Source organism: Thunnus maccoyii, chromosome 1, assembly GCF_910596095.1.
Source record: "Thunnus maccoyii chromosome 1, fThuMac1.1, whole genome shotgun sequence".
NCBI classification, from domain to species: Eukaryota; Metazoa; Chordata; class Actinopteri; order Scombriformes; family Scombridae; genus Thunnus; species Thunnus maccoyii.
In genome coordinates, this window is record NC_056533.1 from 39,046,605 (window position 1) to 39,176,295 (window position 129,691).

A 129,691-nucleotide genomic window follows, 5' to 3' on the forward strand; every position below is an offset into this window, starting at 1 on the left:
TTTTGCGCCTAAACCTAACCAGACCTTAACCACAGCGTTGTCACATCATAAAACATCATTATTCAACTAATAATGGGCAACACTGAAACGTAGACATTCAGCTTGTCTGTGGTTTGCAGAAACGTACAATGCCAACATTTTGTTCAGGTGATTGGTTTGGTGTTTGTCTCATTTGTTGTGTAAATTAACATTTAATAGTAATCCAGCAGACAAGTTCTCTCCCCACTGAACTGACTGTGAGTCATGCAGGATTAGGTGAAGGTTTCTGGGAGATGTGAAGGTATCGTGTCTCCTCTTTATTGAACGAATCTGCTTGTTCATATATACAACAGGAAGTTACTGTAGTATTGATTTCCTCCTAAACTATTTTAAGTGTGCATGTAACCTGATCTACTTTAGTGAAATGAATGAAGTAAATTAAGCAGAATCTCAGGGACAACAATGGAAATAAGTCTAGGACTTAATCGTTCAATAACTGATAAAGTCTGATATGTTTTGTTTTAAAATATATTGGAGTGTTGTCAATAAACTTAAACCTCAGTCTCAATGTTCAATTCATAGTTTTCTCAGCAATTAAGTCTTTTTTTCTCCAGCTTTCAAGTGACTGTTATTGAATAAATGTAAATCTACCCTCAGAACTGATCCCAGTTTGTCTATTTGTTTGTTCTCTCCTCTGACTTTCTCTCCTCTGCAGTGATATTTGGGCCCTCGGCTGTGTTCTGTATGACATGTGCACTCTTAAGCCTGCAGTAAGTATTCTGTGTGTGAGCTGTTCACATTCATGTAGATTTAATGTATCTTACATGTAATGATCTCTCACATACTGATTTAGATCTCTTCTCTGCGTGTCTAATGGTTGACAAACAAGAATGGGTCATCTTTCCTGTCTTCATTTTTTCTGCAGTGGTTATAACTGTGTACTAAATGTGTTTCCTCTGTTTTAGGCTGGCAGTATGAAGGACATACTTCTGAAGATCACCCGTGGCTCATACCCTCCTGTGTCTGATCGCTACTCCCAAGAACTGCGTTCTCTCTCTGCACAGCTGTTGAAACACGACCCTACAGAGAGGCCCTCAGTCAGCAGCATACTGGAAGAACCTTTCCTCTCCTGTAGGATACAGAGGTTCCTCACACCAAAGGTGGAGAGCACAGTTACTTGTCTTTGATACAACCTGAATTTACATAAAGCAGATTGTGTTCAGTTATAAAACATTTATTCTCTACTCATTCCAGATCATTGTCCAGGAATTTGGCCATGATTTTCTTCACAAGCAGCAACCAGGTAAGCAAACTCTGAATTTGAAATATGTAAGGGTGACTTTTAAAACATAAAGCCAAATATGTGTAGTTTTTTTCTAATGTGATTCTTGATTTTTTAAAATATATTTTATACATTTTTTAGATATATCTATCTATACATATATATATATATATGTGTGTGTGTGTGTGTGTGTGTGTGTGTGTGTGTGTGTGTGTGTATACAGAGAGAGAGAGTCAAAGTTGTTGACATGTATGTTGTTTATTTTTAAAGTGATTTTTTTCTCTTTCCTAGTCTTTTTGAACTTTCTCTCCAAACTTGGACTGAAGAAATTTTATCTCAACAAGCTCACTCTTCAGTCTCTTCTGGAAATCAACAAAAACAGCATTTATGATGAAACTGTTGAATCACTGGAGGAAATACCATGGTGCTTTCTCAGGAAACTCTCTCAAATCAACGCAGAATGCAGAAACTGCACAAAATTATCAAACAATGATGATGATGAAGATGATGATGATGATGATGAGGAAAACAATTATCTCTTTGACTTTGGCCTGGTCACTGCAGATGACTCTGCAGACAACAAGGTTAACCCTCTTGACCTCATAGTCGCACTCTTTCTTTGTGCTGACAGCTTCTTGCAACAGGAAATGGCCCTCAAGATGACAATGTGCCAGTTTTCTGTCCCACTGCTGTTGCCTCATGGTGATAACAGTCAGTGTTCCCTGATGCTGTGGGCTCTGAGAGACATCGTCAAAGAGTGGTGTCCACATGATTTGTCTGAATCAAGAGGATTTGTTGAAGACAACATTGTCCAAGCAAATATACCATTCTTTACCTTTGTGAGGCTGAAAAACTGTAGTTTGTCCAAGTCACGGATGTTGAATCATGTTCTCAGTCGTGGCCAACAGAATCACAACATCTTCATACACAGAGATATGGAAGGAGGAGAACTTAAAAGAATAATTGCCAATGGTTTGGTCGAGGTTTGCTGGTACCTTCCCTGTGGCAAAAAAAATCTTGACATATTTCCAGAACCAGTTGCCTTTGCCAATTTGAGAGGAGACATTTGTGAGTCACTCGCACAATTCAATTTTCTTTATCAAGTGTCAACTGCGACCTTTGTGTTCCTGGACAAAGTTGAAGAAAATGAGCACAAGATTCTGACTTCTCTTCAAGATGTGAAATCCAAACTCTTCTTGATTGTTAATCGCAAGGACAACTCTAGAGAGGACATGATGTCTGTCAAGACAACAGTGAAAGAGTTAGAGCTACCAAAAAGCAGTGTGAAAATCAAAGACTCAAAGGTAAATGTTGCACAGTTTTCAGAGAAACTTTGTGTGTCCATCAAGACCTCACTGCCAGATGAAACTCCCACATTGAACATTGTCAATATGGTTGGAAAAGCTGTTGAACTTGGTCTATCTGTGGATGAAAACAGAAGTTACAAACAAAAGAAAGCAGTTGAGGAGATCATGATTGACATTGAGGGGCGAAGTATACCAGACTACAAGAAACAACAACTTCCTTTGCAGGGAGATAAGTGGAAAAGATTATCACAGTTAGAGAAGGAGGAGTGTAGATTGAAATCTGGTGACTCAGGACTTGAACAGAATAAATTCCAGCTACAGGAAAAAAAACAAAAGATTAGGGAGGAGCAAAGCAAACAAAAACTGTCCAAAGGAATGAAGAGTTTTATTAAAACTTTATCCACAAGTGACAAAGAAGACAGAGATTTTTTTCTTAAGTGGATGAAACTCAAGTTTAACACACATTCACGGAGGAAACTGTCTGAGCTGCGCAAAAAATTCAAAGAGCAATGTGAGAAGAAAGATAAAAATCTCATTGCAGAGTTAGATCAGGCTTTGATGGAGAGCTCTTTAGGAGTAGAGCATTACATGAGAGAGATGGGACTCATCTATGAGTTCTCAATTTCTGGCTCAAGAAACACTGCTGATGAAATATCTCGTCTCCCTGGTTTGGCTGCTGAAATGCTGTTGGATGGATATCCTTTAGAGCTCTTGGATGGAGATGCTTCCAACATCCCAGAGAGATGGGTGACAGATGTGCTGATGGAGCTTCACAAGAAGGTTGGAGGGAAGAGCAGACTGTTAGTACTGACTGTGCTGGGTGTTCAAAGTTCAGGGAAGTCAACACTCCTCAACACCATGTTTGGTGTGCAGTTTCCTGTCAGTAGGGGCAGATGCACAAGAGGAGCTTGTATGCTTTTCCTCAAAGTTGGAGAGGACATGAAACATGACTTGAATTATGAATTCATAGTCCTCATTGACACAGAGGGTCTAAAATCTCCTGATTTGGCAGAACTAGAAGAAAGTTATGAGCATGACAACCAGCTGGCAACCTTTGTGATTGGTTTAAGTGATGTCACCATCATTAACCTCACCATGGAGAACTCAACAGAAATGACAGACATCCTGCAAATTGCAGTTCACGCCTTCTTGAGAATGAGACATATTGGTAAAAAGCCAGTTTGTCATTTTGTGCATCAAAATGTTGCTGAAGTTTCAGCTCATGAAAATACCATAACAGATAGAAAACATCTCTTGGACCAGCTCAATGAAATGACACAAATTGCAGCTGAAATGGAAGGGCAGCCCTCTATTACAGCATTCACAGATGTGCTGGACTATGACATGGACAAAAACCACTGGAACATCCCAGGACTCTGGCATGGAACCCCTCCGATGGCAGCAGTGAACACAGGTTACAGTGAAATTGTAGCAGATTTCAAGAAAAATATTTTGACAACAGTGAAAACAGACCAAAGCAATGAGGTCTCACAGATCCCAGAGTTTCTAGAATGGATGAGAAGACTCTGGAAAGCAGTGAAATATGAGAACTTCATCTTTAGTTTCAGAAACACTCTTGTGGCTCAGGCCTACGACAACCTTTGCAAAGAGTTCAGTCAATGGGAATGGCAGTTCAGAAAAGAAATCCTCTCCTGGCAAACAGAAGCAGAGATGGAAATCTTAAGTTCTGACAATGAAGCTGATATTCAAACTTGGAGCATTTTGGTTGAATCAAAAAAATCAGAGGTGTCAGAAAAAATAGCAACTGAAGAAAGAAAAATGAAGGAGAAACTTACAAACTACTACAAAAAGAAATACCAGAATGTAAATCTGATAGAAAAATACAAAACTGACTTTTTCAGCAGCATCAGTAGTGTTGCAAAGGAAATCAGTAATTCAGTGAACAATAAACTGGATTATGCACTTGAGCTGAAAATAAGTTCAAAAAAGGTTCAAGACATTCAGAAGGAATACAGAGGCAGGGTTGAAGACGAGGTCATGAAGCTCCTGAGTGAATGTAAAAACTCTGATAAACTGTCTGATGAACAGCTGACACATGAGTTTGAAAAGATGTGGACTGAAGCCACTAAAAATGTGTCTGGCCTGAAAGAGCGAGATATCGCAGCAAGTGTCCTGAAACAGTTGAGAAGAAGTTTCTCAAACCGGAATGTTGATGCGAAATTCCAAAACATTAGAGATCTAAAGGAATTTGGGAAGGATCGATTTAAAACCAGACGTGAACATACTGACTCCTGGATGAAGAAGGCTGGAAATCTGTGGAAGGGAGATGCAGATCTGCAGAACTTTGCTGACAGTGTCATTGAGTCTTGCACACGGTTTGTGTTTGATAAAGCAAAGACAAAGACAGATTACAATGACTCTTTTACAAGGGATCTTCTTGAGAAAATGGATGAATCCCTTGATCAGAGTCACAAACATCACAAAACAAATACACAGTTTGAGTTTGACCTGAAACTTCACATGTGTGGCATTGCCTCAAGGGAATTCCTCAAAATTCACCAAAAATTCTTGTCAGATAATGATCCTCGAATTCAGCTGCAGAAGTACAAGAATCAGTACTTGTCAGATTTTCTTGATTTATACAAACAGAGATGATTGTCAGCGCAAAGCAAATGATTTTGTCCAGTTTTGTATCAAACCTGCTGTGGAAGAGTACATCAACAGATCTCTGGGAATAAACATCGTGGATGAAATTTTGACAAGTTGTCATTCAGTAGAGTTCAGTTCCCGCTCCTTTTTCCAGTACAACATTCAGGAGGAGTTGCTGCAAAAGGACCACTTTGACAGTTTTGTCAAGTACATTTGTAACTATGAAATATATGTGAAGGATTGGATATTTCAGCATATCCAGCAACAAATGTCAGAAAACAAAACTTTGTGCAAACTGGAACAAAAGAATCTGAAGGTGATAGTTGACAAAATCACAGCAGCCTTAGAGCAGGCCACAAAAGGACCAGATGGTTTTCAACTGCCAGACAACAATGAAAGCATCACAGAGCTCATCAGCAACATGCGGAAGTATTTGATTAAAGACATCTCAATTTCAGAGGAGGCTGAAAAAAGAACCTTGTTTCAAATCCAAAGCACATGTCATCCATTTATCAACAGCCTGAAAATGTCAATAGAAGACTTGAAAGAACAGCTTCAGGAGGAATTCTCAAAGTCTGAAAACATCACTGAGACTCTGGACAAACTTCCAATCAAACCACAGGATGAGCTTTTCAAAAGAGTGTTTGGTTGTGGAAAACAATGTCCATTTTGTAAAGTTCCCTGTGAGGCTGGAGGCAAAGATCACAAGAAGCATCATGCAGCTGTTCATCGACCACAAGGTCTTGGTGGACGCAGTTATGATGGCACTGCTAAGCTGGTTGAAACACTGTGTACAACTGATATACAAAGTGAACGTAGATTTAAAAACACAGAGACTGAAGGAGAGTGGCATCCTTACAAAGACTACACCAAGTACTATCCAGACTGGCACATTCCTCCAGATCCCAGCATGGAGACATCTGACTACTGGAAGTTTGTACTGGTAAAATACAATGACAGATTTGCTCAAGAATATAAGGCCAAGCCAGCTGATGTTCCAGAGGCCTGGAGGAGAATCACAAAGGAACAAGCACTGAAGGGGTTAAAAGATGCCTTCAACATAAAGTGAACAATGTACAAATGTCTTTAAAACAACAAAACAAAACAAAATTTGAAACATACAAGATTTTTTGAAACAAAAATGAACTTTTTTGAGAGGAGCAAAAGGACATGAGGACTTAACATGTAAAAGAGCATTTTTTAAAGTTTTTGTAGTGTATTGTTTTTTTATGTAAATGACTTTGTGGTTCACACTCAAATTCAGACTAAAGCAGCTGCTGACAGTGAATACTGTGACATCCTTTGGTCTGGTGAACATGATGAACGGCAAATGATGAGTTGAACAAGTTGAAAAGCTGGAAATAATTATGTTAGACTGTTCAACTTTTTCTATAATATTTCTTTTACTTATTATTTTGTGTTTTTATTTTTTGGAGATGTTTTGTTTTCTTCTCTCATGATTAATGACTGGTGTTCATGATAATGATAAAGAAAATGATGATGTACAACAAAGATCATGTAAAAAAGACAAAAAGTTTTATGTTTTTATTTTATATTTTGGTTTGTGATCATTACAAATGTTTAGTTTTTTGTTTTTTCAAGTTTCATTTGCATACATGTAAATACACAATTATGATGCTGATGATGACAATTATAATGATGTTCTACAAAGACCACATGACAAAAAGGTCATGATTTACAATATTAGTTTTTTTGTTTTTGTTCTTTTTTTTCTTCTTTGTTCATATTGATATGTGACTATGTGAATAGTAACCAGTGTGCAAGATAATGATGATGATGATGAAGATGTCAGCATGGTTCATTCAGTGTTTGCAGTTGGTTTTCTAATGGTTACTACCAGTCAATCAATAACAAATATTGATACAAATGACTTTTGGTGCCTTTCTGAAGCTGAACATGAAACAAAGAGGCAGAAAGCAGAGAAACAATTACTCAGACTTTTAAATATTTACCTTTTTTTCTTGTTTCTTTTATTATCTTAAATACAAGTGATGATGATGATGATGATGATGATGATGATGATGATGATGAAGGCCTACGTAGTTCAAAGGTCATCTGATGAGATGCTGTTTTGAAATATGTTTTACTACTTTTTACGTTTTTTTTATAGTTTTATTCTTCAACATTTCTTGCAAAATGTAACATGTTACAATGAAAATAGTTATTAATGTTTTCTTGGAGATTAAAGTAAATAAATTGTCATCAGTTCAAATGTTTGCATGTTGATGCAAATTACTTTTTGATTCATGTACAAATACTGAGACGTCCTTTCATGTGTTGTTAATGTAACTTTTTTCTTTTAGATATTATGTGTTGAACAAGACTAGAAACAGTTTTGTTATCTTTTAAAAACATTATTTTTTGTATTCTTTTATTTTTGCATTTTACTTTTTAATAAGTACAAAAGTTTTTGTTTTATTCATCTTGTAACACAACTATGTACATAATGACAAATATAAAGTGCTAAATATAATGATGCTGATGCTGTTAATGATGATGATGATGATGATGATGATGCTGTTGATGATGATGAAGAACAAAGGTCATGTGATGTTTTCTAACATGTCATCACTATTCTTTAATATTTTTACAGTTTATTTCTAATAGGAACATGTAAAACATTTGATCTTTTGATGTGTGTTTGATAAAAGTCAGTGAATAAGAGTCTTTATGTTGTTGTAACTGACCTTTTAGCTCATGTTTAAATATTGTCTAAACAAGCCAACTGTGGGAATAATGTGGCATCTTCTGCTCTGTTGATCATGTTCAACTTCTGACACAATGAATTAAACAAGATACAAACAAGTTTTGCTTTATCAGTGTTTTCTTTTCTTCATTTTTACAGGTTGACATACAGTATAGTTATGTGTATAATGATAAGTGATGGTGATAATATACTGTATGCACAAAGATCATGTGACAAAATATCTTAAGTAATAAACAATTAATGCATAAAGCCATCACATGTGAATTTCGAACATTTGACACCAAACTATAACTTTGGATCAATATTGCTGATTTCAAAATTGATGAGTTCACAAATATTGGGTATAAAGTTTTCTTCTACAAATATATGACTTTAGTTTGATGTTTTTAAAGCTTTAATCAAAGCCGCTGCACTACTGACAACAATGATGTCACTCTTTACCAGCTGTCAGTAGTTCCTTTATTTCCACTGTGCATTGCATTATGGGACAACAGTGTCTATCAACAGCAGTTATCAATTATTAATCAACACTACAGACTCAGAACATGTTTAGATTTAAATTGTATAAAATTATGACCGAATATTATAAAATATGATTCACAGAGTGGTTTACAGGTATTTGGAGGATTATTCTCTATTTTTGGTTTTATCTTCACAGTTTTTGAGATATCTGTCTCTGAGTTTTCTGCCACCATCCCAATACAATGGAGATGCATTAAAAAGTGACATTTAAAAGACTTCAACAGTATCACGTCTTTCTAGAAACAATGTCCCCACTTACTCTGGACAATCCACAGGACACATTCTCAACAACTCTGAGTGGAAAGACTTTCTACTAAACTAATCTGACATCTTTTTACAGTATTTTCTGTGGATTCTCCACAGTAACAGTCACACTTTCTAGAAAAACACACTGCTGTTGATTTTAATTTAATGTAACTTTTCAGTGCTGTGAGAACCACAAATGAAACTCCATTGAACTGGTGTGGTGACAGACATCTCAAACACTGGACAAATAAAACCAAAACTATCTCCATGACTACACATATCATAAGAGGTTACTCACAAAATGTTTTTCTGCAGTTTTGGGTGAACTGGTCCTTTAACTAATAGAACCACTAGACACCAGTAGATGCTGTTAATTTGGCACTGTAGTAAGTTCTTCATGAAATCTGAAGAGGATTAAAGTCTATCTGTTGTATGAATACACAGTGAAACACTGAATCACAGTTCAAAGAGCAAATATTGACAACAAGAGAGAAGTAGTGAAGTAGTGATAAGTTCAGTCTTCTACCAGTTGAGGACACAAGAGTCAAGTCCACCTTGTGTGGAGTCTACACTCTATTGCAGCTTTCTAAATGGAATATCTGAAATCAGAAACTGCACAGTCTTATTCATATATTAATAACTCCTGTCTGTGTTTGATCCAACAAGATGAAAACATGACAAATAATCTGACTGACAGTTTAACTGACTCCTTCACCTCTCTGCCTGCCAGTCTCTGTCACTTATTGACTAACTTGTTCAATCTCATTACATTCTCATTTCATTAAATTGTGTAAAAGTAAATATAATATATATATATAAGGAAATAAATTAATATAAACTTGATTTATTGTTGATTTGACATGTGTGTTGAATTAGTCGTCTGATTAAAACAGAACTGTTGAAATAAGTTGTAGGAAGTCTCTGGAATGTAATTAGTTCCTCTGGCTCTGACACGCAGACCTTCCTGAGCTGCCTTCAGCCCGCTCTCTGGCTTTTCAGGTGATGTAACATTAACGCTACAACAATGACTAAACAACGTTTTTAATGTGTTATTTGAAAAAATGTTGAAGAAGAAGAAACTCCATCACCTCCATCATGGACTGCTGGTTGAGACAAAAGACGACATTTGTGGGCGTCAACTTGGACTTTTTTCAACATTTTTCACTATTTTCTAACATTTTATGGACAAAACAACTAAATGATTAATGAAGAAAATAATCAACAGATTAATCAATAATGAAACAATGCATTAGTTGAAGCCCTAAAATAAACAAATATTTACCAATAAGCTATTTGCAACAGGCTGTAAGTACAAACAACTTGTGTGTTTAAAAAATAAACATATATATAAATTTTCAAATATTATATAACATGACTCTGCATGTCAGAGTCTCTCCAGTCAGTCCTGTCTCATCACATTGTTTTATACAGTGTCTATAACAGTGCTGCATGTTGCATATATTGTGCTGGATTGCACATGCAGTCATTATGCCTCCATATCTCCAATGAAAACATGGAATCTTCTCTTTGACTTTTTAACTATACATCCTGTTAACTTGTTCACTCTTTCAGGTGAGAAAAATACTGCTGTCTACAATTTACACACCTGCTAAAACTAATGCAGATAATTCAACAGTCCAGCAATTATCCACCTTAATGACTGTTATAATGTTGAGTTTTTGTGTTTCAAATATTTTTTCTTCTCCATTTAGAACAATGAGGTAGATAAAAATGTAGAAACCCCTCTAAAGACAATACAAGTCAACATCAGCACTAATGCAGTCTAAACATGACCATAAAGACGAATCATCACCTCTCTGAACAGTTTCAACAAAAACTCAACATTATAACCTTCATCAGAGGAGCAATTACTTTTCTATTTTACCCAGGTGGATGTAATAAACTGGCAACTGATATTTTTAGTAGCACCACCATAAATGAGTCCATGCAGTGGGACACATGCAACACAGACAGAGAAATAAATGCTGCAGTTCTGCTCAATGAACAGGAGTCATGAGGGAAACCTCATCCTTATGTTGTAGAAATGAAAACAATTTTGTGAATGTCACAATCATCATCATCATCATCATCATCATCATCATCATCAGGCTTAAAGAGATTTTCAAAACACCAGCAGTAAATATGAATTCCACACATGAAACATGAGTAATATTTAACATACTGCTTTACATTTAAAATCAAAAGCCACTGTATAAATTAGCCAAAAGACAATAAAATCAAACATAATTAAGTGTTTATGTGTCTATTATTTGTTCTTTTTTGTTTGCAGTGTAACAGCAAATATTCAGAATCCTTTATTTTAACTAACTAAGTCCAAATGATTAGAGTTTGAATGTGAACAAAGTTAACAGTTAAAACTGAGAGGTGGAAACTTTGATGTAAAGTTCATTTCATTGCTGCACATTTTGCATGTCAGACGCTGCCATCCAGTGGTTCCACTGCAGAACAACATTCATGTTAAGCACTGACATCTGCTGCTGGGGAGCAGGAAGGCCGTCATCTCTCCTCACTTCTTTCTGTCTTTGTATGTTTTTTGCATCAGAGTTGTTCATCATCAGCACCATATATACTCTCTCTCTCTCCAGCTCTCTCTCTCTCTTTCTCATGAGATTTAGGATTTGAGGAAGAGAGGTCGACTGTTGTCCCTTAAAAGATTTTCCCACCTTACATTCACACACTCACAACACAGTTGTTTTTTCTACTTTTTTATAAATCAAACACCAGCTAACCAACCTAATGTGTCTCTTTACATGTGATGTCATACTGATTATAGTCAAGTTTTGTCTGTATATTCTCACATTGAATGAACTGACACAACAGATTTCTCTTTATTAGGAACAAGACTGAAAACATTGTTCAGAAGACTTTCATCTGAAATCTGCAGTCAGTCTCTGTGCTTGTGTTCAATGTTTTGCAAAATTTGTGTGTTATTAAAAAAATTAAGACAATCCATTTCTTCATTATTGCTTTGACAGTTTTGGATCACAGTTGGCAGAAATGCCTCAAATCTCTAAAATCTCTAAAAACTCTACACATGTCTTTCAAAAATAAGCAACTGAAAAAGGCTTTTTGTAAAAACAAAACAAGACTTTAAAGTTGCTTTTGACTTCCTGTTATGTGTTCCAGCTTCAGGGTCAGAGTGAAGAGTTATACTATATTACATATAGCTAAAACATTTTAAAGATTTATATGATACTGTTGGTTATTTATCAGATGGAGGGGGGTGGCTGAGGTGTGACTTTGTTTCTTTTTTTTATCTTTACCCTCCCCGGAGCTACAAATACTCTCATCGGCCACTTTATTAGGAACATCTGTGAAATCTAATGCAAACTAATACAACAGCTCTGCTATAAATTCTACATTTATGAAGCTTTTACATTTTCAGTTGTTGTTGACATTGTCAGAAAGGTGATAATTCTACTTTATGTTTATTATTGAGGTCGTAGTGGTTGGTTGTGTACTGGAGTGCATTATATTGAATGGTGTTCCTAATATTTTGTCCACTCATTAACGTACATGAGCTGTAATGTTAAATATATTTGCTGATGTAAATGTATGTTACAATTTATTTCTGATATGTGTACCAATAGGCCTAAATATTTCTATATGAATAAATAATGATTATTATTATTATTTTTAGACTGTTAACTGTCAAAAACAGCTATTGCCACCTTTAATATACACTCCTTGGCAACTTTTATTTGGTCCATCTATACAATTTAATGCAATCCAATGCAACAGATCTGCCATAAATTCTACATTTAGGAAGATAATACTGTTCAGTTGTAGGTGAGACTGTCAGAAGTGATAATTCAACTAGATCTCTATGTTTATTACTGAGGTCATAGTGGTGATGTTGAACTGGACAGCATTATACTGAAATGTGTTTCTAATATTCTTCTTCCTCTCTGTGGAGTAAAACATTAGAAGCTTCTCTAAATCTAAAGCAGTCCACTACAACCTCAATAATAAATATATAGTTTAATTAACAATCTCTGAGAGTGTCTGTAGCGACTACTGGCAACAACGTAAAAGTCGCTGAGAGGCTGAGGTTGGGCCTTGTTTGCCGTTTGTCCGACACGCTACCAAAAAGATTCGCTGAGATCAAAACTGTAGGTTTAATAACTTTTATTAATGAAAGTGATCAACTTATTATAACTTGCACAAAATATAGGATACTCAAAATAATCACTGCGTTCAGGTGTAAAACAGCGTTCAGGTGTAAAACAGCGTTCAGGTGTAAAACAGCGTTCAGCAAAAAATACGACGACCCACTCACCCTCTGTCTCTTACCAGCTGGCATGCAGGTGAACAGGTGCTTAAATTAACTATAGGATACCACCGCCCATATCCATGTGACCTGATTATCAATCCCCGTGATCGTGCAATAATAAACAAACCAAAATAACCCAAAATATAAAACAAAAGAATTACTACTTTGCAATTCATTCAATTAATCCATTCATGGCTCCTACACGCCAGCCCCTAATTATTAGGTTATTACATAATAATTACTCACATTGCAGATGTTAATAGGAGGCATGAAGCAATTAAAAGATCAATAATCAAAGTCCATAAATTTACTTTACATTTTCAATCTTCTTTCTTCCTCCCGATCCTGTACATGAGTCATAAGTCAGTAAGACCAGAGGTTACTAGCACATAGTCTTATCAGAGTGATCTTTACCATCACTCTATGTCTGTCAGTCAAAATCAGAGTCAAAATGGAGGTCAAAGTGTCACAATGTGCATCAACCACTCCTTATCCAGCTTCGGCCTCCTGTAGTAGACAGACTTTGGTTATTGGTCGGTCCAGGCAGCTGCTCTTTGTTTTGATGCGTACCTGACGCACAAAACCTCTCCTGTCTGGAAAGGTTTGTAGGACTCTTCCCATGACCCAGGAGTTATGAGGTCTGCTGTTACTACTACTGCTGACAGCTCCTTTTTCATCCTTTGTAGCTTTTCCATCTCTGTCTCTTGAAGAGCTCTTTACTTGACCTGATGCCCCAGTAGTGGAGGGGCCTTTCTTCCCAGAATCCTTTTCTTTATCTCCCGTTTCAGCTTTCTTCAAGGCCTCTCTGCTGTCTTTCTTCAATGAACGTCTTTGTTGGTCCGTATCCAAGTCAGACTGTGCAAGAGCCATGCTCAATTGTCTCCTCTTCTGACAAACAGACAAGAGCCAAGTCTTAAATCTCAAGATCCAAGCAACAGACTTTCTCAGAGGGGTCCAAGAGTCAAAGTAATGGATCATGCGAGTCACTGCATCAACCTCCTCTCTGACCTGTACAGCATTCACTGCAACAGCTTTCTTAACCTCACTGTCATCTGATGGAAGTTGAAGAGCATCGTCAGGAGAGACAGGCCACTCACTCTCAGGTTGAAGGAGAAAATGAGGCCCTGACACCCATGTTGCATTCTTGAGAAATGTATCTACTTTCACACCCCTGGAGGCTACATCGGCTCGATTGCTTGCAGTTTCAACATACCTCCATTGAGAAGGGTGTGAGGCCTTGCGAATTTCTGAGACTCGGTTGGCAACAAAGACTCTGAATCTGGTCACCACTCCTATCAGTGAACTTGTAAGATCTGGTCCCTGTAGGAGCTGAGCATTAAGTGATGTTCCCTGGTAACTCACTCCACAGTCAAAGACAACTCTGATCTTTCCTTTTGTAGGATGGTAGACGCCATGGTGCGGAATATACCAGACCTTGCCATCACTACGTTCCACATCCTCTTCAGGCACCCTTTCAGCATAACCTTTGGCAACAAGGTCATTCATGAAGGCCATATAATCAGCATGAAATGAGGAATCCTTCTGAAGCCTCTTCTTCAGGTGTAAGGCATGCTGCTCAATGATTTTCTTATTATTTGGCATGCTAACGTCCCTTTTCCTCAGAGGTAAGTTGATCTGATAGTGGCCATTCACTTGCTTTGCTGAGTTTGTGACCAGTTCCATAAACTTTTGATCTTCTCTTGACATGCCAGTTTGTTCATCCATGCTGCATTCAGGGAAATCTGCCTTAAATTGCTGCTGCCAAAGTTCGTCCAAACACACAACTGACACTCTGTTCACTTGTAACTCTGGCTGCTCACAGTCCATTGCATCTCCACTGTCTCCTTTCAGTGGTCCATTCACAGTCCAACCCAGCATTGTCCTTATTGCATAGGGTCCATTATTAACACTGCGTATGACTTGCAATGGTTCCAAGGCCTTAGAAACATTTGTCCCTATCAACAGCTCAATCCCTGCCTCAATCTCAGGCAAATTGACATGTTTTAAATGAGGCCATCTCTGAAGATCACTCTGTCTCGGAATGTTCCCCTTGTGAACAGGCATGCACATCTGCGTGTAAGCCTTAGGCAGTTCACAGAAGTGCTCCTCATTCAAGCCAGCTACCTCCAGGCCTGACACGATGTGACTGCTCACAACTTTCTCTTGGCCCATTGTCCGTAAAAGAATATGTACCTTCTTCCCTGTAAGGTCAAGCTTGTGCATCAGAGACTCTGTGCAGAATACTGCTGTACTGCCTTGGTCCAAGAAAGCATAGGTGGTGACAATCTTGCTCCCCTTTCTGGATTTAACTTGCACTGGAACTATGGGAAGTTTACAATTGTGATCACCAGCCCCAGTAAGACCACTTGCCACCAGAGTGCTGTCCACTGACACCTCTGCTTTCCTCTCAGGTAGGTCAGATTCCTTTTCCTTTGGAGGAATGTGAAGTATGGTTGGATGTTTAAGACCACATTTTGCACAGGAAATCCGTTTTCTGCAATCTTTGCTGATATGTCCAATACACAAACAGCCAAAACAGACACCATTGTCCTTCAAGAAGCCAATCTTCTCTTTATGTGCTCTTTTCCCCAACTGAGGACACAAATCCAATGCGTGACCTCCTCCACAGCAAAGACATGTCTTCCTTTCAGTTTGAACATGTTCCTTCCCTTTGGTTCCAGTTTGAGTTTTGTTTGAGTTTTGTTTCCCACAGGGGCTACAGTGGTAGCAAAACTAGTTCCTTTAATTCCAGAACGAGATTGTGGATTGTGCTTGCTTACACCTTTGTTTGTTGTCAGCGATGGAGCATCCTGTATGTTTCCAAACACTGGGTCAGTTAAGATTCTCACTTGTCTCTCGATGAAATTAGTGATGTCAATGAATGTAGCTCTCTGGCTGCGCCTTTCTTGCAGTTCACAGGCTACAGTTCTCCACTTGTCCCTAAATTTGTAAGGCAGTTTCCTTATAATGGCCAGCATATTGGCAGGCATGTCTAGCTCATGCAAGTATTGCACCTCTTCCATGGCATTACAGCAGCCTCTGAGAAAAAAGCTGTAATCTTGAAGAGCTTTTACATCTTCAGTTTTGATCGGAGGCCATGAAAGAGCCCTTTCCATGTATGCAGATGCAACCTTCTGCTCATTTCCAAACTGCTCCTGTAGTAAAGCCTTAGCCTTAACATATCCCCTCTCTGGATCAATGTGCTGGCAGCTTCTAACAAACTCTTTTGGATGACCCTTAGTGTACTGCTCCAGGAAATAGAGTCGGTCACTGTGGCTCGCAGTGTTCCTTTCCACACCATCCTCAAAAGCCTTCATGAATGCATGATATTTTAATGGATCACCATCAAAGGTTGGTATATCTCGCTTGGGCAAAGATGAAAGACATTGCTGCTGTATCAACAGTGTAGTGATTTCATTTTGCTTCCTCATAATACCAAGCATGTTGTTTTGGTCTTCATTTTCTGGACCCATATTTGCATACGACACATTTCCATATTGCATTTGTGTAGTTGCTTGAGCATCATGATACACTGAATGTTGCTGGGGTTCATGGCACCCTATAGACATAGGCTTCAAATGAAAGAACTGAGATGGATTTTTCTCCTCAGGCCTTGCTCCTGTATCCAGGTGATCACATTTGATTTCCTTTTGTGACATTTGTGGAATAAATGAATTTGCCTTAGCACTGAGGGTTTGTGTTTTTCCTTGTCTTTTTTCCAAATAAGAATTCATCCCATCTGATTGCTTTGTTATAGAGGTTTTCCCACTTAGGATGCTCTGAGATCTGAACACATTTAGCTTAGCCATGTGTGTAGCAATTTCCTCATCCAGTTGAAGCTGCTCCTTCCTTTTACGTAGCCGTTCCTCCTCTTCTTCCAGTTCGTGTTTGTCCTTTAATAATTTTTGTCTTATCTTTAAAGCTGCTAAGTCCGCCTCAGCTTTAAGACGTGCAGATGAAATACTAGAAGCAGCAGACTTTCTTCCTGTTGCAGAGTTTTGTGATCTGAACACTCTGCTTCCCACATTTGACACACTGTCACTTGGCTTTACATCATCTTGTATATCATCTGTCATGATTATGGATGCAGCCTGCATTATTACTTGAGGTTCATCGGCTATTTGAAGAAAAGACACATCTTCATTGATTCCAACAGGATCAGATTGAACACAACTGTCATTGTGGAGCAGTTCCTCTGGTTCACTCAACCATTGTTCAACATGCCCTTTAAATGTGTTGCTGTATTTCACAATGCTGGAAAACCATTCATTTTGTTTCCTCTGTTCATCCTCTGGGAGTAAAGGAATCAACATATTATGTGACATGTTGGCATTTTCACAAAGTTGAATTAAACTCTCTAAAAGGGGTTGTACATGAGAGACGTTTTCCCTTTTTTTCATGAATGATTTCATTTCTGGTATGAGCCCTTTGATTTTATTCACAGTCCTTTTGCGTTCCCGTTGAAGCTTTTCAATTTTATTCACCAACGCCTTTGCGGTGAGTTGAACTTTTCTTTTCCCACACTCCATTTGAGAACTTGCAACATCAGCATTTATTTGACTCATTTTTCCTCTTTTGAGTTCCTTTTCGATGACTTTTTCAATACATTATTTGTGCATTTAAGGACACATCCACAGACCGAAAGGCAATTCATCCAGCAAACATCACATTTCCACATCAACAGCGCAGCGGCAATTTCAAAGAGACCAAGCGGAGATTCTTTATTTTTGCATCACGGAGATAATTCAGCACCGGTAATCAATCAGCCAGTCGTCCTCAGCGGACACACAGCAGTGAATATGCAAGCCGCATTCCTTCCATTAATACACAGCTTAATGCGTATAAACACCGGTAGGCCTACCTGGCTTCTGTGGTTGGCTTTGACTGCGGCTCCTGAAGTTGTGATAGTTGAAAGCCGGTGCCTTCTTCAGTCATTCACCTCCGATGTTCGCTTAGTTTAATCCCGTTCCAATCGATCCTTGAGCCCATGCGCCTTCCGCTGATGTTTCTTTTAATGCCGTTTTTTGTTGACAAAATGTAGCGACTACTGGCAACAACGTAAAAGTCGCTGAGAGGCTGAGGTAGGGCCTTGTTTGCCGTTTGTCCGACACGCTACCAAAAAGATTCGCTGAGATCAAAACTGTAGGTTTAATAACTTTTATTAATGAAAGTGATCAACTTATTATAACTTGCACAAAATATAGGATACTCAAAATAATCACTGCGTTCAGGTGTAAAACAGCGTTCAGGTGTAAAACAGCGTTCAGCAAAAAATACGACGACCCACTCACCCTCTGTCTCTTACCAGCTGGCATGCAGGTGAACAGGTGCTTAAATTAACTATAGGATACCACCGCCCATATCCATGTGACCTGATTATCAATCCCCGTGATCGTGCAATAATAAACAAACCAAAATAACCCAAAATATAAAACAAAAGAATTACTACTTTGCAATTCATTCAATTAATCCATTCATGGCTCCTACAGTGTCAATCACAACTGAACATTATCTTTGTAAAGGTTGAATTTATTGCAGAGCTGTTGTATTTGTATTGCATTGAATTTTACAGGTGAACCTAGTAAAGTGGCCTCTGAGTGTATATGAACCTAATTAAAATAAAGCCATATTTTAAACAATATATAAGAAACTCACCCTATAGCCTGTAGACTGAGTGAATTACCATTTTATTTAACTTCAGTCAAAGAGTTCAGTTTGTGTGCCTTGTGAAACAATAAACTAATATTACAAATTAAAAAAACAAAAAAAAAAAACAAAAAAAAAAACACCATCAAGGCATAACATAAATAACAAAATGATTCATCCACTAATGAACTAATATTCCAGCTGTGCTGTGTTTGCTGATGTAAATGTATTACAGTCTATTTCCTAGATGGAGCACTGTACTACTTGAAGGTCCTGGTAAGGTCATCAAAACCAAAGTGGTCAGAGGCACAGAGGAGGCTGACGCCATTTTTAGGGATTTTCATGACAGCTCCACAGGTGTGGAGGTATAATGTATATTATACTTTACTGGTATGTATATGTATATTTTCATTAAATTGCAGTAATTTTAAAACCTGATCTACATGGTTGACTTCAGTGTTAAATGCCAGCAGATAGTTAACTTCTTCATGTATATGTATTTTAAACAGGTGTCAGAATGTGCAGTGTGCCAGTCAGCTGGTCATATTATTAAAGGTGGAGTATACCCCCATAAAGGTAGCTGTTGTTGACACGTTCTCACAATTAATGTTCTATGTTTTACCAGAGAACATATTTACCTTACAGATATAAATACATAAAATCTTTACATACTTCTCAGCAGAGCCTGTGGAAAGGAAGAAAGCTTTATTTTCTTTAAACATGTTCAGACACATTATATCCAGAATGACATGTATATTTTTATGTTGTACTGCCTTTTTCAGGTTACACATCCATTTGAGCTACTTGACATGGACCTGATAGGTAAACTGAATCAGTCCATCTATGTCTTGGTGGACGACCTGACAAAATGGCCACAAGCGTATAATCTCTGTACCAAAACAGCAGCTGAGGTGACTGAATGCATAATTACATTTTTCCATCAGTTTGAGGCTCTGAAAAGGATACTGACAGATCAAGGAACAGAGTTTGTGAATGTGGTCATTTTGAAAATACTTGAAAAAAATGTTGCTGAAATATTTAGTTGTGTTTTGATCTGTAAATGTGGAGGATATTTTTGGTCAAAATGAAAATTAAAAGTCCAAATAGAAAATTAAAAGAAATCAAATTAAAAAGATTATTATTTTATTACACTATTAGGAATAATCAAGCCATAATTAAACTTATAAAGAAAAAGGAAATTGAAAAATCAAATTTAAAATGTAAAATGATCATTTGAAAATGTGACGTGATGATGAAAATAGTGAAATTTAAAATGCAAAAGCTTACGATAGCCACGATATGTTTCTCCGGACTGAACCTGGTCCAGAGCAGGTTGGCAGTGTAGCCCAGGATACTGTGGTTATCTACACTAGTTAACAGTGAATCATCTTTGTGACATTGGTAACTCTAGCTAACCCAAAGATAGATAGGTAGCTCACTAGGCTTGCTTCATGGTACAGGCCCCTTGTGTGACTCATTACACTGTTGGTTAAAAAAAAACATAAAACCAGACAAACCTGCTTGTTCTAAAAAATGTCCAATGCTCAAACGCTTTTGAAATGCTTTTCAACAACCTGTGATAAATATTTTATATCAATGTATCCAGCTGTATATTCAACTCAAGGGCTTCGGATATGCTGGAGTTGACCAGGGGTGGATTTAGTGATTTGGGGGCCCTGGGCAAACTCAGTCATGGATCTAATTGAGAATGTGGTAGAAGAAGTAGTCGACTCAAAACTTTAATAAACTTTAATATTAATGCCACACCAAACATAGTCTGTTAAAAGTAAAGTAATGTCCTGCATTCAATAATGTACTTACGCAAAAGTGCAGAAGTATTATTAGCACAATGAACTTACATTTACTTAACGTCTGTTCAAGGTGAAGTTCATGTTAACTTCTATATATACCGATGGATAGTTTAATCTATATAAAAGCGTCATACTTTATTTGCTGATCATATATTTGCGTGTAAAATCTTAATCTGTAAAGTAACCAGTAACAAACAAAGTGAGTAATTTCAGGGTATAATGAGTAAGAATAATAACATGATTTTATATGTTTCATATCTAAACATCATGATAAATCTATAGCAGTCTGGGCCTGGCAGTGGTCTACCTTTCATAATGGTAAATCCTGCCCCTGCAAACCACATACAAAGGTATGTCAGGATAAATACAGTAAGGGAAAGAATATGTGCTCATAGAGTATTCAATAGAGATGCTGCTTGTGAAACTCAGAATGTTAACACATCTCCATCCCTTTGTGCATTTGTGGGACAGTCGTGTGTTGTTTTCCATTAAGACCCAGTGAAATTAAAAATACATTTTCCCAGTTTTAATCCTGTGTCCCTGTGTTAATGTTGATTTATCTCTTGTTACATACAAATATGTGTCATAAAATCAGTATCAGCGTATTTTTACATCAAAATCCAAGTCTTTTCTCTTCCTGTAAAGTAGTTTCAAATGTTTGCTCGTCCTGCACTCAAAGACATTTACAAAAATTCACCCAATCAAATGTGAAGAGGGGCTAACCACACCGGACATATAAAACCACGCTTCACTGTTTGTGGATCTAATAGCTAACAGAACAATATGGAGAGAGATAGGAAGAGATGTATGTAAGTTGGATATCAGTGGGCAAAAACTTTGTTTTCATTTCCAAAACAATGTGGCTGAGGTCTAATTCATTCATCTCTCCCTCGTCCTCCTGATCTAACAACAGGTGAGGAAGTGTGTGTGGAGCCGATCAATGCAATTCAGTTCAATTCAATTCAATTCAATTCAATTCAATTCAATTCAATTCAATTCAATTCAATTCAATTCAATTCAATTCAATTCAATTCAAGGTAACGATGCAGCTATAAAGCATCACCGTGGGAACAAGTCAGACCGGGCTTGTATCCCCCAGGTGAGTGTGTGACTGTTAATGGAAACCTGTAAATATTAATTTATAGCTGATCTGAGAGGGAATTAATTACTAATTATAACTATATTGACATTCAGAGTGATTATCTATGTGTACTGATTCATCTGTATCAATAGTGTCTTTTATGTAATTTATAATATACTAATGTTAAGTCTTTGATCCTGGTCAAGTTTAGACTGTTGGCCATGTAATTTGTTATTTAACGGTTATTAAGCCTCGTCACAGAAATCATTTATTAGTTTTGTAAGTTTCCTTTGATTATGATTTTATTTATATGAAATAGTTTTACTGAGACCGGGCTTGTATCCCCCAGATCCCGAAGTGCTTATAAACTGCATTATAAACTGTGAGGTTATTATAGTCCCCTGTTGCATCATGCGCTGATGAGGGGTTTATGTTTAGGGAGGGATGAAGAGCTACAGTAGCCATATTGAAATGAATCCCCATGATGTTATGGATCATATGTAGGAACAGAGTAATTCACCATCTCCCTAATTACATTTCAACAGATCACATCACACTGTAATGGAGTTATGGAGTCGATTTCCCCTGGTAACAGGCCTGGTTGTGATGGTGACGACGAGAAAGGGAGAACTAATCAGATTAGACTCCTCCGATAGCAGAACTCTGATTTGCTCTTTGGCTCCATGATGTCTATCTTTGTGAGGATGTGACTTTTGTTTGTTTGTGTGTGTGTAAATCTAAGTGTCTACGCCTAACCGCTTTTTTAGCAATCCAATCAAATGCAAAGGATTTGATGTGTGATTAATTAATTATATTATATAAATTAATTTTTGCTCTCTCTGCTCCACATTGAACATTTAGTGGCCATGTTTCCTGCATTTTATGCTGGTCGACTTTTCCAACAAATGTTCATGTTTTGTTTTGAACTGTTTGTGATGAAATAAAATCTGAAATTCAAAGGTTCTACTAAAATCTACTAAATATTTCTTTCAGCCTGCTTGAGGTAATTTTAGGTTGTTTAATGCATTGTGTGTGCTTATTTATGCTTATTTTCTTTCTTATCTTAAATGAATATTGTCTATCACATGACAAGCAAAAAACATTCTGCTAAATTCTGTAGATTTTCATTCTGGATCACCGCTGAAAACTGTAAAAAAAAAAGTTTGGGTTTAGATATGAGTCACTAACAACAGTCTTTCTGGAGGCAATTCTGAACTGATGCCTCAAGCAGGGCAACCAGATCCATGTAGGTAAAGTATGAACATAAATCTGAAGGTAGAAAACATGAATAATGGAAGGCATCTCTACAGTGGCTTATATTAATTAGTCAATTCAATTTTGTCTTAGTAACTTAAAAAGTCATTCATGTCTAAACAGCGCTTTATTTTAAAATTTTGTATAAATCCAGGTGGAATTTTCTTCAATTTGTGTTGTAGTCTTCCGCAAAATAAACTTATTTAAAAAAAAAAAAAAGGCTGAAGACTTCTGTTTGCTGATGTTTTTTATTAAATCAAATTTGAGGCTTTTGATTAATATCTTAGACAGCACTATAATTTTTATTCTCCTGTTTCTCCGGTCTTATTCTATTTAAACTTATTTTTGTTTTCTATTTAACACTTTCATTTCTATTTAATGTTTTTATATTGCCTTATGTTGCTTTTACATTTAGTCTTGATGCCTTTGTCGGGGCTGGGAGGAGCATGTTTGATTATTAGCAATAATTAATAATCATCAAAGGTAGTTATTAATTATTAAATCAATAAAATTGTGAATACAAATTAATAACGGGGCACCACCCGGAAACCAGGACCAATGGAAAAGGTTTGAATCCGAGCTCTGACTCTCTCAACCAGCCTCTTATCACAACAAGTAAACACAATAATCACAACAGACTTCTCTTTAAATGTAAAATAGAATTTATTAACCTCAGGAAGAATAAATGCAATTAACAAATGCTTTAGTGATCAATTACTGTACAACTAGCGCTACCGGAGCAAAACATACATAAAACAACAGCTGTACATGGTTAAACACACATGCAGGTGAATGCATGTGTGTGGATTTTTGTGTATGTGAGTGAGTGTGTGTGGGTGACAAGATGGCGGACGTGATCTGGGATGAGGACGTCACGCGAGAGACAAGATGGTGTACGTGACTATAGGAGGAAGTCATGTCATGGGATTGCAACTCTGCAATCACCCAATTTGCTGTGTGTGCTATCAGCAGAGCGCCGCTATGTCCCACGTTATCTGCCCACCAGATGTGCAAAGGGGCGTGAGTGTTTATGTGCATGTAAACAGGGTTAGGAACAAGAGAGAGAAAAGAGAAAGAAACGCCAGCTCATGGTGGAGTCCCGCGACCGTGGGGAAAGAGCAGTAGTTGCTTTGTCACACAGAAAAGCGTGCGTATGGATGGTAGTCTGTAACACATGTTGTCTGGACTTTGGACCAACAAACCAACCTGCTGTCTTGCTTGCAGTGGCACAATATAACAGCAGGGACAACACAAATTAGCTAAGCGTTGTGAACACAACTAAACGAGCAGCAAACATCAATGCTCCTTGGAGCTTAGCAGAAGGAAGGACTCGCTGTTCTGTCAGTTCACAACAACTGTAGCAATAAAGCTTAACAAGCTATAAAGCTAACAAAACACACAATGCAACACTGTCTCTGCCTAGACGTAAGCCTCTTACTTAGGTCGCTTCAGAAGGTGATCAGATATGTGTCCATCAGTGGGGTCCAGCTCGGGTCCTCCGATGCGTGGGTCCTGGCAGTGCCGTTCCTCATTTCCTTGAGGGTTAACAGCAGCTGGTTTCTCGGTGGGCAGCGAGAAAACACAGGAGAGTCGACTCGGTCGGAAGGCAGTGGGGCACAGAAGTTATCCGTGTCTTCTTGAAGAAATCCTTTTCTTCAAGAAGGCAAATAGGAGAGCGCTGGGTTGCAACAGCGGTCTCTTCTTCAGATCCAGTAATTATGCTTGGCTGAACACAGGGAAAAGTCACAGCTCGTTCTGCGAGGGGAGGATCTTCAAACTTGGCAAGGGGAAAATACACGTGCACGGAAAGCTGGTTACCTCCTTCAGTAAACTGGCTCATGGGAAAAGCAGAGCTTCCTGCGGCACAGTTACAATGGAAAGACCAGCCTGGTCGCCAGAATAAAACGTTGGCATTGTATATTTCTGCAAACCACAGATACGTTAAATATATACGTTTCAACACATATAATACGTAGGATATTAACATTTCAACAATACGTATTCCATCAACATTTTAACATTTCCAGAATACATGTCATATCAACATTTCTAAAGTGACTTATTCACATGAGATCTATATGACCCGACTTTCTTATGAGGAGGATGAGGGGTCGGTGGATGGTTAGGAAGTTTGTTGGCAGAAAGTTGGAAATCAGCAGAGAGCATGTTTCAAGACCACCTCAAAACCAATGCCTGCTGCCCGTTTCAACTGACAAAACTAGGTGTTTTTAGCGAGATGTCGGGACATTTGCAGCCGTTTTTATTTATTTCGTTTTTTTATTTTAAACCAAAGCATGATCTTTCCCTAACCCTAACCAAGTGGTTTTTGTGCCTAATCTAACCAGACCTTAACCACTGTGTTGTCACATCATAAAACATCATTGTTCAACAGATAATGGCCAACATTGAAACGAAGACATTCAATGTATCCGTGGTTTTGCAGAAACGTACAATGGCAACGTTTTGTTCTGGTGATTGGGTTGGGAAAGACAATGGGTGTATCTGTGTGTAGCAGTGGTGTACTCTCTCTCTTGCTTTGTGTTAAGGACAATACGCACACTGTCACTTTTTGGCTCTGATCTAAATTTATTCTGGCCTGGTAACAAACACAGTGGCATTCTCCACAGCCAACTCTCACAGCAGAAGTTGCAGAAAATATACATTGACACAAAACAAAACCAATTACTTTCTGCTGCTGCCAGCTGTACCACAAGCATTAGCTACGAGCTAATATTGAGCTAGCAAGATCGCTGATAACCGGCTCAATAAGTTGTTACAAATTACACCCACCCAACATCATCACCAAAAACTTGTTGTAGTTACTGGGGATGTCCAGAGGGCCCAGTATTAGTATTTGTATCTGTATTTGTTGAGGCAGCCAAATTAATTAATTTTAGAAAATTAAAGTGTTACAATAAGTGTTCATGAATAAACTACCTTATGAAGGAGGTCCCCACACCGAGTGTTGAACTGGAGTCTCCCAGATCATAGACGACTGCGCTGACTACTGAGCTAAAACTTTACTCATCGCCTCATTGCAGACAGACCTCTACCTATTTATACACCCATAACACAGAGACAGCACAGCGTGTAACGTGTAGGGAAGAACTTCAAAGGCGATTATTGCTTTGCACTTTTCGTTTATTTTCTATTTTTTACAACCTAACTTTGGGGATAGGAGACGTGGAACAATGAGTTATGGAGAGTCCCTTGGGAGCACTTTGCGTGTGTCAGTAGTTCAGCTTTATCTCTGGGGAACACCCCCAACTCTGTTAGTGATGTCCAAATAAGGAAATGTGCATCATGTAGCAGGTGGATGTGACTCCCTTCGTTGAGACCTGCTGATAGATGTAACAGGGAGCAGAGGAGAGAGACTGAGATAGCGATCTAATCAACCTGTGCGCTGGTATTTGACATGTCTTTTTTTTCTCCCTGAAAACAAATGATTTTTAAAATATTTGTATGAAACAAATATTTGTAAAAACATCCACTATTTGTGCTTTGCCAAATATGCCAAACGTATTTGTATTTGGGCACACCGCTAGTAGTTACTGGAGGTTTATGTCAACATATAAGGCAAATAAAAGAAATTGTAACCCTGAATTTATTTTACCTTGATACTTTAAATTCCTTAATTTTATGGAGAAACTGAGATGATTGTGATTCTCATGGTCTCTACATGGTTTTCCTAAATTTTCTTAATTCTGCAACACAGCAGGGAAAACAACTTTGTCCACTAAGACGGCTTTAAGTTTTATCAGGTGATTTACTGTAAATGGACGTTCTGTTTCCAAGAAACCAGATGATCATTATGTGCAAACCAAAAGTAAAAGTAGCTTCACAACAGAATAAAAGGGCTGTGATGCAGGACCACCTTGGCACATGCAGGGAGATGCTGACTCCATCCGCAGGACAGATAGACGCCTTAACAACTGAAGACTGCATGACTGAAACCAACTCCTGGATAGAAGAATGTATTTTTAACATGGGAGAATCTCTTCTACAAAGGTGGGTTATACTTTTATTTTGTCAGTGTTTTTTCTGTTATGTGCCTGAAAAACAAGTTGAACAATGTATAGCTATTTGTACAATAGATTATTAATCATCATTAATGTGATACGGAGGGCTCCTCCTGTTCAACCTTGGCATGTTGTGACAACCTCAGCCTAGCATTTGCTGAATCATGCACAGAGAAAATGTTTTTCTGAAACTGTTTTCAGTATTTTTATTGACAAACCTGATTTTACTTTGGTTCACTATGATCGATCCCAATTCTTTCTCAGGTGATCAGATATTGATTTTTTTCCTTCTCTTTATTTTCTTTTTTAGACAGAACAGTCTAGATCCAAATAAAACACACTTAAAGAAGGCTTTTTAGGTTTTACAACATGAGAAAAATCATATTTGCTGCAACATTTTCAGCTGTGTTCTGTCTAAAATTATGTCCATTCATATGGATTTAATACAACACTGTACTTACACTACAAAACAAATTATATGTGGTACTAAAGTCGCATTTACATAGCATAAAGTATAAATATAATGTAAAAAAAAAAAATCTGTTTGAAAATGGCCATAATAGTGCAAGCTCATATACAGCCCTCTTAAATTGCATATTTTACAACGTATATGACTCATACATTTTGTCTTCATTTTCATATGTATGAGTCATTTTCATATTCATATTTTCTTCAGGGACGTGTCCATGAACAAGATATTACTGTCAATAATAAATGAAGTATACGTCTATTTAGCTCGTTTCTGTCTTTTAATCTTCACTGTGTTTAGAAATTCAGACATCTTAGCCCACTCCTCCCAACCCCACCAGCCTCCGAAAAAGCTATTTGAAGTTGCAAGTTGCAGAGAAGCGATTCAGTTTAGTCATTAAATCAAATGCGCATTATCTCACAGTGCCCAAACAAGCATTAATCATCTGGCATAATCTCGACAGGTAATCTCCTCTCCCCTCTCGAACTCGCCTGTGAAATAAATAAATAAATGTATTTACAGCGCCCGTTTAGGAGGGAGAAGGCATCCTTGTGAAATGATGTCATTACTGCTGAACGATAGCTCCCACTACTGCTGTTAGCTGTTGAAAAAACAAGTCAGTGTATTCAATAGGCTGTAGCTCAAGATCAAAATCAATAATAATAATAATAATATTCTTGGGCGAGTGAGTCTAATGGTCGGAGAATCCCATCACCTACCAGATGCCTTCAGGCAGCCGACGCTCTTGTGTGCTACAGTTAAGAAAATCACTTCATCAACTTTCCTGCGGGTTTTTCTGATGCACACATGCAGAGGCACGCGCAAATACACACACACGAGCGTACAGCAGAAGTTTGTGTTCGTGCAAAGCCCATCTTTTTGATATTATTCACAGAGAAGCGTTAGGAATGGATCCATATCAGCGACTTTTTCTGGTTGCCAAGGAGATTGAAATAATCCCAGATGATGACAGTTTTGACTTTCCAGCTTGAGATCAGATGAGAGTTGAGTCAAGACAGAAGCGTCTCTCTTCTGAGTTTCCTCCTCTCTGAATCCCTCTCAGGATGCTAATGAGACTGCAGAGATTTCAGCACAGTTCTTTGGAAAGGTGACGCAAAGACACAAAGATTATTCAAAGCTTCAAAAACAATGACAAACAACAGCAATGACAACATCATATTACAATGAAAAAGATAGTAAATGTAGAGAACAACTAAGCAATATGGATTGATTGTGGGAAAAGGGAACCCTTTTCATTGAAAGGGCACCCAGTTCTGCACTTGAGTATGTTAGACTTATGGGAACTAGAAGGGCACCCGTACAGAAGCTCCAGCTCACCCCTATTATAATGGCAACTTATAGGACACTGCATTACATCTTGTGGCTGTTCTTTACAGGGCACTTAATTCCAGATTGTCACATATAGAGAGACACTCTATAGGGCACTTAATCCTGATTTACCCTTTGGTATGTTTCCTCCTTTGCGTGGGCACCTTAGGGGGCATTTTATACGGTTTGCTTTACAGTAGGATCATCTTAGAGGGCACTTTTGTGATACTTTTTTGTCCTCAGGGGCACTGGGGTGGGTTGGTGGTGGGGGTCGGGGTGGGGGGAGTGGGTGGTTGACCCCCTGCCCCCCTCCCGAGTCTGCCAGTGGTATAAATGGTCCATATATGTCCATGTGTGCAGTGGTTCTGGGTCGGGTTTGTGCTAGGATTTTCTGGTTTTGGTCCATAGTCAAGCAGGCAGCATTGTATTTTAAACTTTGTGGGATATTTATAATACTTTGGTAATAAAATCAACAATGGAGGTAAATTACTCCTTGTACATCTTCAGAAGATAAATTTAAATAAAATTACAAAATAGTTAATTAGTGGATGGGTTCATTTAACACACCTGAACATGCATATTCTTATTCTTGTTTGTTAAGGACATCAGTGATGAAGATTCATTTGTTGATCTACACGGTGCAGAAGTAGAGGACACTCCACCAACACCACAGTCTGGCTGCAAGGGTGAGTGTCAATAGAATGATGCAAGTGGTAAAGGTCAGCTTTAAACAATCTATCATTCAGCAGAAAATGCACTGTATGCTGTGCAGTCTCAAAGTAGTTTTATTATCAACATTATTATTATTGCTGTGTTCTTAGAGCCCAGCCCCCCTGTGAAGATAATAGTTTTTCATGGTTATTTAGTTCAAGGTTAGGTCATCCCTGAGTACAGATGGACGCACATTTCCCCCCTTACTAGGAATAATGTGGGCAAAAGCAAACACCTCTATGTGAAAAATAAATAATTATTTGGTAGTTGAGACCTTTTCTCTTTTGTTTCATCTTGGTTTGAAATTGTGTGCATGTCACATGGCGGTGGTCCATGACAATATGACCCAATTTAATATCACTATATTGTAAGAAACTACTGGGGTCAAAACCTGCATAGGACTGTTAGGACATGAAAACGGTTTAATACAGGGATGTTTAGCTCAGTTAAAACTCTGCTTTTCACATTTTTTGCTATGCCACAAAAAAGAGTCCAAAAAAGAGCCTCCATATAAATTAAATGCAACTCCAACCTTTATATTTTAAGGTCTTTAGGTTGACGTCTAGCTTTCACCACTAGATGTCGCAATGTCATTAATTAATTGTGGGCCTTCCTTATTTACTGCTGCCACATTCGTTTCGTTGGGACTTGCGCCTTTAATGGCATGTTTGATTGACAGGCCGGACTCACAGCACAGTATTTGAAAAGTTAGAGTTTTAATCATTAGATGTTATGATTCATGATTCAAATTATTTCAAATGTTTATCTCAGTGTGACTGAAAATAATGACAGAAATGATGTCCCTGCATTAGCTATTGTAGCTAACTGCATAAGGATCTACTTCCAGGGAAACTTGGCAACTACCCAACACCCAGAATTTTATTTTAATATGTGACGTAGAAAACAAACTGTTGTGGATTAGTAAGCAGCCAGCCTACACTGTTATAGATTTTTCCAACAAAAACGGTAAAGAACTGGCAGCAGAGTTGCCATTAATTTATAAACAGAAACCTGTTGTTCAGGTGTATGAAATGCTTCTGATTTCTATATCAAGAATAAATATGACAGATGCATGAGACAGTCCCAGAGTCTCCTGCAGCCTGATGTCAAGTGTCAGTGAACCTCAGTATGCTGGAACCATTTGACTGTTTTGTATTGAACTTGTAATGTGACAGAAAGCATTTTTTCACAATATAATCTGAAGTTGATCATAACTGTATCTAGTTAGTGATGATTTGAAATATGTGCAGTATTTTAACGCAGTAATGGATTGCATTTTATATATTTTTTAAGATGGACTGGTTCTGTCAAACAAAAAGATGATATATAATTGTGTGTCTAGATGTTGAAGAGAAGGGGAATGAAGAGAAAACACTCGACTACGATGGACACAGATGGACGAGAGCCTATGGGTACACTCCCACTCACATTACCTACATTTATTGAAGTAGATTTAGTTTTAACCAAGAGACATTTATGAAGGTCTGAACCAGGAAGGAGAACTCATAGATGCAGTTCAACAATGGGATTTATGTGAAATCACCAGAAAAGAAATGATAACATGAACTCTGTTATAAAATATTTACTTTGGCCACAGTTCAACTCCAATATTAGCTCCAATGTTAGCAGCAGGCTAGCTCACTAGGTTCACTTTGTGGTAGAGACCCTTTGCATTACTCACTACACTGTTGAGTAGAGCTGTACTCACATCAGATTACAGAACATTCCAGTTCACCTGCAGAGCAGCTGCCCTACATTCACCTCCCATTACAGCCTACATACCAAACGTTATGTTTCACCTTTAAGACTCGTATTTTACAGCCTTTTGATCATCATCTGTGATGTAAAAACCTATGATCTATCTCTGTTTCCATTACATTAGTTTTGTAGTTAGGTAATTTTGAAACAAGAGAGAGTTTGCAAGACTTGATAGTCTACCATGCTGTTGTCCTGTAACTAGAAAAAGTTCAGTGACAACTGACAAAATGAGATTCGACTCAAGGGCTTCTTGACTCATGATAACATTATTATCTCCTTTCAGCAGGGTAGTAAAGGTGTTTATCAACAGCAAGTTGAAAATCACTTCTAATGAATGTAGCTGACAGTACAATGAAAAAAAGTCCTGATAACTATGAAGAAGTGAAGCAGTGATTAAACAGACTGATGATTAATCATGGCTGTTTACACCTGCTTAAGAATGAATTTACAGATATGCTGGAGTTGACTATCCCCCACATTCTCAACATAACTTGTTACATAACTTATCACAGTTAATGTGTTTTGAGAGATCTCTTCACTGCACTCCTCCTCAGAACCCGAGATAAAGGTAAATAGAAACCTGTTGTTCAGTTGTATCAAATACTTTTGATTTCTACATCAAGTATAAATACAACAGATGCATGAAACCGTCCCAGAGTCTCCTGCAGTCTGATGTCAGGTGTCAGTGAACCTCAGTATGCTGGAACCATTTGACTGTTTTGTATTGAAATGTGTCACAAAGCATTTTTTCACAATATAATTTGAAGTTGATCATAACTGTATCTAGTTAGTGATGATTTGAAATATGTGCAGTATTTTGACGCACTAATGGATTGCATTTTATATATTTTTTAAGATGGACTGGTTCTGTCAAACAAAAAGATGATATATAATTGTGTGTCTAGATGTTGAAGAGCAGGGGAATGAAGAGAAAACACTGACCTCGACTACTATGGACACAGATGGACGAGAGCCTACAGGTACACTCCCACTCACATTACCTACATTTATTGAAGTAGATTTAGTTTTAACCAAGAGACATTTATGAAGGTCTGAACCAGGAAGGAGAACTCATAGATGCAGTTCAACAATGGGATTTATGTGAAATCACCAGAAAAGAAATGATAACATGAACTCTGTTATAAAATATTTACTTTGGCCACAGTTCAACTCCAATGTTTGAGATAAACTCAAAATATTAATGTAATTATCGTAGAATTATGATACCATGATCTTCAGTGTAATGTAATTATTGATACATTAGTATGAAACAAAAATGTTCAAAGGAAACAAAAAGGAGATGAAGTGATGAGACAAATCAAATTTGCAAAAAATAAACACAAGTCACTGCAACAAGTGGAGAGAGAGAGAAAGACGGAGCAGCATCAGTTCAGAGTGAAGCAGGTGGAGGTGAAGATGGTGTTGATATAGATGTTAATACTGAGATAAATTCAAACAAATACCCACTTGAGACAAAATGTCTCAACAAAAGGAAACGTTTCATAGCAGCCTGTAGTGATTTTACAGTTTCTTGATGGTCAATTTCAAATTCAAGTTTAATGAATAAAAAACTAATAATAACTAAAACTTTTATTAATAATTAATTAATAAAAGCCTAATTGCTTACTTTTTGTTTGTAATAATCAGTTTTTAGATATACAAGTCTATATTTAATTAAATATTTTTATATAGATTTGAGCTAAAGAGAGTCAAATAAATAAATTAATACATGAATAAATTACAAACATGCACAATGCATCCTCATATTCAAAATAATTAAATATAAAATCAGACTCACATTGAAACACTATCATTACACTAAGTAATGTCTGGAAGTCTAAATAAGTTGTTTTACACTGAATGGAAAAAAAAAGTGTTCTCAGTAGAGGTCATGTAGGGCCTTATGAGCTCCGTTTTAATGTTTTCCAGATTCTGTTTGATTTTTTCACAAATTCTGTGTTTTATGATTTAAGCACATTTTGTCACCAAAAAGTGTCCAATCATGTGGCGTTTGAATAAAATTTCAATTCAATAAGAAATGATTCAAAACGTAATCATAGCTTCAACACACAGTACACTCAGACATTTGCATGAAGAAGTGAAACAGATATGTGAGCGCTATAGCCTGAAGTAATCCTTCACATAACAAATAATAATCACAGGATAGTATGAGACGATAGTATGTTAGTATTGAATTCCTCAGTTTTTTGGATGACTTAGCCGTGTCAGAGGGCCTCATCGACATGACTGTGTGTGTGTGTTGTAACGGGTTTGTTACTTCATAGAAAATAGTTGGAAATAGCTCAGTCAAACCACACAAAACAATAAATATAATAAATAATAAATAGCAAGTAGCAATGAAAAACACGTCATCAAAAACCAGTACAACTCAGTTCAATGTTCAATAGATGATTAAATCAACCAAGCAAAGCCACATCGGTGTGTGTGTGTGTGTGTGTGTAACTCGTCCCACAGTCTCAGACAACTCAAAAGTCTGCTCCGGGTTTTCACCGCAGATCCCCTCACAAAACAAAACAAACCAAAGACACTAGCAAAGCAACACTGTTACATATGTCAGACCATCATGTTTAACTAAATATCTTTAAACGTTACAGTTTCAGCTGAAAATGACAACAGAAAAAAACAAGTTTGCCAAGTTCACATATCTCAGCAATTCAAATCAACCACCAGTCGTCTACCCAGAAGTGACTGTTGTTGTTAGCGTGACGTCACAGTCTGTAGTTCTAATGAATGGCGGAGTAATATTTTTAGTGATGAGGCTTTTTTCATTTGAGCACAGCTAGGTGTTGCTGTTATGCTGATTTGAGCACGTTCTAAATGTCTAGTTGACCAATCAGATTGCTCGGTTGGAACTACGTGTTGTGTAAGTGTATTTTGAAAACATGGTAGTGAATACAGAAAGAAAGAAAAAAAAAGAAAGAAAAAAGGAAGGAGGGAAAGAAAGAAAGAAAGAGGTTTTCTTAAGAACAGTAATTTTACATTAAATTGACACAGGCCAATGCAACTGATTTTCTGTACTGTAATAAGAATAAACCCTGAAGAGCAACATTGAACAAAACACAGTTACGAACCAGAAACACAACTACATTTCATAACACACGTTAATTAAAGACATCAATGATTCAGAAAACAAGATATTTCACAAAAAACACAATTTTGGGCCTGTTTTCCACAAACTAATCACAAGGCAGAACTGAATCAAATCAGGTCCTCCATAAATGCCAATACAATACTGGAAACACATTTAAAAATAGCATACAAATAAAATTAATGTTATATAACATGCTAAGTCATAGAGGGTTATTAATTTTTCTGTTAATTTTGATTGTTTTTACAAGTGACTTTTTTTTCTCTCTCATAGTCTTTTCCAACTTTCTCTCCAAACTTGGACTGAAGAAATTTTATCCCAACAAGCTCACTCTTCAGTCTCTTCTGGAAATCAACAAAAACAACATGTATGATGGAACTGTTGAATCACTGGAGAAAATACCATGGTGCTTTCTCAGGAAACTCTTTCAAATCAACACAAGATACAGAAACTGTACACAATTATCAAGCAATGATGATGATGATGATGATGATGATGATGATGATGATGATGATGATGATGATGATGAGGGGAACAGTGAATCTGCAGACAACAAGGTTAACCCTCTCGACCTCATAGTCGCACTCTTTCTTTGTGCTGACAGCTTCTTGCAACAGGAAATGGCCCTCAAGATGTCAATGTGCCAGTTTTCTGTCCCACTGCTGTTGCCTCATGGTGATAACAGTCAGTGTTCCCTGATGCTGTGGGCTCTGAGAGACATCGTCAAAGAGTGGTGTCCACATGATTTGTCTGAATCAAGAGGATTTGATTCAGACAACATTGTCCAAGCAAATATACCATTCTTTACCTTTGTGAGGCTGAAAAACTGTAGTTTGTCCAAGTCACAGATGTTGAATCATGTTCTCAGCAGCGGCCAACAGAATCACAACATCTTCATACACAGAGATATGGAAGGAGGAGAACTTAAAAGAGAAATTGCCAATGGTTTGGTTGAGGTTTGCTGGTACCTTCCCTGTGGCAAAAAAGATCTTGACATATTTCCAGAACCAGTTGCCTTTGCCAATTTGAGAGGAGACATTTGTGAGTCACTCGCACAATTCAAGTTTCTTTTTCAAGTGTCAACTGCTACCTTTGTGTTCCTGGACAAAGTTGAAGAAAATGAGCACAAGATTCTGACTTCTCTTCAAGATGTGAAATCCAAACTCTTCTTGGTTGTAAATCGCAAGGGCAACTCTAGAGAGGATATGTCTGTCAAGAAAATAAAGAAAGAGTTAGAGCTACCAAAAAGCAGCATGAAAATCAAAGACCCAAACGTAAATGTTGTAGAGTTTTCAAAGAAACTTTGTGCAGCCATCAAGAAATCACTGCCAGAAGAAACTCCCAAATTGAACATTGTCAATATGGTTGGAAAAGCTGTTGAACTTGGTCTGTCTGTGGATGAAAACTCAAGTGAAAAACAAAAGAAAGCAGTTGAGGAGATCATGGGTGACATTGAGGGGCGAAGTATACCAGACTACAAGAAAGAACAGCTTCCTTTTCAGGGAGATAAGTGGAAAAGATTATCAAAGTTAGAGAAGAAGGAGTGTAGATTGAAATCTGGTGACTCAGACCTTGAACAGAATAAATGCAAGCTACAGGAAGAAAAACAAAAGATTAGGGAGGAACAAAGCAAACAAAAACTGTCCAAAGGAATGAAGAGTTTCATTAAAACTTTATCCACAAGTGACAAAGAAGAAAGAGATTTTTTCCTTAAGTGGATGAAACTCAAGTTTAACACACATTCACGGAGGGAACTGTCTGAGCTGCGCAAGGAATTCAAAGAGCAATGCAAGAAGAAAGATAAAGATCTCACTGCAGAGTCACAACAGGCTTTGATGGAGAGTTCTTTAGGAGTAGAGCATTACATGAGAGAGATGGGACTCATCTATGAGTTCTCAATTTCTGGCTCAAGAAACACTGCTGATGAAATATCTCGTCTCCCTGGTTTGGCTGCTGAAATGCTGTTGGATGGATATCCTTTAGAGCTCTTGGATGGAGATGCTTCCAACATCCCAGAGAGATGGGTGACAGATGTGCTGACGGAGCTTCACAAGAAGGTTGGAGGGAAGAGCAGACTGTTAGTACTGAGTGTGCTGGGTGTTCAAAGTTCAGGGAAGTCAACACTCCTCAACACCATGTTTGGTGTGCAGTTTCCTGTCAGCAGCGGCAGATGCACAAGAGGAGCTTATATGCTTTTCCTCAAAGTTGGAGAGGATATGAAACATGAGTTGAATTATGAATTTATAGTTCTCATTGACACAGAGGGTCTAAAATCTCCTGATTTGGCAGAACTAGATGAAAGTTATGAGCATGACAACCAGCTGGCAACCTTTGTGATTGGTTTAAGTGATGTCACCATTATCAACCTCGCCATGGAGAACTCAACAGAAATGAAAGATGTCCTGCAAATTGCAGTTCATGCCTTCTTGAGAATGAGACATATTGGTAAAAGGCCAGTTTGTCATTTTGTGCATCAAAATGTTTCTGGAGTTTCAGCTCATGAAAATACCATAACAGATAGAAAGAAGCTCTTGGACCAGCTCAATAAAATGACAGAAATTGCAGCTGAAATGGAAAAGAAGCCTTCTATTAAAGCATTCACAGATGTGCTGGACTATGACATAGACAAAAACCACTGGAACATCCCAGGACTCTGGCATGGAACCCCTCCGATGGCACCAGTGAACACAGGTTACAGTGAAGCTGTAGCAGATTTCAAGAAAAATCTTTTGATGAAAGTGAAAACAAACCAAAGCAATGACGTCTCACAGATCCCAGAGTTTCTAATATGGATAAAAAGTCTCTGGAAATCTGTGAAAAATGAGAACTTCATCTTTAGTTTCAGAAACACTCTTGTGGCTCAGGCCTACGACAACCTTTGCAAAGAGTCCAGTCAATGGGAATGGCAGTTCAGAAAAGAAATCCTCTCCTGGCAAACAGAAGCAGAGTTGGAAATCTTAAATTCTGACAATGAAGCTGATATTCAAACTTGGAGCATTTTGGTTGATTCAAAAAAATCAGAGGTGTCAAAAAAAATAGCATCTGAAAAAAGAAAAATGAAGGAGAAACTAACAAACTACTACAAAAAGAAAGACCAGAATGTAAATCTGACAGAAAAATACAAAACTGACTTTTTCAACAGCATCAGTAGTCTCGCAAAGGAAATCGATTATTCTGTGAATAACAGATTGGATTATGTCCTTGAGCTAAAAAAAAGTTCAAAAAAGGCTCAAGACATTCAGAAGAAATACAGAGGCGGGGTTGAAGACAAGGTCATGAAGCTCCTGAGTGCCTGTAAACACTTCACACTGTCTGATAAACAGCTGACACAGAAGTTTGAAAAGATGTGGACTGAAGCCACTAAAAACGTGTCTGGCCTGAAAGAGCGAGATATCGCAGCATGTGTCCTGAATCAGTTGAGAAAAAATTTCACAAACCGGAATGTTGATGAGAAATTCCAAAACATTAAAGACCTGAAGGAGATTGGGAAGGGTCCATTTAAAACCAAACCTGAACATACAGACTCCTGGATGAAGAAGGCTGGATATCTGTGGAAGGGAGATGCAGAACTGAAGGAGTTTGCTGACGATGTCATTGAGTCTTGCACACGGTTTGTGTTTGATAAAGCAAAGACAAACACAGATTACAATGACTCTTTTACAAGGGAGCTTCTTGAAAAAATGGATGAATCCCTTGATCAGAGTCACAAACATCACAAAACAAATACAAAGTTTGTGATTGACCTGAAACTTCACATGTGTGGCATTGCCTCAAGGGAATTCCTCAAAATGCACCAAAAATTCTTGTCAGATAATGATCCTCAAATTCAGCTGCAGAAGTACAAGACTCAGTACTTGTCAGATTTTCTTGACTTATACAAACAGAGAGATAATTGTCAGCGTAAAGCAAAACATTTTGTCAGATGTTGTATCAAACCTGCTGTGGAAGAGTACATCAACAGATCTCTGGGAATAAACATAGTGGATGAAATTTGTCATTCAGCAGAGTTCAGTTCCCGCTCCTTTTTCCAGTACAACATTCAGGAAGAGTTGCTGCAAAAGGATGACTTTGACAGTTTTGTCAAGTACATTTGTAACTATGAAATATATGTGAAGGATTGGATATTTCAGCAAATCCAGCAACAAATGTTAGAGAACAAGACTTTGAGCAAACTGAAACAAGAGAATCTGAAGGTGATAGTTCGCAAAATCACAGCAGCCTTAGAGCAGGCCACAAAAGGACCAGATGGTGTTCAACTGCCAGACAACAAAAAAAGCATCACAGAGCTCATCAGCAACATGCGGAAGTATTTGACTAAAGACATCTCAATTTCAGTGGAGGATGAAAAAAGAACCCTGTTTCAAATCCAAAGCACATGTCATCCATTTATCAACAGCCTCAAAATGTCAATAGAAGACTTGAACAAACAGCTTCAGGAGGAATTCTCAAAGTCTGAAAACATCACTGAGACTCTGAACAAACTTCCAATCAAATCACAGGATGAGCTTTTCAAGCAAGTGTTTGGTTGTGGAAAACAATGTCCATTTTGTAAAGTTCCCTGTGAGGCTGGAGGCAAAGATCACAAACAGCATCATGCAGCTGTTCATCGACCAAAAGGTCTTGGTAGACACAGTTATGATGGCAGTGATAAGCTGGTTGAAACACTGTGTACAACTGATGTACAAAGTGAACGTAGATTTAAAAATGCAGACACTAAAGGAGAGTGGCATCCATACAAAGACTACACCAAGCACTATCCAGACTGGCACATTCCTCCAGATCCCAGCATAGAGGCATCTGACTACTGGAAGTTTGTACTGGTACGATACAATGACAGATTTGCTCAAGAATACGAGGCCAAGCCAGCTGATGTTCCAGAGGCCTGGAGGAGAATCACAAAGGAACAAGCACTGAAGGGGTTAAAAGATGCCTTCAACATGAAGTGAACAACGTACAAATGTCTTTAAAACAACAAAACAAAATTTCAAACAAAAATGAACTTTTTTGAGAGGAGCAAAAGGACACGAGCACTAAACATGTTAGAGCTTTCAGCAGATCAGATCAGTCAAATTCAATCAGTTAAATTCAAAATATATCAATACTGTTTTAATGTATATTGTTTTGTTTTTCATGTAACTGACTTTGTGGTTCACACTCAAATTCAGACTAAAGCAGCTGCTGACAGTGAATACTGTGGCATCCTTTGGTCTGGTGAACATGATGAATGACAAATGATGAGTTGAACAAGTTGTTGAGACGTTGAAGAGCTGGAAATAATTATGTTAGACTGTTCAACTTTTTATGTAATATTTCTTTTACTTATTATTTTGTGTTTTTATTTTTTGGAAATTACAGATGTTTTGTTTTCTTCTCTCATGATTAATGACTGGTGTTCATGATAATGATAAAGAAAATGATGATGTACAACAAAGATCATGTAAAAAAGAGATGATGATGTTTTATGTTTTTATCTTTATTTTTTGGTTTGTGATCATTACAAATGTTTAGTTTTTCCTTTTTTCAAGTTTTAATATATGCATATACGTATAATAGCTGATATACACAATTATGATGCTGATGAAATCAATTATAATGATGTTCTACAAAGATCACATGAAAAAAAGGTCATGATTTACAATATTAGTTTTGTTGTTTTTGTTTTTTGATGATTACAACTGTTTGTTTAATGTTTCTTTGTTCATATTGATATGTGACTATGTGAATAGTAACCAGTGTGCAAGATAATAATGATAATAATGATGATGATGATGATGATGAAGATGTCATCATGGTTCATTCAGTGTTTGCAGTTGGTTTTCTAATGGTTACTACCAGTCAATCAATAACAAATATTGATACAAATGACTTTTGGTGCCTTTCTGAAGCTGAACATGAAACAAAGAGGCAGAAAGCACAGAAACAATTACTCTGACTTTTAAATATTTACCTTTTTTTCTTGTTTATTTTATCCTTTTAAATAAAAATGTGATGATGATGATGATGATGATGATGATGATGATGATGATGATGAAGGCCTACGTAGTTCAAAGGTCTTATAATGAGAAGCTGTTTTGTAACATGTTTTACTACCTTTTACATTTTTTTTTTATAGTTTTATTCTTCAACATTACTTGTAAAACATAACATGTTACAATGAAAATAGTTATTAATGTTTTCTTGGAGATTAAAGTAAATAAATTGTCATCAGTTGAAATGTTTGCATGTTGATACAAATTAATTTGTGATTCATGTACAAATACTGAGACGTCCTTTCATGTGTTGTTGATGTTTAACTTTTTCTGAGATATTATGTGTTGAACAAGTCAAGTTAAAGACCAGAAAACGATTTTATCTTTTAAAAACATATTATTATTGTATTTTGTGGTATTTTATTTTTGCGTTTTACTCTTTAATACAAAGGTTTTTGTTTTCTTCATCTTGTAACACAACTATGTACATAATGTCATGTGCTAAATATAATGATGCTGATGCTGTTGTTGTTGATGATGATGATGATGATGATGATGATGATGATGATGATGATGATGATGAAGAACAAAGCTCATGTGAAACAGATGTTTTCTAACATGTCATCACTATTCTTTAATATTTTTACAGTTTATTTCTAATAGGAACATGTAAAACATTTGATCTTTTGATGTGTGTTTGATAAAAGTCAGTGAATAAGAGTCTTTATGTTGTTGTAACGGACCTTTTAGCTCATGTTTAAATATTGTCTAAACAAGCCAACTATGGGAATAATGTGGCATCTTCTGCTCTGTTGATCATGTTCAACTTCTGACACAATGAATTAAACAAGATACAAACAAGTTTTGCTTTATCAGTGTTTTCTTTTCTTCATTTTTACAGGTTGACATACAGTATAGTTATGTGTATAATGATAAGTGATGGTGATAATATACTGTATGTACAAAGATCATGTGGCTAAATATCTTTAGTAATAAACAATTAATGCATAAAGCCATCACATGTAGAATTTCAAACATTTGACACCAAACTTTAGATCAATATTGCTGATTTCAAAATTGATAAGTTCACAAATATTGGGTATAAAGTTTTCTTCTACAAATGTGTGACTTTAGTTTGATGTTTTTAAAGCTGTAATCAAAGCCGCTGCACTACTGACAACAATGGTGTCACTCTTTACCAGCTGTCAGTAGTTCCTTTATTTCCATTGTGCATTGCATTATGGGACAACAGTGTCTATCAACAGCAGTTATCAATTATTAATCAACACTACAGACTCAGAACATGTTTAGATTTAAATTGTATAAAATTATGACACAATGTTATAAAATATGATTCACAGAGTGGTTTACAGGTATTTGGAGGATTATGTGTGTGTTGAATTTGTCGTCTGATTAAAACAGAACTGTTGAAATAAGTTGTAGGAAGTCTCTGGAATGTAATTAGTTCCTCTGGTTCTGACACGCAGACCTTCCTGAGCTGCCTTCAGCCAGCTCTCTGTTCTTATATTATCTATAAAGTTCCTGGTGGATTCCTAGAACATGTGTTTCCTCTTTAAGGCTGATGGGAAACAAACTGACGTGAGAATAGTCCTTAATAATGTATTATTGCATGCTTTATTAAAAAAGCTTCATTATCTATTATTAATGAAGGCTAATGAAGGAATAATCACCGAATAAATCAGCATTAAAATATTACCACGATTATCTAATAAATGTACGGAATATGGAATAATAGATGCTTATAACAGATGTTTGTTTTAATGATTTTTATGACTTTTTTTCCAGAGAATGGATGAAGACAGTTGTCTGGTCCTGTAGTAGCAAAACATCCATGGTTGAGACCAGTTTATATCTACGTTTATGAGCGCCACAGTTTACGACAGTTCCCGTCTCTTTGCGGCAGTCGGTTGCTAAAACACCAGACAACATGGCGGAGGCGGCGCAGTGCTCCGGTGCGGAGCAGCTTTTAACGGAGAATCAGGAGCGTTCCGCCGCGGCGGGAGACACCGGGACACCGGGAGCTGCTGCCCGGGACAGACCCGTATGTCTGATAGTGTTGGGCATGGCGGGATCCGGGAAAACCACCTTTGTTCAGGTAACGCTAGCGCGTGCGGCTAACACGAGCTAGCTGCGTGAGTTAGCTTGTGCAGGCAGGTAGAAGTCACCTGTTCAGATGTTACAGCTGCTACTAACACCGTTCTGCTCTGTTAACTTCACTTCTGGATACTCTTCTGTGCACAAGATAGAAAATTGCGAGTTTCATTACCGTAATATGTTCCCTTGCTGTCTAATACTCACTATTAGCGCCTCTCAATTACTGTAATTACGCTAATAGAAGCTCCAGCTCCTTGAGACCCTTAACGGATAATTCTACTGATTTTCTAGTTTTATCTTAATGTCAACAAATCCAAACCAACAATGAACTGATCTAGTAACGAACAGAACACGTAGGTGTCTCTAAAAAGCCTTAAATTCCCTTAAAATGAGTTTTCAATATAATATATATTCATCTGGTCCTTTTTTGTTTTACATTATGTAAATTAAATGTCGCCATCAACAAGTATTCGCCTCTCTTCACTTATTATTCTGAAATTAATCTTTCAAAATGAATCTCTTTGCAGTGTCTCACACTGATGTGTCACAAGTTACATCTGGTTGGCTACTGGTCATGTGACCACACAGTTTATACAATATCTAGACACAAACTGTATATTCTGAGTGTACACAATGAATGACAGGTTAATTGGTTGAACATGGGCCACCACCCAGGTTGGGGGTGGGACTTTGGTTATGTTATGTTTGGGTGTAGCAGAGATAACTAGTTGGGTTCACATTAAGGTAACATAAAACGCATATCGACGGGGATACAGACTTGAAAACAACTCTGGAAATACTCAGTAGAGCATCAAATGTGGATTAATCCGCTGCTGAAAATAGTCCCGAACAAATCTGTTTGTTTACTAAAAATGACAGCAGCCAGCTGTTTTTGGAAATCACTGAACTTTTTTTAAAAACAAAACTTTATATTTGTGAGCTGTTTTTAAAAGAATAATGTCTTCAGTAGGAACCAGTGGGCTGAGAGACCAACTAACACGTTTGGTCTATTTGTGGGATTTATTGACAGCATTGTTCTTAAACCCACATCTGACCTTCATCTCATAATACCGCACGACACATGTGTACCTCACAATTCATCATCATCATCATCATCATCATCATCATCATCTACTGCGCCACACCAGTCCAGTTATTGGTGGTTATGCACCAATAAGCAGTTTTAGAACTGGATTCTGTATTAATATAATAATAATAATAATAATAGTAATAATAATGATAATGATGATAATAATAATAATAATAATAATAATAATAGCACTTTTAAAAAACAAGTTTACAAAGTGATTCACAGACATAAAAACAGAAAATACACATTGCAATTACAAATTAGTAAGTTTAATGCAATCAAGAAATAGAAGGACAGTAAATAAAAAATAGATAAATAAGTGAAAAAAAATTAATTATTTACATTGATGATTATTCTTCAGATTTGTTTTGGTCTATGAAACATCAAGAAGCCCAAAATGATGTCATCAGAATCCAGAATTTAAATATATTTAATTCACTCAAACGTACGACAAGAAAAAGCAGCAATTTTCTCAAATTTGAAATCCTGAAACCATCAAATATTTTGTATTTTTGCTATAAAAAAAAAGACCTAACCGATCATCAAACTGTGTAATCGTGAGAGACGCGTTCCTTCTCTCAACTTTTATTCAGCAGCTCTGTTTTGATCTCAGTGCTTTCGTTTCCTCCAGAGGCTGACGGCTCACCTTCACTCCCGCAAATCTCCTCCGTATGTCATCAACCTGGATCCTGCCGTCCACGAAGTGCCCTTCCCTGCAAACATCGGTGAGGACTGGTCTATTTCCTGGAAACACATACACACCAATAACTCAATCGTAATATCAAACCAAATAAGTAAAGTGAGTGAGGTCGTTCAGAATGAGTTAGAGTGGCTCCAGACAGGCGGTGTTGAGTGTTTTGTCCCTCCTGCTGCCCTCCAGACATCCGCGACACGGTGAACTACAAGGAGGTGATGAAGCAGTACGGCCTCGGACCGAACGGAGGCATCGTCACGTCACTTAACCTGTTCGCCACTCGCTTCGACCAGGTGAGTCAACAGAGTCCTTTCACTGAGATGGAAACGTAGTTAACAGTTATTATTCATGTTTGAAAGTACAACTCAGTTGGTCTACCTGTGTTTCCACCAGAGGAACCTTGTTTATTTTGCAGAAGTAGAGGAACTTTTGGGGGTTTGCAGGGACGACCGCTGCTGATTGGTCGAACAAACACAGTGTGGCAGCTTCAACTCATGTACCGCGTCATTCATAAAACAAGGAAGTGTTGTAGTAATGATTTAGGACGAGCAGAGGACGTTTCTCTTTGTTCATTAATGTTAAAAGTAAAGTCAGGAATCGAGGGAGCAGCGGTAGCGAGAACAAATCAGTGAGTGAGAGAAATAAAAGGTTTATTTTCTGATTGTTTCATGTTGTAGGAGCCATTTATGTTGATTGTCGGCATGTCGTTTGTTTAGTTATAACTTGCAGTATTATTTTGGACACTGGGTGGCGGTCATGAGATGCACAGGGTTGTATATCTAAGGGCATAGGTGACAGGAAACAGGAGGCACAGGCAGGTGGAGCACATACAGTTCTTACCAGATCGGGAACAGACGCACACTACGACTGGCAGGACAGAAACCCGGTATGTTCATGACATGTACAAAGACTTCAATAAAACAACAAACTAAACGGCAGCCAACGGACTGGAAAATCTGTTCTTGAATCTGCGTGAGATCACTCCTAACTTAACCTACCTGTGAATTAATGGCAAACTGGAAAAACAGGGAAAGAAAGGACATTGAAAAATGAAAAAGCAGAAATAAAAGCATCAAACACTCAGCAGGTGATTTTACTGAGGAGACACACGCTCACTCACATTCATCACATCAACTGGACCAATCTGTGTTGTCGTTGCTGTTTCCTCATGTGTGAATACTGCATTTCATTTTTATTTTTTAATTCCTCATGAGTCTGCAGGATCCACCTGGTTCCTCAGACGTGGTGGAAACACAGACTTTTAGTTTCTGAGATTAGTTTCTTGAACTTTTGGTCCAAACAGGGTTTAACAGACAAATGTTGCAGGTTTCTCACTTTCTGTCATTAGTCAGTGTCTTTCTCTTGTGTATCATTCAAATGATGCACTAGAGAGTAAAACGTCTCTCTCCATGTTTTAACTGTTTAAGTTAAAGATCTCACCTGTGAACCTGTGAAACGAACTAAACTGGACCTTTTTTGAACCGTTTTAAATAAAAAAGTTGTTTGTTGTTCAATTTAGACAATCCAGAGTTTAAATTGAAAGATCTCAACTGTTTAAAGTTGAGATAAATCAGCTGATATGATCTTATTCCAGATATATCGTCTCTGTGTATGTCCAGAGATCACTGACGAGTAAAATGTTCTGTTTGGTTTGTATCTTCACATGAAGATTATTATAATAATAATAAAGGTCTGAACAGTTGAAAGCAAAGTTTTAAAGTACGACTGTAGAGTTGAAGTTATTTGTTCTCTGTAACCTTTTTATTTTTTATCAAAATTACAATGAAAGAAAAACGTGTTCAGTTTACTGCAACGCTGTAACGTCTGTGAGTTTTTGTTTGTGTTCTTCAGGTGATGCAGTTTATAGAGAAGAAGCAGCAGAATCACCGGTCAGTATCTGATATAAAATACCTGTGTGCTGTCAGAGCGGTTCTGTTTGTCCCTCTGTTGACTCCGTAACAGCTGAGACTTGACAGACTGAACACTGAGCAGCTGTTGTCCTTCTACATGTACACATAAGAGCTCTCGGTTGTGTTGGTTGTGATTGATTGCTGCCGTCCAGGTCACATGATGCCTTCACGTGGAATTTGTGAGGTTTTGTTTTCAAAATGGTACAAAAAAAAACTTCACTAAAATCAGAAAACGGATCATTATTTTGTGTTTCGCTGTGACGCTGAAGAACGAAGAAAGTAACAAACCCATTTAATAAAAATGTCAGCAGGCGTCGTCTTCTGAAAGTGGAGATTTAATTCAAATTACACTCAGTTTCACTGCAGAAGTCATGAACACAGATCTCTATACGTCACTTTAAAACAGCAGTCAGAACTAAATGTAGAAACATCTTCCTCCATAAACATCCCTGTCTTCACTCTCCGCTCTCCTGTGTATCGTTGTGTCTGACGACCTTTGACCTCTGCAGGTACGTGCTGATTGACACCCCCGGTCAGATCGAAGTCTTCACCTGGTCGGCGTCAGGAACCATCATCACAGAGGCTCTGGTGGGTTTACACGCAGGGATCAGTTGGTTTTAGTCCTTTTATTGTGATGATAATAATGATAATAATAATAATAATAATAATAATAATAATAATAATAATAATAATTTTACAGCTGGTTTATATCCTGTGTGTGTGTTTCAGGCGTCGTCCTTCCCCTGTGTGGTCGTGTATGTGATGGACACGTCTCGCAGCGTCAGCCCCGTCACATTCATGTCCAACATGCTGTACGCCTGCAGGTACCAGACTGACCTCACGTCACCTCTGACCTCAAGTCACCTCTGACTGAGCGTGACCTCTGACCTCACGTAACCTCTGGCCTCACGTCACGTCTGACCTCACGTAACCTCTGACCTCACGTCACCTCTGACCTCAAGTGACCTCTGACTGAGCGTGACCTCTGACCTCGCGTAACCTCTGACCTCACATCACCTCTGACCTCAAGTGACCTCTGACTGAGCGTGACCTCTGACCTCACGTCACCTCTAACTGAGCGTCACCTCTGACCTCACGTCACTTCTGACCTCAAGTGACCTCTGACTGAGCATGACCTCTGACCTCAAGTGACCTCTGACTGAGCATAGCCTCTGACCTCACGTGACCTCTGACCTCACGTAACCTCTGACCTCACGTAACCTCTGACGTCACGTGACCTCTGGTGTCACGTGACCTCTGACCTCACGTAACCTCTGACCTCACGTAACCTCTGACGTCACGTGACCTCTGGCGTCACGTGACGTCTGACCTCACGTGACCTCTGACCGAGTCTAGCCTCTGACCTCACATAACCTCTGACCTCACGTCCTCTCCACTCCCAGACTTAAAGCTGCGTTCAGATGCAACACAACGTATATTTTTAATTACATGTTGTTTTTAACTTGTTGTCGTCGGGTCCAGTGAAAGGACTCTGTGTGAGGAACAAACAGTTTTTTAGAATTAATGACTATATTTAATAAAAGTAAGTAGCTGTTAGGACAGAACAGTCCGTTTATTGTTGGTACGGAAATTAATACGCACGCGCATTTGTATTGGTTGCACAAGATCACGTGATCAAATTAAAATTGTTTCATTCATTCAAGGAAAATAAGAAATATTAAAATATTACTCTTCTTCATTTAAAGCTGAAACTACAATTGTCCATCTCACATCTTCAAATAGGGAAACCACACAGACAAAAACACCTTAAACATGAACTCATGAAATCCAGATATGAACCTCTTCAGATGTCGGTGGCAGCAGCGACCAGCAGGTGGAGCCAACAGAGCACATAAACGTCTCTCAGAGCTGCTGCAGGTGTGTTTTTCTCTCTAAAGTCTCATCTGATGTTTCTCTCCTTCAGTATTCTCTACAAGACCAAGCTGCCCTTCATCGTGGTCATGAACAAGGTGAGGTCACTTCCTGTCTGCTCTGCTGTTGTTGTTGTTGTTGTTGTTGTTGTTGTTTTCCTGATGTTTATATTTTTATAACTTGTTGACATTTGAAGTTGTTCAGTATGTCTGAAAAAGTCTTAAATAGCATTGAATTCTACAACAATTTTATCAATCTGATAATTGAGTCGTTTCTAAACAAAAATGATCTGGTTTCAGCTTCTCAAATGTGACAAATGAATGTTTTTTTTTTATTCATTATTGTAACTTTGTTTTGGTTTGGACTGTTGGTCGGACAAAATAAGACTTTTGAAGACATCGTCTGTGACTTCTGGAAATCATATCTGGCATATTTTAACATTTTATAGATAATTCATCAAGACAATTATTGGCAGATTCATCAATAATCCAAGAATCAAGATGCACACAATTCAATTTTTTGGCTGATTAGAGTCTGAGAACTGAAACGTTGTGTGATGGACAGTGTACAGACAGCGTGTAGCTGAGACTTCATGGTGAGGAGGAATGTTTTCGATAGTGAGTTGCAGCTCTGGACTGATGCTGCATGAAGCTGTTTAATCCTTTTTTGTGGAGTTTCAGCTGTTAAATTGTGTCGTTCTATGTGGAATTAAAAAGGTTTTAAATTGAAGTTTAAAAACGCTTCTGTTGTCGTGCGTGCAGACGGACATCATCGACCACAGCTTCGCCGTGGAGTGGATGCAGGACTTTGAGGTTTTCCAGGACGCTCTGAACCAGGAAACCTCGTACGTGAGCAACCTGACGCGCTCCATGAGTCTGGTCCTGGACGAGTTCTACACCAACCTGAGGGTAAGGTGTCTGATTCGTGGTCCATCAGAACGGGTCCTTAACACATGTTGTCATGGTGACGCGCTCGGCCGTTCACATGAAAAGTGACATAAATAGTTGTCAAGTGTGAAGAAGGAGAGCTAGAGAGAGAGGAGTTGAAACCCTGACCCCTAAATTCCACCGGGTGCGTGTGTGCGCCGCGTTGTGGTTCCGACGCGGCCGCCGGAGCTGATCGCGGTCACTCTGGTCAATGTATCCGACTGCGGCGTGTTTCAGAAGCGGCTCTCCGCTCCGCTGCGCTAAAGACAGGTGCCTCGTCTATTTTTTACGGAGGCCGTGTCAAGCAGCGCAGAGCAGATCGAGCTGGGCAGGAAGTCAGACACAGAAACAGCATTGAGCATCTGGTCAATTTTCAAAATAAAACACCCCGTGCAGACTCCTGGTCATATATCAACAATAAACACAATTAAAAAAGATGAATAAAGAAACCATTTAACTACGTAGACTAATTAACCATAGTTGAAGCATGAAAATCAAGGAAAATGACCAAATCAACGAAAGCTGAGTAACTTAACAAAATTGAGCAGTTTAGTTGCCCTGCTACTGCAGTAATTACGGTAGCTATAAGGGACTTTATCAGCTTTGACTGGGCTGCTGTAATTACTGTAGTAGGAGTGCAACTGACTTTAAACTGACTCCTGTCTCACCTCCGCACAACTGAACAACTGACCAATCACTGCGTGAAGTGGGTGTGAAAGGTGCGAGGGGGGGCAGACAACATCTGCACCAAACTGTCTCATATTTAAAATGCTGCGTTCACAACAGGGTCTCCGCGTCGTTTTCATTAAGATCTCTGCAGTGAAACATCTGAACTATATGAAAACGGTTAAATCTCTTCTTGTTCTTCATTTTTTTGTCAGTTGTCAAACCTCCAGAACGTCTCCTGACAGCTGAGTGAGTGACTCCTCCTCCTCCTCCTCCTCCTCTGTTCAGCCTCCTGCTGCTCGCTGTCAGCACTGCAGCTGATTCACTGTTTAGTTCTCATTTACATATTTATCTGTTTCTTTTGTCAATGAAATTTAACCAAGGACTGCAACTTCATCATAAATGAATCTGCTGCTCTAATAGTCAAAGATGTTCAAATATTCAATTATAAAAACAGCAGATGAGGCTGCAGCTGAATAAAACCCAGTGAGGTCATCAGATGTCTCGTTTTCTCTGAGCAGCCGTTTATATTTAATTTACTAAAATGTAAGATGAGGAAGAGCTGCCGATTCTTCATCAAATCACATAAATTTTTGCTTGAAAAACAGCTAATTGATTATAAGAGTAGTTGCTGATTCATTTTCTGACACTCGATTAATCAATTAATCAGCTGATCGTTGCGTCACTAATTGAATCGTAGCTCATTAACACGAGCTGTCAGCCGGAGAGTCTCTCCGAGCTGCTGATCAGAGGATTATTATACTGTGTGATCGTTTCGTGGAAGCTCAGTTTCCCCAAATCGCACTAAAACACATCGCCGGCATTTTCTCTACTCGCTTTGAGTATCACCATGGTAACCAGTGCTGCACTGGTCAGATATCCCCCCTCCTCCTCCTCTTCCTCCTCCTCACGGTGTCGTCTCTGTGTCTGCAGGTGGTGGGCGTGTCCGCGGTGACGGGCAGCGGATTGGACGAGCTGTTCGTCCAGGTGGAGGACGCCGCTGACGAGTACGAGAGGTGAGCGGGCTGAGGGGGCGGAGTCAGTGCTGCCGCTGCTGCTGCTGGTCACAATCTAAGCAGCAGAACCAGAGATATCGTCTTTTTTTTTTATTCCACACATTCATTCCTTCTTGTCAAAACCTGGTGCCTACATTACCCATAATGCAACTGGAGGTTGTGTTGTGTTATGCTAGTAGCGGCTAATGTAGCGCGGAGCTGTTAGCCTCCAGCAGAGATGAAGGATCTGCTTACCTCACCTCTGTCCAACGTCACACCTTCAGATTCTTTTTACTTTTCTAACTTGTAGTCCCCGACCGACGCTGACTCAAGTGACATCATCAGTGACATCATCAAAGGGCTTTACATTACTTTTAACACAGAGAAACACCTGGAAACACGCTGAGGTGGAAAATCAGTAGACTTCACCTTCAAGTTATGTTCCGCTTGGATTTTTTTGTGCAGTTTGTGTTGATTCACACCAAATGACGACCTGTATCAACATCTGCTGCCTCAGTTCACGCCACCCCGGGCGGATTTGTATCTATCGGCACCCATCTGCATCTTTTCATCTTGGTGTTTAAACACAATATATAAGGCTGGAGTTACAAGTTTGATAGATCACACAGAAAGTAAATTGAATTTGATCACAAATGTCTCTGTTTTAACCAAAATAAGACAAACAAACAGATCAAAAACTAGAAATAAGAGCATCTGTGCTGCAGCTCCACCAGCCTGCTACACGCCCCCCCCCCCCCCCCGTATCCCCCCCTTACCCTCAGCTGTCATTAACAGGACTTCTAGGTTCGTTTGTGTGATGAACTGAACTCTTCCTCTTCTTCCTCAGAGACTATCGACCAGAATATGAACGACTCCGTAAACAGCTGGTGAGTGTTTATGTGTGTTTCTGTCTGAAGCATCGATGTATTATAGGACACAAAGATGGCGTCTGTTCACTCAGCCAATGTAGGATGACGTGATGATGTCACTAACTTAACGTTTTATGAATATAAACCTTCTCAATAGAAATGAGTCATAATTGGCCTTATTTGCAGTTTGAGGTGTTTTACAGATGTCTCTATTATAATAAAGGTCTGTGAGGAAAATGCTTTTTGGGCCAAAGGGGATTTTTTTTTGCTGTAATACCCAAAGTGTCCACTGGGGGAAAATTTGTCAGAAAGGCTGAGTGGCGGCGGCGCCGTTTTCCAGCTCTCTACACACATCCATGAACTTCCTCGTAATAACCGACTTCCTGTCTGTCAGGCCGACGCTCAGAGCAAGAAGCAGCAGCAGCAGCTGGAGCGACTCAGGAAGGACCTCGGAGCCGTCGACATGACGACGACACCGTCCACAGGTCGGGCTGGAGGATACTTTCAAAATAAAATACAAAATAAATAGTATCACTGCATTTTATAAATAAACATTGATAGATTGATTAATAGTTTATGGGTCTGTAATCGCCTCGATTTCCTGTAAAATTTCCTTGAAGGAGCTACTGTGTTTAAGCTCAAGTAAATAATCATTGATTATTATTATTATTATTATTATCTTTATTCTTCATAGATGACAGAGACGTCATTAAAGATTAGAGATTAAATTAAAGTTAAGCTCCACTCTGGGGAAACGTTGCTGTACTTTAGTTTAACAGTTGTATTTTGCTCACTTCCTGTCCGCAGAGGAAGCTAACATAGCCGGGCCCAGTGACCTCATCATGACACGCGGTAACCCTGACGACGTGGAGGAGGACGAGGAGAGCGACACGGACGACATCGACCACAGCAGTGAGAAAATAAAACGTTTTTTAACAATTAAAAAAATAATAATAATAATAATAATGAAAAACACAAATACATTGTAAGGAAAAAAATGTTTGTGATCTTCTGCACGGAAATAAAAGTGAAGAATAGAAATCAGACGTATCGACTGTAAAAATATCAAATCTGACTGAAACGTTTGTTTTATTTTTTCCAGCGACGGAGGAAAGCAAAGAGAAGGACGCTTTTGGAAACTTCCTGAAGGAGAGGAAGGAAGTGGTTCAGGTTCGGAACAAGAGGTGTATGATGCCTGAGGGACCCTGACCTTTGACCCCTGACCTCTACGTCTCTGACCTCTGACGGCAGAGAAAAGACTGTGACAGAATGTAGACGAAGGAAGTAAAAAAAAAAAACTCCCAGAGCTTTCCTTCTGTGGGGTACAGACTATCACCTGGAGTCAGAGCGGACGGGACAGACTATCACCTGGAGTCAGAGTGGACGGGACAGACTATCACCTGGAGTCAGAACGGACGGGACAGACTATCACGTGTGGCAGCAGATAGTTTCTGTCTGGACTCTGACGAAGGAGGAAAACGACTTCCTGCTGCTTCCATCAGTGACGTTTTTTTCCTCAGATGTTCAGAAATGATAAGAAGGTAAATATCTATACTTCCTGTCTGATCAGATGACATCACTCGCACCGTTGAAGCTGATTGGATGCTCCTCAGTGTTGCTCCTCCCTCCCCTTAAATAAAAAAGTTATATATTTTTATATCAGAAGAAACTTAAAATCTGCTTTTGTTGTGTTTTGTTGTTTTTCTGCTGAGTTTTGTTTGTAAAAGCTTTGAAAATAAAAGTGAGCTCTTAGTTTTCAAGTTGGTTTTGACTCTGAGGATGATGATGATGATGATGATGATGATGATGATGATTAGTTGCTCCACCTTGAGCCTTCAGAGCAGCTTCAGAGCTCTGTGTGGTAGTTTTGTCTTAGTGAGCTCACAACAGAAAAGGACAAAAATAGTAAAATCTTTCACCCATAAAGCTCATAAAACATAAAACAAACAGGTAAAATAAACATGAAACCACCAGCACCTGCAGGGAAATCAGCAGCAACATTATAGACCTGCTGAGAGGCTGCAGCGCTGTAGAGCTGCTCAGCTTCAGGATTTGTGCTTCTCTGGAACCTGGATGTTCTGGTTTTAATGCTTCTCAGTGTTTTGTGAGGGAAGGACATTAAAATTCAGGATGAAACCAGAAGTGTAGGTAGAAGAGGAAAAATGTTAAACCATTAAAACCAGAATGAACAAACCAGCTGCTTCAGAAAGAACAAATCTCTCCCACACACACACACTTTTTCTATCACATGTGGAGTGTTTCTGATCATCAGGTGTTCCCTTTGTTCTGCGGTGCCGATCGGTTCCCTGACAGATAGACAGAAGCTGTCCTTTGTATCCGAGCGGCTCTCTCTCTCTCTCTCTCTCTCTCTCTCTCTCTCTCTCTCTCTCTCTCTCTCTCTCTCTCTTCTGTTTGTCTTCATTCATCTCTCTCTCAGCTCTGCTGTGAATGGATCCAGCTTGTCCGCCTGCCGACCATCTGCGGCGCCGACACACTCTCTCTGTTCCGTCGCCTACACGCCGCCGCCGCCGCCGCCGCTGAAATCCGGCAGCTGAGTCACTTTCAACAAAAGCCTGAGTCTGAAAACACTGAAGAGAAGACAGCAGGACAAAAACTCAACATGTGTCAACAAAAAAAAGACACATTTAAGAAGTTTAACTTGCCGAAAGTATGTGGACGTACAGTATTTCTGTTCAGTTCATATATTTTTATACTTTTTATTCATTTTGTGGCTGAAACGTTGTCAGATTTTAATGTTTGGAGGCAGCAGCTCACAGAACAATCTGACTACGAGGTCTATTTAGTAGCTGTTCTGGAGCTTTCGACTGCACTGCACAGTCTTCACAGTAGAAAGTTTGTCCTGTTGTCGTGTGATTGTAGATCATAAAGATGTGAAACTGTTAATCTGGGATGTAAATAATAGAAGTTTATCATTCACATCTGCAGACTGAGGAACTGTGTGTGTGTGTGTGTGTGTGTGTGTGTGTGTGTGTGTGTGTGTGTGTGTGTATACGTTCTGATAAACCTGATGCATCATTGATCAGCTGGCAGGTGAAGTCTGAACATCTGGAAAGTTCTAACTTGTCTTAACACCTGGTGAATCAGGTTTGGTATCATTTGAATTTATTCTTTAAGAGTTGATTTGATTTTGCAAATTTTGAAAAAGTTACAGACTTTATTATGAACTGTTGGTTGCAGCAAAACTACGTTTAATCTCCAGAATCTGATTAATCTATCTTTTAGGAATAAATTAGGAGTTAAAGATATAACGTTGGACTTTGGTTGACTGTTGGTTGCAGTGAAGCAAAGTTTCTTCACGTTTTTTCATGTGATGTGCTGCAAAAAACATTAAACTCTTCACAACATTATGGTGATTATTTTCTATTTACTTATTTATTTTAAATTAATTTATAATACATTACGAATAGCTACAATTAAGACATGACACACCAAAAACCCACGACACGAGCAAACACACATACAGAAAGAAAAGAAACCTGGTTTGTTTATAAAATGCTGTTTGTTTGTATTTATAACTCTTGATCACTGGTGAGCAGAGAGCCTCTTCACACATATGAAAGTCTTTCTGATGGCAGTTTTTTATACCACATCAGGACATCAGGAGGCTCTTCGTCCAGACGTTTTTGTAATATTATCTCATCGTTCTGTATATAAAATAAATCTAAGAATGTTCCTGTGTTTGGATTCATAACGAGCATCTCACTCCAATATAAAGTGATGTGGATTTAAAGGGATTTCTATCCCAAATATATATAAAAAAGTTAATTTTTATGATCATAAACTCTGCACACGTTCATCAATCACAACCAGATTTCATGTGGATGTGACCTTTAACCCTGTCCAGTCAGTTTCTGGGAAAAAAAAAAAAAGTTTTGAGATGTTTCCAGATTTTTGCAGCTCTGACCTCTCTGTCTGTCTCTGTTTGTGTTTCCATTCACCTGGTTTCATGTTTTAATTTGTGCATAAAAACTTGAAATATCACATAAAAGACTTTCATGCTCGTCTGAGTGAATGAATGATGACATCATGAATCATGTGACTGAAGAGCTGAGAACATCAGATCTGTGAGGAGCGACGACGAGGAGAAACGTCATATTTCCATCCGTCACGTTTCCCCATCGTTTAATCTTTGAACTGCTGCTCTTTGTAATGACGTCATCTCGTCGTGTCGTCTTCTGCGACGGTTTTAACGGCGCCAGCTGGAGAATTAACGCCACCAACTGTTAATTTCCTAAAAAACAACAACAACAACAAAACCTCAATAAACTTCAGCTGATTCAAAATGTTGCAGCCAAACACATCAGACATCATAAATCACGTCATTGTCTCGTAGCTTGATTAGTTCCAGAATATGTAGCTGACCTCATGACCTCCGACGAGCCTGAACGCCAGCTGAGATCCTCCGACAGCTCCTTCCTGTTTCCTCCTCAGCTGCTGGAGGAGATCAGAGAAACTAACACACTGTCTTCTTTTAAAAACTCACTATCTTATCTTGCTTTTTATTTATTTTACTGGGATGCGAGTCATTTATCAACTGTCTGCTTATTGTGTTTTTAATTGTATGTAAAGCTCTTTATAACTTGTTTTGAAAAGTGTTACATAAATAAAGATATTATTAATATTCACGCAGCAGCAGTTGATGAAACTCTTCTTCTTCTGCCTCTCAGGTGAGTTTTTTTGGAAGCAGCAGCAGCAGTGACTCACCTCCGCTGACATTCAGCCCACTCTGCTGTCTGTCCTCTCTCTCCCGCCCCTCTCCTCTCTCTCTCTCCCGCCCCTCTCCTCTCTCTCTCTCTCCTCCTCCTCTTCCTCAGTGGGCTGCAGACACGACCAGAAACAGAAACACCGAGAGAGAGTCACGACGCCTCGCCGACACAAATAAAACACGACTGCTGGCTGAGAGTCAGGCTGCTCATTCATACAGGAGCGGCGGAGCTTGTAATCTGGTTTTAACTGGTTTAAACTGGCGCACCACGGTTACATGAATCTCCCAGCTCTGACTTGTCTCTGTGCAGCGTGTCGCTCAACCTTTTAGGTTTTTATCTCTGTTCACACCCGAAGCTGCTCAGTTTCATCTGTTTAACACTGAATCTTTCTGTTTTACAGCTTCCAGCTGTAATTATTTCATCTTTAACCTTTTCCCGCCTTTAAAAGTGCATCCAATCAGATTACTGCTGATTGTTCTGGTGGCAAAGTTCCCACCAAACACTACAAACCAGTAGTTTCACCTCCACCTTCCAGTCAGTACCAGCAAGTCTCCACACATATAAACAGTTACACATGAAAGCATATTGTTTTACATATATGCATCGTACAACTAATGTAAACAGACATAAAGGAGGAAGACGTTCAACATGGGTCTCTGGCTGGATTTGAACCCGGGTTCCTGTAGTTCAGAGTCAGGACCTGAACCTCCAGACTAGCAGAGCTTCTCCTGGGCTGGAGAACAACAGAGGTCTATGAGCATTAATGCAGTGGAAAGTTTGAATATTCACCCAAAATTTTTAGATTTTTGAAACAGATAAAAACTCCTGAAATAAATCACACATGATTGTGATGAACACAAATGTTTTCTGATATTTTCATGAGGTTTGATCAAACATTATTAAGTTTGAACATGTTTGTACGGTACATATTATGCCATTTATGGTCACTGCATTTTCAATATATGTGAATAACTTATGTAGCAGTGGAACTAATCCTTCAGGAAGTGATTGGTTTTGCTCATTTTGTGACGGTTGCAGTGAAGCAAAGTTTCTCGTGTTGCAAATCAAACTCTCTGTGACCTTCCGGTGATTTTTGACAATGTTAGGATCATAAACTGCAGCAGAATTTCATCATTCACAAACAAATGTCAGTTGTTGACTTGTATGAGCCTAAATTCACTGAATCTCTGAAAAAAAACCTTCCAATCAGTCAGGAGATGTAAACTTTTTGAGCTTTTGGCTCAGTTTCAGAGTTAGCCTGTGAACATGGGCCCCAAAACTTAATTACAATAGATAAATGAAAACATGCTTTATAAGAGTTAATGTTCAACAGGCCTTCAGTGCTTAAAACCCTGATTAAATGGAAGAAAGAAAAAAAATCGCCGTTAAGATTGTTTGTGTGTTTCTAAGAACAACAAACAAGCTTAGTTTATCTGAACAGCATCTGTCAACAACAAGATAATTCAAACTGTGTTAAATAAGACATAAAAAAAAGCATTAAGACAAAGTATAGTAGAAACAAAAAGCTAATATGAAAGAAGTAAAAGTGCTGGGAAGCCAGTGAGGGATCTCCACTTCAGTAGCGACATAAGATCACGTCCACACTAAGTCGGCTAAACTGGTAAAAACGATGGCGGACGGCTTCATGAATGTTATTCTCTTTATTGTCTACTCTGACAGCTTGTTTAGAGTTAAATGTAGTTTTCTACCACATTTCTCTGCTCAAACTGTTGGAATCTGCTGCATTAAACTAAATGTCATGAAGCCGCCGCGGAAACGGAAACAGTACATCGTTTCTTCTTCACTGGTTTTCTGTGGCTGACTTGCTCATCTGTCCTCCACACATGCCCAGAAGAAGAATGACCTGTTTTAGAGTTTTAATGTGAATGAAAATGAGCAGAAACTCCTGCTGAGGACGCCCGTCGCTTTTGACTGAAAACAGCGTTTAGCCGGATTAATGTAGACGTCGTATCGGGAGCGTTAGCAACAACCAGCTGGAGGTTGGACAGAAAACGAGACCACAAGTTGTAACTTTAAATAGATTTATTTAACATACTGTAGATAAAATCAAATATAAACAAACCACAGGACCACTGTCACACTCTCATGGTTTACATTGTTAATGTTATGATGATGTCGATGTGACATCACTCTGCAGACCGATGACATCATTCCATATTTAGACTCTGACTTCCAGAGTCCGCACTGAAAATGTTGATTTACATCCATTTGATGTCTGTAACGTGTTTTCTGATTTGTTAAAACACCAAACTGGTCCTTTAATCCTCTCTCACCTGCACGTCTGATTGGTCGATTTTTAATTTGAATTTTAAAAACAACACGTTGCATCTTTGTGTCCAGTTGGAAGAAGACAAACACACAAATCGAAACTTACTGAAAAAAATGTGTATGATCTGACACACTGACTTGTTGTTAGTAGTGTGTTTCTGTAAAAGGCACCTGGGAGTCAAAACTCAGGGCACAAAAGCATCTTTTTATACTTGAATCCTTTTGACAGGTGAGAAATGCAGAAAATAAACTGCGAATCATGTTTCTGTGGTAACAGATGTTTTAAATATTTTAACAAAGAGGCTGCATCACCTTCTGCAGTGACATCACACACACACACACACACACACACACACACACACACACACACACACGCCTCACGTGATGTTTATAATATTTCTGATCAGTCTCACCTCAGCCTCTATTATCAGCCATATGACTCATTGTTTCTTTCTTTCTTTCTCTGGTTTTATCGGGTCATATTATCATGACATCATCCTGTGTTGAGCTGAGTGCAGTGACCTCATTGTGAGTGACATCATCGTTCGGGCTCAGAGGTGATGTCATTGTTTCCAGTTAGTCTGCTGCTGCTGCTGCTGTTTGTCCTCGAAAGCAGCCTGCAGAGCCAGAGAGCCCCGCCCCCCTCTGTTTACATCACATCACATCTCTATTCTACTCTATTCTATTCTATTCTACTCTACTCTACTCTACTCTATTCTATTCTGCTGTAAAAGCTCTGTCCTGCAGAAAGCTGCTGCATGGAGCTCGTAAATAAAACATTTTGCTGCAGATGTGCTCTTCTTTCTGCTGCATCTTTAACCTGATTTGACTTTAAAGCAACACACACACACACACACACACTGACTGTGGTTCTGAGAGCTCTCTGCTGATTGGCTGCAGATGATCTCATCAGTTGGGATGTGGAGGTTTCTTCTGCAGCCTCTCACACACCTTACCACCTACACGCACACACACACACACACACACACACACACACATACACACACACACACCTGAAGCACTGCAGTTGCATACATAACGTAAAAATCTGCTCCAACAGCAGCTCAGCATCCGAAATGTCGTCACTGTAAATGTGGGAATGGTCCTCACAAAGATAGAAGTACACACACACACACACACACACACACACACTGCAGCTGCATTACATCATCTGGCTCAGCGTGAGGAGAGCAGCAGAGACATGCTGTGTGTGTGAGAACACTGTGTTCTGCTCTGGTGCATCATGGGAGTCGTAGTTCTCTGCTCAGATATGTTGTTGGTCATGTATGTAGAGGTGTTCACGTCTGATGGAGTCACATGAACGGGTGCCTGCGGGGGTCGTCTGACGGAGCCTCTCGGGGGGGGGGGGGGGGTCAAGTAATGGAATAAAAATATTGATGTAAGATTGTTAAGCTGCATGTTTGACGGCCTGTTAAACCTTCGTATTGATAATATAGTTGTTCTCATTTACATATTTTTTTCTGTTTCTGTTTCTGCAGATAAAATCATTATTTTATGATCACAACATCTTTAAACAATATGAACTAAAACCGGTTAATAACAGCAGCTGTATTTAAATTGAACGATCACAGATGAAGTTAGAGGCATCTAAAGGTCGTCATATTCAAGTGCAGCCACAACGTTCAATGAGCTGTAACGTGTTTTCTTCCAGTAACAGATGCTTTGTGTCTGTACTTCCTCTGTGATCACAGCTGCTGTTATTAACTTGGATCTTTTGTTCACTTTGTGAGGAATTTTAGCTTAAAACATTCAAAAATTAACTAAAACTATCAACAGAATGTGAGGAAATAATAAAATGAGGATGTGACGTCTTTGCCTCTCTCCATTTACAGCACCAACAGGGTGCAACGCTTGCTAACGTTAGCTTAGAAATGGAGTCCCCTAACGTCAACAAATGACCGGCAGACACTACAACACAGAATCCAACACAAAGTCCACTTATGAGCCCCCAAAAAACCTGAGCAGCAGCCGTCTGTGCTGCAACATCGCTCGCTGTATGTTAGGAAGAGGTGATAGTCTCATGAGTAACAGGATGCAACTTTAAGTAGTAACTAATTCCTTTCGCTGTTGAGTAATTAGTAATGCAATTTTTGTAATTTTACATGTTCCATTGTCTGACAACAGAAACAGAAAAAATATGTAAATGAGAACAACTTTATTGTGAATTCAGCTGCAGTCAGACAGAGAGCAGGAGGATTCATCAACCCCATCCTGCGTTTTATTAACCTGTTTGCACAGATTTCCACATCAATATATATATTATTATAATTACACAACATCAGCCAATCTGCTTCCAGCTGCAGCAGCTGTGATGCAGCCGAGACGTCCATCTGACCTCTGACCTCAGATACAGTCGTTTGTTCTTTTAGCAGCAGAATATCTCAAAAATAACGATTTGCTGATTTACATGTTTTCTCTGTTTTATACAATTCTGATTATTGTTGGTCGGACAAAACAAGACATTTGATGATATAAACAAGGATGCAGATTAAAACTTTATGAACATTTTTTTATTATTAAAATGATTCATACGGAGGATTGTTCTGCCTCTGTGGAGCTTCGAGCTCTCTGAGAGTTTTATAGTGTTTGATGTGTTTGAATGAAAAGCGACAGACAGGCGAGTTTGGCTGTCAACCAGAGCGACAGATGGAGGCGTTAACACACAAACACACACAGATACGTGTGTGTGTGTGTGTGTGTGTGCGTGTGTGTGTGTGTGTGTGTGTGTGTGTGTGTTCCAGTCAGGATGAGTAACAGTTCATTGTCAGCTTTTAAATTTAGAGCTGACATTTCCTCAGAAACACACCGACCCGGCGTACCAGTTGAAACCAGATCAGCTGGATACGACCAGATCTGGTTCATCGTTACTGTTAATCTTCATATTTCAGAAGTTTTCACTGAGTTTTATTCTCATAAATATTTTTTTTTTTACTGTATCAGCTGTCAGACAGAAAACTGAAACATGTTGAAGGGCTATCTTTACTGTGCATTTCCTCTGAGGGGTCAAAGGTCAGCCACAGTGCACCTGCAAATGCAAATCTGATAGAAGTTTAGACGTCTTGTGCATCATTTTAGACACATTTTTCCAAATATTCCTCCTCAACAGTTTTGGTATCTGAGGAAACTTTTGTGTGTCGGTGGTTTATGGACAAACACAGATACAGAGACTCTGTTTAAAGTGTTATAACAATTATTTTACGGTTGAAAGATGCCCTGATCAAGCTTTTTTTACACCCTGATTCCTCAGTATTGAATATCTGCGGATGCACGGTGCATCCTCAGGCTGTAGCACCACATTACAATCAGTTAAATTCCAATATGTTTGGCAGCAGAGTAGCTCAGATGGAAGAAAACAGATGTCCTATAATATTTGTAGTATTTTTGTAAGATATTTGTGGAGATGTTTGTCACTGTGGTAGAGAGAGGTTTGCTAAAAGCTTCTCTGCATCTTTAGAAAATAGTTTCAATAAAGGAAACAAGGATTTTAGCTCCAAAAAAAAATCATTACTTGACTGACAAAAGCAATGTTTTGATCCAACTGGGTCTTCTTCAGGCAAAATGACAGCCAGCAAAACAAAGAGCAAGACGTATTTAATTGTTATTTATGCAGGAAAACATTTTAACAAATCCAAAAACATCATAACCCTGATAAAAAGAATAAATGAATGAAGAGATAACAGGTTCAGGTCTTTGGAAAATGGATTTAATGAACAACTTTATATCAAATCCGTCGTCCTGCAGCTGCTCTGAACATAAACGTGACGCAACGTCTTCGAACTTTAAGATAAACCTACAAAACTAATGATGTCACATCACTACACTGATCACAAATTACAGTTTCACTTTACTTTAAATGCCCTCATTGATCATTAATAATCAGTATTTTAACAGTTTATAAATGGTTTACAACTCAGATAGACGGATAAAAGCACATATATGGACATTTGCTTATTAATGTTCAGTATTTATTCTAACTTCTCCTCTTATAACTTATTTATACAGCAGTAAACACAGTTGATGACTGATACATTAATAAACACTTAAATCTGCTGACGGCTACATTTTACTGAGTTATAAATCATTTATTAACTGTTTACATATTGATTATTAATGATAGTTTGGGAGAAGTGAGACCAAAATTACTACAAGACTTTTATTCTAAATCTTTGCAAAACATGATCTCATCAGTCAGATTGATCACATGATGTTATTGATCAGCTTGAACAGTAACTGATAAAGTTCCTGGCACTGTGTGTAAGTATATTGAGCTATAATTTATAATATTACACACTTAAAAACATATTTGAACAATGAAATGATTCTGATTCTGAAGAAGAGCTTTCTGCCAGCGATTCCTGAGAAATATACCCTCCACTGCTCTGAACCCACACCTCCTCCTCATCCTCCCCCTCCTCCTCCTCCCTCTGCCCTGCTGGACCAATCAGAGCCCAGTATTCCTGCCAGCCAATCGGATGGCTCCAGGGTGATGTCATGCAGCAGGCTGCTGTTTGGTGCTGATGCTGCTGAGCTGCAGATCTTCAGTCTGAACAGAGAGGAGAGATCGAGCATCACTGCAGGGTGAGTGACTGCAAACACACGCAAATACCTTCATCTTCATCTTCATGTTTATGATGTCTCTGTTATTATTTTAAACTTTCTGCATGTTTGCAGCTCAGACGGCTGCAGCTTCTTCTCAGAAACCAGAAATGTGAGCAGATGAAAGCAGCTTTCACTCATCTGATCACATTTTCTTCTTCTATCATTCAGACGTTCGTTCTGCTCTTTGTTTCTGTCTCGGCTGCATCTTTTCATCTTTTTCATTTCTTCTTTTCTTTCCGTCTTTTTGATGAGTTTTGTGTTTGAGCTGCTCGACTTGCTCGTCTCTGCAGAAGGTGATGCGCTTACTGGCAACAATGACATCATCGCTTAGTCCCAGCACACACACACACACACACACACACACACACACACATACACACACATACACACGCACACACAAAGTTTAATCATTGTATCTGCGTTTGTATCTAAAGTAATGAATAAATAAAGGATGGTAGATGATGATAGAATTATTTTTTTTCGTGTTTTTCTGCAAAAAAAAATTGCAAATATGATCTGTTTGCTGCTTTTCTCTGTTTGTGAAATGAATCTCTTTGTGTTTTCTGACTGCTGGTCAGACTAAAGACATAGTTGAAAAAATCAGTTTGGATGCTGGGAAGTAAAAATGGACATTTGGCTTTAATTTAATGTTGCAGAGATGAAACAATTGATGGACAATCTGCTCGAGTGATGAATTGCAGCTCTGGTGCTTGTGGCAGGTTTTAGATTTATTTTGAAGTCAGTGTTTCTGTGTCTTTTGCATCATTTCATGCACTAAATGAGTTCAGAAACTGACGGTTCATGATGTGTAAACTGCTGCTGATGTTCAGTGCTGTTGGATTTGTGCTGCATGTGTTTACGATGGTCGGTGCACGACGACATCTGCAGTTTCTCTCTTGACTGATGAACCGAATCTCTGAATCTGCTGCAGCTTGTTGTGTCTTTATATCTGTTACTGATTCAGTCTTCACACTTTGCATGAATGATTTTAATCTCCTGAAGTCACAGCTGAATGAGTAACTGCTAAGACTCGTGTTTGTATGAACCACTCATCGCTCAATAAAAGTAGAAACAAGCTGTCACATGAGCAAAATCTGACCTTTAAACCAAAATGATTATTCTGTGCAGAAACAGAGGCTCAGGCTTATCTGGGTTGTGCATAAACTCTTGTGTAACATAAACAATAAAAGTTATAGAAGATATATTTTGATTATTGTTTAAGATTTTTTAAAAAGTGCAAATTGCAAATGTTTTTTTTACACAGGTCAAAATTTACCAAATAACAAATGACAAAACTATGCATTAAAGATAGAAAGTTACGTCTCTATAGTGAAGTTAAACTCCAAGATTTCATGTTTAGACTCTTTATTCCACTTATTTATTTCCTCTTTTTGTTCTGAACCGCCATTTTCTTTCTCTCTACTTTTAAAACAGACACACAGAATAGCTAACTGTGTGTTTTGTCCCTGAGTTCAGCCTGACAGGCAGAGCTTCCTCTTGCAGCACATGCTCCTGTAGGAGATGCTAAAGCGTGTCAGTGCCTGAGAGGCTTTACTCAGGGCAGAGAAACCACCTCGCTGTTCTCTAATGAACAGACTCCAGAGAGTAACTCTACTCATCTGTCTCTGTCCTCAGGAACAGACTCTACCTCACCACAGTGTCTTTGCAAGAAAACAACAGCAACAACAGCAGCAGAATGACTCTAGCAGGTAATTTATTGATTATTGATTTCCTGCTGAACATGATGTGTTCAGCATTTGTCTGAATCTGTGCAGAAACCTGCAGTATTGTTTAATTGGTTTGGTTTTTTGCTCTGAATGTTGCAGCATACAGAGAGAAGATGCGAGAGCTCCCCCTGGTGTCTCTCTTCTGCTCCTGCATCCTTCCCAAACCCTCAGACACCACCGGCAACAAGAAGGAAGGTCAGCATCACTCTTTCTACTCTACTCTACTCTACTCTATGCTACTCTACTCTACTCTACTCTACTCTGTTTTATCGGATTCTGATTATCAAGCTAATTTTATCCAAAGTTTGAAAGTTCATTCTTGACCTTGGAAACAGTATTTTCACTAAAAGTTGTTAACTCATGGTCCACTTATTGGCCTTTTCCAAAGCTTTCAACTGTATCTTACTTCTTCAGTGGATGGCGTGTTCTCAGTTGTCATGGAGATGGTTCAGTTGTCATCACATGACCTAAATGTTGACCTTCCACCAGGTGCTGACAGCTGCAAAATGTGACTGAAAGCTCTGAAAGAAATCTAGTAGTGGACCTTGAGTTAAGAATGTTTTGTTGAACTGTTTTGATCTATTCTGGTACTAAATATGCACATTCTGCACACGTAAATTTATGAATTACAAATGAATTGTACTAACTGTACAGGTCTGCTTAAGATTAACAAGAAATAAACAACTGCTTGACTAAATAACATTGTCAACGTCTACCTCAGCCCTGATTCTCTACTCAGGACTGACACGTTTACAGTTGTTCCCCTCAGATTTAAAGGTGAATCTCTAGTTCGTCTAGTTCATGCTGTTGTCTGTTCTTGTTGCAGGCGTGGTGGACTTGAACCTGTGTAACATCCGGGACATGGAGGTGATCGAGCTGAGCAAGCGGGCGAGCGGTCAGGCCTTTGAGGTCATCCTGAAGCCGCCCACCTTCGACGGCGGGCCCGAGCTGACCACACCGCCTCGCCAGAAACCCTCGCTGGAGGAGATCCAGAAGAAACTGGACGCTGCTCAGGAGAGGAGAAAGGTCAGTGCTTAACTTAAGTATTTCATTTTATTCTACTTTATACTTCCACTCCACTACATGTCAGAGGGAAATATTATACTTTCTACTGCACTACATTTATCTGACAGCTGAAGATCACGATTTTACAAACAAAACAAATTATCATCTCATAAAATATCATGTATTGTTATAGATTAAACTACTCAACAGTATATAAAGTAGTAAAAGTTAATTATACTTCAACCAGCTACAACATAAAATGTTACATTCATAGTAGTGTATCAATAAAAATAATCCAGTAATAAAGACGATACAGAGGTTCCTTTTGTTTCGGGTATTTCCTGCAGAATTTAATTTTGGGTCCAGTTTCTCTCTAAGTCTTTGAACATATGGTTTATCTAATATTTCAGTTTTACGCTGGTTGAGTTGTAAAAATATATCTAATATCTAAAATACATCTAAAAACACCATCAGTAGGTCTTATCGTCATCAGGAGACACAGTCATATAAAACTGAGTGTCATCAGCATAACTATGGACAGAGATCCCATGTTTGTGGTCATAAAGTGTGTTGTCTGACTCAGAATTCAACTTAAAGTCAACTTTAATGTGACTTTTTATCATCTGAAAAACAGATGAAGTGAGAATCCTGACAGATGTGACAATTGCAATACTCTCTATCTGGTAAAGTAATGAATCAGTGACAGTTGAACTCTAGAAACAGAGGGAGAGAACACATCACATCTATTTTAACGTCTTTCTCCTGATGACACCTGCAAAGGGTAACATATATTGATTAAAAAGCAGCGGCCCTACAATCGATCCTTGAGGAACCCCACAAGTTATTTTACAGTTTTTTGAGAAGTTATAATCTATTGAAACAAATAATGAACTCTTTTCCTGTCTAGATTTCAAGCATACAGTAATTCAAAAAAATTATGTCCACAGCATTAAGTCTGCTGCTTATTACTTTTAATTTATTTGCATTCAAATTGATCAACCACAGAGAGTTTGGTGGCTTGAGGTCAAATCTGAAATTATGCTACTAGAAGATAACACCAACAAGACACTAGTGCTCAGTGGACTCATAGTGATCCTCTGAAATCTGATGAAAATGACTGGGATTCTGTTGTGAGAGCAGAAACAAAGAATAAACACACAGACTGTAAACTCTCTTCCTCTAGTGTCACGAGGCCGAGCTGCTGAAGCATTTGGCGGAGAGGAGGGAGCACGAGCGTGAAGTCGCTCAGAAAGCTTTGACCAAAGAGCGCCAGGGTCACCGTGCCGACGCCGACAAGGAGCAGAGGCAGATGCACCTGAATACCTCGCAGGAACGGCTGCAGGAGGAGGTGAGGGCGCAGGTTTCACTCTTTATTCTGTCTTCGCTCACTGAGACGATTCAGATTCTGTTTCAGCCGAATGAATCTCTAACGGGAGTTGTGTTGTTTGTGTTTGTGTCTTTCAGGACAAGCACAGTGTGGAGGTGAGGATGAGCTGGAAGAGGAGGAGGGGATTCTGGGTAGATGTACTGAGACAAAATGTGAAGCCAGTGGTGCGATAACAAATATACAGGAGGTCGGCAAAATAGGGTTTAAAAACCCTATTATTAGGAATAGTTTGACATTTTGGGAAACATGCTCCTTCTCAATCTCATGTCTGTGTGTTGAGCAAAAGATTAAAGATTAAACAAACAAAATACAACATGTTAATCAGGGAACTTTATAGGTGTCGGAAGGTGTATTTTTGAACTTTGGACAGAGTCCGGCTAGCTGTTTCCCCCCGCTTGCAGTCTTTACGCTAAGCTAAGCTAACTATCTCCCGACTCCAGCTCTGTACTGAACACACACCTGAGCATCTCTCTCTCTCAGGAGCAAAGTGAATATACACTCAGCGAGCACTTTATTAGGAACACCTGTGCAGTCGAATGCAGTCTAATACAACAGCTCTGCCATAAATTCTACTTTTACAAAGTTTATACATTTTCAGTTTTTGTTGACATTGTCAGAATGGTGATAATTCTACTTTGTTTATTATTGAGGTTGTAGTGAAAAGTGTTCCTAATATTTTGCCCTCATCATGTATGTTAATGGGTTGGACAAAATATTAGGAACAATTTCATTATAACTTCAGTACACCATCACCAGCCGCTATCACCTCAATGATAAACATAAGGTAGAGTTATCACCTTTTTGACAATGTCAACAAGAAATTGAAAATTTGTAAGCTTCATAAAAAAGTAGAATTGATGGCAGAGCTGTTACATTGGATCGCATTAGATGGCACAGGTGTTCCTAATAAAGTGCTCTGTCAGTGCATTTGTATCCCAAAGTGTTGAACTGTGTCTTTCAGTGACTCAACCCTCATCAAACCTCCTATGTCTCAGTCTTTTGGGGTTGAGGTCAGGGCTCTGTGCAGATCTGTCAAGTTCTTCCACACCAAACTAGGAAAAAGGTTGCCATGTTGAAACAGAGAAGAGATAAACACAAACTGCTGCCACATAGTTGGAAGAACACTATTGTCTAAAATATAATTGTATGAAGTGGCATTAAGATTTCCCCTCATTGGAACTGAGGGGTCCATACCAGGAAACTGTGTGTGGTCCACATACTTTTGGCCTTATAGTTAATAATTCTCCACTTTATCCTGATAAAAGGCTTTTTTAAACTGGTATAAATGCAAAATGTGTGCTGTATGGCAAAATACTGCACAATTCACAAAAAAGTTTGGTCGTATCAACAAAACCTGCACTCAACTAAATGACGAACTTTGTTGAGATTCATGTTAAAACCTTAGTTGGTTTTCTCAATCTAAAAAATTCTAAAAATTAATTATAACAAGATCATTTGGACTTTCTGCCATTCTCCTGTGTGTGAGTTAGCTTATGATAGCATATGTTAGCAATGTGCTAACCGTGTCCCCCTGTTGTCTTCTTCCAGGTGTCTTGATGGCCTGATCACAACACAAGCTGAACTTTATTTGGAAGCCATTTTGGTGGGCTGATGAGCTGAGAGTTGATTAGCCGGGAAGCCGGCGTTGCTCCGACTGGGAGACTGACAGGAAGTTACTCTGAAAAGAGTGAGAGAAGAAGAAGAATAGGAGGAAGAGGAGAAGGAGGAAGAGGACCGAGGCCGAGTCCGGCCGCTCGACCTCGTCTGTACAACCAGGACTCCTTTTAACGAGATAAACTGTTTCTAACGAGAAAAACTCTTGAAACTTAAGGACACTGCTGATTCAGTCATCATGAGATGGTTCACAGGGGTTTTACTGTGCTTTGTTGCCATGCCAACAGTGCCAATGTGTTTATGTGTGTATGATTGTGTTTGTACTGAGGATTCAACCTGACCCAACCAAACCAAACCTGAAATAGACCAAACTGGACTCAAACAACACAAATGAAACAATCCAGAAAAAAGCCAACTAGGCCCTCTTCTTCTTCTTCTACATCAAAATGATCCCTCAAAGAAAAACATCGGCTGTACGGCCTCATCCTGTCTGGACAGTTGGATAAGAAGGAACTGTCGCTGCCTAGATAGTTAAACAGTTAAACAGCTCCATCTGCTGGAGAGTTTAGATCATTACATTCACTGTAAAACAGTACGACATCAAGAAAGGTTTGATCAGTGAAGTGTTGCTGTTTGGTTGCATCTCGTGGCAACTGTATGAAACTACTAATATATCTGCAAACATCTTTTTCATGATGGTTTTTAGCCAGTTTCTATATATCAGGATTTGACTCAAAGTTTTAAATGAACACCAACAAGCTTCCAGATAGAGCCATTCAAAGTTAGATATACAACCCTACCCGTGTTATTTCCTGTCCTGTCTGGTTTTGGCGACACCATACGTGTAAACATCACCTGGTGGATTCCGGTCTGCAGCTTTTCTCCCTCCTACAAAGCTCAGATTGGCTCAGTTGTTTTTCCAGAGACCTGTCCCCCCAAGAAAAACAACACAACAGTCGACCAAAAACAACATGTAGTCACATTTGAGTGACAGATGCTATCTATGATGACTTATATATACCGCTGTTTGTTTCCTGTTTCCAACACTTGTCAGGACAGTTTTTTAAAAAGCGTAACCAGGATCGTCCCCCTAACCTTAACCTCGTGGTTATTATTGTTGCCATGATGTCGAAGGTGGTCTAACCTTCCACCACATGTTTCTCTAATGTTAACAAAGTGATTATTTTAACCCAAACCATTATCTTTCCCTAAACCTAACCAGACCTGAACCACAGTGTTGTCACATCATAAAACATCATTATTGTTTAACAGTGTAACGGTTTTGAAAACCACAGACAAATGTTGTCCTGCAGATTACTGCTGATAGTTGCACCAGATTAGAAAACGCTCCTGTGTCGTTCTAGACTCACAAGGTCAAACCACAAATCTACTTGTTTAATTCGGAGGACTTGTTGTTTTTCCGAAAACTGCAGAAAATGAAGCCCAAACGTGTTTAAATGTCTGAACAACTCAAAGATGTAGACAGCGATTCAGAACCACAGGAACAACGTTTCACTTTTATCACAAATATCAATGAAAGAAACCGACAATGAGAGATTGAATCGAAGCTGGTGTAACAGGAAGTGATGTCAGGACTTCAGCTCTCTGAGTAAACAGTTAGTTATCTCATTTGGCTAACATTAGCTACATGGCAGATCACTTATCACTTATCAATCCAATAATCAATATACCATCCCCTCTGCTTATATGAGTGAGTGAATATTAATGATGAATAACTGATAATCGATTGTGTACAGTGTTTACAGCTGCGGCGGTGTGTTTCTGTGTGTGTGTATGTGTGTGTCAGTCTGTTTCCCTGGCAACGTGATGATGATGATGATGATGATGATGATGACGACGACAATGTACAGAAATCACATTATATTTTAAATGGAAGAAATAAAATTATGACACTTTACGTCTTTGTTTAGTTTTTATTGAGTGAAACATTCAACACATCATCATTCATCCTCTGAGCTATAAATACATTAATATTAAAATCATGTCACCAATAAATACATACTGAGGATCAATATCATAACATTTAAATAATATGTAATTTAAATAAACTTAAATAGAGCACATTATATGAAACATATTGATGAAAAGTCGGAAATTATAAAATAAAACTTCATCATAAGAGCTGATAATAGTGACAACAGAAGGTATAAATTATGAGATGCAAGTAATTCTGACTAACAAGGCGTCTTTTGAGTATTTTGAATTATTAAATAATGAGAATAATAATGAAAATAAGACATATTTTGGTGTGATGTCTTCATTTTTTAGACTTTTGACTTTGATTTTCAGTCAAACTGACCCAGCAGCTGGTTCAGGTCTCAGTCCTGATGTTGGATGATGGGTCGGACACAGGTGCAACCCACGGCCATGAGGCGGTACTCCATGCGGTAATGGTAGCCGAGCTCTGACCCCGCCTCCTTCGACTTGACCCGGCGCAGCAGCAGCACCTGGCGCAGGATGGGTCTGGACTCCAGGCTCAGGTCCTCCACGCCATCCTTGTCCAGACAGCCTTGCAGCAAACAGTGAGCCTCCGACAGCAGCGGAGGGTGCAGAGAGGCATCATGGGACACGCTGAGGACGAAGAGAGAGAGAAGGGACAAGATATAGGATGATTAAAGGAACAGACCACTGTTTCTAAGTTTTAGCTCATTAGGATCAGTTGTTATTTTGGCACCATTTTAATTTAGATTTCGTGTTTTGATGAAATTGTATTGTATTCACTTCAGTCAAAGTTTAGACGTTTGATATTTGTTCATTTTAGTCAACAAAAAGTAAAGAAATTTTAGAAAATTCAGTTTCCATTGATGCAACGATTGGTCGATTAATCAATTCATTGCTCGACAGAAAAATAATTGCCATTTAAGTATTCTTTTTAAGCAAAAATTACACCATTAATTAAATTAATTTAATATTTGGGGGTTTTGGACTATTGGACAAAATTTTCCTAATTTTCTAGGGGGCGCTGTCGAGCCATTTTGCGAGACCCATAAAATTTTTCACCACTTCTGATGTATGTGCAAAGTTTACAACTTTTCGTGCACGTTTAGGCCCTCAAAAATGCATTTGTTTCAGAAGAAAAATAATAGAGAAAAATTCCTTGAGTTACAATAGGACCTTTGCACTGTCAGTGCTCGGGTCCCAATAACATTAATTTAATATTTGGGGGTTTTGGACTATTAGACAAAGTAAGACATATGAGGATGCAACCTGGTATCACACCGAAGCGTTTGATATACACGCTGGTCCATCCTGTCAGTGACACATTTTGCCTCATGTAGGCATGAAAAGTAGACGCATCTCTCATGCCTGCACCAATAATGATGTTTTATGGTGTGTGGTGTGTTTTTATGTTTGGTTAAATTTAGGCACACTTGGTCAGGGTTATGGAAAGATCATGGATCATGGTTAAATTAATTACAATGAGTGCTCTGTTTGTGTGTGTGTGTGTGTTTTCATACTTGTACGTCCACGGGGAGATGGAGGCGTTCTCCAGCGCCAGCGGTCTGATGATTCTGGTGGGAACCATAGTGTTCGGGTCGAGCTGCAGGGGGACGGTTTCCATGGTTTCGACTGCTGCATCATCAGAGGACTTCTTGTGTCCCTTTGTTTGGTGTTTCGATTGGCTGCCTCCTTTCGGCCGGGCTGTCACCTCCGCCATCATCATCGCCATCATCATCATCGCTACCATACAGGCAGCCTGAGGAAGAGGAAGAGGAATTTATAAAAAAAAAAAATCATCCAAAACAATTCAACAAAAACATTTCAACAATTTATCAAAGACTGCTTTTTTAAACACAAAACCTTTCTGTTTGTCACAAATAATATCTGTGTGTTTTTGTGTTTGCATTATATTGTTACACTTTCACTCTTTTATAATGATCTTCATCAGAAGAGTCAGTTAAATGAGCACCTGCACTAGTTGCAGGTGCACAATGAAGAAAATGTAATTAAAAACGTAATTTTTTTAACCCTTGCCAAGAAAGTTTAATGTAAACGTATCACATGTGAGGCTCATTTTACGTTATGTCATGTTACAGATTCACCTGCTGTAGAGGAACATGAGATTTTCAGATATTTGATATGTTAAATGTAAGAAAAATCTATTACATATACAGTATAATAACATGCGAAACAGCATGTTGCATGTGATGCAGTCACATATGGGCACGTGTGGTTTTAGGATGTTTCAAATGCATAAAACATCCCACATGTAAAAATATATAATTTAAATTTAAAATATTTAAAGTATTTTTTAAAATATTTGCCCTTATAAATAAAATGACTAAAATGACAAATAGTATTAAGTAGTAAATTAGTAGTAAATTTTAAAATGAACAAAATTCAACAGCATTTTCACATTTTAATTAAAATACAATAAAACTATGATGAAAAATGAAAAAATATGAGGTTGAAATTTCCTAAATTCATGAAAAAGTTTTAGGGAGTTAAAACTAAAATACTCACCATAATAATAATAATAATAATAATAATAATAATAATAATAATAATAATAATAATAATAATAATAATAATAATAACAATCAACAGCATGAAAAGATATTTTTCTTTAAAAAATAAATCTGCGTCGCCCTGGTGGTCGAGGAGGTTAAGTTCTCTCTTTCCTTGTTTCCACTAATAAAAAAAAACCCAGTAAAAAATTGTAAAAAATATAATAATAAACAGGATTTTGGGGGTTTGATGTGCAGCAAATATATGGAGACCAAAGTGGTTAAATAAATAAATAAATAACAATAATTTAATTTAAACCCAAAACTCAACTCATTGTTTCATTTTTATTTCATAATGTGACTCTTCAGCAGACATCACCTCCTCACCTTTCAGCCAATCACACGCCCCCATGAAGCCACCCTGATTTAAACATAAATCCTGCTGCTATGAAAATACAAATGACAAAATAATGAGTTGATAATGAGTTTTAAGAATTAATTTCACAGTTCATTGGTTAATTATTCATGTATGACATAATATTGAGCGTTGTGGGCTTCCGTACATTTGCTTTTCTGCTGTCGTATTAGTTATCCGTTGCATTTTTATGATTTTATACAAATTTACTTAATTCCACACTTTTATGAACTTTCTTTTGTCCTCTACCTGTCTTCTATAATTAACTTGACTCTAATAAACAGTTCGTATGGTGACAGAAGTGAGATTTCTGGATTTTGAAGCACTACGTAAACTGCACAGACTGAAACGCACATAATTGAAATCAAAGCTCGTGCAGGTTCTTACCGTCACTTTGCAGGAGTTTGACGTTGAAAACATGCTGATGGTGATTAGTTCAAACGTCCTCGGTTCTTCTTTTGCAGATCCTCCACTTCAGTGAATCCTGTTCTTCACTCGTCAGTTTGGAGGCTCCTCGGGCTCTGATGGAGGTTCAGGACTGAAGCTGTAATCTGGAGGTCAGATGGTGGTTGTCTCTGTCTAAAGCTCAGGCTGAAACAAACAGACTTCTTCTGCTGGTTTCTGCAAAAGTCGTATTCTTCTTCTTCGCTGGTGTTCTGCTGGACGTCTGGCTGAAGCGCCGACATTTATCTTAATCTGTGTCAGAGTCAGCACCGCAGTTGTACTTCCTCTGATGATGTCACCGTCTTTCTTTGTCTCTATCTGTGTGTATTTGATCCTCCTCTCTAGAAACCACACAGACCAACCTGCATGACAAGGCCTTGAACATCGACCCACTTTCACAGTCGATGAGGAGGTAAAAATTGTTCTGCATACAAAAGTTGCAGCAGATTTTCTAGGTCAGAGTGAAGTCTTCGCCTTAAAACGTCACGTTGTATAAATGCACATTTAAGTCTGATTATTGTGCAGATTCGTCATCATTGTTGAAAAAATTTGCTGAAGGAGTGAGAATAGTTGATTTACAGGATTGCAGTGATTCTGAGGAGTTTGCTGATATTTTCACATTTGTTATCTCAGAGACAACAAACTGATCAGATTAAATACGTTATCTCAGAAAACCACATGCATTGTTTCATATTTCATATTGCTGATATGCGTCATAGATAATGTTTATAAAATCTGAATCTGAAACCATTTACTTCAGCTTTCATGCAAATGTAGTGGAGTGAAAACTATGACTTTTCCATCTGAAATCTGGTGGAAAAAAAAAATCTCACAATATGGAAAGCACCAGAATTTTCAAAGGTAATTTCATCACACAGGAGCGTTGTGTTCCTGCATCTTCCAGTCAAAGAAAGTTTCTTGTTATCATCTAAAAACCTTGCTTGATGTCCACACACCACATGAAAATCCTGATATACAGGAGTAACGTAAAGTGAGGTTGCTTTCAAAAATAATGTCAGGTCAGTTGTTTCTGCATGTTGGAGAAGTTGCCACAGTTCTTCTGTGGATGCAGAAAACATTTGGGACGATCAGACGCCTCCCTGACGGTGTTGCGTTATGGAGAAGAATCTAAACATTTAAAACTTTTGCACAGTACTGTATTTAAATGCCAAAGTGTGACTCTGCTTATATATCAGCCTCCACTACTCTGGTTTCAGCCTTTCCAGCCAACCCAGAATCACATCAGTTTGTGAAATAAACAGATTTAATTTAATCTATAGATTCGTGTACATAGACAAACTAATATATTTCAATCGGAAGAATCTTTCATGTCTTTTCGTACCATCTCTACTACTAACGGCAGTAATCTGCAGGACATCATTTGTCTGTGCACTCCAAAACCGTTACACATCACCGTTAAAAAACAATGATGTTTTATGATGTGACAATCACTTGAAATGTGGCGTGGGTTAAAGTTATTACTTCCTCAAAGTTAGGCAACCATCTTCATCATGGCAACAGTAAAGACCATGTCAATTCTAGTTACGGTTTTTAAAAAACTGTCCTGACTTGTGGTTTGAAACGTGACATTCATGTTTGGAAGCAGGAAATGAACAGCGGTCTCCTGCAGCGAAATCCACTAAATCCACTTTCTGCAAGTTAGGATCTAATCAGCCAACTAACCACCTCCAAACACACCTTATATAGACGTCATCTGAACTGTGTCACCTGACAGGCTCTTTGAAAGTTGTGCTGAGTCTTTGTGTCTATGTACAGGAATCTATAGATCCACAGGTGTCGGAACCTGGCTGAGAGATTTGCTCACATTCAGCCATCAGTGAGGTCGAACACTGATGTTGGTGTTGGACGGGGTTGAGGTCAAGTTCTCCCACACCAAACTGGGAAAAGCATTTCTTTATGGAGCTGCTTGATGCACTGATGCACTGTTGAAACAGAAAAGACACAAACTGATGACACAAAGTTGGAAGAACACTGTTGTCTGCAACCCTGCCTCCATATATGTCTAAACTGTAACATTTTCTATCAACATGATGAGAAAACATTGATGAATAATGTATTTGGCAAGTATATACTGTATATACTGAATATAAAAGTGAAATGTTGACAGACGACTAAGTTCTTTTTTCCACCAAAATATGTGATCTTGCAGCACAGTATCAGCTGTTAGAAACTGCAGCAGTATGAAAGTGTTTGTGGTTTTATTCAGACTCTGACAGCACTTTGTTCAGGTCAGAGATCCTGGTCTCTGTTTCATACAGAACATTTAAACAAAACCAGCATCTTTCAATAACCTGAACCAAACCTGAACACACACAGGACTCAGGATGTGAATGACCAACATCCACCCTGACCTTGACCCTGTGAACATAATCCTGCCATTGCAACATAATCTGGAAAACAGTTTAGTAATTGAACGTGGTTTCTAGGAGACAGGGTTGCAGATCTGGTTTTAGGTCCCAGCTTTGACCCCTGCAGTTAGAAAATACTGTTGTATTCAGCATGCAGGATACTCCAAGTGGGATATGTAGAGATTATGATAAAATTGGCCTATTTTTCAAACATATTTAAATGTATTTGTGATTTTTTTTAAATTGAAAACTAAACAGAAATCAGGTCTGTTCACACCAAGTTTGAAAGAAATGTATATTGAAGTTATAACCTGAAGAGCAGCATGTATCTGAGCAGGAATCAATAACTATATCTGCTGTTGTTGTGGTTGTTGTGCTCGGATATTAAACACTTTGTACACATCTGTTCAGTGTCACTTGATGTGTGAACAGTCTGTGAACCAGTGATCACTGAGAGTTACTAAATGTCTACCAATGACAATAACAGTGTCTTATGTCTGATGTGAAAATATCAAACTTTATAGTTTCATCTTTAACTTAAAACTTAACTCTTAACTTTAAAACCTTGAGGACAAATTCAGAGTGAAAGCAGATTCAATTAGTTTAAAATCTCAAGATGACAACAATTTAAACTCAGAACCCGCTGATACAAATATTTTGTCTTAGAGACATAAATTGTTTTATACTTTTCTATTTCAAATACATTTATCTGTTAAGAAAACAATCTTTTAAATAAAAATGACAAAACAGCAGAACATAAAACGGATATTAGAGAAATGCTTTTTTAAAATGTATTATAATATTTATTTTGTTGACTTGTGAAACAACAACAGACTCGCGCTAACTGACAGTAAAGATAAGATGATCCGATGATGTCGATCGCATGCACAGAAACTGAGATGTCACGACAACAAAGTGCAACCGATGTGTAGTACAGATAAGAGAGATTAATCATGAGAACACTGCATTATGAGCATCTGCTACATACAATATGAAGCATTAAAAATAGAAATATAAAGCCCTAAATCCACCATACTAGTACTGTAAATACAAAGTGTAAAGAGACAAATAATCACAATTAAAAATTAATTACAAAAATTGTGCTTGAAGTAAAATTGCAGCTGCAGGAATCAGGAGTCAGGTGGTGGATAAAGTGTCTTATGTCTGCAGAGAGCGGTGGAACTTATTTCAAATTAATTTTGTGTTTTTATTAGAGAGTTGAAGACCACAAAAAGCAGGATCTGTCCCCTTTAAGGCTTCAGTTGCAGAGTTTGCCGTGTGTTGTACCTGGACAGGATGCAAGAACAACTGTAGTTCTATCAATACGTTCAAGGCCAAATTAAAAAATCAACTAAAGACGAATCAGCTGTGTGACCACTGAGCCTCGTTTGCATTATTAACTTTTAACTGACATTGTGGTTGTATGTGATGTGCTGTTGTGTTTTTTGCTTTGTACTGTTTGCTGTTGTATGTTTTGATTGTAATGGACTACAGATGCTAATTAGCTTCAAGCTAACTCTGGTGCAGTGCATCATTTATGCTTAATACTGCACACTGTCCTGTTCAATAAATCAAGAAGTAAGTAAGTAAGAAAAGCTTTTCTTGTTCGTTCAAATGCCTAAAATGACATATTGTATGTTTACGTCTACCTGACGTTACGTTGACCTCCAGCGGTCTGAGGGATTGTCGTCTATCAGCCGTAAAGGTGAATGCAGCGTGATGTTTCTTTTCCCCTAACCATGACCACGATCATTCCCGAAACTACAACAAGTAGTTTTTTGTGCCCACTCTTAACCTTTAACAATAGCTGTGCGGATCAGAAAATGCTCATATGAATCATTTTTAATGAGTGAGTAATGATTTTGGGACGACTCTGCCAAACAGTGTCATCAATCAGAAACTTATCAACATACGGATGATTAATCAGGATCCCCTTGATGTCACTTTTTTAAACACACTGGGTTCCCCTTTAGTGTCATTTTTCAACGGGTTAGGAAGATCATGGTTTGGGTTAAAACTGTCCTTAAAAACAAAAAACACTCTGACCGGCTGTTAAAAACACTAACCATAACCCTAACCATAACCCCAACTGTTACATCTACTGTCTGTCTGATGCAACAGGAGAAACTTCTAAATACTGTAACAGTGTTTTAGTCAGGGGCCTCTCAGCGGTCACTCGGGGCCGCCCCCGCTCTTTTATCCTCTCTTTTTGCTGAGCTGCTTCACTTGCATCATATGATGTAGAATGCGCGCATGTTGCACTGTGACCTGGTTTACAGTCGTGTTGTGACTCAGGTTGCTCCACATCACAGCGTCATCACGGTCATGTATGATGTTGTGTTGTGTTTTTTCAGCCCACGCTGCCAGCTCGGCTTTGACCTGGTTTGATTGATGGGTCGATGCTTATCAGTGATCCGAGAGACTTCCTGCTTCCTGCGTCAGTTTACAGCCCCCAAAACATCTTGCAACAGCTTTTCTGCATCAGCCACTCACAAACATTTTTAAAGAAACTTTGAAATTTATTTATTCTTATTGAAATACAAGAACAAGGCAGACTGTTAGTGTCTGAAAATCTCTTTCAACTTCTCCTATTTTACTTTTTGTTTATCTGAGCAGCACACAAACACGAGACAGATGACAAAAAAAAATAAAACATCAATATAAATATCATAAAATTACCAAAAAAATCACAAAACACAAATTCATCAATATAAAAATATACAAAAATCCTTTAAGAAGGGACAATTTAAAGTCATCAAATAAAACCCAGAAGCTCCAGGTTCATCGTGTGTCAGTTGCTTTTAGTAATTTATTTAATTGCACATGAGGAATTTGATGCACAACAGCACAACATCAACAAAGACACACCTGCAGTACCAAATGTTGTTGTTCTGTCTGGTCCAGAGCTGCTGTGTTCAAACTAGTTTAAACTATAGGTTATAATCAAATTATCTCAAACTGACTGACAGACTGAGAACCATAGCTTGCTGTGTGCTGAAGCTGTGCAGACACTGTGAGTTTTTACACACTAGTTCAGCACAAAGTTGACCCATTTTTACATTTGAGAGCAGTAAAAACACCCTAAACATCAGGTTTTTTTTAGCATGAAACATTTTTATTTTCCCTGAAGTGACCCAGAATATATAAGAACAGAAACTTTTTTTATTTATACACATTTTTATGTATATACTGTGGAAGGTGTTCTGGGTTAAATTTGACTATGTTGCATATAGTATAATGATATAGTAGTATACAATTGAGGTGTGCCCGAATACAAATACATTATACAGCAAAGCACAAATACTGGGTTTTTATGAATATTTGTTTCATACAAATATTTGAAAAAATATTTGCTAGGTAGAGGTCTGTCTGCAAAGAGGCGATGAGTAAAGTTTTACCTCAGTAGTCAGCGCAGCCGTCTGTGATCTGGGAGACTCCAGTTCTCGGTGTGGGGACTTCCTTCATAAGGTAGTTTACTTATGAACACTTACTGTAACACTTTAACTTTTTAAAATTAAAAACGTAATAAAAACAAAAACAGGATTTTTAAGCCTCTTTCCACTTTTATTCAAATACAAATACAAATAATTTTGCTGCCTCAATAAATACAAACACTGGGCTTTCTGCACATCCCTAATATATAAGAATTCACTCTCTGCTCTCATCGCTTATTTATTGATGACCGATGAGGTATTTAGGAATGAAATATAGATTTAGTTCAGACGTTTGGTATAGAGTAGGGATGTGCAGAGAGCACAGTATTTATATTTGTATCTGTATTTGTTGAGGCAGCAAAATTATTTGCATTTGTATGTGAATAAAAGTGGAAATAGGTGTAACAATCCTGTTTTTGTTTTTCTTACACTTCTAATTTTAGGATATTAAAGTGTTAAAATAAGTAGGGATGCACGATATTATTGGCACGTCATCAGTATCGGCTGATAAAAGCTCTAAAATTAAATATCGGCATCTGCGAAATTCTGCGGATTATGAGAGGCCGATATGTCGCCATCTCTTCCGCCACCTGACTGTGCTTCCATTGATGGACTGTGTCACCCTGACGGTCCTGGTGTTTCCTCCGCAGGCTGCACTTCACTCAGCCGCTGCTTCTTCCCACTTTAACCTGAATAACAAACCGGGACTCGGTGCTCCGGTTGGATCCACATGGAGAGCCGAGGCTAACGTTAGCTGAGAGGCTATTGGAGCGTTAGCCGTAGCATGGCCAGAGGGAAGCACTGCCAGCTAGCCTCTGCTAGCCTCCAAGCCAACATTAGCCCCGGCTCTGCATGTGGATCCAACCGGAGCACCGAGACCCGGTTTGTTTGTTATTCAGATTAAAGTGGCGGCTGAGTGAAGTGCAGCCTGCGGAGGAAACACCGGGACCGTCGGGGTGAAAAAGTCTGTCGAGGAGCTGCTGTGTTCGGCTGCACAGATAGGAAACACCTCGGCTGACAGGATGTACCACTCTGTTTGGAAAAAAAAACTTTTTGGTTTATAGCCGCGGTTGGCAACCAGCGTATTAGGTGCATTACGGCCACCTTCTGCTCCGGAGTGTGGACCAGAGATTAAATCCTACACATTAATCCTGTCTGTCTAATAAACTCAATGAAAACTCTACTGCTGCTCCCACTTGGCAGGTTCATTAAAGTTTTAATGCTGAGATCCTGAACTCCAGTCTTCCTCAGTTCTTCCTTCATATATTGTCTTTCTTGATCATACTTAGTACAATCTATGCTTGCATGCATAATAGTCTCCTCAGCCAGCTGGTAAAAAATATGTGCATATATCAGTATCAGCATCGGCCACAATGAGTTGGAAATATCGGCAAATCAGCAAAAAATCCAATATCGTGCATTCCTAAAAAGTGTTCTTCAATAAACTATTTTGCAAAGTAGGGTTCCTACTCCAGGTTTCAAGCCGTGATCTTCCAGACGACAGACAACTGCACTGACCGCTCATCCAAAGCTCAGCTCCACCAGACTCAGATTCAGCTCCGGCCCTTGTATAGAGACTAATTATGAGGAGATATTGTGAAGGGACAGAGTATGAACATCATGTAAGAGTTAATCTACGTCTCACTCTGCATGGCGACTTTTATTCTCACACTTTACGGATCAACTGAGCGTCGACGAGGTGGATGTAAGCATGAAACTGAATTAGAAAAACTCTCTACATACAAATATCTTCCGACTGTAGCTCGATAACAAATTATTTTTTCGAAACTCGCTTTGAAAACCTGAAACTGAAACTCAACTAGGTTTTTATCTTTGATTTATGAAATGTTTACTTTTTGCTGCAAAAACAAGTATTGCACAGTTCACATTTCATCATTACTCATTACTTTGTAGGCTTGTTTATTATTCATTCACTTGTCACTACTGTCGTTAATTAAACATGTTAACTGGACGGAGTTCACTAAAGATACAGAGAAACGTTCATATTTCATATTTCTAACAGCTATCAAAAGATTATCACTATAGATCGATAATCAATGACCCAAAGATCTGCCCTGAGTGTAGTAAAACTGCATTTTCATACTCTGAACTTTACAAGATAAACTTCATCTGGAGACACTGCCGTCACATCAGAGATTCAAGCTTCACATTAAAGAAATGTCTCATCATGAGGAAGGTTGTTCTAGATAGTTTTTATCTTTCTCGTTCTGTTTTGTTGCGTTGGATGTGATCGTTGTAAACTATGTGACGCCTATTTTACGCTTCATTCTCGGCCTGGTGTCTCTTCTAAAAGGGATCATCAGACTTCCTGGTTAAATGAAGGTTAAATAAAATAAGAGTCTGTAATAATGTTGACAAAAAGAGACAAAAAAAGGCAGCGTTACTTTGTGCAGTAAAAGATAAAGATCTGCAGCTGCAGATGTGTGGAAACTGCAAATTCTCACGTGAAGTTCAGTTTTATATCACAGCATCTCAGTCAGACTACAGCTCAACCACAAGATGTCAGATATACTCAAATCAGATTCAAACAAGCTCACTACAGGTTAGAACAGCTGCCATGTTGGAAATGTTGATCTAGAGCTGCTCAAACTGCAGAAATCCAACCGATCATCAGACAGCCAGATCGTCGATCGATCAGATTAATCAGACGTCGTGATCTCAAACAACTACTGACAACTTCATCACCATGAACACACACTGTAGTTTATTTTGCCTCAATCACACACATGCTGTCCTGTTGCTATAAATACTCACTAGAGCACCAGATGTGGATTCATAGTCCCAAACAAATGCACCATTTCTTCCTGTTTGAAAAAAAACTACAGTGGCCAGCTGATTGAGGAAATGACTGAGCCTTTTTTTTTAAAGATTAAACTATATATTTATTATTTCTTCCAATGAGCTTGGAGCTGAGAGCCACAGACAGAGTAGGGACAGAGGAAAGTATTGAGAGATGGATGAACACAGTTTGGTTTGAGATTCGTTGACAGGAAGAAGAATATAGAGAAACACCAGACTGATTCTTTTAAAATCATTTTGAAGCACATGATGAAGTGAGGCAAACATAAAACCTCTTTAAAGTCGTAAAACCACATTGAATCGTCCCTCTCTGCAGTCCAAAATATTGTCAACATGTTTTTAAAATGTATTTTTAATAGTTTTGTATAATTAAAATGAAGGAAAAAAAATGTGGCATTTGCAGGTATGTTTACATGCTGTTCAATGTGCTGCAGCTGAGCAGCTAATTAGCTATTAAACCTGCTAAATGACGTTAGCGGTGCACTTTTCCCTTGTGAATGTTTGTTCGGTGGCTCGTTCAACAAGCTAATCTGCCGGACGAGATGTGTGTTCATGTTTGTAAGTTTAGATAAGACGGAGACTTTAGCAGCAAAGCTAATGTGGGTTGTTGTTCAGAGTCTGTGGCTCTTGTGTTGTGTAGCCGGATGCAATCAGGCTCAGTGTGACCGTGTGAATCACAGAACGACACGTTATCACTTAATGCAAAGATTTGATTTGCTGTATGCAAATAAGGACTCCGGTTACATAAACTGATGTATTTAATCCAAATAAGGTAAAACTAGAGGGCACCATCATGAAACCAAAGAATTTAAAATATACATTTTTCCCTTTTTGGTTTCAGGTTTTTTTTTTCTCAAAGGAGAAAACAGGACAAGTGATTCACAGAGCAGATTTGTTGCCGTAGGAGACAAAAAATTAATTTCAGTTGGACTTCAACAGAGCTCTGTGTGAAAGTGGCTGAAGAGAGTCACACATTTGGATGAATTTATTTATACAAACAAGATAAAAGTAAACCAAAACTGGATTCATTCACAACATGTCGTGACCATTCAGCATCCCAACAGGTTCTTTTTTTTAACATAATTTTATTTAAAAAAATGTTGCATGCACCATAAAAAGAGCATAAAAAGGTGGAAAAATGATGTCATCTTTCCCCAGACATTGTGACAACTGTTTGCCTCCCCCTCCCAACCTCAGAGAGAGAGAAGATCAAAAAGAGTGTCACCATTATTCAGAAGTTTCCACATGTAAAACTCCTGAGGAAGCAGATCGTTGTGGTTCAGACGTGCATGATCATCCTCAGCGTTTTTTTTGAGACAGTGAGGTGAGGTGAGGTGTGTTTGATGAAGGAGGTTTCTGTCTTTCTAGGACTGCTGCTGCTGCTGCTGCTGTGGTGACTGGAAACACCTTCACAGGGTTTCAGACGGAGTCGCTTCAGTGAAGTTAAAGCTGCAGCCGGGGATTTTTGAACAAACATCTGAGACTCTGCTGTGGTCTCTGTGAACCACAAACACTCTGACTGATATCCAGGAATGAGTTCATTCCTCCAATAACTATTAATTTCCTTCCCCACCTCCTCTATTTCTACCTTTTACATACAGTTTGTTGTCTGTGCCGTCGGTGTGTGAATGATTAGATCCCACTGATGCACCTTGCATGGCAACACCTGTCATCATGTGACTTGTAGTGTAAAAGCACTTTGAGTGGTTGAAAGACTAGAAAAGAAAAGAAAGAGTCAGTTTACCATTTACAAACGTTTTCCTTCCACTTGTGGTAAGAATGTAAGGCTGCATTCACACCAAATCTGGTTCTCGGGCACTTCGTCATGGAGGGTTAGGGTTAGGGTTAGGGTGAAGGTATGGTGGGCGTGTTGTTTGGGGTACCGGTGAGACAATGAAATGCGATCCAGGAAGTTGAGTTTGAGTTACAGATTAATGCATTTAAGAACTTATCAGAAGCTAAAACACCACGCAGCAGTTTGTAAAACTCACAGACAGGATTTTAAAACTCTGGAAAGTTTTCACGGTGGCAACAGTTTAATCTTTCATCTCGCTGATCGTGATGCGTTCATGTTCATGTTATGTGGATTAAGTAATCCACCAGGAATGTGCACTTGTGTGTATGTGATTGGCCGCCACAGCATGACGGTGGGTTGAGTTTCGGCAAAAGTTGAGTCGACTTCCTGCCAGAAGGCTGCTGTGTTTTTTTTATGCAGCCCCCACTCCTGCAGCGTAAAACGCACTGTCCTCGTTCAAATGAATAGGATCTGCTGTTTTTCACGCATTGTCGGATTTGGTGTGAATGAAGCCAAAGAGGAGCAGAGTTGTCTCTCCACCGGTTTAGTTTTCTGGTGTGTGATGAATGTTAGAGCCTCCAGGTGTTGCTGTCAAGGCTGCAGAGCTTCACTGTAGACTTACTGAAATTTTATGGTTTTGTGTGAAAAGTGCTGACAGCTCTGACAGTAAACCGCAGCAGATTAAAATCTGGCAAATTATCAGATTAATCTTTGCTGCTTCTGGTTTCCTGTCGCAGTCAAACGAGGTCAGACAAAAGTTGCTGACAGCTCTGATAGAAATCCTCTCAGTTGGAAAGTCAGAGTCAACATCACAGACAAAAACCACACACACACACACACACACAAACACACACACAAACACACACAACGCCCACGCTGTGACATCACGGTGGCGCCATATATGGAGACAGAAAGCTGAATACTGACAACAGAGACACACTAGCTGCTGTCTGAATGACGGCTTTAGTTTGTTTCATTTTAAAAAATAATAATAATAATAATAATAATTGAAAAGTTCAGCATTAAAGCCCTTATTTTTAATATTTCAAATTATTCTGATCATATAAATTTTTATTTTATTTTTGTGGATAAATGAAACAATCCTGGTGAAAAATGATTTCAGTCCATTCATGCAGATAAACGCTACCACTGGGGGGCGTGACGCATAATCTGCACATTTCCAGGTCTATAGTTATAATCTGCTGGAATATCAGTACATTGATATATAAATGTAGCTTCAGTCTTTCAAAAAAACGTTTCCTGTGAACAGAATCCAGGCAGCGATAACATTCGCCATTGCAACATAATCAGAAAACAATTTAGTAACTGAACGTGGTTTCTAGGAGACTTTCTAGGTTGCAGGTCTGGTTTTAGGTCCCAGCTTTGACCCCTGCAGTTAGAAAATACTGTTGTATTCAGCATGAACTTAATGATAAAGTTCTTCTATTGAAGTTATAACTGAAATCAATAACTATATCTGCTGTTTGTGATCCAGGTTGTTGTGCTCAGATAATAAACCACCAAACATGATTAATGGCTTCCACACTCACTGTCACGTCCTACCGGGACTTTTTCTGTTTTTTGGACTCTTTGTGTTTTTGTTTTGACTTCCTTGGTTTTTGTAATTCTCCTTCTGATGCCTTCAGACTTCTTCTGTTTTTAGTTGGACTGTTTGAGGGACTCTTTCCCTTGTGTGTTCCTCCTGTGTTTTTTGTGTCACCTGTTTGTTTACTTTAGTTCCTGTTTTATTTTGTAATATTTCCTCCTTGTGTCTGGTCACTTTACTTCCTGTGTTTGATTATTTCATGTGTCTCACCTGTGTTTCATTTGCAATCACTCCCTGTGTATTTATAGTCCAGTTTTCAGTTCGGTCTTTGTCGAGTTGTCTGCTTTTGTTTGATGTTCCTGTGTCGCCTGCGTTCTGGTTCGTTCCCATGACTTTTTGCTTTTTCATTAAAAAATATCTGCATCGGATTGTCCCTGCCTACCGTCTCTGAATTTGGATCCACCTGCTCCACTCACCCACCCTGACACTCACGCTGCTCAGAAACTCAAATCAAACTTCCCAATAATAATATTACTTCCTTAATTAAAGATTTAAGACACTGCTGTGGCACAACAGTTCCTCCGTACAAAATGACAGATATTAAGTTTTTTAAATTGTGAAACAGCTGTTGTTGTATAGCTGTTGACATACCGCCATATGCTAATGCTAAGATAGCCCTGGAGGAACTGCATAGCGCTACCAATAACCAGTTGAATGCACATCCAGAGGGAACTGTGATTTTAGCAGGAGGCTTTAATCACAAGAAGATACTGCCCAAACTTCACCCCAACCAGAGACAAAAACATTCTTCACCAAGTTAACACAAACATTCTGGGAGCATGCAGAGCTGATCTATCTCTACACCTTATCAGACCACACCTCACTGGAACTCAGACCTGCAAACCTTTAATCTGTAGAACAAGAGGAGGCCACCTCACTACTGCAGGACTGCTTTGAGGTGTTTGCACAGGGAGCAGACTTAGAGGAATACACCTCATCTGTCTTGGTGCACACAGACTTCTGTACTGAGACAGTACTGACCACCTAAACCATCAAGGTGTTTCCACCATGGTTGGATAGAAATGTAAGGTCCCTGCTCAGGATACGAGATGCTGCCTTCAGGACAGGTGACCTACTGGCCTACAGGAAAGCCTGCAGGGAACTGAAGAAGGGCTTTAGAGAAGCTGAGTGCAATGAGGGGAATTCCCGTAGCATGTGGTGAGGTAGTAAACCCATAACCATAATGTGTTGCTTTTATATTCTGTCTAGATGCCTTTTAAGCTCTATGTAAAGCACTTTGAATGGCCTTGTTGTTGAAATAAACTTGCCTAACAGACTGCAAGAGCAGCCACGACGTTGCACTCCCTGATGCCGTGAACCAGTTCTTTGCACGTTGCAACGCCCAAGGATGAGCAGGTACTCGTCCTCCAGCGCCACCAGGTGAGATCCACCGTGATGAAAACAGACATCAAAGCAGCAGGACCAGACAGAGAGTCAAGACCTTTAACCTCCCTCTACAACGGGCTGTTGTCCCCAACTGTACCTTTTTAAAAATGTATTATGTTGTTTTTATCTTGTTCTCTATTGCTGCTGGTCACTGAGAGCTACCAGATGTAAGTTTATTGTATGTCTACAGTGATTTTAAAGCTAAATAAAAGGAATTTATAATATTACCAACTGTTTAATGTGGTAAAAATAAATCTTAGAGTGCTTTGAGAGAAATGTGATGACAAGATAAAATCATTTATCTGTTAAGAAAACAATCTTTTGAATAAAAACGACAAACAGCAGAACATAAAGTGGATGTTTGAGAAATGCTTTTTTTATTTATTTATTAAAATATTTATTTTGTTGACATGTGAAACAACAGACTTGCGCAGTAACAGCAAGTAAAGATAATGATCTGATGATGATCACACGTACAGAAACTGAGATGTCACGACAACAAAAGGAACCGATGTGTAGTATAGATAAGATTAATAATGAGAACACTGCATTATGAGCATCTGCTATATACAATATGAAGCATAAAAAATAGAAATTAAAAATCCACCATACTAGTATTGTAAATACAAAGTGTAAAAAAAAAGACAAATAATCACAATTAAAAATTAATTACAAAAATTGTGCTTGAAGTAAAATTGCAGCTGCAGGAATCAGGAGTCAGGTGGTGTCTTATATCTGCAGAGAACAGTGGCATTTATTTCAAATTAATTTGGTTGGTGATTTTATTAGAGATGTCATGTATTGCAGAGCAGGTGGACCCAGATGCAGAGAAACTGCAGGCTGAACGAGACTGATGAAAAAAAAAATACAAGACACGACTGAACAGAACAGAGAATCAACAAAGACTGAACGGAAAACCAGGACTGAAACACAAACTGAGCTAATGAGCAAATTGGGAAAAGGTGACTGGACCCGAGAGCAGTCTGAGAGCTGATAGGCTGAGGGAAACACAGGGAGCAGGGCAGGACTGACGAGCTTGATGCAGGGCAGGTGTGGAGGGAAAAATGGACTGGATGATACTCTTAATACAACCCAGAATACAAAAACCATCCAAGAATAAACATGATTATAAACCCAAGTTAACCAATAATGCAAGACGGTCTTTTAAACCTACAACCCAAATATATGAATGAGCAAAAACCATAGACTGTAAAAAAATATGGACGTAGTTACCGTGACGTCACCCGTTGGTTTCTGAAGAGCGGTTTTGAAGCTCAAAGTGAGCCGCTCCGACCGTCGGCATCTTGTATTAAATGCAAAACACACATTACTCCCTGACATGAGGAGTGAAACTATGACGTCTAAAGCAACATATTCCTTTGACATTTAGCTTAAAACAGCATAAACTATGTGAGTTTACATTCTGGACACAGAGGGAACTTGTACATATTCTTACCAAAGTCCGTCTAGCATGGTGGCTAATTAGCGATTAGCTTAACTCACGGTTAGCGATTAGCATGCTAATAAACATGAATTTGGTCATTAAGACTTTACCATAAGACAGACAGATGTTACACATCTTAAATATGAAAGCTCACCTTTGTCTATGACTATTTAAAAACAACAACAGAAGAGACTAAAAACCAAATTTACCACCCGGCTTACATTTAGGATAAGTTAGCCTATTTCATTTATGTTCAATGATGTTTGCTGAACTGATACATCACATAACAAGACAAAGTTATAAAAGAAAATTCTACATTACTAAGTAGTTAAATAGCTGTTTCATACCTCTGATCTGCAAGTAACAGAAGCAGCAGTTGCTGAATATACAATCGTAACGCGACGCGCCTGCGGGTGTGTATGTGCTGCACATAAAAACTCTCAGTACTCATAGCAGTACTGTAGTCAGAGCTGCACAGTGGAAAGTATCGTATTGTGTATTTCTGGGCTGCATTGAGTTTTCTCTCACATTGAATCTTTGTACTCCGGGAGCACTGCTGGACGCTGCTGTTTTGTGTAATTTACAAAGGATGTGGTGCCATGTGTGGATTATGTCTCGGATTGCTTGTGTATGTTTCTTTTATTGTGTATGTTAAGTTTTGTGCAAACACTGCAAACCAGTTTCCCTCTGGGATAATAATAAAGTCAAACTACTCTAAACATCATCATTAAAAAACTCACGTTGAACATTCTTGTTCTGTAACATACTTTGTTCCTCCTTTCAAAACAATAAAAAATTACACACTCCATCATCCTGTCTACGTCAGATTATGGAGATGTCCTATATGCTCATGATGAGGGGAAGTACACACAAAATACACACAATGACATAAGCTCATGTTGGCATATGTTGGTTAATACAGGTGATTTCCCAACAATACAACAAATCACATACTGCTCATGTATCAGGAGCTGATGTATGAAATAGACCTCAGAGTTTTATCTATTAAAACACGATTAGAGAATTAATCTGAACTGAATTTTCAAATCCAAGCAGACAGAATTTAACCCTTAATATGTGTACTGTTGGAAAAGTCACCTGCATTAACATCATTTCGGGTCTGGCTGGATCAGGGGCCTCCTGAAGCAGTAGATCAGTATCGAAGGGCCAAAAGGGGGGGCAGTTCAGGTGGTTACTGAGGGGAGTCCAGGGAGCCATTTCAGCTTCTCCTTTGTGAGGAGTTGCTGCTTTTCACATTTTAAACGGAATATGTTTGAATTTTGGACTGTTGGTCAGACGATACAATATATTTGTCATCTTGGACTCTGGAAAAGTGTGATGGATTTTTAAGGACCAAGCGATAAATCTATTAATCAAGAAAAGAATCTACAGATTAATTGATAATGAAAATAATCGTTATTTGTGGCTCTAGTCAAGGAAATGCTGGAGGAGATGAGGCTGGTCAATGCATGAATCATCAGCTGGGGGTGGAGGAAAGAATTTATATTACTCATATATATATATCTGCCCTACTCCATCTATGTCTTCCAGTAGCCCATTTCTCATCAGGGTGTCCTGGTTCCCCATGGCAACGTCTGGGTCAACAAGGTATGACTCTTAAACTTGCGGTTTCACTTATACTGAGGTAGGCCAGCAGCATCAAGGCCCTTGCCTAAGGGTCCACACTGGATGAGTGTTAACCCACCCTGGTCAGGATTCGAACCCCCAACCACATACACCAAAGTCAGCAGTGTTAACCACTGAGATACCTAGTTGCTCTTGAGGAAGAAGGAACACGACAAGATCGAAAAATACCAAGGGCTGAAAGAGGCTACATAAGATGTGGGGACTAGAGGCAACAGTGGTGCCAGTGGTAATGGGAGCACTGGGGGCTGTGACCCACAAACTGGGAGAGTGGCTCCAGCAGATTCCAGGTACAACATCTGAGGTCTCTGTCCAGAAGAGCGCAGTCCTAGGAACAGCTAAGATACTGCACAGAACCCTCAAACTCCCAGAACTCTGGTAGAGGACCCGAGCTTGAGGAAGACTTTATTATTATTATTATTATTATTATTATTATTATTATTATTATTATTGTTACATGAACAGTGAAGCTGCTGCCCAGGCCGACTGATGCAAAGTTTCAGTGAGCTGCGGATGTTTAATCACTGCTGCTGTGACTAACAGCATCCACACACTCAAATCTGTGCAAGAGCTTCTGGTCAGAGATGCTTTGAAATCTCACTATTACAAAGATTCTTGCACAGATTTGAGTGTGCAGATGCTTCTCTCATTCACTTTGATGTCTTAATGCAAAACAGTCTAACAGGAAAATCAACAGTGTTCATTTTATAACGTGTTAAAATTTCTTACTCACACTGATATATTTGGCATCTTTAGACTTTCAAACCAGCTGCAACAGAGTTCGAAGAAAAGCTCTGTGAGAAACTGAAGAAATGTCCTGAGTGGTTTTATTATCTGTCTGCCAGAGATGTTATCGGTGAAGAAAATGTGTCATTTTCATTTTATAAACTCGTCGTCTGAGTTTCATTAGTGTGCAGTGAAATAGACGGCGGAGATAACGGCCTGCAGGAATCTCCCCTTCTCGTCTCCACCGACTGGTTATCGGCTCAGAGATCTGATGTGATCAGACACTCTGAGGGTCACGAATCATCATAAATACACCTGAACTGAGAGAAGTCACACTTTACACACACAGAGAGAGAGAGAAGCTGGACAGGAGACGACATGAAGCTGAGACACAGCGTCTGCACTCTGCTGCTGGTGAGACGACTATTATATATATAACTATTATACACACTGATGATTCATCTGATTACAAAAAATCTCTGATCATTTCAGCGATTCAAAGACTAATAGATGAAAAATATATGAATAAAGTGAAATGAAATGACGGCTCAGTCCGATTATCTGAATATCAGCAGTCTGACAGTCACAGCAGATGTCAGCTGATAAAAATCTTGTTCGGAGATACAAACTGATACGCGGCACAACATTAACCTCCTTTAGCTGTAATTTGACCTCCTCTTGTATATTAATATATGTATATATGTGTTTTTTCCATCTAAATTTAAAGAATGTTAAAGAATATTTGAGGTGAAAGTCAAAGATTCAAGAGATACAAAGTAGATTTGAATTAAATCCATCGATTTGTTGTTCAAGGAACAGAAAGCAAAAGCAAAATTTGATGATTTCAGCTTCAAATGTGACGATTAAATGATTTTCTTTCTTTCTTCTTACATGAAACTGAATATTTTTGGGGTTTTGGACTTTTAGACAAAACATCTTAAAGTGTTAACTTTGACTCTGGGAAATTAAAATGGTAATTTTTTTAAACTAAATTCAGACATTTTATAGGATTATTTGAATAAATGAGAAAATAATCAATGGATGAATTGATAATGAACATAATAGTTATAAGTTTCAGTCCTTGGAGCCACACATACAGATAAAATGTGTTCTATTGCAGAGATTAGACTTATCTTTTATATTGTAATGTGTTGTAGCGTCACTTTCACTCCTGTACGGAGTCCCAAAGATGCCCCTCAAAATTCTTTATTTTATTTATTATTTCCTCGTAACCATATTTAGAACAAATGTTATAATATTATGTTATATCGGATGTTTCAGTGCAGCGTCAACGCAGGAAGTAGTGTGTTCTTTAAGTAGCGAGGTGGAGGTCGGGGTGATGGATCTGTCACAGTCTGACACAAATTACCATCAGGGTTACGATATTTTTCTCCACAATTTTATCTGTAAATGACTTTTTTTGGAACTTGAAGTTTGCATTAATCCACAAAGAAGCTATAGGTGAGAAAAGATCAGTGATTGAATGACTTTTGGTAAAATGATGAAGATTATTTTTGTTAATGGATAAAAAGTAATAATACACCGGCTCGTGTTGCGTTGCTGAGCAGAGAGCTGGGGGAAGGGTAGGGTTGTCTCTCTGATACCTTGTGTGTTCCCAACAAAACAGAGCTGCAGATTTTACACCTGCTTTTCTCAAACTCTCAAATTTCAGACACAGTTTCCTGCTGCAGTGATAAATCAACGGCAGCGGCCATTTGTATAAATTCTTATTCTGTCCTCCGATGTTTTACACCTCTGAACAGGAACACCTTAAAATATTGTACATGTTACATGAGACCAGACATACAAATTTTTAGCACTGCCACTGCCAAACCTGTAGTTAATATTCACATTAAATAAATCTAAAAATCTTAGCATTAAAAACATTGTAATTAGGACATAATTTGGGGTTTTGCCAGCACTACTTTTCTTCTCTTTTTAAAGATCAAAGTCACCTTTATTTGGGAGTTTCTTTGACTTCACCGTTAGTGATTAGATGAGCCATGCTTAAGTGGAAACATTGATTACCGGGACTAAACATCACGCTGAAAGGCTGTGTTTCACTCTGCTTAAACAGATCACTTATAATATATTTTCCTTCACAGTTCACTGTTTTGTATCAAATTGTTGCAGAAATAGGTACCAGAGCAAAAAACTCTCTCTTGTAAATAAAAAGGGAGTCAGAGGTCCAAGCAGCAAAGTGTTCTTTAATGCCGGCAAAAAAGGGGAGCAATCAGCACTTTTACAAAGAACCAAATTGCTCCAAAGGTTTTTTCTTTGGGGCATTGTTTTTATGTCCTTGGGTCGGTTTAGGTCACACCTTATCATCCACCCTCCCTAATTTTTGACCAATTATTATGTATCTTTTATCTCCGTCACTCGTTGTTGGTCAAAACTCTTCAAAACAGGTTTAGCAGTGTTTGAGGATATGTACTGGCATATTCAATTCTACCTGATTATATCCAATTTTTTATATAAGTATTGGGAATCATTTTACACCATTATTGCCAAGTTGTCTTCTGGCCTTTTATTTTTTTTATAAGTTATTCTAGTCATTTTACACCCTTATTTCTTGATCTCCTCCAGAGAGTATTTTTTTAAAAGGTGAAGACTTTAGCAGACCCAAGCAAAGTGACATGTAATACAAACACACTCAAATTTCTCCAGTGTATGATTATGATTCTTCTACCGTGCCTCTATACGTACAGTGTGATTAAATATGGTTCATGAGATTATAACTACACCAATACAAATTGTATCACACTAGCCCTTATTGCTTATAAACTTATAAAATCAATCTGCATAGCTTAATATTGTCTTTAAGCACACCAATGACTTTTAATGAAAATACACCACAACGGTCAGAAGATGGATTTAACAGTAGTTTATCTTTTTAATCTAAGCTAAAATCAGCTGATGTTCAACATTTGCACATACAGTGGATAAAATACATATTGTATGTATTATTTTGCATAATAATCCTTTATTGTAGGAGAAGAAACTAACGTTGCAGTCTGCTGGTTCACCTAATTTCAACTTAGTAATGCTCTTCTCCCCTTGTTTCCCCTCCTCCTCCTCCTCCTCAGTTATGTTGCAGTGCATTGTGGGTAGCGTCCTCCTCCGAGGTAAAGGTTTCATCTCCTCCTCCTGGATGTGACTCCCTGTTGACCCTCTCCTCAGAGATCTCCTCCCTGTCTGAAGGAAACGGGAACATCCACAGCAGATCCGTGTCTCCGTGGCGATGGAAGTCAGTCTGCTCACACATTCAGACAGGAAGTGCAGTTCATGAATGAATCAGTGAAAATGTTAACGAGTGAATGAATGCATGAATGCATGAATGCATGAGCACCTGCTCCTGATGACTTTAAAGTAAAACTAGAAGATTTTACAGCAAACTTTACTCCGCGTGTTTTTGGAGGATCCTGGTTGGATGAGTGAATCATTTCTAGATTTCTTCTCTAAATTGATTGGAATTTATCTTTATTTCTGTCTTTAAATTATAAAAAAAAAAGTGTGCTTGTGCTTGTAAGTCAGAAATTACATTTTAATTACTTATTAAATTAAATGTATCCACATATGGGACGTTTACAGTTTCAGGTTTTTCAGTGTTCTCTCTCCAGTTCCCAAAATCCAGGTGAGAGACGCTGTGAGTTGGTCAAAATGTTGATTGAGTGCTTCAGCTGTTACTTTAGCGTTACAGCAAAAAAACTTAATTAATTAGCAGCAGCGAGTTATTTACAGACTTTCATAGACTTTTACAGACAGAGCTCTTTGAATACATCATAAAGTGTCTCTATCAAGGAAACTCAACATGTTTAGAAGAGTTAATGCCCCCGTCTGGCAGTGAGAGTAATTACAAAAACACACCTGACACGTACTTATGTCATTGGCTCCACTGTAGCCGACTCCTCCGTCACTACTGTTGTCACAACGCCAGCAAAATGACTCATTTCACCATCAGAATTCGATCCATTCGATCCGATAATGATCGGAAAGTTTAGAAGAGCTGCACAATTCAATTATTTTATCCCCATTCAAGTTAGCGGAGGGCTAACCGGAAGTTAGCCGTCTCGGCCGGCGGAAGTCTCTGGGTTTGCTTTCAAACAGCCAGCGCGGGAACGTCCCTCCTGACATGAGAGTTAAAAACTACAGAGAGATTTATCTGGCTGTGGGAGGCTTAGACAGCATTGTGTGAACTCGTTTGGCTTGAATGTAACAGATGTTCATTTATATGCAAAAGTTCCTCACTGCAGGTTTAACGAAACAGAGATTAGCATAACATTTCTAATTTTATGTTGTTAAACGAGCATGAAAACCAGTTATTGTTGCTTACAGATTGATATAAATGTTTGAAGATCCTCTGACCTCCATGTGTAACCCCGACGTCTGAAACCAAACACGTCCTCAAATTTGTTTACTTCATTTATGTATTTTTAAGCCAGTGATTTTAAGATAGCACTGCTGGTTGCTAACAACCATACGATTATGTAAATGTCTGTAAGAATCTTTATTGGTAGCACTTTATATTATTTTCCAATACTTTAAAAACATGAAGCTATATTTCCTTATTATTATCAAGTTATTATCCCATTAATGTCACGATATTATAATTTTTAATCAAAGTATCACACTGATAAAACCTTATTATTTTTAGCGTAGCAGATGAGCGTATTGTTACCTAAATGTCACTAAATAGTTCTGCCTCATTGTTTTCCTCAGATGTGTTTTTGGTTTTGGCCCCTTATGACCCTGGTACAAACATTTCTCTCTAATATTACTTAGAACTCAATGTTCATACCAAGCTATTACATGGTTATTACTTATCTAATTATCATGATATTACTTTTTATTTCCTTTTATTATCAGAATATTACCCAATTATTACCTTGTATTATTGGGCCTGACTGTAAAGTGCTACAGCTTTATTTTAGTTTTTTTACTTTACAATCAATTAAAAATTTCAATGGACTTTTATTCTCTCCTTTAATTCTTTAACTCTCAGTTTCTTTTATTTCAGTTTTCACAACCTGAAACCATATTTATTAAATCATACAGCGCTTTGTGCTTTAATGTTGATTAAAACATGTGTTAAAGGTGGTGGTGTATTATTTAATTAATCAGCCTCGTAGTGTTTTTTGACACTTCTGGACCTCCGTATGTGTGAGCAGTAATGTCAGAAACACTAAAGTTCCTCCTCTAATTTTCATCCTTAACTGATGAATCACTTGTTGTTTGTGCAGATCGTCCACAGTGAAGAACCGGATCCCTTCCACCCTCTGGGAGGCCGAGTGCAGCAGCAGCTTCTGCTCCAGTCCCAACCCGGGTCAGACGGACCGACACAACCTGAACTCGGTCCCCATCTACCAGAGCGTCCTGGTCCTGAACCGGCAGGAGAAGGGACACTGCTACACTGCGAAGTACCACTCTGTGGCTGTCGGCTGCACCTGCGTCTTGGCCCAAACCAAGCAGAGCTGATCCACCTGAACCTGAACCTGGACCTGAACCTGGACCTGGACCTGGACCGGAACCAACAGCTGGGGATCAAAACAACAAACAAGAGGGACAAAATAAAGAAATCTGGGATTCTATATTTAATATTGTTGTATTGGATGTCAACCCTGCATACAGTAAATTAAAACATACAATGTGAAGACTGACATACTGTAATTTGAAGAAATAATATAAATTATTCATAATAATAATAATAAAAAAGCACCTCAAAGTCTAATCAAATTAAAACTGACTGTTCACTTTGCTTTTCTAAGATCATTACCGCTGGTGGGGCAGAAAACATTTTAAAAGAGCGGTAACACTTTATTAAAATATTAAATATTTTCTTGTATGAATCAGATGCAAATTAAATACTTACAGGTTTTCAGCTGGTACATAAATGTAGGTACAGAGGAAGAAGACAAGACGACAAACGCCATTAGTTTTGTAGCTTTTGGTCATATACAAAAGGACAAATTAAAATTTTGACCAGTTGATGATGATGATGCTAGATGAAGAGTCAGGAGAGACTGGGGGAGCATGAATTTCTGAACTAAATTTTATGTCAATCCATCACATAAATATTGAAATATTTCATAGGATACATGAAAACTTTGACCTCAGTGGGCGGGATTCATCCTCTGAGGAACCTGAATGATATTTCATATTTACTATTTAATACATATATATGACAGTGTGGTGGTAATATAGTCATTAAAACCAGTGAAGTACATCCATGTCAATCATTAATGAGCTGCAGATGTGCTCTCAGTAAGTCCCCTTATTTAGTATGTATAATCAGTATATAAACAGATAATAAATGTTTAACACACTATAATGTAGTTATAAGCAGATAAAGGACATGTTTAAGTGTTTATTAATGTTCAGTATTTATTATAACTTCTCCTATGGGGAACAAACATTTATAGGTGCCAGTAAATACATTAATAAACACTTAAATCTGCTAATAACTACATTATAGTATGTTATAAACCACGTATTAAGTGTTTATACACTGATTATTAATGACAAATAGGGGGACTTAAATTAAAGTGTTCATGAATAACATGAATATGTTCATTCAGTTCAGTTATACCCTCATTTATTCTCTTTTATTATTATTCCGTCTTTGTTTTTATTCCTGATAAGTAAAAAATGTAAATCAACAAAATCAAATAAGTGATTGTAAAATGGTTCTATGTGATAGTTTTGGCAGAAAAAGTAAAGAGAGTGTGTAACAGCGAGTGTAACGCAGCGAGGTGTGTTAATGTCAGCAGTGTGTCGAGTCTCATGATGTCTGAAATCCTCCGCAGAGAAAAACTCATTCAGACTGAAATCAGCTCTAATTAGCTGAAAACAAGAACACATTGTGGAGATTAGAGATGTGTGTGTGTGTGTGTGTGTGTGTGTGTTAGTGTGTGTGTGTGTGTGTGTGTGTGTGTGTGTGTGTTACCATGCATGTGACAGCGGCTGGCGGTCTGCAGGACTGAGCAGCGAACGGATCGGTGGCTCCTGGAGCAGCAGCTCACATCCTGACGCCCACACAGCGAGAGAGAACTCAGGTAAGTTTGTTTCCTCTGCTGTCTGCGGGTTGCTGTGACCTCTGACCTTTGACCTTCTTATTGCTGATTGTGATTTCGTATTTTTCTGTTTTCCTACAAAGGTTTTTCTAATCCTCTTAAAGGTTTGTTTTCTGCTTGTAGACACAGCAGGTAGAACAAAAGAGAAACACAGAATTTCAACTGTTGTTTTATATTATTATGCAAGTTTACAGTAATTTGCATGATTTAATGAACTTTTTCATTAAAATGTAACAAATTCTTGTTTCTACCGGTGTCTGTTAGCTTTATGATCACTGTCTTCTCACCTTGTTTTTATTCAGCAACTGGTTCCCTGCTTTATATTCCAATTTCAAACTTTACTTTTAATAATATCCTCAATTTTCATCAATATACGAACATCAGAGTCATATAAATAATGCAATCAGACTACAGGTTTATGTTGTGGCCGCCAGTTTGAATTATTTCAACTTTACTTCTGAGAGATCTGATTTTTTTCTGTTGGTTTGTTTCTATATACTACATTACCCATGAGCCTCAGCTGCTGTTGCTATGGAGAAGAAGCCAGTCAGAGGTGTAAATATTCTGAATGTTTCATCATCAACTGTGCACCTGTCTGACCCCCTATATCAGCGGTTTTCAAACTGTTTCACGTCAAGGAAATTAGACCACGGACCCCCGTCTGATAAGATTTTTGCTTTTATTACAGAAAGTGTATGAAACCCATGACCAAAATAACCCTACATTCTGTCATTGTGTTAATTATGGATGGAATCCTGTGGTGGATATTTCTGAGTGATGGTCACCACTTCAGTGGAGAGAAGCACACACAAGCCTTTGATGTCTTATTGCTGAGAATGTTTATTGAAGTTACTTGATCAAGGAGAACTGTAAACATCCAAGTTGGTGTAACTCAGATGCTGTCTCTTCCCGCTCTGCCCTCTGACAGTCTGAGTGTTAGTATTTAACCCAAGCAGATCTGACTATGATATGATCAGTCTACTCGGTTCACTAGTTTCTATCTGGTTACACATTCCACCCATCTTTGTTGTCTAGAAGAGTCCTCTCTGGCCTTGGCCTACCATGGCAGTGCTGATATACTCTTCATCAGAGAGGTTTCTGCTCTCACCAAAACATCACAGACAGCTGACGTCTTGAGGAGAGATTAAGAATTACAGCGTGACCTCAAGACGTCCTCTTGACCTGATGTAACTCCAACCTGTAACCCCTAAAGATGGAAAATTCCATAACAAATCCTAGTGAAAATAAATGATTCCCCTTTTTGCTGGGGAGCCCCTGGCTCATCTCTCTAACATCTCTCTAACCCCCTACACACACATCTGTCTCTAACACACCTGTCTAATCAACTTCGCACTCTAACCACCAACCCACCTGTCTAACACACCTGTGTAACTCCCACCCCACCATCAAACTAACCGACACACATGTATAACCACAAACACACCCACAGACCCACCTGGTAAACTACCTACCTGGGCAATCAAAACACTTGTCTGTTCTCCTACTCACCTGCTAAAATACATACCTAGCTGTTAAATCTCCTACCTACCTGTATAACCACCAACACACCTGTCTAACTTCCTATACACCTGTCATACCATCTATCTGTTAAACCATCTGTATGCATTAAAGCACCTACTTACCTGTCTAACCCAAAACTCACCTGCTCACATGATTTTAAGATTTCTTTTAACAATTTCAGTTTCATACAGATCAAGACTCGTCCTCTCCCATCATGCCTCGGGTGTCGTTCGCCCTTCCCTCGCTGTCCCTTACCTTCCTCCCCCCGCTGGCCCGCCTCCTGCCATCCCTGCCCGCCACTGTGCGGGACGTGGACGTGCCCCCTCTGTTTCGGGAGCGCTTCATCCTGTCAGGGTACCGTCCTGTGGGCCTGACATGGCCTTGCTACGTCCTCAGCCTCTTCCAGATCCACAACGAGACAGTGAACGTGTGGAGCCACCTGCTGGCCGCCGCCTGTGTGGTCGCCAGGTTCCTGTTGTTCATGGTTCTCCAGGGAGGGGTACTGCAGCGTCACAGTCCTGCACAGTTTGTTTGATCTCCTGGTGTCTGACCGCCCTGTGTTTGACCTCCTGGTGTTTGACCTTTGACTTCCTCAGGGGATCCTGGGTTTTCGGCTGCAGGGTCCTGAAGGTCAGGGGTTTTCTGTGGACGCCTCCTCGCTGCCTCTGGTCCTCTATGTCTTCTCTGCCGTCACATACCTGAGCTGCAGGTGAGCCAACAAAGAAACTTTACATTTTAATATTTTTGAAATGAATGAAAAACAACTCTACAGGGTGGCAACAACAACTTTTAGATGGATTGTTATAAAAATTTTGTGCACACATTCATGTTCTCCAGAGGAAGAATCATACCAAGCTGTGTTATCCTCTGACTTTTCCTCTAGCACCACCATGAGGTTGAAAGTTGTGGTTTTGAGTGAAATAACTCAACGACTATTGGATGGATTGTCATGAATTTGGTTCATTCATGTTCCCCTCAGAATGAAATGTAATAACTTTTGACTTTTCATCAAACGCCATCATCTGGTCACATCCTTAACTTGTCCGATACTTTAGTTTATCACCAAATACCTGCAAAACTAATCACATCCCCGTCAGCCCAGATTGTGTTAGCAAATAAGCAAATGTTAGCACGTTGACCTAAGCTAATCTGGGTGGCTGTGGCTCAGGAGGTAGAGCGCGTTTGTCCACTAATCCGGTCCACTTGTTGAAGTGTCCTTGGGCAAGATACCAAACCCCAAAGTGCTCCTGATGGTTGTGCCTCTCTTTGCATGTTAGCTTGCTGCTAGCAGTGTGTGAATGTGAGTGTGAATGGGTGAATGAGCAGCAGAAACATTGTGAAGTGCTTTGGATAAAAGCCCAATATAAATGCTGCCATCTACCATTTAAACTTAGATGGTGGTAAACATCAGCATGTTAGCATTGTCATGGTTAGCATCTTGACATTAGCATTTAGCTAAAAGCACCTCTAGCCACCACAGCTACTGTATTTTAAACTTCTATTCACTTTGACCTCTCCATGTCTGTCACTGAGTCACTGATCTGGTTTTCAGCTCATAAGCATGTTCAATATTGACAAAGACAGCCTGTTACTATGACGTTTTATTTGATTTTCATGACTTCAACACTCCCCACTGCACTCTTTTTTTAACACAAGCTTAACAAACAACATTGATATTATATTACCTGATAAAGTTAACAAACAGCTGCCCACTTCTACATCCAGCAATCACAGGGCAGGTCTGTGTCCACCTGGTGAATGTATCAATATTCACTCTCTATTCACTCCTGGGGGAAATTTCTGGCTCTTTATCTACACGATGTTCCATTTTCTTCACCAGCAAGTCTATAACTTTGTGTGTCTGCTGTTTGCTGCTGGGCAGGTAGTGTGTTTATGACAGCTGAGACTGAACCAGACAGGAAATGTGCCACAAAACCAAAACTAGGAGCTAAAAGAGGCTAAAGAAGTCTGTAGAGCAGCAGAGATGGTGATGATTCTCTCTTCCTTTAAGTATTTTCCTGCAGCTGCCACTAGATGCTACTAAAGAGCCATATTTTACTCTGTTCCCACTGCTGAAGGTGCTACAGCATCAGTGTAGCTGAGGTGTTTGGTGGCCCTGAAGTGCAAATCACAATGACAAATTACAAAACACAACAGCAAATAACAAAACACAACTGCAAAAGCAGAAAACACAACAATATTAACGTATACCGGAAAAGGTAGGTACCTGCTATCGACAAAGCTTGTTGCTGATTGGACGGACGCACTGTCTGTCTTTTTAACAGGAAGGAGGCGCTTGTCTGCTTTTGCGGTTGTGTTTTGTAATTTGTCGTTGTGATTTGCACTTCAGGGCCAATGTAGAGGTGTTTATTTATGTAGTTTCAATATATTTTGTGTCACATTACAGAAACAAAATATCCCCTTTTAGCTTTTTTAGGAGCTAAAAGAGGCTGAAAAGCTCAGTAGAGCTGCAGAGTTGGTGATAATTCTCTGTGGGTTCTGAACTGCAGACAACCCCCCTTCAGCTTACACGGACTGATTTGATCATTTGTTAATATAAAAATATTGATTAGTGCAGCTTTCACTGACTCATGTTGCATGTTGCAGCGCTGCGGCTCACCTGCTGCAGTCTCACTCGGAGCAGGCGCATTACTCGCTCTTCTTCCTGGACTACATGGGCGTGGGCGTCTACCAGTATGGCTGCGCTCTGGCTCTGTGCCTGTACAGCTCGGACGCCGCCTGGACACAAAGCATGCTGGGACAGGTCTGTTTATACATCCTCAGTGGATGACATCACTCATGATGCACACAGGTGTGCTGATGATGTCAGTCGTTGCAGATCTTTCTCCCGGCCGCCGCCCTTCTCGCCTGGTTCTCCTGCTCCACCTGCTGTTATGCAAAGCTTCGTTTCCGGCGGCCGTACCCACTCCACAGGAAGCTCTACCAGGTGGTCCCGATGGGCGTGGCCTACATACTGGACATCAGCCCTGTCGCCCACCGCCTCGCCACCCAAAGCTGGACCAGCAACTCTGCACTCCCACTGCATGGCCTGCAGGTGGCGCTTCTTACTCACACTCTATTTATCAATTTTACCTGTTTATTTGTTTTGCAATTTTCAACTCAACTTTATTTATATTGCACTTTACACACAACACAGCAGATCCAAAGTGCTCAACAGCACACACAGAAAAACAGAACAATAGAAAGGATTGAGATCATTTTATAATAATTCATTCATTTCTCCATCAGGTGGTGCTGTTTCTGCTGTCCGCCTTCTTCTTCTCTTGCCCCATACCTGAGCGTTTCTCCCCCGGCCGCTATGACATCATCGGCCATGGCCACCAGCTCTTCCACCTCCTTCTGTCCTTCTGCACGCTGGCCCAGCAGGAAGCGCTGTTCCGGGACTTCCTGTGGAGGCGGCCAGCGCTGGTCAGAGAGTTCGGAGAGGAGCACCTCCTGCTGGCCTGTGCCTCCTTCCCCTGCCTGATGCTCTGCTGCGTGATGACGGCGCTTGCCATGAGGCGGCGAGCTAAAAAACAACTGATGAAAGAGCAAAGATAGAAGAAGAAGAGGAAGATGTGACTTCATGGACACAAACTGCTGAGGGATTTATTTTATATTGCAGAGACATTTCTTCGGACAATCATGAGGTTTTTGTGTGAGTGTTTGTTTATGTCTGTGTTTGTGTGTGTTTACAGGTGTTTTATTTCACAGTTTTTTCTACATTTGACCTTCAAAGTGACAGCTACACAGTATAAAACTCAAACTGGAATTTAGTAAAGTCCAGTGACCTGTGAACCAGTGAACATTATAATCAAACTGAAATGTTCATTCTTGTTTTATTTTGTGTAAGAAAATATATGAAATGTAACAGCACTGCAGCTATTGTGCATATTTTCTATTTTTTAAAAGAAGATAACGACATATATGTGGAATCAGTGTCTAAACCTCGAGCCTCTGAGTTAGCGCTTCCTATGACATCTGAGTGAAAAATGTTTCGAGAAGTGCTGTTAACTTCCATGGTGCACTACTGACGCAACGTCATACTTCTACAAGCATTATAACTATAAGTATTTGAGTGTATTAGTGTATTTATCTTTCCCTTCACAACATTCAACATTTGGGAGGACCCATTGTGCTGCAAAGTTTGTGCTCTGTAACAGTTAGTTAGCCTAGCTTGCTAACATTACTTTCTATTACATTATTTCAACACCTGCTGAGTCATCAGGAGCTCCTGGACACTCAGTGTGATGTTCATCCTGTATTACAGAGAGGAGGGTAGGGTAGCTAGCATAGTAGCTAGTAGGGGTGTGCCCAAATACAAATACATTATTCAGCAAAGCACAAATAGTGGGTTTTACAAATATTTGTTTCATACAAATATTTTAAAAATTATTTGTTTTTGAGAAGAAAAAAAAAAACATGTCAAATACAAGCACGCAGGTTGGTTACATCGCTGTCTCAGTGTCTCTCCTCTGTTCTGCTGTTACGTCTATCAGCAGGTCTCAACGAAGCAGGTCTCACCTGCTACATGACGCACATTTCCTTATTTGGACATCAGTCCCCGAGTTGGGGGTGTTCCCCAGAGATAAAGCTGAGCTACTGACACAACTGAAGTGCTCCCAAGGGACTCCATAACCTTTTGTTCCCCTTCTCATTTCCACAAAATTAGGTTGTAAAAAATAAGCAATAAATGAAAAGTGCAAAGCAATAATCGCCTTTGAAGTTCCTCCCTACATGTTATACGGTGTGCTGTCTCTGTGTTATGGGTGTATAAATAGGTAGAGGTCTGTCTGCAATGAGTCGATGAATAAGGTTTTAGTTCAGTAGTCAGCGCAGTCGTCTATGATCTGGGAGGCTCCAGTTCGAGACCCGGTGTGGGGACCTCCTCCATAAGGTAGTTTATTCATGAACACTTATTGTAGCACTTTAGTTTTCTAAAATTAAAAGTGTAATAAAAACAAAAATAGGATTTTTAAGCCCCTTTCCACTTTTATTCAAATACAAATACAAATAATTTTGCTGCCTCAACAAATACAGATACAAATACAAATACTGGGCTCTCTGCTAGCATTAGCTGCCTCTCTTTCATGGATCCAGAATTAGTGACAGTAAATAACCACCCTGTGAAAACTAACAGCAAATCTTTGATTTAGTTTAGGACTGCAACTAATGATTATTTGTCATTAGCAATTAATCAATTAGTCAGTCTGGAAAATGTTAGAAAATAGTCAAAAATGTAAATTTTATAATTTCCCTAAGCCCAAGCTGCTGTATTCAGATGTCTTGTTTTGTTTTTGTCAAAGAAAACCATTAAATCCTCACATTTGAGAAGCTGAAACCAGAAAATGTTTTGCATTTTTGCTTAAAGGTCCAATAAAGGTGTCATAACCCAGCTCCTAGGCCATGACAAATATGGGAATGGACACAATGGATGGCAATAAAGTAAAGATATTTATATACAACAAAGTAAACAACTGAAGCAGTAATTTGCAAATATGGAGCGTGTCAGTCAGTAACATCAGTCATGTAAGTGTGGGTGTGTGAGTAATGAAGTGTAAGGTGTTGTGGAGTAAAAACAAAACCAGAATCAAACAAAACAAAAGGATTCCGGCTGCTGGCTGGTGAGAGAGAGCCCGAACAATGCTGGGAGTTGGCCTTTTATCCTTCATGGCAGCATTAGGCACAGGTGCTCCATATTCAGCTGGCTGCCACACCCACACTCTCCCAGGTACCTTTATAGACAAAAAATACATTACCACACCAGCATACTCTCAATATGCTGGTGTGGTGCTGGATGTTAGCAAACAGCTATTTGCTATGTAAAGATGTAGTGGAGTAATGGAGACCTGAGCAGTGAATAAAGTCACACTCCTTCTGTGTGTGTTGTTATCCAAGCTTCTATGTTCTTTGTTTTGGTAGTCGCACCGGCTGCGTGTGCATGTTAGTACATGTGAGTCCCTCCATGTCCTCCTTGTCTATTTCCAAGATGGCGGTCACATCATAAACTTTCTCAAATTACAGCCAGACAGTGCATATGTTTCCAAAAACATTTAAGGCGAGTAATAGATAAGGCAGAATCTTGATCTATATTTCATCAGCACTGCCTAGTCAGACAGTTTGATCTGAGTTTCTTTTTTTGCCAGCTTTCTTGAGTAAACAACACACACGTTTGTTTTGGTTTGAAATGCTGGTGCTATAGTGCGACATCTAGTGGCTGAATGTCGTGTATTGCAACTTTAAGAAATGAGTAAATCAATGAATCGATTATCATAGTGGCCAATTAATTTTCTTTTGATTGACTAATCCATTCATTGACTAATTGTTATAACTCTAATTTGAATCACAACACAGAGTTGTGTACAAAAAACATGATATAAAGTACACAATGGTGATAAAAAATGAAAATAGGGCTAAAAACAGGTAATAGTGTCGGCTCCCAGCTGATTCCAGAGTGTTCAAACTAGACTGTTGGATTTGAAGTGAATAATTATTATGAATAATTTTTGTGTCTGCCCACACAGATATCACACCAATCAAATTACTAGGGATGTGCAGAGAGCCCAGTATTTGTATTTGTATCTGTATTTGTTGAGGCAGCAAAATTGTTTGTATTTGTATTTGAATAAAAGTGGAAAGAGGCTTAAAAATCTTACAAAACCCTACAAAGGAGGTCGCAACACCGGGTCTCGAACTGGAGTCTCCCAGATCATAGACGACTGCGCTGACTACTGAGATAAAACTTTACCCATCACCTCATTACAGACAGACCTCTACCTATTTATACACCCATAACACAGAGACAGCACAGCATGTAACATGTAGAAGAACTTCAAAGGCAATTATTGCTTTGCTCTTCTCATTTATTGCCTATTTTTTACGACCTAACTTGTGGAAAGGAGAAGGGGAACAACAGGTTGCGGAGAGTCCCGTGGGAGCACTTCTCTTGTGTCAGTGACTCTGCAGCTCAGGGACTGATGTCCAAATAAGGAAATGTGCGTCATGTAGTGGGTGGATGTGACTCCCCTCGTTGAGACCTGCTGATAGACGTCACAGCGGAGCAGAGGACAGACACTGAGATAGCGATGTAACTATGTGCTGGTATTTGATTTTTTTTTCTTCCCGAAAACAAAAGTTTTTAAAATATTTGTATAAAACAAATATTCATCCAAAAAAATGCTATTTGTGCTCTGCCGATTAATGTATATGTATTCAGGCAAACCCTTACAAATTACAGAACCAACATCAGTTGGTACCAAATATTCAGACCACCATGGATTAACTAAAACTTTAATTTCTTCTTTTTCATAAATACAGTTGTAATCAAATAACACAACAAACATCCAGGAGAAATATATTGATTTCTCTGATAACTAACTTTAATTTCAGTTCAACTTTAACTTAAGTTAAATAGAGTTTTTCAGCCTCATTTCACAACTTGAAATGATAAGTTCAATAAATGTCCTATTGTGACTGTAGTTTAAATTTGGGACAAATACTCTTAGTTTATTTAAGTTAAAAACAACCAGAGTTGACCAAAGTGCTGTACAATAAAATAACATAACATGGTGACAGCTTAAAAAGCAGTAGAGATAACATAACAATACTATCTCACACATACGCACACACAAATAAATAAGTAAGAGGAACAGTTGGAAAACACAGAAGAGTAAAAAGTGAAACATAAAATTTTAAGGACACTCAAAGGCCTGAGAAAACATCTGGGTCTTAAGTTTAGCCTTAATGTGTCTACAGAGGGGGGACACACACTCGTCCTGACCCCTTAGCCTGGATCGAGGGAAAGCTGGTCTGGGGATTTCTGGGGTTAAGGTTAAAATAAAATTATCTTAATGTTCTTCCAGTGCTGTGAGACCCGCCAACTATTGTATTTGGGTGGAGGCAGAAATCTAGTGCAGCAGAGAAAACATCTGCAGATAAAACTGAATCTAACTACATACTACAGGAATAAAAAGGGAACATTAACCTGTTTTTTTTTTTTTTTTAAATGACCCTTAAACTACACAGTAGGCGTTGTTATCTCTCTCTCGCAGTCTCGGTAGGCCGCGCTCCACCAGTCAAGCAGCCAGTGTCAGTTTCAGTGTTTGGGTGGAGCTGCAGATAATGTTCAAGTTTCAGTTTGATTTAGGCTTTAATAAGCTTATCAGTCCCAGCTGCATGTGGTCAGAGGAACTGCCATAAAAAAACACTCCCTCTGTCTTTTCTTTACTAAAGGAGAACTTGTCATAGCAGAGCGAGCTGAAAGTGACACAAACAGATTAATTCATGCAACTATTTGGTACAGAACTTTCTGTTTTTACGCCTTCGTTTTGTACAGAGAAAGAACAAGACAAGATGTGAAAAGACAGAAAGAAACTTGTGTAACGTTCTGCAATAATAACATTTTACAAAACTAGTCCTGCTGGCGTCCTGTAAAGTCTGCAGTGTTCATTAAAGCCACAATATGAGCGTGTTGGACACAACAAACAACGTCCTCTCACCAGTACTGAAGCTAGTGTGTCCTGAGGGCGGCGCTAGAGGAAAGGTCACGGGGTCATCGAAATCTAAATGGGTCTTTCTCTGGGAAGCAGGAATGTGGTTGGGAGTAAATGAATCAAAGAGTATATATTGTATGTGGCACCTTTTTTAAACCTGCAGTTCAAAGTCCTGCATAATAAAGCAATGAAAACATAAACCATGAAACAGTGTGAGATTAATACGTACAGGGTTTGAGTTAAAATACAAGACTGGAAATGTTGATAACTAAAAGAACAGATATTAAAACTGAATAAAATACAGAAAAACTAAATAAACAAAAACAATAGATAAAGGCAGGGCAATGAGAAAGACTTGTTTAGCCTAGCACAACACAGCGACTGGAAGCAAGGGGAAACTATGAGCCGTGCTTTATCAAACGAGAAAAAAACGCACCTGCACGCTACAAAACTACCTGATTTACATGTTTCATCTTGTTAGTTAATAAGTTAGTCACCAATCCATCCTGTAGTCAGCTGAGTATTGTTGACAATGTAACATATGCCTCTTGCATGTTACATTAAATACATTAATTGTGCTTCAAATGGTCACTATGTCTAATAGCAACATCTTTTAGTATAGAATATAATTTTGTCAGTAATTTTACCTTCATTTAATAGTTGTAAGGTGGGGGAAAAAAATAGGATTATGTCATTATCTAAAGGAACATTATCACATTATGTGATAAAATCGTCATAGCGTTCAGTTAGTATAAGCAGCTGAGTCCATCAGTCTCTTTTGTGTGCAATGTGTGAACAGTGTGTGTGTTTCTTTAAGGGGCTCAAACAGCAGAGCGTCTCAGTGTTTATTCTGTCTGTCAATGAGTAACCCTGCAGCAGGAGAAGCTTCGTACGTACAGTATTTGAGCCTGAAGTCACAGCTGTTTGTACGTACATGGACACAGGTAGGCTTTCCTTTCACTTTATTTCATAATCTGTAGTAAATAACCAGGCAGCAGTTATATCTTTGTTTACATTTCTGTCAGATCTAAAGTGAAGTCTTTAAACACATGTGAAGGTTCAGTCTTGAGCTTCTGTCCTCCAGCTGCAGCTGCGTTTGTTACTGCAGTTATTCAACATGTAAATATTCAAATATTAACAATAATCTAATTTCATAATCTAAATAATCAGGATGACTGTGTTTGTTATTGTAACTATGACAAACACCACAGAAATAAATAAATAAATAATAATAAATAAGTACCAAAAAGTCATTATAAACAAAACATATATAGTAGCCTATATATGGGAATATTATTACACAATTATATAACAATGTTTGAAATACTGTGATGTTCTTTATATTTTCAATATATTTAAAATTATGTATATTTTAAGATATTTAAACATTTGCACGGAAAGATTTGGCAAGATACTTTTATACCAAGTTTCATATCCTGTTGTGAGTTTATCAGCATAACTGTGTGATATTATTACTGTGTGTGATGACATAAAACATATTGATATACAGGACAACATATAAACAGCAGCAGTCTGTGTTCCCCTGAATTTATCACATGTGAAGCAAAATTTCTCATATGAGAAATTCACATGATGTAAATATAACATACATGTGAAATAGTGTATGTATACTACTGTATAATATTGTCTCTCCTCGTGGTTTAAACAGGGATTTTAACATCAGACGTTTTCTGTAGCTTTGACTTCCTCATCTTAGTTGAGCTATTATGATGATTGATTATCGTTTGTACTATATGGAAGATTTATAGCGCCTAAATAAAAACAAATCAAACAAAGAATTAAGGGAAATACATTACACTCTGTTATATATTTTTTCTTTATTATCTATACATTTATGATGTCATAACTGAAGGAAGAACACATGTTTAATGACAAATATTTACGTTCCTGTCTTTAATAAGTGAATGATTTGTTTTTCCATCGTGACACAGAAAACAAAGTGACCACTGAGATGCCAAACTAAATAAAAGCACGCTTATCATTTTAACATTTATTTTTATTCAGGTAATTTAAATCTACTTTAGTAGATATTGTAAATAATTTGATGTGTCGCCTTCATATCGACACCTCGATCACATGATGAACATTACATGATGAAGACGTGATGTTGAAACTTAACAACATTTTGGGAGCATCTGTTGTTTTTTTCTGATATCACGTGTGAAACAGCATTTCATATGTGATCAAACACATGATCATAAAGTATATCAATAATATCAATAGCATATCCAACTCTTCTATTGATGAAGGCACATGTGGGCATTTTACATGTTAAATATAATATTTCAAAACATGAAACATAGATTTCACATGTTCTTTGTTGGTGTGGGTAAACCTGTAGAAGGGTTTTGACAGAAACACTTGTTGTTCTTTGAAGAATTATTAAAGTTACTGATTTGTAATCAGAACTGTAATAAGATTAAATATCCAAATAACCAAACTAACAGAACTGTGTGTCTGTCAAACTGGCTCAGGAAACCAAAACTTACACAAAACAATAAGGTGTTTAGAACAAAACCAGAGGAAGATGATGAAGGGAGGATGTCAGCAGGAGGAAGGAAGAGAGAGACCACATGGACCAGTTTTTATAGCCTGAACCAGATCACACTGACGAGCCTCCACTGTCAGTCAATATCCAGCAGGCAGCGTCTGAGACAGCGGGAGAGGCGTCACTGTCTGATGATTAAACAGCGTTGAGAATAAAATAGAAAATTATGAAAATTTAAACTATAAGGACAAACTTTATAATAAACATAAATAATCAGACTCAGCTGGAGTCTCAGCAATGCTAACATACTAACATAGCAAATAGTATACTAATGTAGCATGCTAGCATGTTAGCATAGCTAAATATTATAAAACTTTGAGCATGAAAGTTGGAAATATTAGTTTAACAAAACAATCGCACCTTTGTGTCCACTTTCTAGCTTTTTTCCTGAGCTTTCAGTGGCATCTCATGGTCACAAGAAGAAAGCAAAGATTAGAGGAAAGTCTAATTTTATGCAGCAGAACTGTGACCAACTGAAAATCTGTAACCAAATCGGATACTTCCTCTAAATGTTTGATGCACTTTAGAGGAGTAGAATCATCCATCCTTCCATGTCTTAAAGGAATAGTTCAACATTTTGGAAAATACGTTTGAGAGTTAGATGTTCAGATTGATAATATGATGATAATATCTACAGCCAACAGCTGGTTAGCTTAGCTTAGCTTAAGACTGGAAACAGGGGAACAGCTAACCTGACTCTGTCCAATGATAACAGCTGCCTACCATCACCTCTAAAACCCACTGATTAACATGTTGTATCCCATTTGTTAAATCTGTGCAAAACCAAAGTGTAAAAACAACAGACCGCTTTTTCAGGTGGGACCAGTAAACCTCCAGGAGTCTCTACTGGTCGCCTGGTTTTGAATCATTAGCACAGTATGAAGCATACAAAGAATGTGTCTTGATGTTTGCCCCCACAAACGCAACACAGAAGAATAAAAATAGAACAAAAGTAATGTAATAATAAATAATGAAATAAAGTAAAATTAAAATGGGATATAAAACTTGAAATGAAATATTGACTGTACAAAGGAAATTAAGTATATGAAACACATGAACATGTGCAATAAATAATTTAATTAAAGCTGCAAGCAGCGTTGGTCGGGATGTCGCACTCTGGCCCGTCGGGATCAGATCATTTTGCTTTTTAAAAATGAGGGATATTTCTTACAAGTGTAGTGTGCTTTTATTTTGAAAGTTTGATTGACATGTGTACTGTCAGGTGTGTAGAGACAATAAGTAACTGCAGCTGGACACAGAAAAATACTCATATATTTGAATGGAGAGTGTGAGCAAACCCACACCTTTTTGATCATTTACTGCTTCCACATAGTTTTAGATACAAACTTCATTTGAACTTTAAATGAGTCACGAGACTTTGACCTACAAATATTGTATTTACATGTGTTTTCTATCTTTTATTGTTTTTGAGATATTAGAGTGTGAGTTTTAAAGTCTTTTCTTGCTCCTCCTGTGATTTTATAATGAGTGTGTATTGTGGAATGTTTCACAGCACTGAGGGAGTGACATCACCAGGAGCAGTTGGAGAGGAGGATTTTAGAGTACGCTTCTTGTGAAATATCCTCATAAATCCCATGACTTTGGCCAAATCTTACATTAAAAATCATATTTTAGTAGGAAATTTCGTGGCGAATCCATTGATACAGGTTTGAAAGTGGTCAGTCTTATAGTTTAGACGTCAGAAGCCTCTGTTTGACACAAAGTTCATGCCCAGAGATTGCCTCCCCATTGTTTTACATTGTAAGCTGTGATGTGGCACTGCAACTTTCAGGGCTTATTAAATCCAAACCGTTCAAGTTATTTCAAAGTTTTTAACAACTTTTTTTCAGCACAGTGTCATAAGTCATCTATTAAAGTTTGAAGCCGATACCATTAACGCCCACGGAGGAGATAGCGTTTGTTCGGGTCCAAAATTGGGGCAAAGTCCTATTTTGAAAGGCTAATTGTGGACTTCCTGTTGGATTTAGGTCAGGGGTGTCAGTGTATGTTGTACTGTTTTACAGTAGTCCTCTGCCTTTTGGGCTCGGTCCCTAATGATGTAGCAGTGGAGGATGAATGCAATGCACAAAAAGTCTAGTTAGATGAAAATTATGAAAGCACAAGGATTGAATGAGATAAAGTGCAGTTAGGATCAAAGCTTGTCGCTAATGTGACTGTTGCTGCGTTTCTTATCCTATTAAACTAATATCCTGACAGTAAGAATCGGTTTACTGTCACGTTTGTTGTCACTGTGATGACCTTCAGCTGTGTGTTTGTTCTGATGGTTTTGTGTTTTTCTGACAGGAGTCAGTGACGATGGTTAAACTGCTTCGGTCTTCGCTCAGCTGGAACTGAAAGAACGAGGTAAACATCTGAAAGCAGAAACATACAGAGCACATGTTTCTTTACTTTTCATTCTTATTTTACTTTTTCATGACTTTAAAGCGTTTACACACATTGTGGGGTGTTGACACATAAATACAACCTTGTGTTTAGTCTGTTTCTCCCTCTAATGTCAAAAAAAATCAATTTTTCTGTGTTTTTTGGCATCTGAGGAAAAGCTCAAAAGGTGAACTTTCACTGTGACAGATGTGAATATTCTCTAAAAATGATCCTGTATCAGTGTGGCTGTGTTATCATAAGAGAGTATCAGTATCTCCTGCAGGTAGAATACAGGCTCTGACCTTTGACCTCAAGCCTATAATTAGTCATTTGAAATTTATTTACATGTTACACTCATCTGGGCTCCATATAAACCACTAAAATGCAAACATAGTCTTCAAAACATACTCAGTCTTTGTGTCAATGTTGTATTCTGTTGTGTTGCTGTAAATAATTAAACTTAAGTACTTGAGCACTAAAAGCTGTTTACTGTTAAAATATTGTCCTTTACAACATCCCGCAGCCCCTCCTCCTCCTCCTCTTCAGTTTGGATTTGCATGTTCACAGAAACTGAAACCCAAACAGCCTGCAGCAGATTTTACTGCCTGTTGTTTGTGTAAAGCTGAACTGCAGCTGTAAACATCAGGACAGCTGTTAGAGATCAGGTCTGTAATCACAGATGTGCAGCGATACAGTGAAGATAGTTTGAGTGAGTTTTAAATGATTATGATCCTCATTAAAACATGTTGGATGCTGTTGAGATTCCAGGTTTCATTTACAAATCACAAAACAGCAGATAACACTACTATACTCCACCAAATAGTGATTTTTCCCTCTAAACTTCTCACATGCTTTCATTTCAATAAATGTTCAAATGATCCAATATTTCAGCAAAAATCAAAGATTAGAGAAAAAGTCCAAAAACTGAAAACAGATTTGTGTATCAGAACTTTGTTTTTTCTTCTTTCCTCTCCCATTAATCATCTCACCACCCCTCAGATTTATCTGCTGACCCTTTGGAGGGGCCCCGACCCCTAGGTTGGGAACCACTGGACTAAACTAGCTAACTGTATATAAAGTAGTGTAAACTAGCTCCACCTCCAGCAGCTACAACAGTAACATGCTGCTCTAACACTGATGCTTCACTATTAATAATCTAATGATGTCATATATAATAATATATCAGTCAGAGGGACCAAACCACTACTTTTACTGCAATACTTTAACTACATCAAGCTCATAATACTTATGTACTTTTACTGCAATACTTTAACTACATCAAGTTCATCAAGCTATGTACTGGCATTAGCATGCTAACATGCTAATGTTAAGAAGCTATACTATTTACAGTGCTCACCATCTTAGTTTAGCATGCTAACATGCTAATGTTAAGAAGCTATACTATTTACAGTGCTCACCATCTTAGTTTAGCATGCTAACATTGTCTAACTAGCAATAAACAAAGTACAGCTGAGGCTGTGTTATGATTTCCTCCATCAAGGAATATTTTATGGTTTCACATATATCCAGGTAGCTAACTGTGTGGATGAAGATGCTGGTTTGTCGGCTCACCACCGTTCAGACTGAAACATCTGAGGCTGCAGATAAAGACTGCAATAATATTTTAACAGGCTGATTCTTCTGTTACTGAATTACTAGAACTACCCGTGGCACGTACACACTCTCTTTCAACATGTTGTCTATTCACAAGTATAAAAGCTTTGATCAATCCAGAGATTGCACACAAATTCAATCTTAAATGAGCTGAATGCAAACAAACTGCTCAGACTTTGTAGAGAGCAGTTTCTTCTCGGTTGAGGAAGTCGACCACGCCATCGGTAAATGTAAATCGTCTCTCATTCCTCAGACAGAGGTCGATCTTTATATGACTCACTTCCTGTGCTCTCTGTACACCTTAACGCCTCCCTGTCTCTCTCTCTCTCTCTCTCTCTCTCTCTCTCCCTCAGTGATCATGGCTGCAGTCGGAGCAGAGGTCACAGACTTCTGGTTCCAGTCATCAGGAGTCATCAGTTTCTTCATCCTCCTCCTCCTCCTCTCCATCTTCCTCACAGCTCTCTGCAGCGAGTGCAGCAGGTCGGTTCTGTTCGGCTCCAGACTTGAACCTCAAGTTTAAAGTCTGCTGATGTTCTGTATTATATTCAGTATTAACAGTAGATTTCAGTGAGTGACATCAGCTGCACATCTTCCTTTATTATCACGAACACAAATGTTATAATTTATTTTTCTTCCAACTTTTTAGCTAAAGTCTTTTGCAGCATTCAGATCTGTTGAGCTTGTATCTTCTGCTTTGAATGTGAATCTGTTACAGTGTTCGGACAAACAGCAGGAGGATCATCATGTAGTTTAACAGCGTGATTTGACTGTATACATTATATTTGCACTTTGCGTAGCTGCTGTGTTGTTGTTCAGGTTTTGTGAATAAAGTCGAACTGATTTTGTCTCGTTCGCAGACGTTCGTTTCAGCTGCAGGATCAGGAGCAGAGGAATCCTTCAGCTCTCATCAAAGTGGTACGAGATGATCTTTACTGATTTATATATTCAAGTGTTCAGTGAAGAGAAAACGTCTTTAACGTCATGTTGATTGACAGGTGAAGCTGGAGGAGGTGGCGAGGGAGAATCCTATGATCAGTGAGATCCAGAATGATGAGAAAGGTGAGTCAAAGTTCTTGTATTTACTGAAAACAATCAGTTTTCGTCTCCTTCTGCACCTGGACTGGAAACTGATCATCTCTGCGGTTTTCAGGAGTTTCATCAAGTCTCAAAACCCTGAAGTGTGAAAATATTTGTTCCTCAAGTTTCTCATGTGAACCAGAAACAAGAAAACTTTCAGCTTGAAACAAGAAACCGTTTCTGAAAAAAGAAACTCAACACATTTAACGCTCGAGTAAAACCTGTTGACCTACGTGACCTTCGTTCACACACAGTTTGACTCACAAGCAGTAAATTTATTCCAGTAAGCAGTTTCAATGTTCTTCACTATTTCCATTTTATTCTACTTTATACTTGTATTTCACTATGTTGTACCTCTCACTCCACTACATATGTTTACTTTCTACTTTCCAGATAAATATCTTGTACGTGAAACATATGATCAGTAGAGTCAAGTAATTGATTAGTCAATTAACTGGCAACCATTTTGATAATTCTTTGATCATTTCAGTCAATTTTCAAGCAAAAATGCCAGAAACTTGATGGTTCCAGCTTCTTTCTGTCATGACAGTTATTTGAATTTCTTAACATTTTAGACTTTTAATCAGACAAAATAAACAAATCAAAGATATTGACGAGGTAAAACACATCAAACTCAACCAAAAGACATGAAGGAGTCAGAGTCCAAAGCACAAAAAGGGGTTGACACAACCATATTAATGACATATTTCCTTTTCCAATATGGACAATTTAAACAAAATGCTTTGATCCTCAGAACATTTCACCAACAATGAGCTTATATTGGACAATTTAAACAAAATAAAAAAGAAAATATCTAATTAATTTGGGTGTGTCAACCTCTAAACCTTTTCTACACTAAAAACTCTAACGTGTATCTTCTTGTATTCTAAACAGAACATCGGTGTCGTCTACCCATAACATACTTGACAAAATACACAGAAACTGTTGTAATTACAAACATATATATAACGTAATTACAACATTTACCAAATACAAATATATAAATGTATATAACGAGAGGAATCATCCGTACAAAGTATCATGTTTCATTTTTATTTAACTTTATTCTAAGTTGTGTTGCTGTCTCACAAACCCGTCACACACTCAGACGTTTGTTTGTTTGTTTGTTTTTACTAAAGACCACAGATAACAACACATAAACAGGTTGAGTTGTGTTTTTCTGTCAACAATCAACAGCTGTGACTCCACAGTTCTGTTTCATGGACGCCGAATATAACGTTCATGAAAAATGATGAGATTTTTTTAAAATGTCATATCAGACGTTCTGCATGAGAACATGATGATCCTTTATTTCCTTCCTCTCTGTTGTGTGTTTGTGTGTTCAGAGTTTGATCGTGATGAAGGAAACTCGTTCACTCCCTGGAGGAGCCACCTGGGGGCGCCACAGCACCAAGGTGAGTCTGTCTGATCAGTCAGAGACACCTGACTGCGTCTGACTGCAAGAGAAACTCATCATGTCAGTAATAAAACTCTGAAAGACACAAAATATGTCAGAAAACTGTTTCATCTTCTTCTGAGAAATCAGTCATTATAACGTGTTTGTTTGTGTGTGTGTGTGTGTGTGTGTGTGTGTGTGTGTCCTCAGATCAGACCAATGGCAGCGTAGCAGTGAAGACAGGAAGTGATCCGGACGCTGTTGACGGTAATTATTTAAGAATTTACTAATTTTACTTTCTGGGTTTTTTTAAAATAGTTTTTAATCAGAACATTAACCCTTTCATGCATGAATTATTAAATCACAGATTTAAAAAAAAATGTTTATTTTTACTCTTAAACAAGTAAAAAATCATGTCAGTAACTTTTTTTTTTTAATATATTGAATTTTGACATGTGTCCACTGTATTGAACACCATGCATCAACGGAGTAAAAAGTTATTTATGGAAATCAATATAGGCAAAATATATATATATATATATATATAAACACACACACACACACACATATATATATATTATTTTATCACTAAGAGTAAATGGTATGAATACACATAGAAACATAAGATAACAACAACGATAGAGAAGATATTTGGAAGACATGTCAATAGACAGAATGAACCGTTTGTTGCATGACGTCCACTGGAGCGGACGGATGTATTAGATGTATTTTCAGTTACAGAATATAACATACAAGGAAAATATTATTAAAAACTTGATAAAAGTATTTCAAACATCTTATTTAGTTGAAAAATATACTTTTTACCTGTTTTTTTCTCTGAGAAAAAGTATTTAACAGATATTCCTGAGCTACTTGGTGCATTTCCTCCACCTGACGCCATTTTGACTTTGAAAGAGTCAAAAATGATATTAGGGGTTCAACAGCTGGTAGTTGGGACATGATACAACTTAAATGGTTCAAGATGGCTTCCAAATATCTGTGCACTGTAGTGGACACCATGCATGAAAGGGTTAAATCAGATCTGGAACTGAATTACTACATTTCCCATGATGCCTCAATGCCACTGCTCTGTGTGTGTGTGTGTGTGTGTTCAGGGTCAAATCCTGAGGCGGAGAAGTCCGTCACGTTCACTCCATGGAGAAGCCACCTGAGGGAGCCACAGAACACAGGTCTGGTTTTATGTTTCCACTGAAATCCACAGCTGTTGCTGATGAGAAACGAATTCTCCAGAAAAATGAGTGAAAAAAGAAATGAAAAGGAAGGAAGGAGCAGCTGAAAGAGGGCGGTGATGGTGAACGAAAGAAAAGACAGAAAGGATGAAGGGAAGAAGCCATGAAAGAGGAAGATGAGATAAAAGAGAGGAGGGAAAGAAAGCCAGAAATAAGAAAGGAACATCAGGGCTGCAACTAACGATTATTTTGATTCATCTTCATCTTTAATCAACAGTTAAAAACTTAAAGCTTTAAATGTTATTAGTTACTGAAAGTGATTTTTAAACCTAAATGTAATATTGTTCTGTATGAACGATGCTGAACAAATAATGAATCATTTACACAATGACATGTTAAATAATGACTCTCAGAGGCCACAGTGACGTCTTGTTTTATCCAAAACCAAAAGATCTTCAGTTTATTGTCATAAATGATGAAGAGAAAACAGACGTTTTAACGCCTGCAGCCTGTTCTATATTTACTGTGTTACCTACTTCCTGTCCTCAGCTTTATAAAGTACTACTATCAGTACATGCAGTACTGATACACTGTTAAACCTGATGAATTGATAACAATCACGCTGTTCTTTATGGGTCATAATCTAAACCCAAATTTCCATATTTTGAGAACCAAAGAACGAACAAAGCTCTGATTTCTGGTTCTGATGGTTCCTGCAACAGGTGCTCTTCAGTAGAGCAGGTACTAAATCCAGGAAGTCTTGCTGAATATTTGTCCTAAAGTGGTGCAGACAACCATGAAATAAAACACTGAGGCCCTCTGTCTTCAGGTGAAACAATAGAATAAATGTATTCTTTGAATCAACTCTAAATCTTTATCAGAAACTGGAAACGTGATCAAAATAGTCGCAGATGAATTTTCTTCCGATTGACTAATCGATTAATCGTTGCATCTCTTTTGCATTTTTGCGCCTTCAGATGCAGCATCTTGTTTTCATCAGGTACTTTTGACACAATAAACATGAAAGAGAATTAAACTATAAACAATGATATAATGATCATAAAATGAATTGAACAGCACAAAACAATCAATAAAACATCTATAAAAACACACAGAAGCAAACTGAGCTCCCACAATCCCAAACCACCACTAAACCACCACCAAACCACCACTAAACCACCACCAAACCACCACTAAACCACCACTAAACCACCACTAAACCACCACTAAACCACCACCAAACCACCACTAAACCACCACTAAACCACCACCAAACCACCACTAAACCACCACCAAACCACCACCAAACCACCACTAAACCACCACCAAACCACCACCAAACCACCACTAAACCACCACTAAACCACCACCAAACCACCACCAAACCACCACCAAACCAATGTGAGTTTATTTGTAACTGTAATACATTAAAACATGCATAAAATATTAAAATGATCATTTTACCATATAGAAACCTTTTAAAAAGAAATACAAAAAGTTAAAAACAGAGACATAAATGCCGGATAGATGTACTTAAGGTTCAGTTAAAGGTATAATATGTAATTATTCCACATTAAAATGTCTAAAAACAACTAGACCTATGTTATATATGTTGTTGAGTTGTGTACTTACATTATCCCAAATGTTTCCAACAGTTTTCAAACTCAGAGAAATCTGTAATTTAATCAAAGTAACGGACCGTTTCATTTGGTCGCCTGTCGATGGCGTCATACCTCCTCTACCAAAGAGTAAACACACACCAGATGCATACGGCGGCGCTGTGTTTGTCCGCTACAATGGCGTCTACCAAAGAGTAACTTACACACATACAAGATAATACATCGGCGTTGTGGTTGTTCCACACAAACTGTTATAAATGGACTTTTATTCAGTTTTAAGACACATTTTCATGATAAATTTAGGTGGTTTTTAACTATATCTTTTAGCCGGAAGAAGGATTTTAGTCATTGGACGTCTGGATCTTAAGTTATCAGAGAAATAAACTGGACAAACGTTAGCAGCAGCTCGGCTAACAGCCCCTCCAGGAAGTCTGGTGGTCACCAAACATCGTCAGAGAAATATTGATTTTTTAGGTGAAACAGCTTTATTCAGTGTTTTTACCTGTAATCTCCGGGTCCGTTTGTTCTGGAGAGGAGGAGACCTCTGCGGGTAAAAACATCCTGAATGATGAACACTGGAGTAATCCTATCCCGGTGAAGCTGGTTATTTAACAACGAAGACAACAACTCCCATGATCCCTTGCTACTTCACACCATCATCACACTCCGTCTCTTGTTATCGTTTTGATTGAGACGCCGAGCGGCTGAAATTACATATTGTGTGTTTAAAGGCAGCTAACGAGAAATAAAATAACTAAATAAACTGATGTCATAATAATAAACTGATTTTCTCTCATTTTCAATAATTGATCAAAATATTCTTGTTTGTGTCTCTCAGATCTGAACAGCTTCACCCTTCCCGACTCCGCCCACATCTACCACACCGTTGGAGGACGCCGGAGCAGTGGCGACGTGTTATCGCAGCCAACCGATGACGAGCCGGGGGACGAGAGCGGCGGGGCAGATCTGAGCAACCGCGACAGGAATTCGGTGTACGCGAAAGTCAGCAAGAGGGTGAGAACGACCTCGCCGCCTGTCCTCACACCTGAGGTACAGGTGGAGGAGGAGGAGGAGGAGGAGGAGTCTTCACCCCCACTGCCCGACAGGAAGTCGGCGCTGGAAGGATGATGATGATGATGATGAAGGACTAAAGGACAAATCATGAAAGACTGAAGATGAAGGACAAACAACAAAGAATGAAAAAGGATAAAGGAGGAAAGAAGGATGAAACATGAAAGTGTAAAACAAATGATGAAGGATGAAGGATTTAACGTCTGCAGGATGAAGACAAATTACAAAATAGGAAAGACAAAGGACAAAAGAAGAGACAAGGATAAAGGATGAAACATGAAATAAAAGATGAAGAAGGAAAAGAAATGAAAATGAAAGACATGGATGTGCAGATAGAGGATGAAAGACAGAAACTATATAAAATGAGTTTGTGCTTTAAAAACGTGCGACAAACAGTCAGTTTTTCTTGCTGTAATCATTCCTCCTGTTCATACTGACCATCAGAAGATCCCTTCATAATGACCTTACAATGGAAGTGATGGAGGACAAAATGAAGCTAATATGAAGCTTCAGCGTCCAAATGAGTCAAATCAAGTAGATATCTTTCAACGTTACAGTCTTTTTAGTGCCAAAGTCCCTCTTTTTGTTACTATACTTCCACCTGCAGCTCAACAGGGAAACACTGTCCGAGGAAACACAAAGAGGGAATTTGATGCTAAAAAGACTGTAAATGTGTCAGATATCCACTTGATATGACTAACTCAGACTGATGAAGCTGAATAGAAGCTTCACACAGACTTTTAAATGACTGTGTGGACACACTGTGGATTTTGGCCTCCATCACTTCCATTGAAAGCACATTTGAAGGATCTTTTAATATCCAGTATGAACAGGAGGAATGATTACAGCGAGGAAAACCTCTTTCACTGTTCACATGGACACCTGACTGCTGTTTAAAGGGCTACTACAGTAGTTTACTGTCAGATTTCCCTCCCGTAACACTCAGAGACTCAAAATACAGATTTTAAATTAAAAAAAAGTTAAAATCTGAGCAGCAGAGGTGAAGATATCTTGACCTTTAGTCTCTTTAGTTTGGGCCGAACACCAGAAACACTAAGTCCTACATTTCCCATAATGCACCTGTGTTTCATCAGAGCCTCCCTGCTGACATCACTATGACATCATCAGGGTTATTTTTACTTTACACACCTGTTTTGACGTGTAAAACATGTGGAGTGCTCCTTTAAAGAGCGACAGGGTGATTTTTTATTTATATTGTCAATCGCTGCTGATCAGTTTCCAATTATCCATCAGCTTTTAGATTGATTTCCTTTGATCCAATCAGACACTGATTTCACTTCATTCCTATAAAAAAACAAGTTGCAGAGCCGTGAAACTCCTGCAGGGAGATAATCCAGAATGTCCCGATTTGTCCTCTAACGTCTGATGAATGTAGACTTCAGTACATGTTTACACACACTGAGCTCAGTTTGATGCGTTAAAACCTCGGATGTGTTTTATATCTGTAACGTCTGAGGAGCAGGACTGTGTTCATATTTTGTATGTTTGTTCTTTCGCTGTCATCATGTTATTGCTCTTGTTTGTTATGTTGCTTTCGGTGCATGACACTTGACTTTACTTACATGATATAAAAGCACACATGAAAAAAGATCATAAAATCATAAGGACTCATCCTCTGAGAGCAGATCGACGCTGCAGAGATGTCGTCTGAAAATTAAAAGAATTGAGATTCTACTTTGTGTGTAGATACTGTTTTTTACTTTTCTGTCCTAAATTTAAACCTTTTTGTCTTTTTTAAAGAGGCGGACGTGTTTCACCATCTGCTGCTGACAGGAAATCATATTGTCTGAAAGTGCATCATTGTACGTCAGCAGGCCGGCGGCCGGATAAAGTTTCATCATTTAGAAATTTTCTGTTTCACAGTGAGTTCAGATAATATTGCACTGTCATGATGATGTCGGTGTGTGTGTGTGTGTGTGTGTGTGTGTGTGTGTGTGTGTCTGTCACAGGCCACTTTCAGGGACAAGTTTTAGACTAAAGACCAGTTAATTAGGGACAAAAAACCGTTGTCCCCACCTGGTGAACAGCTGATTTTTGGGTCAGTGGTTATGATCAGAGAAAATGAATGTAAGTCTGTGCAGTGTCCCCAAAAGTGACCTAGAATAACGTGTGTGTGTGTGTGTGTGTTGCAACACCCTGCAGTGACTCACTGAGTCACAATTTGGTGGAAGAATGAGACTTAAAAAAACCCTCATCAGTGAAGCACGTTCACCACGTCGACCGGCTGACTGTTAGAAGGTTTAAATTCCAAGTTCATGATTCATTAATAATAATTATTTGTGCTTGTCTTTGATTATTAAAAGACTAAAACATCCTTCATACCGTCGATCACTTTATTATTTCAGTCAAGTCCATTTTTATTTGTAAAGCCTAATACACACAAAATCAGAAATGAGCCTCTGGAGGTTTTATAATTTGTACAGAAACATCTTCTGTTCTTAGAGGAGCAGCGGAGGAGGATCCCTCTCCCAGGACGGACTGACAGGAAATACATGTTACGTGTGCAGAATGGACCAAGACACAAAAATTACAGAAATACAGCACAGACAAACATGATGATAGAATTATAGATGGATTTATAACGTGTATGAAGAATGTGTGATGAAGAGGAGCAGGCAGGACCTGAGCCACATGACCTCCGTCACTCCTCCGTCCTCTCTGATGGGGAGGCTCAGTGAATGTGTTCATATATCAGTATCCTGCTTATGTCTCCTGGTTACGTTTAGCTCATGTAAAGACCTTTCAGAAACCTGGATATACTACCTGAGAACTCTTCTAGGCCTGTAAAGACCTGGTCCAGGTTTGCCAAACAGTCTTTACTGGAACAGAACATCGAGATGCTGAGAAACCAAGACGCATGATGATCAGAAACCTGTAGACTGTTGGAGTCATGAGATGAGTAATCAGGCTTCTCATGTTAAACGCAATTCCCAGAATACTGATCAAGACCAAGATACTAGCGTGCACGTAAACGCACTCACTGACGTGTTTCTAAAGGATCAGTCTGGTGATTTTGGATCCAAACCAACAATGAACTGATCTACTAACGAGTATTGTGTTTGTATCAAAGCTGATATATCTGATTAAAAACAGGTCAGTGAGTCACAGCGCTGCACTGGGTCACATGATCCTTCATCATGAAGAGTTTGGTCTCGTTAGTTTGTTTAGAAACGGCTCCAACAGCATCATGTTTTCAGTCTCTGGAGAGTAGTTCTGTGTAAGACAGACGCTACTGAGCATGTGTTGACGCTCTGCTAGCTTGTGTTGACGTTGTAATAAACTTCTTTGAGGGTAAGAGTCTGTCGATTGTTTATTGTAAACAGAACCACCTTCCCACACACGCTAAGTGGCCTCTTCCTGACACAGAACCACTCTCCAGAGACTGATAACGTGATTGCTCTAATTAGTCTTAGTGAATGCGGACGTTATAACGAGGAGAAGTCTGAACTGAACGGGGAGACTGTGAGTTAATCACTGAGTCCACAGACGATCACAGTCGCATACAGACATACCTGCTGACGTGATGTCATCATCAGCTGATTAAAGTGAGACGTGAGCTCTGAATGCATCCTGAGTGATGTGATCACACGGGGAGGAATTCATCTAAAACACAACAAAAACAGATTTATTTGCTGTGTCTCAGTTCCAGACTAACAGTGGAGGAAGTATTCAGATCATTTACCGTAGTAAAAGTACCAATACAGCAAAGTAAAAATACTCCATTACAAGTAAAACTGTAGAAAAATTCTTCTACAGTAAAAGTACATAAGTATTATGAGCTTGATGTAGTTAAAGTATTGCAGTAAAAGTACATAAGTATTATGAGCTTGATGTAGTTAAAGTATTGCAGTAAAAGTACATAAGTATTATGAGCTTGATGTAGTTAAAGTATTGCAGTAAAAGTACATAAGTATTATGAGCTTGATGTAGTTAAAGTATTGCAGTAAAAGTAGTGGTTTGGTCCCTCTGACTGATATATTATTATATATGACATCATTAGATTATTAATAGTGAAGCATCAGTGTTAGAGCAGCATGTTACTGTTGTAGCTGCTGGAGGTGGAGCTAGTTTACACTACTTTATATACAGTTAGCTAGTTTAGTCCAGTGGTTCCCAACCTAGGGGTCGGGCCCCTCCAAAGGGTCAGCAGATAAATCTGAGGGGTGGTGAGATGATTAATGGGAGAGGAAAGAAGAAAAAACAAAGTTCTGATACACAAATCTGTTTTCAGTTTTTGGTCTTTTTCTCTAATCTTTGATTTTTGCTGAAATATTGGATCATTTGAACATTTATTGAAATGAAAGCATGTGAGAAGTTTAGAGGGAAAAATCACTATTTGGTGGAGCTGTTAACAACTCATAGACATGTGAAATGTGACCCCGACTACACACTGCTTTTTGTAAGACGTCAAAAGACAAAAAGGTTGGAAACCACTGGTTTCATCTTTAACAATGTGTTGTATTTTAAAAAGCTTGTTATATTATCCATTGTGTCAAATCTTCATCTGAAAAGTAACTAAAGCTGTCAAATAAATGTAGTGGAGTAGAAAGTACAATATTTCCCTCTGAAATGTAGAAAGTAGCATCACATGGAAATACTCAAGTAAAGTACAAATACCTCAAAACTGTACTTAACTACAGTACTTGAGTAATGTACTTAGTTACTTTCCTCCACTGCAGACTAATAAGCAGGTTCTGAATATTTTCCAGTGTAGTGAATCATAACTCAAAATAAAGAGTAAATACTTCAAAATGACAGATTTTTTTAATGTAATGTTAATAAAATCCCACACACCTGTCACAAACACTTTATGATGTGCAAGAACTTTGTTGAAACTGTAACCTGGAAATATTAAAACAAATTGTAGATATTGATATTTGTCCCATCAGGTTCTGCTTCCTCAAAAGTGTTAAGTCTGGCTTAAACTATCTCGAATGGTAAACTTGGTTTGGTTTTCCGTGTTATTATTAACCGCCAAGTCGGAGATGTCTGAGCTTTGAGGAATAATATGAGTTTCCCTGCTGTAATTACAACGTGGAAACTACTAATAAGAACAACTTAAAAAAAAATCCTCATCACAATATCTCAGAGACGAAGGTAACGTTGTCCAGTGTCTTGTTTTGTCCGACCAACAGTCCAAAATCCAAAGATGTTTAAATTTCTTCCTTTGGAGAAACTGGAAACAGACAACGTTTGACATTTTTGTTGGAAAATGTCTGATACAATAAATCACTTATCAAGATAGATGATGATTCATTTTCTGTCAATTAACTAATTGATTAAATGATTATTGTTGCAGGTTTACATTCCTTTGATTTAGTTGTCCTGTTTTTTATTTCAGCTCCTGCAAAAAGCTTCGTCATTATTATTATTATTACTATTATTATCATCATGGTTAATAAAATCATTATTATTAATGTTATTATTATATACTGTATATACTTTACAGCATCAATATAAACATGAAGACGTGCAAGAAGACAGGGTGAAATGTCCCTTTAAAGAGCAGCACGTAGCTCACGAGCGTGAAGCAGCGGTGTGTTTCTGCTACGTGCAGCTCCACACACACACACACACACACACACACACACACACACACACACACACACACACACGCACACATACACACACACACACACACACACACACACACACACACACACACACACACTGTGGACGGCCGGTTATGTAATCAGGGTTGGACTAATCTCCGCCCACAGGCTGCTCTTTGTTATCCTCACATACACACAGTAATAATACGAGCAGTTTTACTGTAACACAGTAACATCTCACTGATGGAAAACTGCAAAAACATCAATGTTGCATTGAAACAAAATGGTGAGAAAAACTAAAACACTTTAATTATTATTCCTTCAATAATCTGTGTTTTATAACATTATGTTATTTTATTGTATTTCTATAACTAGATACAACCCTTCAAACTGTATCAAAGATACTCAGATAATTTCCATTCTATAAGTACAATTATACATCAAAATGTTGACAAATCTGTCGTCTGTCATCCAGTGTTTCTCCCATTGTAACAGGACTTATCGTTAAGGTTGTATTTTCTATAATATTCTGATAATTCAGAATTTATTTAATGACATTTGAGCAGAATTTCTTCACAAGTATCAGACGGTTTGCCACTACTGCCGTTTATTTTTGTGTATTAATCTTAAATATGAACAAACAGAGCAGCTGCAGCAGTGCAGTAATATCTCAGGAGGTTCTGCATCATAAGAATATTATAAGATTTTCATCTGTCGAAGGTCGTCACAGAGCTCAGAGACACTTATTTAATCCGCTTTAACGTTCAGGTTGTGCAGTTCATATCTTCACAGTACTGTACTGTATCTTACTGAATGTAGTACTGTGTGATACTACTGTAATACTGCATGTAGTACTGTGTGATACTACTGTAATACTGCATGTAGTACCGTCATTGAGAGGCTCCCTGCATCTGACTGCTCTCCACTGGAAATAAAACTTGTGCAACAACATGCAAATAAGAGAGAAAGACTTTGATTCTACTGTAGAAATGTTATACACATAAAGTACAACACAGTCACAGTAGTATTACAGTAATATTACAGTAGTATTACAGTAGTATTAGAGTAGTATTGTAGTAGTGATGCAGGAATGTGTCGTCCTGTATTCACTAGTGTGTCGGTTGTGTTCAGTGTGTTTCAGTGCAGAAAGTCAGTAAACAACAGACATCAGTGGGGTGTGTTCCTGCAAGGCTGAGCTCCACCAATCAGCTTCCAGCTGCTCCCCACGTGGTTTTCTTGTTTACTACGAGGCTGCAGAGCCACCGCTAAGGCTGCTGGGAAATCCTGGAGCGGATCAGCTGATCAAACCTCAGGAGTCACTAGAGGAAACTCAACATGAACTGCGTGTTATTATTAATACAACAACAACATGCATCCTGTACGCTGCAGATACAGAAACAGACAACAAGCTACTGAAAGCTTTGTGTGAAGTTCAAATTAATTCATTAATGGAAACAAATTTATGTCTCATTACTATGTAAATGGAAGCTGCAATAATTCCTAATGAAAGGAAGAAAAATCCATTTAGAGTTAACACAATATAAAATACAATAAAATAGAATAAATACATAAAAGCAGAGTGAAGTATTTTTAAAAATGTGGTTTTAGCATAAACTCATAAAGTTTTAGAGAGTATAAAATCTTTATAATCATGAAGTAGAAAAATTAGAAAAACAATATCTGTGAATAAAAGATGTTCATGTGCTCTGCTGTCACACGCCTGGTGCAGCAGGAGAGATTTATTTAGATCAATTCAACAGATCTACAACATTTACAACATTTTATTTAGTTCAAGTCATAACTGCAGGTGGTGCAACAGGTACGCAGGCTGTAAACAGGATTCACAATCAGGCTCCAAACGATTGTGCTAATGACATGTTCACCAGCCAAATCTGCCTTTTCTGGCTTCTACTACTGAAACTATTAATATTTAACTTTTTTGTTCCCATCACAGCCCTCTTTGCAATGAATGACAGCTCTCTGCACTGCTGCACCTCCAACAGAGCTTTCCTTATGTAGAGAAATGATGGCGTGCGGTAGTATGCTAATCACCGATAGCCTGTCAATTAATAATGATTCTGATTCACTGACATACACACGGTGGTAAGATGCAAACTAAAAACATTTCTATGCATGTATTAGTGAATGAGGCCCATTGATATTAGGGGTGTGCCCGAATACAAATACATCATTCGGCAAAGCACAAATAGTGGGTTTTATACGAATATTTGTTTCATACTAATATTTTAAAAGTTATTTGTTGGGGGTGTTCCCCAGAGATAACTACTGACACAAGCAAAGTGGTCTTAAAGACTCTCCATAACCTGTTGTTCACCTTCTCCTTTCCACAAAGTTAGCTTGTAAAAAATAGGCAATAAATGAAAAGTGCAAAGTAATAATCACCTTTGAAGTTCCTCCCTACACGTTACATGCTGTGCTGTCTCTGTGTTATGGGTGTATAAATAGATTGAGAGTCAAGTTTTAGCTCAGTAATCATAATAATATTCTAAAATTAAAAGTGTAATAAAAACAAAAACAGGATTTTTAAGCCTCTTTCCACTTTTATTCGATTACAAATACAAATACTGGGATCTCTGCACATCCCTGCCTCTGATTCTGATTCTGATTGTAAAAACTGAATAATTTGGTATCTAGTAATAATGACAAAATATCTCAAACAATACTGGTAACACTTTATTTTACAGCTCCTTTAACTTTGTCCTAATTTTCTGGAAACTTTCTGAGTAATTTGCAGGTATTTAACGCAGGTTCATTTTCGGGACATTTTACAGAGAGAGTGGTGCAATTTGGTACAAATTGTAAAAAAAAATCAGAAAAAAGTGTTTAAGTGGTTTCCAGTGCGTCATTTTGTATGTCAAAATACACAAATAAGTTGTTTCTTAAAAACTCTATAATGAGCACATTTCCTGTTTGC

At 38.5% G+C, this 129,691-nt stretch overlaps 8 protein-coding genes and 2 long non-coding RNA genes across 11 annotated transcripts in view; 8 read left to right on the plus strand and 2 right to left on the minus strand.

Moving 5' to 3' along the window:
* The window catches only part of LOC121903140 (interferon-induced very large GTPase 1-like), a 12,704-nt gene extending 5,975 nt beyond the window's left edge, over positions 1 to 6,729 (plus strand). Inside the window, 5 exon segments of the mRNA XM_042420034.1 lie at positions 695 to 749; positions 945 to 1,139; positions 1,234 to 1,282; positions 1,553 to 5,171; positions 5,173 to 6,729. Of these exon segments, the coding sequence (XP_042275968.1) occupies positions 695 to 749; positions 945 to 1,139; positions 1,234 to 1,282; positions 1,553 to 5,171; positions 5,173 to 6,247 (4,993 nt within the window). The 3' untranslated portion in view covers positions 6,248 to 6,729.
* Positions 6,730 to 12,704: 5,975 nt separating this feature from the next.
* Positions 12,705 to 18,234, plus strand: LOC121903914. The gene is made up of 2 exons (XR_006098133.1): positions 12,705 to 12,932; positions 18,200 to 18,234. It is a non-coding gene; the product is annotated as an uncharacterized LOC121903914 (long non-coding RNA).
* A 13,351-nt stretch (positions 18,235 to 31,585) lies between these two features.
* On the plus strand, positions 31,586 to 40,150 carry LOC121903208 (up-regulator of cell proliferation-like). Its single transcript, XM_042420039.1, has 2 exons — positions 31,586 to 32,026; positions 34,429 to 40,150. Exons 1-2 carry the CDS (start codon positions 31,999 to 32,001, stop codon positions 39,099 to 39,101), a joined length of 4,701 nt encoding a protein of 1,566 aa, XP_042275973.1. The 5' UTR covers positions 31,586 to 31,998; the 3' UTR covers positions 39,102 to 40,150.
* A 1,881-nt stretch (positions 40,151 to 42,031) lies between these two features.
* gpn1 (GPN-loop GTPase 1) lies at positions 42,032 to 53,021 on the plus strand. The gene is made up of 13 exons (XM_042420625.1): positions 42,032 to 42,240; positions 43,961 to 44,054; positions 44,210 to 44,316; positions 45,875 to 45,912; positions 46,443 to 46,521; positions 46,663 to 46,757; positions 47,858 to 47,903; positions 48,567 to 48,713; positions 50,331 to 50,413; positions 51,240 to 51,279; positions 51,656 to 51,746; positions 52,069 to 52,173; positions 52,364 to 53,021. The coding sequence occupies exons 1-13, from the start codon at positions 42,073 to 42,075 to the stop codon at positions 52,468 to 52,470; spliced, it is 1,200 nt and encodes a 399-aa protein (XP_042276559.1). The 5' UTR covers positions 42,032 to 42,072; the 3' UTR covers positions 52,471 to 53,021.
* On the minus strand, positions 52,471 to 55,178 carry LOC121903789. The gene is made up of 2 exons (XR_006098092.1): positions 52,630 to 55,178; positions 52,471 to 52,597 (listed from the first exon to the last, which is right to left on the minus strand). It is a non-coding gene; the product is annotated as an uncharacterized LOC121903789 (long non-coding RNA).
* A 7,175-nt stretch (positions 55,179 to 62,353) lies between these two features.
* stmn4l (stathmin-like 4, like) lies at positions 62,354 to 70,431 on the plus strand. The gene is made up of 7 exons (XM_042420748.1): positions 62,354 to 62,876; positions 64,533 to 64,606; positions 64,724 to 64,819; positions 65,451 to 65,650; positions 66,813 to 66,977; positions 67,094 to 67,111; positions 68,565 to 70,431. Exons 1-7 carry the CDS (start codon positions 62,614 to 62,616, stop codon positions 68,571 to 68,573), a joined length of 825 nt encoding a protein of 274 aa, XP_042276682.1. The 5' UTR covers positions 62,354 to 62,613; the 3' UTR covers positions 68,574 to 70,431.
* A 223-nt stretch (positions 70,432 to 70,654) lies between these two features.
* il17a/f1 (interleukin 17a/f1) lies at positions 70,655 to 73,969 on the minus strand. Its single transcript, XM_042420899.1, has 3 exons — positions 73,902 to 73,969; positions 72,110 to 72,348; positions 70,655 to 71,222 (listed from the first exon to the last, which is right to left on the minus strand). Exons 1-3 carry the CDS (start codon positions 73,932 to 73,934, stop codon positions 70,970 to 70,972), a joined length of 525 nt encoding a protein of 174 aa, XP_042276833.1. The 5' UTR covers positions 73,935 to 73,969; the 3' UTR covers positions 70,655 to 70,969.
* A 17,574-nt stretch (positions 73,970 to 91,543) lies between these two features.
* Positions 91,544 to 97,303, plus strand: il17a/f2 (interleukin 17a/f2). Its single transcript, XM_042420967.1, has 3 exons — positions 91,544 to 91,596; positions 94,269 to 94,429; positions 96,423 to 97,303. Exons 1-3 carry the CDS (start codon positions 91,561 to 91,563, stop codon positions 96,655 to 96,657), a joined length of 432 nt encoding a protein of 143 aa, XP_042276901.1. The 5' UTR covers positions 91,544 to 91,560; the 3' UTR covers positions 96,658 to 97,303.
* A 483-nt stretch (positions 97,304 to 97,786) lies between these two features.
* LOC121903778 (membrane progestin receptor beta-like) lies at positions 97,787 to 113,198 on the plus strand. The gene is made up of 7 exons (XM_042421169.1): positions 97,787 to 100,257; positions 100,394 to 100,482; positions 102,381 to 102,537; positions 102,613 to 102,828; positions 103,023 to 103,431; positions 109,083 to 109,209; positions 113,139 to 113,198. The coding sequence occupies exons 1-5, from the start codon at positions 99,988 to 99,990 to the stop codon at positions 103,332 to 103,334; spliced, it is 1,044 nt and encodes a 347-aa protein (XP_042277103.1). The 5' UTR covers positions 97,787 to 99,987; the 3' UTR covers positions 103,335 to 103,431; positions 109,083 to 109,209; positions 113,139 to 113,198.
* Positions 113,199 to 114,527: 1,329 nt separating this feature from the next.
* Positions 114,528 to 121,640, plus strand: si:ch73-204p21.2. 2 transcript variants are annotated; one of them, XM_042420759.1, is made up of 8 exons: positions 114,528 to 115,060; positions 115,184 to 115,310; positions 115,688 to 115,745; positions 115,826 to 115,889; positions 117,254 to 117,322; positions 117,514 to 117,570; positions 118,419 to 118,493; positions 120,951 to 121,640. In XM_042420759.1, exons 1-8 carry the CDS (start codon positions 114,985 to 114,987, stop codon positions 121,238 to 121,240), a joined length of 816 nt encoding a protein of 271 aa, XP_042276693.1. In that variant the 5' UTR covers positions 114,528 to 114,984; the 3' UTR covers positions 121,241 to 121,640. The 2 variants fall into 2 exon arrangements, with proteins under 2 accessions (XP_042276693.1, XP_042276703.1); XM_042420769.1 differs by having other exon boundaries at positions 114,528 to 115,054.
* The last annotated feature ends 8,051 nt before the right edge of the window (positions 121,641 to 129,691 follow it).

What these genes read in the sequence shown, in the direction of transcription:
- LOC121903208 (XM_042420039.1), top strand. Translation starts at nt 31,999, where the DNA reads ATGGACACAGATGGACGAGAGCCTACAG. An exon ending in AGATGGACGAGAGCCTACAG is followed by an intron (nt 32,027 to 34,428) that starts GTACACTCCCAC and finishes TCTCTCTCATAG; the next exon opens with TCTTTTCCAACTTTCTCTCC.
- gpn1 (XM_042420625.1), top strand. Translation starts at nt 42,073, where the DNA reads ATGGCGGAGGCGGCGCAGTGCTCCGGTGCGGAGCAGCTTTTAACGGAG. An exon ending in AGTTCTACACCAACCTGAGG is followed by an intron (nt 48,714 to 50,330) that starts GTAAGGTGTCTG and finishes CTGTGTCTGCAG; the next exon opens with GTGGTGGGCGTGTCCGCGGT. An exon ending in GCCGCTGACGAGTACGAGAG is followed by an intron (nt 50,414 to 51,239) that starts GTGAGCGGGCTG and finishes CTTCTTCCTCAG; the next exon opens with AGACTATCGACCAGAATATG.
- stmn4l (XM_042420748.1), top strand. Translation starts at nt 62,614, where the DNA reads ATGATTCTGATTCTGAAGAAGAGCTTTCTGCCAGCGATTCCTGAGAAA. An exon ending in AGATCGAGCATCACTGCAGG is followed by an intron (nt 62,877 to 64,532) that starts GTGAGTGACTGC and finishes CTCTGTCCTCAG; the next exon opens with GAACAGACTCTACCTCACCA. An exon ending in CAGCAGAATGACTCTAGCAG is followed by an intron (nt 64,607 to 64,723) that starts GTAATTTATTGA and finishes TGAATGTTGCAG; the next exon opens with CATACAGAGAGAAGATGCGA.
- il17a/f1 (XM_042420899.1), bottom strand. Translation starts at nt 73,934, where the DNA reads ATGTTTTCAACGTCAAACTCCTGCAAAGTGACG. An exon ending in CAAACTCCTGCAAAGTGACG is followed by an intron (nt 72,349 to 73,901) that starts GTAAGAACCTGC and finishes CCTCTTCCTCAG; the next exon opens with GCTGCCTGTATGGTAGCGAT. An exon ending in ATCTCCCCGTGGACGTACAA is followed by an intron (nt 71,223 to 72,109) that starts GTATGAAAACAC and finishes CTTCGTCCTCAG; the next exon opens with CGTGTCCCATGATGCCTCTC.
- il17a/f2 (XM_042420967.1), top strand. Translation starts at nt 91,561, where the DNA reads ATGAAGCTGAGACACAGCGTCTGCACTCTGCTGCTG. An exon ending in GCGTCTGCACTCTGCTGCTG is followed by an intron (nt 91,597 to 94,268) that starts GTGAGACGACTA and finishes CCTCCTCCTCAG; the next exon opens with TTATGTTGCAGTGCATTGTG. An exon ending in GTGTCTCCGTGGCGATGGAA is followed by an intron (nt 94,430 to 96,422) that starts GTCAGTCTGCTC and finishes TTGTTTGTGCAG; the next exon opens with ATCGTCCACAGTGAAGAACC.
- LOC121903778 (XM_042421169.1), top strand. Translation starts at nt 99,988, where the DNA reads ATGCCTCGGGTGTCGTTCGCCCTTCCCTCGCTGTCCCTTACCTTCCTC. An exon ending in CCAGGTTCCTGTTGTTCATG is followed by an intron (nt 100,258 to 100,393) that starts GTTCTCCAGGGA and finishes TTTCGGCTGCAG; the next exon opens with GGTCCTGAAGGTCAGGGGTT. An exon ending in CACAAAGCATGCTGGGACAG is followed by an intron (nt 102,538 to 102,612) that starts GTCTGTTTATAC and finishes CAGTCGTTGCAG; the next exon opens with ATCTTTCTCCCGGCCGCCGC.
- si:ch73-204p21.2 (XM_042420759.1), top strand. Translation starts at nt 114,985, where the DNA reads ATGCAAACAAACTGCTCAGACTTTGTAGAGAGCAGTTTCTTCTCGGTT. An exon ending in GGGGGCGCCACAGCACCAAG is followed by an intron (nt 117,323 to 117,513) that starts GTGAGTCTGTCT and finishes GTGTGTCCTCAG; the next exon opens with ATCAGACCAATGGCAGCGTA. An exon ending in GAGGGAGCCACAGAACACAG is followed by an intron (nt 118,494 to 120,950) that starts GTCTGGTTTTAT and finishes TGTGTCTCTCAG; the next exon opens with ATCTGAACAGCTTCACCCTT.